The following is a 144,179-nucleotide window of genomic DNA, read 5'->3' as shown; positions in this document are numbered from 1 at the left end:
GATAGAATCGATGTCTCTCATCTGCCTACTGCAAAGTATAAAAGCAGGAGCTGGAGAGGATGCGGCTGTATCTGTTATGGACTTGGGTCCCCAGGGCCTCTTTCATCTTGGAGCATTGTCAGTGGATCCCTGGGCATCCTCCAGCCTAGGTTTCTTCATGAAAAATGTGGACCATAGTTATCATGAAAGGGAATTGTCTGCTTTTGTTATGGTTGATACTGGTTTTAAAGGACTGAACCACCTGCCTTGATACCTACAGTTTACAGGTGTCAGAAGGGCAACGTGGCAGACACAACTTGCTCATGTTACAGCAGTGGGGGCACCCGTGCTGTATTTGAAATAGATGCACGGAAAGGGTATTTAGATGGGCATTTAAAAAGACAGACCAGGCTCAGTGGGCGAGGATGGTGGCTGTCCAAGTATGAGGACCTGAGTTCGGATCCCAGAACCTGAAGAAAATGCCGGAAGTGGTGGCAGGCACCTATAACTTTGGCTATTGGAGGCAAGGCAGAGACAGGAGGATAGCTAAGACTTCCTAGCTTCGTGAAAGCAGAAGGAGTTTTGGGTTCTGTGAGAGATCCTGACTCGAGAATACAGAGGAGGGTGTTAGAAGATGCCTGAGATTCTCCATCTGCACGGGCATGCACATCTGCACGCTTGTGTGGACACATACAATGTACCATGTGCACGGACACATAGGCACAGACAGACACAGACAGACAGACAGACAGACGCTGCAGACCACAGCATTGATTTCCAGATGTAGATCTTCCCCTGATTGGCTCCATGAGTCCAGGGCCTCTGAGTTCCCCTGCAGGGCAAGTGCATGTTCTATGCTTGTTGCTGTACCATCCACCAAGAGGTGACAGATTGCAGTTCCTTTTATAAAGGAGAAACTGGTTTCCACGCGGGCCCATAGGTCAGCAAATCAATGCTATTTTCCATTTGGAATAGAAATCATCTCCTCTTTTAATTGACTTATCTATTTTCTACTTACTTGTTATATAGTATAGATGTTTTGTTGTTATTGTTTTGGGTTTCTTTTGTTTGTTTTTGGTTTCTTGAGACTGGATTTCTTTGTAGCTTTGGAGCCTGTCCTGGAACTAGCTCGTGTAGAGCAGGCTGGCCTTGAATTCAAAGAGATTGGCCTTTGTCATAAGCTAGTTTCAGATTCATGGCTGAGTTGTAAAGAGGCTTAGAGACCTACTATATAGCAAAGTATGCTAGCCTCATCCCAGCTTCCATAAAGCAATCCCTGAAAACCAACAGACTGTTTTCAAACATGGCCAGGTGTGACACTGGTGTTCTTCCTGTGGTTCAGGATCCAAATCAGGGCTGGGATTCACATTTAGCTGGGACTCCAACCTTGGAATCACTTTCTGTTCCTCACCTTGACTGTCTTGAGAACTGTCTCTCAGTTTGCACTTATGTCTGAATTCAGGTTCCTTGTCCTCTCTCTTGTAAACACTGTATCTTGGAGATTGGAGCTGCATTCACCATGAGCTTGTATTCTTTTTGCAAAGCACATTTCTTTACAGAAGAAAACCTGCTTCTTGCCCCATGCCCAGAGTGGGACCATGTCCCTTAAGCCGCTAATGCAATGCTTAGGATCCTGCTTCAAGGCTTTCCTGGAGGATTTTACGGCACGATGAACTTGAAGTATTATATTATCTAAGATACAATCCTAAGCAGCTATGTTTATAGAAATGTCAGGCCTAAGTTCTCATCTGTCATTGTTAATTAACTAGGAATAGACCTACATCATCAAAAGTTCATTCTTAGACCAAGTACTATATCAATCATAATTTCTCTAGCCTATGAGTCATTTCACTCATAAATAGCTTCACCATATAAATGTTCCATATGGAAAATGAGTGAGCAGTTGGGTAGGACCCTTAGGGGATTTACTCCTCAGAAGGCAGCGGAGCAGGGACCTTCACTAACACCCACAACAGGGGACACAAACTACCAGCCGTTGGAAAGCCTCTTCTCGCTTTGACTCGCAGGCCACGTGGCAACTCTAACTGGCATTGGAAGCAGGACTTCAATCGCCTTATGCACCACGTGTTACAGGATCACCTTGATCAGGGCAACTCACCTGCTCATTCATTTGTTTATCCATTTATGGGATTATTCTAAGAGCACAAAGAACATCACACACAGGATAATTGATAGAGAGTCAAAGGAGACACGGGGTTTGTTTGTTGAAGGTCAGAAGAACAACATCAGTAAGAGGCATCAGGCAGAAGAGCAGGATGAAAGAAAAAGAATGAGAGGGAGAGGGAGGGAAGGAGAGAGAGAGAGAAAGAGAGAGAGAGAGAGAGAGAGAGAGAGAGAGAGAGCCCTGTAATTTCATGGAAGAGAAGGGACAAACAGAATGAAACTAAATAGGAGAGTATCCAGGAAGAGCCTATTGGTATGTTCCAGAGAATATCACTGATGTGTGTTAAACACGAGAGAGAGAGAGAGAGAGAGAGAGAGAGAGAGAGAACAACAGATCTGGGGTTCACAGCTCACTTTAACGCAACCAAGAGATGACTCAGAGGCAGACACACCATTCTCATGGCATTTCAGGCCAGGTTGACACCAGACTGACCTAGCATGAGCATGGTGGGGCAGAGATACTGGAAGAAAGGTGTATTCGAGGAGGTGGCATTGATTTCTTAAGAGCTGGTTCAGACTGCCAGTTCTCACCCTCTTAGCCTAACCTTAAAGAGTTTCTTTACCTCGGTGTGCCTCAGTTTCTTCACCTTTAAAGTGGAATGTAACAATAAATCCCATCTCATGCAGTGCTGAAATGAGTATGAGAGTGTGTAGAACTGAAGAACTTAGAAAGGCGCTCGGAATGTAGTAATTACACATGCTATGCATGTAAACTTGTCCCACACCCCTGAATGCATATGTAAGTGGCGTGGCCTGTATGGTGACCATTTCTGCTTGACAAAATTCCAGCATTTTGACATTGCAGACACAATTCTCCAGCACCCTTTACTTTCATTTTCATGGGAATCCCCTTATGCCCTTTCCTTAGGGAAACTTTGTGTGGGCTTCAGAGGAGGAAGATGTATACAACGACAGTCTTTTTTAAACAAAACAATTCTTTGGGAAAAAACATCCCTGACACTGTGGAACCATATAACTTGAGAACTCTGCCTGCTCCCACAAAAGTTAACACCAAGTTGCTAGAAAATTTGGATAAGTAATATATGCTTGATAAATAAGGTACATTTGATAAATTAGATTTATTTGATAAATAAGGAATAATTGATAATTAAGATTTATGGAATCCTAAGTGTAATCCCAGCCTCCGGCCTCCATCTTTGGAGGCCCCTCCCCTGTGCCCTTAGAACCTTGACCCCTCCCCAGAAAAGATCAAGACCACTCCCACAGGCTATTTAAACTGCTCTCCAGAAAATAAACACTTGGATTTCCCTCTTCCTCTCCCATGGCTGCGGCAGCTTTCTATTTTCCCTTGGGGCCACCTGGGGAAACAGGTGTCTAATTAAACCTGGATATCTTTTAATTTGGTCTGATTTGGTTTGATTGGGATTATTTTGCTTTGGCAGGGAGGCTCAGGTAGGAAATATTCCTAACACTAAGGTCTCCTCAGGTTCACAGTAATATTTGTACAGTTTCCCCTTTGCTCACTCCAAGCTATAGCCATCTGGATAAACTAAGCCAGACGAAAAAGCTGCAATATTCTATAACGGAGTGTCTGGTCCCCAAAAAAGTCCTTTTCCCAAGGTCAGGCAGTTAAACAAAAGTCCCCATTTTCTCAGGGGCTTGAAGGAAGTCCCCACTTACTACAAAGAGAGTCTTTCTCTTTGGGTCTGGCAAGAGGAACTTGAGGCTTTGCTATTAGCCTGTGACCCTGGTGCTGATTAGCTTGTCAAGGTCAAAGCTAGCTTCCTCAATCCCTGCTCACAAGGCCCCCCTCAGCTCACAAGGCCCACCTCAGCTCACAAGGCCCCCCTCAGCTCACAAGAACCCCTCGCCTTTAATCCTTTAAGCAATTATACAGTAGGAAAGGTGTAGTCTTTTTTATCAACAGGCAACCACCCTGATTCACTTCAGATCACATCAGTCTCCACCTCCTCTTTGGGACCTGAGCCCCGCTGGGGCTGGACTCTGACCTGTAAGCAAAGGGGAACTAACAAGAGAGCTGCTCAGGGGACATTGAAGGACCAACTGTGAAGGGACTGGGTAAACTTTTAAGGTAAACTGAGTGAGGAACAGAAGAAACAGATGTGTAATCACCAGATACTAACTGGTGAGCCGGAGATACCAACTGTCTTAAATGGACAGGAATTGATTAGGAAGGTATTGGCAGGCCGAATTTTTACTTCCTGCTAAAATACAGTAATAGGAACCAGATTACCCTGTGTGCATCAAACAACTAAATAAAATTGGACAAAATAGGCAAAGCAACTCTTTTTTAAGACACTGGACAGTAGGCGATGAAGTTCAGCTGTGTCTAGTAGATTGAGGCAACATGAAGCGACCCTTGCAAATGCTCCCAACTGTCTCCTTATGAGACTTTTTACAGGCTGAATTACAGGTACAGCTAACCCAGTGGCATCTTTTAGAGGCCCTGAAGGGAGGAGAAGCATCTTCCTGGGAGTGCAAGGTGGTTGGGGTTCTCAGAGTGCAGCGGCAGATAGTTAGGGCTTCCGAGTGATTCCCTTTAACACACACCTGGGGCTGCTCTTGAGTGTTCTGAGTACAAGCACCAACCAAGGAAACAGTAACCTGAGGGCACTACCTGAGACAGGTAGTGTCAGGAAGAGGTCGGGAGTGACCAGAGGGAGCCATCTCTTAGACCACACCTGAGGCTGGGAATAGTGGCTATGCCTGGAGAAACTAGGAAATGGGTCATCAAGTCAAGTATTTAGAAAGTCTTGGGGTAGGTGTTAGCCTGAAGACTACGCTGTTCTGCATCATCTAGCAAGTTCTTAAAGCAAACCTCCAAGTAAGTCAGCAGCTTCACATAATTTACTGTCTACCAGGACAAGGCTTTCTCACATATGTACCTAGATATATTTTTGTGGTTATTAACTGATATATAAGTAAGAGGTCTGGTGTCCAGTGAGGTAGGATTAAGTCTAGTCAGAATTTACAAGGCCTAAGGAAGATCAGGAATACATCAACAATACTGAATAAAGCTGAAGATAAAATTCAGTCAATAACATTGATAACTGAATCAGAGATGACAAGAAGCCAGAATTAGAGTTCAAGGCTATGAAAACAGTGATGACTACATTGAAAAGCTTGAGTACAGATTGAACACATTAAAAATAACCTGAAGGGCAGTGGTAGAGCCTAAAACGAAACTGTTTCCGATGGGATTACGTTTCATGAGATTCACGGCGGGCTGGACAACAGAGAAGAAGATCTGATTCTGAAGACACATCAGGACAACATATTTAAATGTAACTCGATGATAACAAAATATTCAAGAAGAATGAAGAGAAATTTACCCTCTGTGGGATAATTCCAAGAAGTCCATGTACATAGTGTCCTCGAAGATGAGACAAAAGAAAAAGAAAAAAGAAAAGATCTTTAAAAATAAGGCCAAGAATTTCCGTGCTAGAGTCCATATTTCAAATAAGCTCAGAAAATAGTGAGAGACACCAAGAAGTCAGAAACACCATTGCTAACTTTTTTTTTTTGTTAAATTTGTTGAATTTTCTAGGACTGGCAGATCATGCTATAACTAAACTCTACTTCAAAGCGAATTATCTTGCATTTTACTAAACAAAGAAGGTAAAATTTCACCATCAGCATTTCTGTTATGGATAAGAACCAAGGTTTCAACCTTGTTTGTCCACATGGCCACACAGTTTGACATGTAATTTATTCCTCCCTGCCGTGTTAACAGAAATAAGTGCTGAAAGAACTTATGGATGGCAACAAATTGGAATGAAAGATATTTGAGGTAATAATTTTATCCAAATTCTATCAGTTTCATATAATTTGTATGCTGAACATCACCTAGAAATCAATCAACAGCAATATATTTTTATTTAATTAAAAATTTAATATCCAAAGTATATGAAGAATTCAAGAAACTAGATATTAAAAACCCGAATAATCCAGCTAGAAAATAGGGTACAGATCTAAACAGGCAATCCTCAATAGAGTAATTTCAAATGGCCGAGAAACACTTAAAGAAATGTTCAACATCCACAGCCATCAGGAAGATGCAAATCAAGACTACTTTGAGATTACACCTGTCAGAACGGCTAAGATCAATAACACAAGTGACAGCTCATGCTGGAGAAGATATAGAGCAAGGGAAGCACTCCTCCATTGCTCGTGTGAGTGCAAACTTGTACAGCTACTATGAAAATCAATATGGAAACTCCTCAGAAAATTGGGAATTGATCTACCTCAAGACCCAGCTGTACCACCACTCGGGCATATGCCAAATGGATGCTCAATCCTACCATATCCTACCGTAAGGACACTTGCCCGACTATGTTCATTGCAGCTTTATTCATAATAGCAGAGGCTGGAAGCAATCTAGATTTCCTTAATTGAAGAACAGACAAAGAAATTGTGGTACATTTACACAAAGAAGTACTACTTGGTGGTAAAAAAATGACATCATAAAATTTGCTGGTAAATGATTCCAACTAGAAAAAATCATCATGAGTGGGGTAACCCAGACTCAGAAGACAAATATGATATGTACTCACTTATAAGTGGATATTAGCTGTTAAGTAAATTATAATCAAGCTACAATCCATAGACCCAGAGAGGTTAGGTAAAGAGGGTATAGGGTATAAAAAGATGCTGTTGGGGACAAACCTCGGCAAAAGTACCTCTTGCCAGGGTAGAGTAATGGTGAAAATAAAACCCTGCAGTTCTCTGTGGGCAGTGGACCACTAGGCAGGGAGCCACACGGACGAGAGACCTCCTTGTTGGGTCAGTTGGTCCCACTAGGAGCCGCGGTGGGTGAGAGACAGAGATGGATAGGTACACCATGCAGAGAAAGTGGATATTTATTTAGTAGGTTATGGGAGGAAGGGAATGGGAAAAGGGGAGAAGGGGGAAGAAGAGAGAGGCACAGAGAGAGAAGGAAAAAGAGGTGGGAGAAAGAGAGAGAGGAGGGGGAGAGGAGCCACAGCAGCAGCTACCTCTTCAAAAGAGAGATGGAAAGGAAAGGAGCTCAGGCTGGAAGGGGAAGGAAGATCTGCTTGGTGGAAGGGGAGGGAGAGAGGGCAGGGCTTGTCTCTTGAAGGGACAGGACAGACCATTACATAGATGTGTGGGGATTTAGAAAATATTAGTAAAGAATACGAAGACACAAAAGAAAATAATAAAACAGAGAAACATATAGGGTAGTATCAGGAGGGTGTTCCAGTGAGTACTGAAAATCTTCTGCATTTAATTTCCAATTGCTTAAAATACCCCTGACCCCAAAAAGTAGGAGTAAGACAAAAACATGATATAAGGAAATGAACATACCAATTGGAAGTCGTTGCAGACTACATCCATAGTAAAACATTCTGTTGCTAAAACAAAACAAGTCACGCTCACACCCTAGACCAAAACATTCTGTAGTCAAACTACTCCCTGGGTGGAATCCAAAGTTAGCTCCTTAAGGGAACTAAAGCCTTAGTTAGAGTCTTAGACTTTTGTTTGAAGTAGGAACATATCTACTTCCCTATTCCTGATATACAAGGTCTGGCTATTAGCCACACCTATTGACAATAATCTCGAGAGAGCAGAACTCTCTGACCTAAATCTAGGTGGGACCTTTATTTGAGGTAGAAACACAATAGCCTTGAAGGAACTAGAGGTAGGTTCCAACTCTCTGACCTTTGGTCAACATGGAAATAGGCTCATATTTTTGGGCCCCCACAGGATGCATGGATCTCCCTGGGAAGAGAAAATAGACTAGATTCTGCAAGTAGACTGGAGTGGAAGGGGAGAGAACCAGAAGGATCAGGTGGGTGGGGTGAATATGGAGGAAGAGAGTGTGGGGAGAGACAGTTGGAATCGGAGGACATTTGAGGAATGGTGTGGAAACCTAGCAGAGTAGAAACTTCCTGGAATCTATGAGGGTGATGCCAGTGAGGATATAGAGTCTGAACTGACCATCTTTTATTTTATTTATTTATTTATTTATTTATTTATTTATTTATTTATTTATTTTGATTTTTCGAGACAGGGTTGCTCCGTAGCTTTTGGTTCCTGTCCTGGAACTAGCTCTTGTAGACCAGGCTGGCCTCGAACTCACAGAGATCCGCCTGCCTGACCATCTTTTATTAACCAGAACAATTTACTAACAATGTTAATGTTCTCTAAGATGCATCCCACATGGTTGATTTTTAATGGCACCTGTTCTCGCTTCAGGGTGACTCCTGTAGAGCGAGTCAGTGTCTTAGTTGGGGCTCCCCTTAAAGCAGATGCAAAGGTTCAGTGTTGAGTTCCATAAATTGATCTGAGAGAGTATTTCCTCTGACCATGAAAACTGCCTACTGGATTCAGTAATCGCTGTCAGCGTTGCACGGCTGGTCAGGAAAACAATGCTCTCTTGCCAAACAATGATTGTTTGTAGCTTATTAAATGAAATGATGACGTCTCAGTGTGAACGCTTTCCTTCGCAAACTGGCCCTGAGGGTACAGAGACGGCAGTGGGGCAGTGAGGTTGAAAGACAAGTGAATCCAACCCGAAGGGGGTGATCCAGTGAGCTCCTGCCTCCCAGGCGCCCTGTGACTGGCACCTGGGAACTGTCCCAGGAGCTGGATGGCCTGTGCCTGTAATCCCCGCAATTGAGAGACTGAGGCAGGAAGATTGCTTCAAATTGAGACTGAGTTCTAGACTGGTCAATCCTGTGGGATGAGATCCCATCTCAATATAAAACAACCACAACAATAAACTGTCCCAGAAAGGACAAGGCAATGGAGAATTGTATCCTTGGGCTCTCAGCTCCCATCATGCATTTCTGGTACATCAGGCTCCTCTGAACCGGGAGAAGGCCAGAGACAGAGTGCAAGTCCTTCTTTAAGATTAGAGGACACAGGGCTGAAGAAAGAGCTTGCTGTGTAATGTACTTACAGTGTGAGCATGGAGACCTAAGTTCAAATCCCCAGCATACATGTAAAGCCTGGTGGGGTAGCTATATCTGTCTCTAATCCCTGCATTCCTGCAGAGACTGGAGGATGCCCTGAAGCTTACAGAGCAGCCAACCCAACATACACAAACTGCAAACAAAGAGAGCCTGTGTCAAACAAGCTGAGCAGTGAGGACCAACATCTGAGGTTATCCTCCGACCGTGGCAAGTGTGTGCCTGTACATACACCATTGTGCATGCACACATCACACATACTCACACACCTCCACCACCATCACCACCACCAAGAAAAAAGTCCGGAAGACAGGGTGAACCCTTAGGTGAGACGCTAGGACAGACAGGAGCCCAGCAGCCAGCAGTATCTGTCACCACTGGAAAATTTGCTATTGATGATTTTTAATCTCATCACGCTATTAGACACATTTTCACTGAAACTTCAGAGCTGCAGTTTTTCTTCTCTTATTTGAAAAACTGCCCTTCGTATATGGAGAAAGCCCTTGCCGTTGTCAAATATATCAACGGTGGAAACTTTTTTGAACAAAAATAGCCCAACTTCATTTTTAATTCAAATAAATATGCTAATACAAGATTAAGAAATGTCATCAAGTATCTCTTGAATTTAATTTGCATTTAATATTGAATAAATATCAAACATTACTCAAACTACTGAGAAATACATGTCAGAATGTATATTGCAAAGAGATTTAAGTGATGTTAGCCCAACAGAATTAATATATTCACTTTTTAATAAATTATAAAAGAAAGTGGGTCATGTGACTACTTGTATTATCTAATTTATAAAAAGAGAGGTGCAGATTAGCTGAAATTGTAATCTATATCTGATGTGAGGTCTATGATAAAAACCATGGTATTTCTTTGGTGAATGTGTGTGTGTGTATTGATTATGTTCTGCCTTGGGGGAACAATGAATTAGAAACAAGAGTAAGTATCATCAATAATGTACTAATTTCTCATGCTGAGCAAAAAACTGTCCTCTGGTGTTCAAGAGAAAGCCGTAGGATGCTAAAATTGATCACTATGAATGCCTGCCTGCATTTGTACTTTGTTGTTGTTGTTGTTCCTAGGAATGGAAAGCATTGAGCATGTTACAAATAAAATTAGATGAAAGCTAATTTCAATTAGATTATTCATGATGTACTTTTATAATGAACATTTTCAGTGCTTGACTGAAGGTCACAAAACAAGTTAGAGAGAAACGGTGAAAGAATCTCTTCCGTGGACTTTTGTCAAACTTTAGGAAACTGGATAGTTCTGGACACCATTTTAATGAGGTGCAGAAAAAAATGCCAGGGCTGCTGTTTCAAGTCACTAGGACAACACTGAGGGGACCCCAGAGGAGACCCACAGAAGGTGACCCAGAAGTATCTTCAAAACCCATAGCATATTCCAAATGCAGCGCCCGTTATTCGCTCCTAGGAACTCCGCCGCCCGTCTTCTAACTATTAGAGTGTTGTTTGTTCTGTCCGGCTTTGCAGTGCAGCTCAATATCCCACTGTGCAGCTTCAGAAGAACTAGAGGCCCAGAGGTTTCCTGCGTCCTAAATCATCATTGAGGGAGGTGCTTCTTTTTCCATTAGCCAAATGCTTTTCATTAGCTGATTCAAATTCAGAAATAGTCTACCTAGAAAGATTTGATGGGTATGGAAAGGACTTCTATGAAATAGGAAGACTGTTAGGCCAGTCTGGTAAAATGTGCTTGGCTTGTGAGCCCATTGCGTGACCCTGCTGTGGAGACCTCATGATGCTTGGATGTGCCCATGCGCAGTCTCACCAGAGAGTACTGATGTCAGTCCACAATACCAATGACATCCCCACCGTCTGTAGAACGTTTCCATCACCTGATTCGCGTGGATACTTGATAGCGTCACATCCTGAAATGGTCCCAATTTACCACTGAGAACATTGCTCCCTAAATGTTACTTTATGTTTTCCATTTCTTTTTGCAAGGCTGGAATGTAGTGTGTGTTTGTCCTGTAAATGTGTGCTTACATACGTAGACTGAGTTTCTGCGCTGTGAATTGCCCTTTGCAACTCTCTTCCATTTCTGATGTTTTTAAAAGTAAAATTTGAGGTCATTTATATATTCAGTGTTACTATTTTAAATGTTGTGAAGCAGTCTACTAGAATACCACTACTTTACAACTGCAGGAGCAGACCTATCGTCGTCACAGAATACTACATTATTTTCTACGATTGACAACGGTGTAGTTAAGATAGTTGCGCCATACAGACTCCCTTTAGGTATCTCACACATTTTCCTCCCTTAATTCCCACTGGCTCCATTAAGCCAGTGTTCAGCATATCCCTACTTTGCCGATGAGAAAACTGAGGTATTCAGAGGTTTAAAGAAATTTGACAAGACTCTTGAGGCAGTAGGTAGCAAGGGCAAGGTCTCAACTGTTGTGGAATATTCCTTTACAACATTGATGTGTCACTGTGATTGGTTTAATAAAATGTTAAATGGACAATTGCTAGGGAAGATTTCCAGGGCAGAGAGAATTCTGGGAAGAAGGGCAGAGTCATGAGGTGACATGGAGGAGGTGAAGTAACAAGCAATGAGCCACCTGCCAGCACATAAATGAGCAGAAATGGGTTAATTTAAGTTATTAGAGCTAGTTAAAAACAATCCTAAGCTATTGGTCAAGCTTTCATAATTAATAATAAGTCTCCATGTGGTTATTTAGGAACTGACTGGTGAGACAGAGAAAGACTTGCTACAAACACTACACTCAAACTACTTCCAGCATCAGCTAGTTTAGATCCAGGGGTTCTAACTACATCACCATGAGTGTCAGCCCTCATCCTCCTGCATCAGTTAGTTCTAACTAGTCTCTTGCTGCTTAGAATGTGGGTCCCTGGTTTACCCCTCAGATGCTTTGAGCTTTAATTCTGACACTTAGAGTTTGCTTACCACACTATAGATGTTCATTATTAGATGGGATGGTGTGGTTGGGGTGGGGTACACTTAGTATAGGGTGGGAGCTACAACGGTAACTCATTTCTTTTTCTCCTTGTTATTTTTCTCTCCAATAAAAGTTGCATAATGTTCTTCGAGAAATAATGAAGCTTTAAGGTTTTGGTTGGGTTGAAAATGACAAGATGTCGCTTAAGCTGCTGTCACCTTACTGTTTTTCTCTTGACAATTAAAAATATAATGCTATGGGTCAAGAGTAGGTAATGCTGGCCACTAAATGAAAACTCCTCATACCTCGCTATACTATGGAGGGAAGTAAGTCTAGGAAATGCAGGTGATTGTCTTGCTTTCTAAGGTTGCAGCCCAGAACGGAGAGGCACATCCAGGAGAAAAGCCTCGGTGACCTCACACTGGGCAAGCACAGTCTTATCTGGATTTTTCCCATGATGTCATTCCATACTAGTTATTTTTAAGCACATGGAATGAAAACATCTCTTTCTTGGCTGCTAGTGTTCTCGCTCACCTCAGTTGCTATTTTAGCAATTGTCCTAGAAATGGCCAGTGCTGTGATCTCATGGGTGCCGGAAGGACAGAGAAGAGAGACCAGAGGCACAGGACTGATGACATGGGAAGGCGGCGGAGCCTCCCAGCAGGCTGCTTGCAGACAGAGGCAAACTGGTGAAAACATTGGCTTGTGCTGGGTTTTTAAATGGCTGCTTATAAAAACACAGAATTCCATACCATTCTCACCAACTTGCTTGTTTTTCTGCATGTTGCTTTCAGCTAATTTCTGAAAGATCCAATATTATCAGTTTCAAGGAGAAGTCGCTGTGATGAACAGCTGAGGATCCCACTGTTTAGGCTTACCGTGTGTTCTCTAGAGTCCCTTCCTCAAGGGTTCTAATCTTCCCTTCAACCGAAAGGCTTGGGTCTATGAGCTGAATCATTCATTAGATAAGGATTTGGGTCTAGCTCTCAGATCTGGAATTTGTTACATTGATTAGAAATTGGGCACTCAGGGTCCACAGCCATGTCTGATCTACCACTTGTCTTTGTAGGACTGTGAACTAACTATAGCTTGTATCTGTTAAGTGGTTGGGGAAGCCAGAAGGAAAATTGGGTGGCAAATGAAATTTTTATGAACAATATTCATAAAGTTTTATTGGAGAACTTGGTATGTTTGGCCTATGTGATTTCATGACTCCATAGCCAAACATGCTACAGAGTTTGGGGCTATATCCATGATATATCTATAATGCAACAGGGTTTGAATATCATGCATATTACTATGCTATAAGATATTTTATTGATACTTACTGCTCTTATGTCATGAGCAGAAAACATGATAAAATGGAATCTGTGTGTAAAAATATCTTTAAGGCATGACAAAGTATGTATGAGAAACTCATTAGATCTTCAGGTATGACCTTGTCATGTCTTCAGGTTATTAGGCCAAATTGGCCATTAGCGATTTTCTGCTCTATCCTTCTAGTTTGGGTTGGATAGAGGTTTCAGTGTCTTCTACTCCTCTGTAGCTGGATATAAGATGACTCCAAGGACATTAATTCTGAAAATTACCACCAGTTTTATTTATTACAGGATTTATTGTACTTTTTTTTAGCAAATGAAATAATGTAAGACTCTATTAATTATGTAAGGACATTAGCTTCCAAGTGGCTCATTTGCCAGTCAAGCAAGCAAGAAAATTCATATACTGATGATGAATTAATTAAATCATGTTTGATCTTAGCAGTTAAAGGAAGGTTTCTTGAGAAATAAACTTAAGATTACTGGCATTTTAGCAGGAAGAGTTGGGTTTTTTTTTGTTTGTTTGTTTAAGAGTTCAGAACACTGAGAACATCAATAGTCAATCTACACAGCAGAAAAAAACAACGACATCTTGAATTTTGCAGGCAAATGGATGGAGCTAGGAAACATTATTTTGAGTGAGGTAACCCAGACACAGAAAGACAATTATTACATGTACTCACTCATAGGTGGTTTTTAAACACAAAACAAAGAAAACCAGCCTACAAACCACAATCCCAGAGAATTTAGACAACAATGAGGACTCTAAGAGAGACTTACATAGATCTAATCTACATGGGAAGTAGAAAAAGACACTTCTCCTGAGTAAATTGGGAGCACTGGGACCTTGGGGGAGGATTGAAGGGGGAGAGGAGAGGCAGGAAGGGGAGCAGAGAAAAATGTAGAGCTCAATAAAAATCAATAAAAATAATAATTTTGAAAAGTCAATTTAAAAACAAGGCAAGTGATTTTGAGTGGTTTTCTTTGGCTCTGGACGAGTTGACAAATGTTTATGATACCGTTCAATTGTTTCCTCAGTGAGTCAATTCCTGACTGGTTTGAAATGACTAAAGATAACAGTTTCTGGACCATCTGTAGTTCAGTATGCAGGTCAGCCTATGCTCAGAGAAGGTGAGAAACCACTAATTCAATCCTACCAAATAGAATCCGCTGTGGTGTGCTGCAGCAGAGACTAGTTAAAATACGCATGGAGACGAAAGTCTTAGGCAAGTTTATAATGCATATGAAAGCCCCAAACATTTAAAGTTTCTTTGGTGAATTATCCTTCAATAGGTACTCTGCAGAAAATATTAGTTTGTCATTTGCTATCAAACCAGGAAAGGCAGCAAAACTCCATATTGTAGGCTCCCCTACTGGCAATTTAATGAATTTTTTCGTCAAAAATACAGACATCTGTAAATATTTTTGTTGCTGAGAATCTCTCCCTTGGGAGATGTAAACAATGTCTACTTCTCCTCTTTCAATCCCTACAATAAAGCAAGGTGCAATTCCACCAAAGTTCATCTTGGGAAACCTGCTAGTTCCATTAGGCATGCATGGGTGAGTGATTAAGGTCAGAAGCTTAGGTGACTGTAGAGCAGCCATAGTGGAAGGTCTACAGCCAGCATGGATGATGGCTCCCCAATGGCTGTGCAGATGACTCTCACCTCCCCCAATCCTTCTCCACGTAAATCTTCTTACTAGCCCATCCCAGAGACCATGAAGTCATGCACAATTAGAGCAGAATTATATGTAATTGGTTGGGAGGAGTGGCTGGATACCCAGATGAGGGTCCCTCCCTGCTTTCTCCTTCCAGGTCAAAAGCCAGTAAAGCCAGCTGTGATGATCATCAGCCAGCATAGTCAAAGTCTGAAGATGGCTATAGCGTCTCATAGGATTATACTGAAGCTGTGGAAGCTAGTGATGCTGTAGCCATGGAGACATCACAGCACAGTACATTCCTGACGTATCTGTGGTGATGCTGGTGTGGACAAACCTGCTGTATTAAAGCAGATTACACACAGTTATGAACAGTGCATACATAACATGTGTTTGTGCCAACACATGGTATCAAGCAGTCAGAAAAAAATATTTAAAACAGCATAATAACATACAGAATCCAGACTCTCTGTGTATTTTCCATTTTTACATGCTTTATTTTTTGTTATTTTATTCATTTTTACAGACTTTATTATTTTTAAACTTTTTTTATTCTGTGATCATATAAACTCTCCTTTCTCTACCCTGCATATATATGTTTTAAACATGCTCTAACCTGTTTATAGGGTTTTTTTTTTCCAATCTGGATCTGTCTTTACTGAACATTTGTATTGTATTTTGATCACATGAATCTTAAATTGTTATGTTAGCCGTCGGCACTACTCAATTTAGTGAACGCCACTAGCACATGGTGGTTGGCAGCTAACTCCATCCCACAGGCAGCTGCTGGGAGACACATTCTGTACTTCACCAGCACGAGAAACACAAGATTAGGAGGCTGCCTTTATCTCTGCTTGTATGTGTTTAGAACCGTTGTAAAGCTTTCTCAGGAGTTATGTGGATGTAGGTGTCTCACATTGGAATGCCATCTGTTGGTGAACTTTTTCTGTGTCCTGGCAGTCAGCTCTTTCCCAGTAACCGCTCCCAAATAACCACACAGAAACTTAATATTAGTTATAAGTATTTGTCCGATAGCTTAGACTTGCTTATAGCAAGCTCTTTTAATTTGAATTAACCCGTTTTTATTAAGCTATGTGTTGCCCGAGGCTTGCTTACCTCACATATGTACTTCCCATCCTCCCTTAGCTCCACCCTTCTTCTCTCAGCCCCCCCAAACTGCATAGCCATTGACTAATAAGCTTTTTATTAACAGTGAGGGTAATACATCTTCACAGTGTGCAGAAGGATTATTCCACAGCACTCACCAGACTATATTTACTACAAGGAAATTATACTCAGTTCATAGCACTATACTTTTTCATTTCATCTGTGAACGCTTATTGAAGTTTTGTTATCTCTCTTATGTAATTACCTCTGGAAAATCTCCTTTTGGCCTCTTGATGTACAAAGGGCAAGATATTCCTATATCTATCTTTATAGGGAAAGTTTGGCAAACCTCAGCAGAGGCCTAGCAGCATGTCCGTGGGTAGCCCATGATAGGGATACTTGGACTGTAAATTTAAATGTTCTCATGATTGCCTCCCCTCCGGTGTGCTCTTCTATTAATGTATTTCGTTTCGTTAGTAATCAACACCCCAAATTGCCTGTGCTATGCTAGGCCCACATAGTCTCACTAAGTCCTCAATGGCAGCACTAGTCCACAGGACAGCCTTCGTGGAACTGCTCAGCAATGCTGATATCGTCATCACCAATGAACATCTTGATGCTTTCATAAGACAAGTGTCTGCCAGCTACACTGGGTGGGTCTGGATTATAGGACAATAAATTCAGGTAGCGCATTTTGACTAGGCTCCAACAACCTTGTGTACCTAAGAAGAATTAGACAGATTCCTCATGCTTTACCATGGTCAGAGGTATCTCTGTTTCAGTAAACATGAGCCATGGTTATGAGCTGCCAGAAAACCATTAAAACCAAACCTAGTTGCAGGAGATATAGCTTCAAATCCAGACTGCATTAACTTCATGCATTTTGTTACATTCAATAAAATCCAGTCTGTTCTATATTCTATTCATTTTTTTTGTTGATCTGATATCTCAAGGAGAAACCCTCACATTTATTTTTCAGATTCTGCCATTGTAAATTTAATATATACTATATTAAAATTATCTTAGTTTCTTGGTCACTTTGTACTTGCCTACAATAGGATGTGCTCAGATCTTGGGGTAGTTTGGTTTGAAAGTGATGTCCTGAAAAATTTCAGAAATTTGAACATTTGGTCCCCAACTGAAGTTGTTGGGAGGTTTGGAAGATGTAGCCTGTTAGAAGAAGTATGTTGCTGGAGGTAGACCAGAGAGTTTAAAGACCCGTATCTCTCAAGTTTGTTGTCTCTGTTCTGTGCTTGTGGTTCAAGAGCTTGTCATCCTTAAGCTTCCTGCTCCTGCCACCATGCTTACTGCCTGCTGCCTCTGCTCGGCCCTTCATCGACATTAATCCTCTTGAACCATAAGCCCAAATAAACTCTTTCTTCTATAACTCACTGTAGTTGCAATGTTTTATCACAGCAATAGAAAAGAAACTAATACAGATCAGGTACAAAGTATGGGTGTTGCAGCAAAAGGAACCAATGAGAAAGGTCTTGAGGAGATATTTCATAGCAAAGGCTCTGCCTCATTGCTCAAGTTTAAGGGAGGCCACGATCTTTAGAAATACAAGAAACTTTGGCTGGCAAGGGAGGATCCTGGGCCCACTCTGAACCTATCTAGATATCTTCATCCTAATCCTAAGGTACTTTATATTTTCCATCTGATGCTGGAAGCCATCACTTGTGAAAGCTGAGAACTTGTGGATTTGACCTCAGTTCTAATTCTGGAATCGGCACCCTTAACTTTGGTGACTTATTTTCAGGAAGAAAATAAAAAAATAAAAAAAAAATCTCTTAGGACAAACTTGAAGTTTTCTGACTTTCAATGGTTTTAACTGAGAATCTACAGACATGAACTTGTCTCCAGTAATTGTTCCCTGCATTCAAGAGAGGCCAGTCCTTGTTGTTGTCATCTATTATGATGCTATTGTCAGGGGCAGTAGGCCCATGGTCCTTAAAAGCCCTTGTTTTAGTAAGAATTATACCCAGCTGAAGGTGCTAATGCCATTAACTGTGTGCTGCTCTATGCCATGGGTCATTAGAACCCTGGTGATCAGTGACAGGTGCTCTGCTCTACTCAGCAAAGCTAGGAGGCAACAAAACAATTTCCCAGATTCCCCTGCTAAAGGAGTTGAGTGATGTGTTTCCTTGGATGCATTCTGGTATAAGTATCTATGTAGGTCAGGGCCTAATTAAGACTGAAAACAGGGTCTGGCCTCAATTGGTAAAATGACTTCGAGGCAAGCATGAGGATCTGCTGTGAGCTTAAGAATGTATGTGAAAAGCCAAGACATGTCGTCCACAGTTGTAGCCATAGCCCTAGGAAGGCTGAGAAAGGCAGATCCCTGGGGATTGATGGCCAGCGAGCCTAGCCGAATCAGTGAGACCCAGGGGCCAGTGAGAGGTCCTGTAGCAATAGGCGAAGTAGATGCCTCCTGAGGAAAGACACCCTGGGTTAACCTCTAGCTTCTGCATGCTTCCACTTACATGTACATACACGCACACAGAGGAGGGTGAGATTCTTTTAATATAGGCCATCAAGGTAAGCAATTATTAGCTTAAGAATATGGAATCCCAGAAGTAGCAACTGCAGGTAGCGGTTACATTACCAAATATTTTGAACACAAGGAATAACATAGGAATTTTTTTTAAGCTTTTAAGTTTGGGGAAAGTTACCTGGCTATCCAAAATACAGACCTCTGAGATGGAGCTTCCTCATCTAGCACTCTTGTTACCTTTGAACCTGTAGGAAGGGCCCCACTGATCTGGGTTCTGCACCCCCAAGAGAAGAACATCAGACAGCTGATAGTTCTGAGGGGTGTTCCTGTTGTAAATTTATAAACCAGAGTCCACTTCTATGACTTTACCCACTGGCGCTGCCAAGGTGGAGAAGTGTATCACAGCACAGACAATGACAAGCAAAGCAGAAGACATGGCTCTCTCTTTAGAGGCTGTGTCTTCCCTGGATGAGGGATTCCCCTCTGTATGCTATGAATATGTTTTATCCCTATGGTTAATAAAGAAGATTCTTTGGCCTATGGCAGGGCAGAATATAGGTAGGAGGGAAAACTAAATTGAATACAGGAAGATAGAAGGTGGAGTCAGGCAGACGTCATGTACCTGCCAAAGGAGAAAGATGCTAGAACCTTGCTGGTAAGCCACAGCTTCAGGGTGATACATAGATTAATAGAAATTGGCTAATTTAAGATATAAGAGCTAGCTAGGAATATTCAGCAGAACAGTGTTGTAATTAATACAGTCTTTGTGTGATTATTCGGGTCTGGGTGGCCGGGAAACGAAAAGCAGTCCCTATGTACCTTCCCTCTTCCTCATCACTGTCTGTTAGAAAAGGCAGACTTGGAAGGATCTGTCTGAGCTGTGCCGGGGCTTACATGGTCATCCCGCCCACCCCACAGCTTCTCACAAAGGCAATTTAGAAGCAGAAGTCTGAAGCTGAGAACACAGCTTAAGTTCAGGCCCGCTAAGAAAGCCCACAGGAGTTTCATGTTTGCCACATTTTCACTTAGTAAATTTCTAAGCTAAGATCAGAGTCAGGACAGTCATTAGGAAGAGGAGGGAAGAACATGTCTTTTTCCCCAGCGAAGGAAACATTATTGCTTTCATTTTAAAGCAGGCCTCATGAGGCCAGTCGTTTATGCCATGAACTTCATTTATTTAACATATGTCAGGATGTACCTTCGAGGCTCATGGCATTGCTGCCTGGGGAGTCTCTAGATGGAAGAGCAAGCTCATTTAAAGAGAAGCTGAGTTTTTCTACTATACCAGAAGCAAATTTGTCTGAAGTCAACCACGGTCCTAGGCAATTTTGCGATACCACAGCCTGTACTTATTATCGGAAAACTATGTTACAGAGACCGGGAGGGGCAACAGAGGCAGACATAAGTTAAAAGTATGAAAACATCTTCCTGGCATTTAATCCATTTTCACAATCTTCCAGGGATTTGGGGGACAAGGAGGACTCAGAGTCCCCCTCCTCCGGCATTGGTTATATACAGGGAGATTAATTTTGTTGCTCGGTGAGTGGAATCTCTCTCCTTGCTTTGCCACCTTCTTCTGCCACACTTAGCATCTTTGAACCTTACTGAATTCACAGAGGAAGGAACTGGGCTGGGGTGGGGGGAGCTATAGCAGAAAATTTTACCATTCAAAACTTCTTGGGAACTTCAGGAGACGTGCTCCTGATTCTTCTGTAACGGAAAGAGAAAGTGAGGCGTTGAGAGGGAGAAGGGAGCTGGCTGCATTGGTCATATGGAGATGAACTGTTGTTCTCAATCTGTTCTAAGATGGCAGGGAGCAGGAACAGACCAATGGAGTCTACGACTGGGGTCTCGCCTAGCCTTAAGTATAGTTAACTAATGCCCCAGGGGAGAAAATATAGCAGAAAAGAGGAGCTTAAAAATAAGAAAGGAAATGTGATGGAAGAAGGTCATTGGCTAATAAAGGAACTGCCCTGGCCCATTTTATTGGTTGAAAGATAGGTGGGAGGAGTAGGCAGAACAGGACGCTGGGAGGAAGAGGAAGTGAGCTCAGAGACTCCACAGCTCTCTCGGGATCAGACGCCTCAGAGAGAGACGCCATGCCCCGCTCCCGGGATGAAGCTCTGACCCAGGATGGACTAGGCTAGAATCTCCCCGGTAAGCGCACCTTGGGGTGCTACACACAGATGATTAGAAATGGGCTAAATTAATATGTGAGAATTAGCCTAGAAGAGAATGGGCCAAGCAGTGTTTAAAAGAATACAGTGTCCGTGTAATTATTTCGGGGCATAAGCTAGCCGGGCAGGCGGCTGGGGTGTTGGGGACGCAGCCCCGCCGCCGCCCTTATTACTTCAGAAATGTCAGATTCAGTCTGGTCAGGAGGAGACGGCTGTTGGATCTAGTGTTGTTGGCCGAGGCTGAGACCAACTGTGTGTGCTGGGCAGGAAAGAGGTTTTTCCCACTCCCCTATCCTCTGCAGCAGCTCCCCTTTGTCAGTTTATTATGCTCTCTCGTTCTCTCTCTCTCTCTGTCTCTGTCTCTCTCTGTCTCTGTCTCTCGTTCTCTCTCTCTCTCTCTCTCTCTCTCTCTGTGTGTGTGAGAGAGACACACACACACACACACACTCATACACTCATATTTCTATGAGTATGAGAAGCAGATGTACAGTATGCTAACATTAATAAGACCCTATGTCTTATTTCTTGACATAGGGGCTTTAATTGGTCTGAAGATTGCTGATTAGGTTAGTCTGACTGTTCAGCAACCCCCAGAGATCCACACGTCTCTGTCTCCCTGGTGCTGGAATTGTAAGCGTGTACCATACGTTTCCCTTGTTCTGGAAATTGAATTCAGCTCCTCTTGCTTGCTCAGCAAACATTTGCTGATTCAGCTCTCTGAAAAAAAATGGGCGCCCAATTTCAGAAATGTAGAGGTTAAGTTCAGGGTACAGTGACAGGAGGGGTCAATGCTTAGTGGAAGATAGCCACCGGGTCCGCTTTTAGATATTACGTGACCATGGCACGGTGTTTTCACGTCACGTGAACCAGCCTCCCTTGACTCCTGACTGCGCATGTTCTGACAGCCATGGGAATGCCGGGAACTATTTCTATTCTTGCTGCGCAAATATTACTAATCCAAGTAGCCTGGACAGCTTCTATTGTTTGTCACTAAGAACTTGGATTACTAAAGATCAGACCCGTAAGCGTGTTTGTCACTTGGGACAGGTAGCAGAAATGCAGAGCATCATCCAACAGGCTCTTTGCTTTCACTGCTTCAGAGCCTTGCGTAGACCCTTTCCTCGCTGTTCACTCTGGAGCTCCTCGGTGTCTCTCTTGGTACTGGCGCTTCTAGATAAACGCGGGTAGGTAAACAAATAGAAACAGCGTGCAGATCTGGGTGAAAGTGAAATCTCCCTAGCGACCAGATGAGTCAGAACAGTTAGAACTCAGTGGAGGACCACTTCCTGGAATTTTAAAGGGCTTGCTTAGATTCAGTTGAACTCGTAGGTCAAGCGGAGAAACCTTGTGACACTTCCAATTCTCACATCTGCTACCACGATGTCTCTCTCCAGGGAAGATGGCTTTCTGACCATTCTTTGTGATGAATTGGAGTCTCAGGAATGAGCATTCTGACAGGTGAAGAGGTGGCAGGCTGGGAATGAACAGCACAGGAGGCAGAGTCTTGGGAAAATAGATTGTCGAACACTACTTTTTATGAATTCCCTTGTGAGTCAGACGGTGGTGGCGCAAGCCTTTAATCTCAGCACTCAGGAGGGAGAGTCTAGCAGATCTGAGTTCGAGGCCAGCCTGGTCTAGAGAGCGAGTTCCAGGATATTTTCTGAAGCTACAGAGAAATTCTGTCAAAAAAAAAAAAAAGAATAAAAGAACCCATTGTGTTACCAGAGCCATCTCAGGGGCATCAGGGGAAAATGGGGAAAGGGGTGCAGAGCTGTAGGCAAGTGACCCTGCCCAGTCCTCACTGTTAGGCTCCTAGATTTTTATATTGACATAAAAGTTCGACAGCAGATCTATTAGCTTTGATTTGAATCAATGAGACCTTGTAACTTTTGTAATTTCTCATGAGAATTACACTTCCAGTGAAGGATTATATAATTCCAGAATTTAGGGGCATAAATGATAATGAAAATTAGCTAATTTTCTGGTTAATGTAGAAATGATATGACTATATGTAAGGTTTATGTTTAGAAAAATTGATCAATTTATAAAAGTGGTTTATTAATTCGTGGTACTGGAAAGTTGAGGTTATCATTTCTAAATTGGAGTTTTAAGGTTCAAAGTGGGGAAAGCATACTAGCCGGCGTTTGACTTATTACTAGGACCTAAAATGATTGCTGTCAGGGACTTCTCTGATGGACACTCCAGTGGCTTTACTCAAATGTGATTGAGAGAAAAACCCTGAAGTCTGAGAAAGAAGATTCATTCATCTACCCAGGAGTTACCACCAGTCAACCAGACTGATGGGTACTGATAATTGTCAACCAAGGAGATGGGCCTCTGGCATACAGTGGGGAATTATCTTGATTTGGGAAGTGAGGTGTGAAGACCCACCCATCCCATCCTCTCTGGGAGCCTGGACCACATAGGTGGAAGCAGAGGGCTGAGGAGCAGCAGGCGTGCATCACCTCGGCTCCCTGATTGTGGGTGCAGTGATGCCGACTGTCCAGGCTCCTGCTTCTTTGGCTTCCCCGCCTCGGGAGACTGTACTCTTGAACTGTGAACCGGAACAAACTCTTGTTTTTTTTTTCCCCATAAGTCGCTTCTGCCAGAGCACTTTATCATAGCAACAGGAAAAGGAGTTTAGACAGGCAGGGATGAAAATACAAGCAAGAACCATGATTCCAACAGCCAGGAGCAAGAGCAGTGACTCTATTGAACTTTGGTTTACTGCTCACTCCGGTGAGGGAACTTTATTTATTTACTTATTCTGTATACAATATTCTGTCTGTGTGTATGTCTGCAGGCCAGAAGAGGGCACCAGACCTCATCTCAGGACATCTGGAAGAGCAGGCAATGCTCTTAACCACTGAGCCATCTCTCCAGTCCCTGAGGGAACTTTATATGCAGTAGCTATTGATCTTCAGAATGAGGTAGAATAGCACCCTCATTTCCCAAGTTCATAGCAACCTGCTCCAGGCCACACAGTAAGTGGCCGAACGGTGATACTAACTGGTGATGTTGATGGTGATGACACTCTCGAGAACTCACCTTGAAACAGGCTTTTCTGTTAGCAGAATGAATTAAAACCAAAAACGCCATACATAAAAGATGTGTGAGCACCTCTATTACTGCTTTTCGTCCTTGGCATGGGGAAACTTGGATCGAAAATTGTATTCAAAAGCAATACTTTTTAAAATAAAAACTCAAAGTTCCTTCCCCATATCCACTATAGGCACAATGACTTTTACTTATTTGTTATTTTTATTTGTATGTATGAGTTTGTGTGCACCACGTGTTCAGGATCCCATGCAGGCCGTTGGAGGGCGCTGGATTTCCTGAACCTGGAGTTGTAGTTATGAGATGCTGTGTGGGGTGACAGAAACCAAACACTGGGCCTCCACAAGAGTAGCAAGCACTATTAGTTACGGAGCTGTCTTTCTGGGTGACTCAAAACTCTAAAAAGCTACATTGTACTTATCTGCTATAAGACTTATTGTCGTATATTGATAACTTAGGATACAAGGAATGGATGCAGTGGTAATTAAAATAGTTCTGTATTATTAGGAGTCTATAAATACTAGCCCATCTTAGTATTGTAAGAGTTCACATTTTCTTAAGCATTTCCCTGTTTTTACATTACTTTTATTTTATATTATACTGTATTATATGAGACAACTTCGTATGCACTACAGGCTGGCTTCACACTCATAATAGTGTGTGCCACAAATGCCTGGCCTTAATTATATATAATTTTAAAAATTAGCATGTTTTCTTGAAGTTTTACCATATGTAACCAAGAACAAACTGAATTGAATAAGTAATTTGCTTTTGTCCTTAAAAATATTATCCTAACTATACTACCTATCTAACTCACATATACTATTACTTTCTGTGTTCATTTTACTGTGCAAGACATCAGAGATAGGCTGATGACCCACACCTGGTCCCTGTTTTCAGATACTGATATTCCAATGGGTTACCATTTACGTGGATGATTCAGTAGTGCGGAGAGAGCAATTTGACCCATTGTTTCATCTCCAGGGACATCTAGAAAAAAAATCCTTTTGCCAAAGGGCTTGCACAGAAAAGTTTACAGCAACATTATTTATAACAGCTTGAACTGAAATTGACCAGCAGGTCTAGCAAGAACATAATGAGTTTGTGATGTACTCGTACATATAAAAAGTAATAAAAATGATGTAAATTGCACGGGTGAGCCCCAGGAACATCAGGCCTGTGCCAAGACAAAGAAGCCAGATAGCCCATGTTTACCAAAGTGATGTAACATGTATTTGTTCTTATCTGCAGGGAAGGAAATAAGAACACAGGCTGCCTGGGGCTAGCGGTGAACCTTAGGAGGAGCAGGAGGAGGCCTTCTGAAGAGCGCAGATGATGAAGGCTTTATGTCTTTACTAGGAAAAGGGCATGCGGATAGAACACAGGGCATATGTTGCCAAGGATCCTCAAACTGAACTTAAGATCTAGGCATTTATTGCATATAAATTCTACCACAGCAAATGCTAAGGATTTTGTGTTTTTATACTATTATAAATTATTTTTAATAATTTTATCTTCCAGATATTTATATTTACATATAACAATACATTTGATTTTAAGTAGTGGCTCTGCATTTTCTAACACTGGTAAATTCACAATCAATTCTAGTTGTTTATACACACACACACACACACACACACACACACACACACACGGTTCTAAGCACATGTACCCCTCATCTGGGTCCATCTTGGAGGCTGCTTGCTAGAAGCTTCTGGCACACACACACACACACACACACACACACACACACACACAGAGCAAGAGATGATAGATAGATAGATAGATAGATAGATAGATAGATAGAATCATTTCTGTTGTTGCAATTAAACATTTTGATCAAAAGTAACTTAGGTGAGAAAAGAATTGATTCTGCTTACAGTTCTAGACCCTAATTCATCACTGTGTGGATGTCCAGATTGGAATTTAAAGTATCATGCTCACAGCCAAGAGCAGAGAGAGAATAAATACATGAATATTATCTTCCCTGTGTAGTTCTCAGCTAGTCCTTTCTATTCTTAAACAATCTAGAGCCCAGCCTATGAAATGGTGCAGCTCACATTCAGAGTGGATCTTCCCATCTCAATTAACAGTAAGACAACCCCCATGTGCACAGGTCAACCTGATCAAGATATTTTCCCATGAAGACTCTGTTCCCAGTGGATTCTGGTTGTGTCAAGTTGATTGTAGCAACCTCTGTCTTGCCAGCCAGATACCAAATCATAACACAGAGACTTATTATCAATTATGAAAACTCAGTCTATAACTTAGGTTTCTTTCTAACTAATTCTTATAACTTAAATTAAACCATTTCTAGTAACCTGTCACGTGGCTCATGGCTGTTACCTCTCCTCCTGCATGTTCTGCTTCCTCTGCGTCTGGCTGGAGATTCCCTTTCTTCATCCATATGACCTCTCTACCTCAAAAATCCTGCCTTGCTATTGGCTATTCAACTTTTTATTAAACCAATTCAAATGACACATCTTCACAGCGTGCAGAAAGACTGTTCCACCCAGTTGCCTGTTAAAACTAATGAGCTAGGGAAGAGAGAGGGGGGCAGCAGGGTGGGAGAGAGTGAGAGAGAATATAGCAAGTTCGTTTATAGAAAATTCATGTAGGTCTGGTGGTCTATGTAATTCAGTGGCAGAGTATTTGTCTTGTATATTTGCAGCCTTCAGTTACTTTCCCAGCACTGCCACACATGATTTTAAACAGATACAAAGATATAGCTTAATACTTTAAAAATGTTCTTATGTGATGTTTAATTTCACTCAAAATAAGAATTGTTTAAGTCAAAAATCTATTGAGATTCCACTTCCACCCATAGGATAGGGAAAGATAAAACACAAACTTATAACTCACTGTGCTGCTGAAGATTCTGGAAAACAGACCCCACATTCTGTCAGGGAGGACAGACGTTGATAAAGCCTCTCAGAAGGGTAATTTGGCAGTGACTGTCAAAAGTAAAAATATACACATCCCTCTGATGCAGTAATCCCACTTCCAGGAATGATTCTAAGTATATTCTGGCATGTGTACAAAATGATGTCTGTATGAAAGTCTTCACTACAACGACAACTTGTAATAGTAAACCATTAAAGATGATCTGAATTTCCATCAACAGGGAATGTTTAAATAAATTATGATAGTATATAATAGACTTTTATGTATTTCTTTAAGAAGGGCAAAGTAGGCCTGCTTTACACTGAGTTAGAATATTTTCAGCAATGTTCACTGAAAGATAAAGGAACAACTAGACAGCATGCTATTACTTTTTAAAGAGCCCACTCCTATCTCCGTAGGTGCAGTCAAGCAATTGGACTTATAGTTGCCCGGAAGAAGGGAACTGGGTGGACTTGGATTTAGGGAGGTAAAGGGGGACAAAGTCTTTTGAATGCAGTCACTATTATACATCCTGAGTTCTACAGTATGTGCTGGGTATACAGTGGTACAGTATTACCACAACTGAGTCTGTTTTGTTATTATAGCAAATGAACTGGGCGATTCATGAATAAAATAATTTCACTTGGGGTCATGGTTTTGGGGTTCAGGAGAATGATGTCTGGGTCTGCTCAGCTTCTGGCCAGGCTATTTGCTGGGTCACAAGGTGGAAGGAGAGTGGACAGGCAAGCAAGCCTGTGCCAAGAGAAGGCATGCCTGTAAGAAAGACCAGAGAGAGGGAGGCTGAGTACTTCATACAAGAGCTCATCTAGCTCCCAAGAGAACTAACCCAGTCTCCACAGAAGGACACCAATCCATCTTTCAGCATCTTATCCCCATGGCTTCACTTCCTTCCCATAAGGCCCCACAGTGTCACAGCCCCATTATGTCTTCAGTCTCGTTAGACAAAGGACCACACTTTCAGTATGTGAACTTCTGGGAAAATCTGTTGCAGACACTCAAAACTAATGTCAAAAGCCAAAAGTTTAAAGTCTATATTGAAAGGATCTGAAATGATGGTGCCCTGAGTTAATTAAGCGTACGTCAACAGGAATTCAAGCAAGGAGAGTTGGTTGTAAATTGTGTGTAATGAGATTGGAGAGGAGGAGAAGGATGGAAGGCTGGGAGCCTGAAGGCATACCTCTGATAAGAACATTACTCATGATAAAATACCCTATTTCATAGGGAAAGCACATCATTCAAAGACATTCTTTCTGTCCATAACACAAACTTCTTGTGGCCAGAGTTTACTTAAATTTTCTCGTATTGTTTCTTATACCTAGGATGGTATCAGACTTTCTATAGACACCCAATCAATATTGTTAGATAAACATCTGGGAATTAAATTACTAACGTGGTGTTTTTAGAAGGCGCCTTGATTATTTGCCTAATCGTAGAGGATAGGCATCAAAGAAATTGAAAGTGTGACATCACATTGCCTGTTTACAAAGTGGAAATTCGCCCATCAAAACAAGATGTAGGAATTTCACATCTCAAGGTAATGTGCTTCAGTGTCTCTAGGAAATGAAGAGATAATTCAGCCACCAGAGGGCTCTCAGTTTCTCATTTAGACCCAGAAGAAGAGACAAACACAAATGAAGCCCAGAAGGGAACATGACACACAGGAACACACACATTCACACAAGGTGGGGGATGACTTCTCTCCTTAACGTTAAATGTAGGCAACCATTGTTAAGACATCCTGCCAAGCCATCTTAATCTAAGAGGAGAGAGTGAAGCTGAACAAATGTGCTCTAAATACTCCATCTCCCAATGTTGGGGGCAGGGGGGAGGAGCTCTTCCTTGTCTGTTGTTCCTTGCTGTTGGAATTTATTTCTGGTGCACTGCGAAGCAGGAGCTGCCCGGAAACTCGGCCCATATGTTGGGTGGGAAGAGGGAGGATGTGGCAGCGAGCTTCCTCCCTTTAGGTGAGTCTATTGAAGCTGTGTTAATTACTGGAAGTGTAGTGCTCCCTGAAAACCCACTAAAATCTAAGATTGCTGGAGCTCATCGCAGTCAGTATATACTGTTTTCATCGTTCCTTCTTCTTACCCTGTTTGAATGCACAATGCGCTGTGATTTGGGACCCTCTTACTGATTCAGTGACCATGTGCCGATATTAAGTGAGTTTTCCTCCCCTCCACATCTTACTCCTGGTGTCAACATGGCTCCATTGCATGCCAGGATTTAACACCAAATCTACCAGGCTTGCAAATTATAATGATTACATATAATATATAATTATAACCATTATATATATACACATGCATCTATGTATGCATGTATATATATAAAATCTTCATTGGGTTGATGGAGCTCTTGGATCAGGGAAGCAGAGAAGGAAATGAGTGTTAGCGCGTGAGTGCTGAGTGGGTTCATTATTGTGGTATCTATCCTCACAGAAAGCAGGCATCATGCTCCCAGTTTGCAAAGAAGAAACCCAACTCTGCGGGGCTGAGTCACCTCTGATTGTTCGTGCTGTAGAGACGGGGCTAATTGGATTTGGAGTGCCTAGAGTCTACGTTCTTTCACCTTGACATTTTGGGAGTCTGCACAAAGTGAAATTGACAATTCTGGCTTTCATTCTCTTTTGAACATCACTCTTCCTGCAAGCCGTTCAGGGCGTTTGGGACAGCAGTTCCTCGGAGGAGCCCCAGGGCACATCACAGCATGGCATTAACTCCTGGCAGTTTGCCTCTATGATGGCTGCTGCATTGTAAAGGCTCCTCCTGGCATTTGAGAGGAAGAGGAAGAGCCTGAGGTCCTTGTCATCTGCAGGGTGCGGGTGACAATGCGAAGCTTGGCTACCACTTGCAGTAACTGCAGTGCTCTGGCCATAGCTACTCCTCTCCCTTCAGTGGCCTGTGAACTGAGCTGCCTGACAACAAACACTGGTGAGGTTCATGGACCCCAGTCACGATTGTGCTCCTTGCCGTGGACTTGATAGTGCTCACAGTGAGCCTGCCACAGGACCCGGATCCTATGGCAGAGCCGCCATGATGATGACCTACCGTCAAGAGGATGTGCCTTTCTCGGGGATTTCCCCTGACTCTTCCAGGCCTCCTCACCCGCAATCACTCAGTCCTATGATCAAGGTGGTGACAGGAGTTTGTTTTTGCAGCCCATCATCATGCAAAGCCATGGCTTTTGGCACTCATTTAGGAAGCCATGCCTACCACTATAGGCTTATGAGAGCCATTAGCCATTTGGAAAGATAAGACTAATATGAGTCTGTGGATAGAGACAGAGAGTCTTGTGAAGCACGCAGCCCTTTGTAGCTTCCGGGAACACCAAATTCTCTTATGGTCATATGTGGAACAGTCTCGGAAATTAATTTCTAACTAGCAGTCATCTATTCACGTTCTTTGTTAACTCTGCTCCACTGATTGGGTTCATTCTAGGAAGGCCAGACTGTTGTTCCCTTGACTGGATGATGTGGGATTTGGGGAGACTCTTGAATGAAAAGAGGAGACAGAGAGCGTGGCAAACAGAAGCCGAAGGTTTATTATAGGCCTATGAGTCATAGGGACTGCGGGCGAATGATACTGAGGGGGTTGAGGGAGGGAGTGTGGGCACAGAGCTGGCTTGAGGCAGACCGAGAGGAAGGAGCAAAGCTCCAGGAGTGTGTTAGTCAGGGCTCTGCAGAGAAACTGGACCAATCAGATCCGTGTGCATGCTGAGCAGATTTCATTCAAGGAACAGGCTCCGGTCGGTGATGGAGGAGTCTGGCGAATCTCAGATGTGCGTGCTGGAGGCCCAGGAAGCACTGATGTTGAACGCCAGAAGTCTTCCCACAGGTGCCACAATCGTGGCACCCACAGCCTGGTACTCATTGCTATGAAAACACATTGGTTCATGTCTATAGGGAGGCGTGAGATGCCTTGATCAGGGGTCTCTAGAGAAGCTTCCAAACCACAGCCAGAGCTTGTCTCCACACTGTACCTCAAACTCACCTCTGCTGTGTACCCAAAGAGGCTAGGTAGCCAGTTATGCGACCAGGTGCTCATCTGGTTTGGCATTGGCCCCTTGTGGCAGCTAGGAAAAGCAGGCAGTGGCTTGATGGCTTAGCTGTCTTTCCACGGACAAGGTAAAGAAGAATTCTTATACACCAAGGGGGATTCCAGTTTTGACTGTGTGTTAGAACGTTCTAGAAGGGGTTTAAAACACTCAGTGCAGGATTCATAGTGCAGACAAATTCAGAATCTCTGCAGTGGGATCTGGGGATTTATATTCTCATAAACTCCTTATTGACTGCTCCTATAGAAGGAAGGCTGTGTGGAAGTCTGTGCTACACAGCTGTCGTAACACAATACAAACTGGATCGGTTAGAAAGGAGAAGAACTTACTTGGCTCAAGGTTCTTGAGTCTGGCAACTCTAGAAGAGCAGCATTGGTACCCGGTCAGACTCTGGGGAGGACCCTGTACTACATCTTAATATGGTGGCATACATCAACTAGAGAGTCCACAGGCATGGAATCTTCAGTTTCTATCCTTCTAGAAAGTTCCATAAAGGCCTCTACCTCACAACCTTATCCAGCCTAGTTACCTCCCAAGGGACTACTATTAACATGTGAATTTGGGCATTCATTTTCTCACACACGAATTCCCAGGGGACACAATCAAACCACAGCCACCCTTAGCAGTTCTTGGTGTTTCCCTTTCCAGACTGTCCTGGGTGTCCGTTCAGCCTACTTTTTCTCTTTGATGGTGGTGAGATCTTATACATAGACACACACAAGTGTGTGCCTTGCTGAGCTGTATTACTGGCCCTAACTCTCTTTGGGCTTGCACTTTAACAAACTTGAGTTCAGAAAAGTGGGTGTCTCCCCAGTGATACCATTTTCTCTAATGCAGCGCCCATCACATATAGGTTTAAAAGACTTGAAAGAAAATTGTCTAGAGTGGCGACCTTGAAGACAAAGAGGGAAGGTTAGATTTATAGTCATCATGAAAGAGACAGAAGCAGGATTTGGTGAGACAATCACATGGTGTACAGGAAAGAGCTTTATCTGCCATTTTGTCTTGGCCAGTTCTTCATTGAGAAAAATCCATCAATGTTACAGAGTGTTACTGAGGGATTTTCTGCTACCGGACTAATGATGTCTGTCTGTGCTGTGGTGAATAAATCATGGGGATAAAGAATAGAAAATGTGGATTGGAAGGTGAGCACATGGCACAGACTCTGCATCGTCACTGGTGTAATGATGTAAAGATTCTGTGGGAGAGGGACAGACCTTGGCGTGTGAGAGCCAGAGGCCTCATGGCAGATGAGAGACGAATTTGCCATGCAGGCAGAGCGTAAGTGAAGTGTTTTATTGAGATAAAGGGAATGGGATAGGGGAGAGAGAAAGAGATAAAGGGAGAGACAAAAAGAGAAAGAAAGGGAGAGGCAGGGATCTGCTTGTTTCTTAAGAAGAACAGCGGGAAAAGAGTGTTGGAATGGGCAGAGTTTGCTCTTAAAGGGACCTTTTGCACCCATGTTCATACAGACTATGTAGGTAGCAGCCCTAGGAGCTGGAGCCTGGGCTGGCCAGGGTACTGCCTGAGTGTACCCTGCCAGGTAACAGGGGCCAGCATGATGCCAGAACCCTAACAACTGGGACAGACCAATGAGAAGAGTTAAGAGCTAGCATTTGGTTTCTGACTTCTAAATCTCAATTATCTCATTCATCAAATCAAAACAAACTGTTGATATGACCAGAATTTTTAGGGTACAAGCCTGAGATCTTGCAGCTCTCATAAGAAAAGCATCTCCACTCACCCTCAACACGCCAATGCAATAGACATAACAGTCAAAAGTAGGGAGGGGAATATAGTAAGTGTGGCGCCTGGTTCCTGCTATCCAGAAAATTGTCAACATGAAGAATTTTTTTTTTTCTGGGAAGATAAGCTCTCCTTGTGCCTGGCATTAGGGCCCCAGCCTTCCTTCTTCTGGGGAAATTCCAGTTCTTTGGGGTCCATTGTCTCAACAGGCTGATGACTGAAGGGAGAAGCTCACCTGACAGTCTTTAGAGAGTCTTCTCTCCTGCTGAGGTAATTATATCCAGCTGAATAGCATCCTCCAGTGCTCACAGCCTTAGGCCATCAGAATGGGACCATAGTTGGAACTAGGACCTTCACAGATGCGAAGTGCTAACCATCTTGAAGTGATTCATGTTGGGCTTGCCGTGGCTATGTCCATCCGACGACTAGGGTTTTTAAAAGAGAAAAGAGAGGGAGATTTGGGCCTAGAGTTCAGCTTCTCTGTGAGGTAAGGGGGAAAAGGGACCTGTAGGAAGGAAAGTGGAAGCCGGGATTGTAGTGTCACTGTGGCTAGACCCTGGGAGCCACCAGAGAAAAATCTCTTCCTCACAACTTTCCAAGGGGGCATGGAGCTGCGATGCTTGACATTTAAGACTGTTAGCTTCCACAGCTCTGAGGGAAGGCGCTTTCATGGTTTTTCAGGTACCATGAATAACAAAATACCAGCTAGGAACATTTTGCTCTAAAAGTCTAAGCTCTAAAAGTCTAAAACAACCAGCAGCCGTGTTCTTCTAAGTATTACAACTATAGGGGATTCATATTGTAAATATGATAGACTTAGGAATGATAACTTTCTAAAGCTAAATATTTGTTGGAACTATTTGATGCTAGTATAGCGATCGCCATCAAAGCCACTGAGACTTAATGGGTCTTCCCAAGAGGGAATGTGTGAGGGCCCAACGAGATGACAGGAGTTGAGTGGGACAGGGCAGTCAGCTGACATCCAAGAGCTGTGGGCCCTCTGCATGTCCACTCATCAACCACGAGAAAAGGGAGAGCTGTCTTTCAATGGCGTGGAACACACTAGACCATGAATGATTTCGAGTTTCCTCTTGGGGGGTCCTCCCTGGAGTTACCCTTTCAGTCTCTCCTGTAGTCAGTACCTACAGTACCAAGTTTTGTGTGTGAGAGAAATTTCTTTAAGCCCAGCTTAAGGAGCCTGTAAGTTCCCTTCATCGTAGTACATTGGCCTTTGCTTACCTATTGTCTCACTTCTGAAGTTTCCTTTCTTTAGTCTTAACTACCATCCCAAGCCAAGAAACAGAAAGCTCCAGAAATAACCTAGCCCATAAGCTTTTAACGATTTTTATTATAGTCTGTTTCTATAATTGTCCTATTTTATTATTATTGGTTGTTCTCTTACTGTGTTTTCTTTATTAAACTTCGCCATAGGTGCACATGCACAGGAGAAGAAATAGTGCACATAGTGTTTAGTAGTGTCCCAAGTGTTGCAGATATTCACTGCAGGTCTTAGAATGCATTTCTCATGGATAAGAGAGGACTACTGTGCTTTGGATAAATTGTGATTGGAAGTTGCCTTGGGCTGGAATCCACCTCTGGACTCCAACTCCCAGCCTGCTAAGCACTGACCCCTCCCCGTGGAGGGTCAGGACAACTCCCACAGCCTATTTAGGAGGGAAAAAGGAACACGTGGTCTCTGGGGTTTACATGGGCTCCTTTCCCCTCCATGCTGTTCCAGTCCACCTGGGACTATGATATTTATTAAATGTGGGCATTTTTTATTCAGTCTAATTTGGTTTGATTGGAGTTTTTTGCACTGGTGGAGAGGTTCTTCTTAACAAATAGTTCTTGTGTTGTATACCTGGGTCCTAGGTGGCTCTCCAGTGGACTGAGAGTTCTCTGTATGTTCCAAAGACATTTTGCAAAGAATATTCCTTTACACTGTGTAAATATATATCACTGTGATTGGTTTAATAAAGAAGCTGGCTGGCAATAGCTGGACAGGGTAAGGTTAGGTGGGAGAATCATACTAAGGACACTGGGAAGAAGAAGGGCAGAGTCAGGAGTGGCAACGCAGATGCAGAGAGAAGAAAGATGAATATGCCATACTGAGAAAAGGCACCAAGCCACGTGGCAAAGTAGATTAAAAATATGGGTTGACTGAAAATGTGAGAGTTAGCTAGTAACAAGCCTGAGCTATTGGCCAAGCCTTTGCAATTAATATTAAGAATCTATGTTGGTTACTTGTGAACTGGCAGGTGAGAAAGAAAAGTCCATTTACTATTTTGCCACGGCTATTTCCTTTCTCTGGATTTGATGATTACACAGAAATGTATACTTCTAAATAGCAAAAATATGACAGGCTTGGCGGCCCATGGTTCTCTTGGCCTTTTCCTTTTTACTTTGATGATGTATAGGGACAGCCAAAGGTCACAGTGGCAGAAAGCAGAGGCAAACACCTATGCAGCCTATTGTATAACAAAGAGAATTTGATTTAGCCAAATGGTTTTGTAAATTGGCATAGTTAAGTTAATGCTATATATTTATAAATGACAGCATAATTGCCTTTTAGGTCTACTTAGAAGTTTTCGCATGCAAAAGCATGTCTTGGCTGTTGTTTTTCTTTCCCTTAGACTCACATAGCAAATTCCCAACCAGGTAAAACCCCAGGCTGTTTGTTTTCCTAACTCAACATCATGTAATTTCATCATTCAATTCTTCACAAAATTTAGTGCTGAATGTGAACAAATCCCTGAAGTGTAACCAAATCCGTCTGCTCAGGCCAAGCCCAGGCCTCGGCAGACAGCCTGGAGGCTCACGTGTGGAAGCGATCATGGAGAGCCTGTCAACATCTGGGAGGTGCTGGAGTGGTTGAGCAGCTGCAAGTGTGAGGTGGGAAACCCAAGCTGTGCTCTGCACTTCCTAAGAGGCCACTGGAGGAAAGGATAGGACCTTCAGCCCTAACGGAAATGGCCCAGGGAGAGGACACCAGGTCCCCAAACAATCATGAGATGAAGACAGCCGTAGCCATATCTAGACTAGGCACTTCATAATTGTTTGTTGAATGACTGAATGAGTAGATGAGAGAGCAGTCGAGTGTCACGTGGCTCAATGCACTGGACTAAGTTGAACCCTATCATTACTATTAACATTAGATTCCAAAATACATTATTTTGATAACGCTGAGTAGTTTAAAGAATCGGTTAATAGCTGCTGAACTTATATAAAAGAAGATGAAAGATGGATAGAAAATACAGGGATCTCACATATATTTTAAAGTGAACATGATTTTATGAAAGCTTTATTTAGGTTATGCACAGAAATGTTCACGTTTGTTGAATATGTATTTCTTCTGAGACCTGATGAAAAATTCTTCCTGAGAGTACCTGTCAGGAGAAATCAAAGGATGCTGGTGGCGAGGGGACCACTGGAGCATGTGAACCAGATGGACTTGGGGCTGAATTTTAATGTCTCTATGACTCATTGAGTATGCTACTTAAATCTGACTGGCCACCAAAGATGTATTTAATGTGTGCCATACATGAGGCTCTATGCTTTGAAGGGGGCTGTGATGATAAAGATGTCATCATCTTTCTTGTTGCCCTTCCTCACAAGAAACACACAGTGTCCATCCTTCAAGCAAATGAGGATCTCTGACTGGTCAATAATATGGACGTTATGAAAGAAGGACCTTAGAAAAGTCCAGTGCTGCCTCAGCCCCCAGAGGAGCCAGGGGAATCGGACTTTATTTTGTCTCTCTCCTCCCCAAGAATGGTGATAACCCTACACCAATTCTATCTCCAGGCATGACGCAAGTTTAAACTCCTGAAGTCTAAGCCAGATCAAGACTGGAGACTCCAACAGCCTAAAACAGTTTTGTTTTCTTTATCTCTGCTTCTAAGAGCATGCACCATTCCGTTGAAGCAGCTGCCAAGGTTGCTGGCCAGCTCCATTTTGGGCTCTGTAAACGTCACTCAGCTCTTTTGGGGAGAGGGAGAACCTCACCATATCTTGGCAATTTCTACGGTAGAAAGTTGTAACTTAGGGGAGGTTTGCCCTAGGAATCTGCGACTTATTCCTTCTGTACCCTCTTCTCCCCACCCACAACAAATGGCCATTTTCATTCTCTAAAGTTTGGCTCCTCCGTGCTAAAACTACTTGCAAACCATCTAACAATTAAATGTTAAATCATGTGGACATAGTTACACACTCAGATTGTTTTTCCACAGAGACTGTAAGGCTTTATCCTTGGGAAAGCTTCTTCTTATCTTCTTCCCTAACATTAGTAAGACATATGGTCTGACAACAAGAACAGAAACCTTTTATCCTCAACTCCTGTAGAATCAGACCGTGGGGCTGGTTGATGAGTCTATGATGGAAATGATGTAACTGAATCACACTAGATAAGGCCTTAACACTAGCACATCTTTTAGGAAGAAGCAAACAACCAACTAAAGCAAAATGAGCTTTTCTGTGTTTGTGTGTATATGTGCATCTGTATGCATGTGTGTAGAGTGTTTGTATGTATATATGTGTATCCGTGAGCATATTTGTGGAGTGTTTGAGTGTACATATGTCCATGACCCTCTCTTGTTGTAGCCAGGTCACAAGAAATTATAATGATTTGCAAGAAATTCTGGAAGGTCACTGGTGAAGAGTATCTTACATAGGATAAGTGATCTTCTCAGCTTTGGGGAAGAGTTGGGTAGAGAAGACAATGAGATGAAAAAGCTATATGACCCTCAATCTCTTTATATGTTCCATATTTTATATTTTATATTGGTATGCCACTAGGCTTTGTTGGGGTCAAAGGCAGACATGATTCTTTGTCTCAAGCATTTGTAATCAGCAGGGCAGGATGGAATCTTGGGGACCAGGGACTTGGATCCACCAATAAAAGCTTACTAATCATGGTATGTGTGTGTATAATATAATATATATATATATATAATATTATATATATTTACACACACAAATATATATATAAATTTTGAGAGAGGGTCTCACTAGGTAGCCTTGGCTGTCCTCGAACTCCCTCTGCAGACCAGGCTGACCTTGAACTCACAAAGATCTACTTCTTTACACCTCCAGGGCTGAGATTAAAGATGTGTGCAAGGTATTATCTTCTTTTGTGTACTCTTGGAAGACATTACAATCTTATCTGCACAGACAAGGAGTAAAGGTTCAAAAAAGCTGTTTTCTCATCTGCAATACAGACTGTGACCATGGAGGCATAATTTAAACTCAGCAGCTCTTGTCAAGGCCTGGGGTGGTATTCTTTTCTGTCCGCTATCCTGTCGTGGAAACCTGAGGAGACACATGCAGAGAGCTATAGAACACCATGTGGTTGATTTGGGAATATGGATTTTCAGAGGACCAGAAGCCCCGGAGGGTTAATCAAAACAGTTTTTTTTTTTTTTTTTTTTTTTTGGAAGAGAGCTTGGGAGCAGCCCTCTGAGAGAGCAATGGTGACTCTGGATGGACTAGCTAAAGTGAAGGCCTGGGAAGAGACAATTGGAGGCTGGAGGCTGAAGAGGAGGCGGTGGCTGTGGCCAAACAGCAGACAAAAATTCAAGTGTAGGGAGGAAGGTTTATTTTGTCTCAGTATAAGAAGGTGTACAGTTCCTCATGACGGGGAAGTGGCCCTGACCAGAGTGCGGTGTGCGTCTGCAGTCAAGAAACTGATTTTCAACAGGAAGTGGGACCAGGCAATCAAACCCCAAAATCCACCCGTAATGACTCACTTCCTCCAGTTGCCCCCCCCCCCCCCCCCACCTCCCATGTACAGATTTCACCGCCTTCCAAAACAGACCCAGCAGCTGGGGAGCAAGTGTTTAAATACAAGAGCTTACGGGGACATTTCACACTTAAACCAAACAGAAGTCGTCCCTGTGGGCTCTCTTAGACTTCATCATTGTTTCGTTGACAGAGTCAAATGCAGGACAAGCCTCCCTAAGGGAGTAAACCCAGTCTTCCTGCGGTCTTCAGGGAGTGCTTGCTCCCTGGTCTGGGGCCATTCCTCAGAAATCCCTAGTAACACAGCTGCTGGTAGGCTTCTGGGGCCTGAGGGAGGCCCTGGAGCCAGGTGGCTCTCCCTCCCCGGTTTTAGAATCCTGGCCAGCTTCAATTTACATAACACGCTTAATCCACAGAAACAGGAGCTGCTAGGCAGGTTCTTTCTCTCTCTCTCTCTCTTCCTCTCCAAGACACAGAAACCTTTATTTTCTTCGTACACCACAAACCGGTGCTGTTAAATAATATTGGATAATTGCACCTGTCGTACCTCCCATATTGTGCCGAGGAAAAATAATTGCTGGTTTTCTGCTTTGCCGTTTAGCTGTGACTCCGTCATTTGACTCGGAGCATGTCATTTTCTCCCATTTTAGACTGTACAGTCAAACTGTGTGAAAGGACTCGCAGATAGGGGCCCTGCGTGTGTGAGTGGGCGCAGGCCTCATTCAGCAATGGTTTCTAATTTATACAGCATTGAAAATCTGCAGCTATAAATAAACAGCTGACTGGCTTAGCTGCCTACTCAAAATCCTTTATTAAAAAAAAAGGCACCACCAACTACAGGAGGAAGGAAAACAAGGCTGCCTGACTGAGGGATACATTGGGTTTCTGAGTCTCTGGACCTGGGGAGGAGGCCGAGAGATCCCGGATTAGGTCTCAGGGCTTAGGGGAGGCCACCTCATCCCTACTTCTCCCTCAGCCCACTCACGCTCCCCACATGCACCTCAACGTGTTTGAGAATTACTGTATATGAAACTGGCTTCCTGTTATGACAAATACTTCAGGCGAGTAGGTGCCGAGTTGCTTAAAATAGCTCATGGGACGTATGACCCTTCAGTTGGAAGCGGAGGTGAATACGGCGGCACTTTAAACTGCAAGGGAATTATTTACTCAAAAATGGTTTCACTTGTGAGAGTGACCTAGGGACATAGCTTTGGTTGGGGGATGAGAGGCATTGCTTCTTCCCCAGCCTGGATAAGGGTCTCCAACTACTCTGGGGCGCTTGACCACTTTATCCTGTATAGCACTGCAAGATGGGATGAGTTTTGTTAAAAAAGCGTTGCCATTTTGCTCTGCAAGCAAAAGGAAAGGACGTGGGCTAGGGAATGGATTATGTGAACTTGGACCGGTCGCCCACCTTAAGCCCTTCTGGATCCAGAAGTCTGCTGGAAACAGGCTCTATAGGACCAAAGGGTTGGGCACACCTCTTGCCAACTTGAGTAACATCTTGATAGTTTAAAAAAAGCGATCACGGAGGGGAGCGTTTATGCCATGGAAAGGAGCCAACAGCGTGAATCAGGAGCTTAATTTGTTGGTGGTCATTAAACATTCACCAGCACACCACCAGCAGAAGGTCAGCCTAACGCACTGTAAAATGGGGACCCAATGCATTTTCCGCATACATCCTATCGTGAGGCTAAAATGGGAGTGATTAGGAACGACACTGTTCAAATATGACTGCTGACATCATCCTTTGGCTCCTGCTATTATCATAGTCTAACCACTAAGGCCCCTAATGCAGCCTTATGCAGGCAGCAAATGCTATATGTCTTTTCATGAATGTTTAATCAGCATTCATTCCAAAGTGTCTTGTGGCTTGTAATTTAACTATATCTGCTCCAAGAAGCACCTGTCTGCTTATTCTGAATGAGCCCAGTGGGACACGGGGCTGAGGTATTTCTGGTGTTAGGACAGAATTGCACGGTGGCCGGCCATGCTGACGTGGAGGTTTAATTTGGTGGCAGGACAGTCAAGCCACAGATAGAAATGGGCTCCTCTGGGACAGGTGCGTAATATGCCCGTGAGAAGAATGCAGCACAGGTCATCTTCGGGGTGTGGAAAATTTGGGCAGTCCCCTGTGAGCTTCCTGAGCAGGGAGTTTCCACCCTGACAACTGCTGGGGGTGTGTGTGTTGGGGGGGAAGCTCTGCTAAGACCAGGGGCTCCAGGCAGTGCAGAGCAGCAGCAGGTGGAGCGGGAGGTGGAGCTCCTGGTTAAAGGAAAAACATCTGGAGGCTCATATTCCCACTGTAGTTAGGAGAAAGAAACAAAACTAAACAGGATTCTTGGTACTTGCCCTAGTCTGGTAGTCATTCTCTGGGATGTGTGCCCAAGATATCAGACTAGTTCACTGTTCTATATGTCTATAATTCTTTAAGGATCTTTTTGGGTGTCTACTTTTACCCAGCCTCTCTTATATAACATTAGGTAGATGGAGCTATGCGTGTGTGTGTGTGTGTGTGTGTGTGTGTGTGTGTGTGTGTGTGTTGTAGGGGAGGAGGAGAAGCAGGAGTTGGCAAGGGGAAGAAAGGGGAGGTTCTTAGGAGTGAATATGGTTAAGATGTATGATATACTCTTAAAAGGAATTGTTTTAACAAGACCCAGTTCTATGCACAATGTGGATACAACAATGAGAAAAAAGGACCTGTAACCCACCAGGAAACTTTAAGGGTTCAGGAGCCCTTGCGAGTCACCTGATCAGTTTGTACGGATGCCATCACAGCCCTTGGCATTTCCTTCCCAGCTACAGTCTTCTTTGTATACACTACACACATTGATCTCATGATAACTTTGCCACGCCTCCATTCAAATCAGTATTCAAATGGAAGAGCCATTTGACAGTTCCTTACGTTCCATGTTAATTCCTGCCCCAAATGTGTGTTCTGAACGAGGGTGGACTTCTCACCATTTAATATAAATTATTCTCACGGCTCCAGTGGGTGCACTATCATCCTAGGCAGACAGACAGACCCCGTCAGCAGCTTTTAAGTCATTACACTTCTAAGCTAGGAGAAAACAGGCCAGGAATCATTGAAGACAATTAACTCTCAAAATACTTAGGTTTTAGAGAAGTTGGAATTATTGAGAAATGACCCAGAACTGAGTATTGGGAGATCTGGGGGTAGACACCATTGCCTTCATGTGACAGCAATTTTTCTTTTCTTCTTTCTTCTCTTTTTGGTCTTTTAAAGGCAGGGTCTATCTTAGTCAGCGTTTCTATTGCTGTGAAGAGACACCATGACCATGGCAACTCTTATAAAGGAAAAACATTTCACTGGGGTGGCTTACATTTTCAGAGGTTTAATCCATTATCATCACGGTGTGACATCGTGGCATGCAGGCAGACATGGTGCTGGAGTTGAGAGCCCTACATCTCGTTAGGCAGGCAACAGAGAGTGATCTATCTCATTGGGAACGGCTTGAGCAAATACGAGACCTCAAAGCCCATCTCTATAGCGATACACTTCCTTCAACAAGACCATATCTACTCCGACAAGACCATACCTTCTAGTAGTGCTACTCTCTTTGGGGGCCATTTTCTTTCAAACCACCACAGGGTCTTACTCGGCAGCCTAGGCCAGCCTTGAATTCATGACCTTGCTTATCTAGCATCCGGTATGCTGGGAATAGTCATGTGTGCTGCTAGTCCAACATCACAATGATTTTGACAATGTAACAACTTGTCATCTGGGTCCTCACCATCCCCCTCGAAGGTATAGTGATTAGATGGCTCTGAGTTCCTCTCCCCACACCCCTTCTCTAAAGTCCTCCAGCAAGTTTATCCAGGCTTCTTTAGTCTTTTTTTTTTCCCCCAGCCAGAAACAATCCTCTATGGAGGTCAGACAAAAATCAATGGATTCCGAGACTTCAGGAATTGTTTACCAGCCTTTCTGAAAGCCAAGAGATCTCAAGCAAAGCTCCCTTCATAGGCTTTATTAAACTTATGCATCATTCTCTGTCTTTTGTATCTCCCCATGCTATTCCACCACCGATCCCCAAAGAAATAATAATAATGAGAATAATAGAAAGATGACCAGTTCTTATGTTTCTTCTTCCATGGCTCTTGGAAAATAGTGTGTCGTCACTTCTTCTTCATATATGGCTTCATTGTGGTACCTGCACCAACAGACACAGAGATATCTCAGACAGGGTTCCCTAATGGGTGTTCTTGAGTGGGTAGAGATTCTCTCTGATGGGGCGGTGGAAAGTCAAAAACACTCTCTCTCCAGGAGAGAAGAACTCTGATAAACAGCCACTACTGCTAAACGGACAAGAAGCAATCTAATCTCCTGACTTGGAGCTCAGTGTGCGGTTAGCCAGATACTCAGTGATGCTGTTGGTTTGTATGGCGAACTCAGCCATGCCTCCAATTGCTGGTGCTTTGGGTGAGTGCTGTGTACGGCCCACATCCATAGGGAAATACAGAGACTTTGCAGAGAGAGACAAAAGGACTGCACGGGATTAGAGAGGAACAAGAAGAGTGGTAGTCTACCTAACTGGGTCCTCCATGACTTCTCCCAACCAATTTATATCAGTACTGACGCATAGTAAGTACTGTATGCAAGTAAGCATAGTACAGGATCCTCCTTCGGTGGAAGCCATGCACAACATTTCTAGAGTGTTCCATTTAGACATCAAGTTGGTACCTCCATATTTCATTATCACTAATGATGGCACAAGCTTTGGAACTGATAACCTCTCTGTAGCTTATTATCCATCCTATCTATTGCCAAATACTATCGGTTCTACTTTGGTAATAGAACTGGGAATCAGAGCTGTGATTTCTCTGGTCTGGTATTGCTGGAATGGTTTCACACTCTAGATCCCAGACCGAAAGCTGCATGGCAGCAGAGAGCAAGATAGTGAACAGACAGCCTACAGAACGGGAAAAAGCATGGCCGGCCATGCTTCATCAGGGATTAGTATTAGAATATATAAAGAACTCAGAAAATTAAACTCCCCCCAAAACAAAGCTATCACTCTATAAGTACCAAATAGACAGTTCTCGAAAGAAGAAACAGTCAATAAGCATTTTTTAATGTGCAACACCCTTAGCCATCAAGGAAGGCAAAATAAAAGTAAAATTCCACTTCACCCCAGTTGGAATGGCTATGATCAAGGAAACAAATGATAGCAAATTCTGGTGAGAATATATGGAAAGAGGAACCCTTGTCCACTTCTAAAGGAAGTAAGGACTGCTGTCACCATGGTGAATTCAGTATGGAGGTTTCTGAACAACAACAAAGCAATTCTAAACATGTAACTACTACATGGCATACCTATACCATTTCTGGGTATATATAAAAAGACTATATTCTACCATAGAAATGCTTCCTCATCCATGTTGATCACTGATGGAGGAAGGTCATTGGTTAAAAAATAAAGAAACTGCCTTCCCTCAGTCAGGCAGCCTTGTTTTCCTTCCTCCTGTAGTTGGTGGTGCCTTTTTTTTTTAATAAAGGATTTTGAGTAGGCAGCTAAGCCAGTCAGCTGTTTATTTATAGCTGCAGATTTTCAATGCTGTATAAATTAGAAACCATTGCTGAATTTTATTGGTTAGAACATAGGTGGGTGGAGTAAACAGAACAGAATGCTGGGAGGAAGATGAAGTGAGCTCAGAGACGCCATGCTACCCTCTCCTGGGCAGAAGCAAGCAATGAAGCAAGCCGCCATGTCAGACATGCTGAATCTTTCCCGGTAAGACGGGTGCTACACAGTTTATTAGAGATGGGTTGATCGGGATATCAGAATTAGCCAGTAAGGGCTAGAGCTAATGGGCCAAGCAGTGTTTAAATGAATACAATTTGTGTGTTGTTATTTCGGGGCATAAGCTAGCCAGGCGACCAGGAGCTGGGGCGGCAGGAACACAGCCTGCAGCTCCTACTACAGATCACTGTTCTAATCTCAGCTTAGAAGATGGGAGCATTTAGATGCTCATCAGTAGATGGGTGGATAATAAAAATATAACTCATATAATGATGGAATCTTATTCAGCTGTGAAAAAAATGAAATTTGCCATGACATAGAATCTGGAAATTATTCTGTTGAGTGACCCACACTCAGAAAGACCAACACAAGTTTTCATAGGTAAATACCAGCTTCTAATTTTTATGTACATGTGTATAAGTGGGTTGTGTGAAGGCATGGGTCTCACAATCAGAAAAGGGACCAAGAGCAAAGGAAGGTTTTAAGGAAGGGGAGAGGGTAACAGGACCCATGTGACATGGGAGTAGAATGCTAGCATTGGGAGGATGCAGCCAGGGTGACAGAAGGGTGGGGAAGAAGAGGGGAGAAGAAACAACCACAACAAATGTACGGAAATGCCACAAGAGAACATAGTGCATTGTATGCTAATTGCAAAGCAAACAAACACATAAAAAATTCCAGGTTATTTTCAACACTTCTGTTTTCAACAATACACATTGTAGCTGGGAATATTGTTCAGAGGTAGGGGGTGCAAGTCCCTAGGTTCAATTCAAGCACTGCTAAAAGTAAAATCAAACAAACACAGAAAAAACAGTATATACTGCAAGTCTGCTGGATTTCCTGGGGCTGGAGTTATAGACTGTGAGACATCATATGGGTACTGGGGATTGAACCTGGATCCTCTGGAAGATCAGTCATTATTCTTAACCACTGAGCCATTTCTCTAGGGCGGTGGCTGGTATCTTGAAGTCCTACTTGTGGCCTTTCAGTCACCTTGATTTCCTTTAAAAATAGCCTCCCTGATCCCAAGATCCTTATAAGCACACTTGCATTCATGCCTCCCACCGACTCACACTGTTGCAATTATTCCAGGAGAGCTTCAGTCCTACTGAGCCTGAAGGTTTCATATTACATTAATTTTCTCTTTTCATTTTTATGTGAGTCACACCAACTCCCAGTAACTCTTTTCGGGTTTCTCTCTCTCTCTGTCTCTCTCTGTCTCTCTCTCTGTCTCTCTGTCTCTGTCTCTCTCTCTCTCTCTCTCTCTCTCTCTCTCTCTCTCTCTTTGTTTTTTGAGATAGGGTCTCATGATGTAGCCTTGGCTGGCCTGGAACTCACCCTTATAGACCCAGCTGACACTGAATTTACAGATCCCTGCCTATTTCTGCCCCACTACTGAGATTAAAGGTGCAGACCACCATGCCTGTCCCAGTAGTCTCCTCTATGCTCTAAATTCAATGGCATCTCCTTCTCTTGGCTGAGTATGTATGTTAGCCCTTTAAGTAGCCTCTGTCAACTGAAGAGCAGCTTCCTTCACATTCAAAGGCTTGATCAATATACATTTCTCAACGATGTTTGCTCTGCTCTGACTCTCAGGGGTCCTAGCATTCTCTCTATCTGCGTGTTTTTCAAGCCCCACCTCTTGTATCTGACTGTAATCATAGCCTCTCTCCTCAGGCCCGGTACAGAGTACAAAGATTCAGAGAAAAGCAGAAATGATGGCTTAAGCTCTGTTGGGAGAGGAGGGTGTCTCCTTCTCTACGTCAGAGTCTCCTCCATCTTAACTTAAGTAGCTAGATGGAATGCTAGGGAATGGCCACATGTCCACTGCGATGTCATGGGTATGACTTGAGTTAGCTCCAAGCATTCACTGCGATTAAAGTATTGGCCTCTGTGTGATGCTGCTGGGAGGTTATGAAACTTTTGGGAGTTAGACCATAGTGGGAGATTTTTAGGTTATTGGGGTTACGGAGAAATTCTCATAGGACTGTTAGTTGCCTTAGCTTTGAGCGATTAGTCTCTTTACAGTGTGAGATGTATTAGCTTGCTTGATCTCTAAAATACACTATGATCTGTAACCTATATGTCACCTTCACTGGAGGCCAAATCAATAGAACTCCCCCCTCCAAAACAGTGAGGCACATATAGTACTTTCTGCTTTTTTAACATTAACTGTCTTAGGTGTTTTATTATGGCAATGAAAAGCTGACTAATATACTGACCCCCATGGAGAAGGCACCTTCCCACACAATCCTGTGTGGAGATTTGAGTCACTTCATTCTGTAGAGAATTACATGCTTTGATTTCTTCCGAAAGAGTGTTTTTCTTGTGTTTCTAGCACACCGAGGCATGAGATGGGTCTTTAGTTTTGCATTCTCTCAGAACTGAGCAATTTCCAGGCTCCCTTGTGTCTTCAAAATTTATTCTCTGACCATGCTTCTATATTGCATGGAAACTGCCAACTTATTAAGAGGCCATCTATCTTCCATAGATGACATTTACAAAGTGGATTTCAAGCTCTGAGTGGGAAATAAAGACGGTTACTGGAGTACTTTTTGATTGAAGGGAATGTTTCACAGTGAAAAGCCTCCTAGTTGGCAGCCAGAGGGTTGCCCCCCCCCCAACTTCTCTAGTCTTTTCTTCATCCTCTTTCATGTATGTCAGAGAGAATTTAAGACCAATCTGCACTATCACTTGCTGGTGTGGCAAGACAAGTGCTCTCGCCTATATGACTACAGACACCACACATGTCTTTATGACTCCAGGAGTCAGAACACAAGACAATTTTTTTTTTACTGACTCCTTAAATACTGACAGTTGTATGCCTACAACTACACTCATCGGAGCTGTTAAATGGAAAATGTAAAGAGCGTTTTCTGGCTTCAGAGGACCGCCTTGGAGAAGCTCAGTGCAGATGGCTATTTCAGTGATCTTGGCTGCTTTACATGGCCTGCTTCAACATGCGCCTCTTTCTTCAACAGCTCTTCAGTGGGTACACTGCACCCCCACCTGCCTAGACACCCAACTCCTAGCCCAGTGTCATACAACTGCTACAGCTACTGTCCTAACAGCTAATTCCAGAAAACCTTTGTGAGTATTCTTTCTTCCTACCTAGAGAGAAAAAACCCCCACCCCTTTTAAACTACCTGCTCTGATTGAGCCATTGGGAAAGCTAGCAGAGACAGAGAGTCAAAGATGACTAAGGCATCCTAACCCTTAGGAAACTCTAAGTCTTCTACAAAGACAAAGACTTAAAGCTATCACAAAAGAAACATAGGTCTGGCCTTTAAAAGATGGAGGAAGAGCCATGGAACAATCGAAAAGGACACTGAGTCAAACCTGGGCAGATCAGGGCAGCCATCTTAGAGATAAATTGAAATAAATGAATAAACGTGAGCCAGACAATGACTGGAGCTGAGCGGGGGGGGGGGGGGGGGGGGGGGGAGCTTATATCCATGAGGGCAAGAGCAATACCCGTGTGGAGGGAGGGAATGGAAGGAGACTTGGAAGAGGATGAGAAAAAACACTAAGACAGGAACCAACTCATAGAGAATCTGTGTTCTGAGGGCTGGGCTTTCCTCTGTAAGCCAGGAGAGGATTAAAATAGGTTCGCATGGACTGTCCGTCCTGTTGCATTTTAGCCATTTAAAAACATTAACCGCCAATGAAATTTCAAGGGCTCCAGTTTCTCTTCTAATGCTTTTCACCCCCTTTGATGCAGTGGCTTGGACTGGCCCCTGAGCTTGTGATCGATCTTCCTGCCTCAGCCTCTCAGCTCTCTAAAGCAAAAGCATTATGGGCATGTGTCAACCACGGCCTGCCCTCGCTGCATTTTCTTCTTCATCACTTGGTTCTTTGCAGTAAATGATAAAAACAAACAAAACAAACAAAAAAAAACCCCCCAAAAACGTAATTCTTATTCTGGTCTGATGCAGTGTAAGCCTTTTGGCCTATTTGTCTGTTTTTCTCAGAAGTGCCGAGCCAGAGAAGAGGCATATCACTGTCTATGCTAATCTCCATCTTGTATGTCACGTGCAGGTTCTTGGTTAGTGGGAGCCCGTGTGCTGATAAGCAAAATTGGACACACTACTCAGCACTGGGGTCTATTAGGAGCTTGCTGCTTTGGGGATTTGAAGGATAATAAACACAGTGAGATTTTATTTTATTAAAAATGTATTTGTTATCCCAGCACTCGGGAGGCAGAGGCAGGTGGATTTCTGTGGGTTCAAGGCCAGTCTGGTCTACACAGTTAGTTCCAGGACAGCCAAGGCTACACAAAAACAAACCTGTCTCTAAAAATAAAAAAAAAACAGCAAAAAATGTATTTATTGTTTTTATTTATGTGCATGTATGTATGTCTGTGTGACTTTATGTATGCCATGTGTGTAAGTGCTCTCAGAAATCAGAGGGTGGGGAATCCCTAGAACTCAGGAGGGATAATTTATATTTTAATTTAAGATGTTTAACATTTACTATTGCAAAGAAACGACTTAAAGCATCAATCATCTACAAACTCAATACAACTGTTTTAAAGACTCACTGTTCTTGATAATCTCTAAGTAACTGAGCTTTCTTTATCTGCATTGCCAACCATCAGATTCCAAATGGAATCTGCACATCCCTCCCTCCCTCCCTCCTGTTTCTGTTTTCAGAATTATAGATCTTTGAGAGTCATCAGAAATCTTCACCTAGAAATTCAAGTGCCCCCAAAATTGCTAGAATTAGATGCCAGTACATTTGCAGTCCCAGTCCCTACTCCCAATGAGTTCCCTGAGAACAGGAATTCTGGGTTTGAAATGCTGGTTTTAGGAGTTTGTTTTTGCAATTTAAGTTAGTTTGGTTTGCTTGTTTGCAGCGTCTCATTTAAAATGTTTCATAGAAAACACTGCCTTTATGTCCCTTTCTCAACAGAAATGGAGGAGGAGTGGATTGGGTGGCGGCAGGAGGGAGGTGCGGGAAGGAATAGGAAGAGAAGAGGGGGGGGGGAACTGCGATTGTGATGTAAAATAAATTAATTCAAAAACATAAACTAAATCTTCCAAGAGAGGTAAATGCCAAGTTGACCATTTCTTTCTCAGCGGTCTCAGCCTCTCTTTAGATATAGCTCATTCTAGGCCCTTGGACAGCACCCGCCCTTTGCATCCACAAGTTTATGCTTCCCGTGAACTCAGAGAATGGTGGGAGATGCCATTTCTGTTTGATAGACCAGAACTGCTGGTAGCTGAATGCATGGGGGTGGTGCCTACAGGTTTTTTTTTCTGCTTTGTTATATACAAAACTAAGGTGAATTTCTGCGTGTCTCCTTGCAGAATTAAAACATAAACTACCACCCCTAAATTCCAGGAATGGTGCACCAAAATTATCCTGAGATATCCTTCCTCCCCTTGATAGCTATTTGTTGCCTGCCTCTGCATCTGGCCTACCATGGCCTACTATCTTTTCTGACTGTCACATAAAACCTTTGGAATGAATAACTTGACAGACTGCTTACTCCCACTAGCCCCTAAACTAATAATCATCAGATAATACCTGAAACCTATAGCAGAGTTTCCTCCACCTTGCCATAGCCCATGGGCCCACCCACCTGCTGTCCCCATCAATGCGTCAATGTTTGGTTTAATGCGTTGATTTGTGATTGTCCTTTGTTTGTGACTGTGCAAGTTCGTGCACCTTCTTCAGTCAAGGAGGGGAACATCATTCAGAGCAACCTGAATCCATGTCTCCTGGGCCGTGCTTACTCACATTTGGCTCAGAATGAACTATCTCTTACAGTTCAGAACGAGAGTCACATTTTTTTAAGGACAAAAGGAACTCACACTTTAAGAGTTCCTGTCCCCCAAGCCCTCCCTGGGATGAGCGAAGACCCTTCTAGGATTTCCCCCCCCTCATGTTTGGGGTGGTAACACCTCATTCTTTGGTTCCTAAAGTTTTGAAAGAAGATTCGGTCTTCGAGTTAAATGAGATATTATTTGGCAGAAGAGAGGAGACACTTGGAGTTCTCCAAGGGAATGCCATCTTGCACCAGGTTTTTCTTCTTCTACTTTCCATAGACCCCACTTGAGCTCTATAACAAAGGCACACCTGGCAGTGCCTTCTGGCTTGGACTAAGCTTTCCTTTGGTTTAGGTGGAGAGTAAAGAATGGATAAAAGAGAGATGGATCTCTATGGACTATGGGCGAGAGGTTTGGGTGGAGAGCGGAGAGTGGGTAAGAAAACGGATCTCTGCGGACTGAGGGCGAGAGGGAAGCACTGACCCCACTTCCAGTGATTGATCTTCTCTCCAAGCAAGTAGATGCCGGCACTCAGGATGTAACTGGCCGAGAAGAAGATGATAATACCCAGTGGGTTGAGGGAGGCAAACACGGGGTACACCCAGTTTCCGGTCTGAGAGTAGCGCCACAGGATCCTGCATGAACAAGACGTCAAAATGATCAGGACCACAGAGGCCAACAAACTATTTTCCCCTCCGGTTCAGTAGGACGCTGGAAGACAGCTGGTGAAAACCAGCCCCGAGGAACGTTTGTCAACACCTGAAGTGCTCCTGCAGATCTACAGAAGGGAGTCTATATCATCTTCTAGGGTCGTTACTTGTTTCAATAAAACATCTTTTTTTTTTTTCATGGAATGAGTCAGCCTTTTCCTTATCTGGTACTTTGTGATTCATCTAGGTGAAAGGACAGAAGCATGTCACACATCATCAGCGAAGGAGGGAATGTGAGCACGTGACTTCATTACTGCTTTCTCTGAGATGGACAGCTGCCTGAGACACTGGACCTGTGAAGACAGTGTCAATTTTGTAGCCTGCAGCTGAAGGAGTGATGTGTGCTGCCCTGGGTGTTGGTACCTAAGAGGACAAGCTTCTCTTAGCTCTCCAAGTCTTGTTGACACAGGTCGGGTAGGGATGGTTCGTCACTGCTCTAAAGCAGGATGCCCGGAGATTGAGTGTTATCCCTAACTTTAGCTCACAGAAACTCTTAGGCAGCCAGCACTGGATGAGTTGGTAGGGAAGCTCAGAACTTACTCATGTGAGGATAGACTATAAGCTGTTCCTGTGAGCCAAGGGACAGAAAAGAAATGCTGGGAGAGAAGCCATGATGTCTAAGTGGAAACTAAAAATGCGGTTTGCTGGAAGTCAAATGCACCGGAGATGCCAAAGTCTGAAATAACTTAAAACACAGAATATGTGTTAAGGGCTGATGTCGCCTCTGCTGTGGCTTACGATTGTTAAGTGTAGAGGATCTGGACACGGACTCTGTGACTTAAATGTTCAGTCTGCCACCTACCAGCTACATCACCTCCATCATGTATTAACTGCTGGTGTAGGCTGGGGTCCAAACAGCATAGCCTCATCAGGATACTGCAAGAATGGCTGCAACGAACCAGGTGTTTGCCACCCATGTATTTCATGTGCAAGAGACATAAGATAGTGCCTGCCATGTGGGAGTCTGACAGGCCTGAGAATCAGAATTACAACATGGCTGTCTATCAGAGGGTGGTGTGGGAAGTCCTTCTATATATGTGTTGCTTTTATTGGTTAATAAATCGAGCTGCTTTTGGCCAATGGCTTAACAGAGTAAAGTCAGGCAGGAAATCCAGAGGTGTAGAGAGAAAGTAGGTGGAATCAGGAAGAAGCCATGTAGCCGCTGGAGGAGAGAGATGTTGGAAACTTGTCAGTAGGCTATGACCTCGTGATGATGCACAGATTAATAGAAATGGGTTAATTTAAGATATAAGAGCTAGCTAGAAATATGCACAAGCTATTGGCCAAGCAATGTTTTAAATAATATAGTTTCTGGGTAGTTATTTCAAATTTAGGAAGCCAGGAACAAATGAGCAGCTTCTGCCAACAGGAGGAGGGCAGAAATAGGAAGCTTTGTGCTTAATTAAGCTTTCAAAAACCTGAATGTAATCTCTGCCATTTCTAATACATTCAGTTTGGTAAGTGTTTTGTGGACAAGGGCTAATATTTAGGCCCAGGCCTAGGGTGGGGCAAAGGGGATCTAGAGTGGGGAATTTAGAGGCTCATCTCTATGGATCAAAGGATACTGTCAACTGTTGCAAGATATTTGATCACACTGAGATTGCGTTATTTACTGGAAAAGCCTGTTTCTAGTTGTGGTGTGGCTGAGCCCTAGCATTCACCTTTAATCCAAGGGCTTTCTGCTTGAATATTGTAAACAGGATTAAATAAAGTCAACCATAGGTCAAGAGGTGGAGCAAACACAGAGAGTAAGAGGGAGTCAGGAGGATGGACAGAGAGGCACACAGGAAGCAGAAGGGAGGAACATTTAGTTTGAGAAGTTTTGTTTGAGCTGGTGTAGGAGAAAGCTCTTTCTGGGACATCAGTGGAGGAAGAAGGTCAGATGGGCACATTCTCTGCCTCTTTGAGCTTGCAGGTTTTCATGCCAACATTTGGCTCCCAAGTCTTTGTTGATAAAATTGAATGATTAAGATTTAGTCAAAAAGAACAGTCAACAGTGTAGAAGGGCTATCTACAGGATGGAGAAAAATATATGCAAATAACATATATATATATATATATATATATCAATAGGCTAACACGTAGACTATATAAATAATTTGCCTAATTAAAAAGCACTCCCAAACAATTCAATTAGAAACAGACAGGTGACTTGGATAGACAACCTACACAGAATATAAACAAGGACGATGTCAGGTGTCACTAAAATGGAGAATGCAGATCAAAGTCATGAGCCCTTGCATTGTTACACAGAATGGCTTCTATCAAAACTAAACCCAAAACAAATCAAACCACAGGACATACTTGTTTAGGAGGATAAGGAGAAATTGGATCCCCTCTTTGCCATTGGCTAGGGAAACTGTAAGGCAGTCCTTCAGAGTGTTAGGACAGGTTATCATCGCCTGTGTACCCTCATTGCCACTGAGTAACACGCTCTGTGACTTGAAATGGGAGACCCAAAGATAACCATGCTTTAGAGTTTATAGTCCAAAGGTGGAAACAGCCCAAGAGGCCACTGATGGGTGAAGGGTGGAGTAAAAACATGACGTTAAAAAGAAAAAGAACGAAGATTGCAACATCGGTGTGAACCCTGAAGGCGCTATGGCGAGAAAAGGACACATGGAATCCATTTAGAGGGGGAGGCATCAGATTCCTAGAGACAGAAAGGTTGACGGTAAGTGTGCGTGGTGGGCAGAGAAGGGATCCCCAGGGAGGTGTTGTTTAGTGGGTTCAGAGTTCTGGGTGGGGGGTACAGGAATAGCTAAATAATGTGAATGTACTTGGCGCCACTTCAAATGAGCAAAATAGTTGACTTTATGCTACATTCACCTTGTCACAGTTAAAATCAATTTAGGGCACTACGCTAGCTAGTTTTAGTTAAACTTGACACAAGCTAGAGTCATTTTGAAGCTGGAACTTCAATAGAGACAATCCCCCACTAAATTGACCTCGTAGGTAAACCTGTGGTACATTTTCTGGATTGATGATTGATGTGGTCAAGCCTATCTCATTGTGAGTGATGCAGTCGGTCCTGGGTTCTCTACAAGAAACAGGCTGAGAAAAACATGGTAAGCGATTCAGTAACACTCCTCCATGGCGTCTGCTTCACTGCTCACCTTCAGGTTCCTGCCCTGGTGTTCCTTGGAAGTTGTAAACTGAAACAAACCCTTTCCCCACCCTCACTTTGGCCCTGGTGTTTTATTCAAGCAACAGAAATCCCTAACTAAGACAGACAGCATCAGTCTTGGGGTCATGCAAGTGTATGACCAAGTTCAATGCTTGGTCCCTAGTCCTGCAGTACTGGGACCTTTAGTCTCCCAAACCTATCATCCATGTAGCTGCTCCCTGCTACATGGATGATGTGATGGCCATAACAAACTGATATCATTCATTGTAATAAATACTAGGAAGAAGATGTGCATGGAAGAGATGCATTGCCGAAGACTTTTCTTGGTGTTTCTTGCCTGCATGGTTGTTTCTTAGAACAGAACGGAGTAGGAACAAGGGGCAGAAAACAAATGTCCCCAAGCAGATAAGAATGATCCCCGAGCACACTCCCAGATTCTATTAATTAGTTCACATGGTTTACTTTAGATACATGAAATTAGGGCTTCTTAACTCCCATGTCCTTTTCTGTAAAGTAGTCTACAAACAACGCCATCCCCCTATGGACATGAGATGTTTCTGCTAACTTCACTTGTGTTTCCTTTCAGCATAAGGTTTAGGAAGGAAAGATCCCTGAGGTTAGGAAACCTTCACAGAGAGCATGCCAGAGAAGTGATAGCTCTTAGGTGGCAGGAGCAAAAGTGGAAGAAAGCCCGGTGGAGAAAAGAAGGGAGTAAGGAGGGGAGGGGAGAGGGAGGAGGGATTGTAGTATACCCTGTTTGCATCTTCACACCTCACCTCTATCTCCTGTATGGACTGAATTTGAAACTCATCCACATTACCCTGGTCCTTGGGTGTGAGGCTTCCTCCTTGTTAAAGACCACGGGGGTTCCTGTCTGTCTGATCTCAGCAGCTGGCAACCTCTGCTACCCTCCTGAACCACCTTATCACCAAGACAAGAGCATCACCCCAGCATTTGCTTCCTGATTCTTTTCCTTATCTCTCCCTGTGACTCCAGAAATCACTTCCCACCTGAGGGGTCAACTACTGGTATCTCCCTGCACCCATCTCCCTTCAGAAAAGATGAGGTGAGTCTCCTCTTGGGGGTTGGGTCTCAGTCTTTGGTGTGAGAAAGTGCTGTGTAGGGTGTGTGGGGTGTGTGATGTGTGGATTACTTTCCTAACACCCTGCATGCACCCTAAACAAATCAAACCAGTGTTAGTTGTTAGTTTTTGTTCGTTTGTTTGTTTTTTGTAGGGGAGGGTTTTGAGGTAGGATTTCTCTGTGTAGACTTGGCTATCCTAGAACTCCCTCTGTAGACTAGGCTAGTTTCGAACTCAGAGATCTACCTGCCTCTGCCTCCTGAGGGCTGGGGTTAAAGGCATACACCACCACCAACTGGCCCAGCATTAGACTTTAATAGACCCTGAAAATGGTATTTTGAACTGGCCATTTAGAAAACGATTCCTAACTATTTCGTTCACAATTCATCCTCATCTCTATGAGTGAAACCACGGTCTTTTCCTGCCACTACCTGAAAATCTTAAAAGTCTCCTTAATGTGTCCTTTACATCTACCTAGTACAGGCCAAACAGTCTACAAAGCAATTCACTCCTTCAGCAATATAGTTCTGGTAGATTCTTCATTCCCAAAGAATCAGCCGCCTGCTTTATGCTGCTGTTATTTCTAGTTTCTGTTACCAGCATAGTAATTACCTTTTACTTTGTTCCCCAGAGGCTCAGCCCTAAATGCTGAGCATAGAGGGGCATGGGGTGTCATCCTGATGGTTGTTTTCATACATCAGCATGATGGCTGCTAAGTATCACTGTGGAAAATGGGGCTGCAATTCCAACCCTTGCTAAGATTTGAGCTTCAAAACCATGCTGTGGGAGAATTGTTCACACTGTCGCTCCACGGTGCCAATAAAGCCTCCTTGAATCAAGGATGGGGTCACTGATTGGCTGACCTGGATTAGCCATAGAGATATTGGAAGACTGAGGAAGTCGGATGGAAGTGGGACAGGAAGGAGAGGGAGGGGCTATGGGGATGTCTGGGACTTTTCAGATGCGGGGAAGAATAGAGATTATAGGGTCAGCTGATGGTCCTTCCACTATTTCTTGGATGTATCATGTTTTCGACCTCAATTTCTCACTCCCATGTTTTAATTAATGATAGAACAATTTAGGTAAATGCCATGAGACTATGTCTGACTTTGAGTGTTGCATTTTAGAAATAGCAAACAGTAACTCTTGGAAGATTTCACCGTGATGTAATAATTGGAAAAGAAGGGTAGGGTGGGTATGGCCAGCTTATCTGAACTCAGCTTGGCTTAGCTCTTAGTAGCCTGTAATATAGTCAATATAAATATATACAATTTATCGTTGTGTGTGTGAGTGAGGGATGGGCTTAAAGACTGTTATTCTTGAGGCATGTGGTAGTTAATGTTGACTGTTACCCTTATTGTTATTCCTGTAACTGGAGTCATCCAGGAGACAAGCTGCTGAACACACCTGTGATGATTATTCTCATTCGATTAGCCTCTTGGGCGTGGCTAGGCAGGACTGTCTTGATTGGGCTGACTGAGGAGAGGAAACAAGTGAGTGGTACCACTCACGGGTCTGGAAAGGAGAGGGTTGGCTGACTCGCAGACATTTATCATTCTCCTCTTGCTGACTGTGGATGCTGTGTGAACAGCTTGGGGTGGTGTTGACCCTGCGTGGTCTCTCGGGTCTCAGCCCCTACGCCTGCCGCTCACGATGCCACCCTGTGCCCTTCCTTCCTTCTCTGTGTGCCTGCAGCTCCTTGTGCGTTTATTCCATTTTATCACTTTCCAGTCCAGGCTCCTGCAGTTTGGATGCCAGGCTCATTTCCACTTCTTAAGTATCGGTCCCCTGCAGGCTGGAGCCTGGCCTTATATGACCTCACTTTTCCAACAGGACCAGCTTGCTATTAGGGGAAATATTTGTTCAAACCCCCTTTTTAAAGAGGAATAGGGCCAGCAGCAGGAACAGTCCTTTCTCCACCCATCGCCATTGCCTCAGACAGAGTGAGGCAAGGTGTTTTGGGGGTGAGAGAGCAGGGAGGCAGAAGCAAGACAACAGATTTATAGGTGGCTGAAGCGATCCAAAGGAAACGAAGCATTTTTTGTTGTTACTCCTCGGCAGGGCTTTGTTTTTCCTCTGCAGGGCCAAACCTCTAATTTTGCAACCTGAAAAAGTAACAGAAAGAGAACAGCACTGGGGAGACAGTCCCCAGGGGGTCCACGTGGCTATTTTTAGGCCATTGTACTGTGGCTTTATCAGAATGATGTCTCTGGTGCAGTTAGCAGCTCCTTGCAGACTCAAGTTTGTTTTTCTTTCTCTCCGTGGCCCAGCCTGTGTTCAGGACCTCATTCTTGCTATGCTGTCTCCGCATTTGACCATCTCAAGCGGCACACCCTAAGAGCTGTGCCAACACTTCTCCATGGGTGTCTACTGCTAGGGAATTTACTATAGCCATGTGTGCTCTAGGAGCCTGAAGGTGCATTTTGTTGGACAAGGCAGAGCTAGCAGGCAGCAGAGAGTCTCATGTCCTCTTCCTGGGGACTGGACTGAACTATGGAAGTGTCTACCTTGGGACACCAGCAAAATGGCCTTCTGGTATACTTGTGTTCCATTTATTCTGGTACAAAGTTGGGTTTAAAGCCACCTTGAACTGGGGTCTCTTGCTTCCAAACCTAGTTCTTTCTCCACAGTGTACACATGGCCAAGAGCCTGCTCAGCTCCCAGTGTGTGCAAAACCACCATGCTGGGGGCCGGGGGAATAGGTGGGCACACCGCTTGCCTTAGTCTCAGTACTTTCAAACCTTTCTTAAGGTTTTGTGCTTGTACTTTGTTCCTTCCCCGGCTAGATCCCTCGGCCTTATGACCTCATGACCTTGAGCATGCCATCTAAGCCTTTGGAACCCTGGTGTTCAAAGGCCTCTGACCTCTAAGCTGCCATCCTCCATTCAGGTTCTGAGATATATTGTGGTTTTTGAGCATTTGGCTGACATTGACACTTCTGAGTCAGTGACTACCTCTCTTCTTCCCTCATCTCCTTTCCACACTTCAGCCACGGTCCCTTACCTACCATTGTACTTAACTCACAGTACATGGGAACCTACTTAAATCTTTTTTAAACCAGAAGAGCACTCTATGTTTAAATGCCAGCTCACTGAGATATATTCATGGTCTAACTTTTCTCTGTCCTCCCATTCAGCTTTGTGCTCACCTCCTTTGGTGCTTCAGGGTGGTCATTCCCTTAGCTGACTAATTTTTGCTCACGTCTTCTCTGAGTTGTTACTCTTGCTCTGAATCTCAGACGAAATGATTCTTCCCTTTAGAGGCCAGCACTGACCATCAGTTGCAGCTCCCTGGTCTCCCGGCCACCAGTTTTATTACTGTGAATTCCTTGTCCTGTGTCCCCTCTCATTCCCAGACAGTCCCTAAGAGCCACAGGCTTCTTGTGCCTCTCCGTGTACTCAGTATCTGAATCATACAATATAGCCTCAATATGTGATCCTGGCGTCAACTCCAAGTGGTCACCAGCTAGAGCTCTGTTTTCTTAAAGTGTCCCTTTGTGAAGCTTTAATAATCCCCAAGGGTGGAAAACAGTACAGAACATGATTCTCAGAGAAATTATATTATACAAGAACTTCCTTCAAAAGAAAAGCAAAAAAGACCTTGGCACTTGGGGGTGGGGAGGATGAGAAAGGATGGGGAGAAGATAGGAAGATTTTGGGATGGAAAGAGAGGTCATGAAGTTCTGGGTACCAAGCTGGTAACTTCAATGAAAAATGTGCTGCCAAAGGGCCTGGGATACCTTCTCCCATCTTAGTTAGGTTTGTATTGCCACGAAGAGATGCCATGTCCACAGCAGCTTTTACACAGGGAAGCATCTAACTGGGTGGCTTACAGTTTCAGAGATTTGCTTCATTGTCATAACAGTAGGATGTGACTGTGTGCAGGCAGATATGGTACTGGAGAAGGAGCTGGAGAAGGTTCTACAGCTTGCAGGCAACAGGAAGTGAACTAAGCTACTTGGCATGGCTTGAACACATATGAGATCTCAAAGCTCACCCCACAATGACACACTTCCTCGAACAAAGCCATAGCCCTGGTAGTGCCATTCCCTGAGATTATAGGGGCCAATTGCATTCAAACTACCACGCCTCCCCATGTCGTTTGAAATGTCATCCTATGATTTGCTCTCATTATTAACAGAGTGCTGTTAATAATAACTCTAAATGGCTTCCCATATAGAAATTGGATGATCCAGACTGCCATGGGTTCAGTATTCAGGTTCTGCGCATGGATGGCATGACCCTTTCAGACATGAAATAATGTCATATGAAAGGCTGTGGACAGTAGGACTGGGTCTATAGCCCATTAGTAGAGTGCTTGCCTGCTATGTATGGGGCCCTCAGTTCAACACGAGCACCATGAAACTGGGCAAGGTAGTTGTGGTGGTTTAAATGAAACTGGCTGTGACGGGCTCCTAGAGAGTGCGCTGCTAGAAGTGGCCTTGTTGGAGAAGGTATGGCCTGGTTAGAGGAACTTTGTCACTAGGGGTAGGCTTTGAGGCTTCAGATGCTCAAGCTAGGCCCAGTGTCATTCTCTTCCTGCTGCCTGACAATCCAGGTGTAGAACTCTCAGCTCCTTCTTTAGCACCATGTCTGCCTCTTCCTGCCATGATAATGGACTAACCCTCTGGACCTGTAAGCCAGCCCCAATTGAACGTTTTCCTTATAGGGGTTGTCATGGTCACGGTGTCTCTTCACAGCAATAGCTAACTAAGGCAGCAATACAGTTTTGTAATTTCACCACTTGGGAAATAGAGACAGGAAGACTCAAAATAAAGACCATTGGGTTATTCTCGGTCATTCCAAGAGGTTGAGGCCACCATGAGCTACATAAGACCTTGTCTCAGAATAAACAAACAAGCAAAGAAAGAAGCTGAGGAAGGGAACTGGGCTTCTTCAAGTTCCAGACAGAAGGTCGTGTGCATGCCCTTGATTGCAGACTGTGGGGCAGCATTACAAAGACCGAGGGTCACCAGGTAATTGAATAATCAAATCAAGACCAGTTACCTGATTCATTTCCCATGTTCTTCAGGTCCCTGGCAACCTCCCTCTAGGTCTGCGGCTTGAGATGATGCAGGGCACCAGCATCCCCACCCCCACCAAATGCCCCCTTTTAGGTGCAGTAAATATAGATGCTTTGGAGCAGGCATTCATTCTCTCAAACATTCTAATTGCAAATGAAACTGAAATCAATATATTCTTGGAAACAGAAGCATGTGTGCCACTTGGCAATAATTACCTTTCATGAGGGGAGAATGAGGAAGTTGTGGCTTGTCGTGTGTGTGTGTGTCCTCTGAATATGAGCTTTCCATGAGTATTAGAATCAAACAATAAGAACCCTTTCCCTTGAGAAATTTAAAGATTGGTTTTATCACTGACTAAACCAACCAAAGTACTGATTTAATGATATGTTCTTATGGAATGTTCATTTGGGTCACCAATGGCAAGTCTCAGGGGACCCTTTTTGTGCAATTCTTACCTGATAATGTAGGCAAGGTTACAAGCACCCAACAAGGAGAGGCCTAGCTTCTTCGGTGGGTAGTAGTGTGGTCGAAGAATGGCTTCCATCAGTGATAAGGGGAATATGGAGGTATGCTGGGGAAGAGAAGAAGACAAACTGTGAGGCTGGGGAGCCTCTCACAGTGCATGTAAGCCTCTTGCATCCAAAGCCTCCTGATGTTGAGTCCTGGTAACTGTCCCCACCTAAGTCACAGAGTCCTCAATTGGGAGGATCTGGGTGCTTCTACCTAGCCTATGGGGTTGGAGCTCAGGTCTTTGGCTCAGGCCACTCCTCATTGACTGTCCCACAAGACTTGGGCTCAGGGGGAGTCTCCAGGAGTTGGTAGCTTCTTTTGTCCCTTGCAGCTAGAGCCCAATCAGGAGATCAAGGCGAGCTTCGAGTGATGAAGATGAGCTTTAGGTGACCAGTTTTGTGACTTGTGGGACTGGGGTAATAAGATGCAAATGTTAAGGATAAGGGCAAGGGCATCATTGGCTGGAGTATCCCAGCCAGGGTCGCAAATGGGTGACAAGGGAACGCTGAGCATCCTAAGGGCTTGGGATCCTGGGTGGTAGTAACAAGGCGTAGAGAATAGCACAGCTTTTAGGCACTTTGCTTGACTCTGGGTCGTCCTGGGGATTCCCTCCCCTGCCCAGCACAGGTCCCAGAGCTCCCAGATACAGTAGGCTCCAACTTCTGATCATACTCAATGGCTGATCTTAGCATTGTCTCTATGTAGAAGCCAACATAGGAGCTGTCAAGGGACAGAGTTGTCTGCCCTGCATAGAAACCTGCCTCTCTTCCTGCCTTTGCAGTGGGAAGGACGAATCCAGCTTCTATTAGGCGTCATTAACAAGTCCATTATGCTGGCCATTCAGCTGACAGATTTTATTAACCTCACCCACAACCAGAAGCTTCCTGTTGTCTGCACTAATGATCGTTGGGAACAGAATTGCTGTGGAATAATGCAGTGTGTTTGCATTAGGAGTAAATGAGTTCATGGTGATTAGTGCTTTTACAACCAACAACTCAGGGGATGCATGACTGGCCATCTCTACTAGGTGCCTGCCCTTTGCTAGTGACACACAATTGGATTTCCAAACGAACTCTCCCTGATGGCTTCTGGGAAATTCACTTCCGTGATGCCATTAGTGATGGTCCACAGAAGGTGGCTTCTCACCAGTGAGAAGGTCTTTAAAGTATCACATTTTCTCACAGGGGTTTGGGGTAGGCAGGAGTGAGGCCGGAAGACCGCAATCTACAGGCTTTGTAAATACTGAGCTGCCGAGCAGAGCCAAGCCCGATGCAATAAAACCTCTTCGGTGCTTCCGATATATCCATGTCTCACCTCATATTGACATAAATTACATAATCTTTGCCAGAGAGCACAGATTTCAAAGAAAAAAAATGGGGAAAGAAAGAGTTCAATAAGGGAAAAAAATCAAATATGCTTTCTGCTTCCAACAAAATCTAATAATTAGGCTGGGATTGACACAAATTAGAACGCTGCCAAAAATTACCGCAAACAGTGACTCAGTCTGTATTTCAATTAACAGTTTCTCAGTTTCCCTTATAAACCGTGAAGCTGACAAAAATTAATTATCTCAGAGAGGGTAAAATATTTCCGTCTGAAGTAAACAAAACATCGCAGGCTGAAACAATGGCATATGTAAACACAGTGGGAGGGGCGAAGCTATCTCTCCCAGTCAATGAAGTTGTCTCTTGGGTGAATTCTCCTTTCAATGTGCTGTCCCTTTTTGTCCCTCCCGGTTATTCCTTCTCCCCTAGTCTTTCTATAATGCCAACTTCCATCCGAATTACATGCAAAATATTAGTTTAGGTTTTAGTACAATAATTGTACTTTAGCTTCTCTGGGGTTGTGAATAATAACGATAGAACATTCTTACTGATTGCAAGAGAAGCAACTGGAAAAGCGATGATAGCGATTTGTGCTCGCATTCCTGTTCACCTCCTTCCTGCAGAAAAGCGGCTGCTAGGGTGACCCTGCGGGGTGACCTGAACCTACCATAGCTGCCTTCTCTGACTCTCAGGCAGCATTCCTCAGCCAATGAAAGCATGCGTGGAACCCACGGGCATCGTGGTTTTGGTCTTTGCTCTGTAGTTTGGGATCTGCCTCACAGTTTGACCCTGCTCATAGCTACGGAGGTCCCAGAGACTACATCTACAGGACAGCCAGTCACCTAAGACTCTAGCGGTGGAATGAGGGTTGGGGGAGGAACATTTCATTTTTCTCTAATTAGAAAGAAAAGATCACTCTAAATGTGGGAGACACCATTTCAGGGACTGAAGTCTCACACTGAATAAAACTGAAAACGGAGCTGAGCAGTCACAGTTGCTCTCTGCTTCCTGACTGTGACTATGTGACTCAAGCTCTTGCCATGGCATCCCTGTCCCTTGTCCCTCAACTGGGAGCCAAAATGAACCCTTCCTTCCTAGGTGGCTCTTGGTTATAGCAATGAGAAAAGTGGCTAAGACAACCTCTCCATGGCGCTAATGGGTGGATGTTTTTAAACGAGCCTTAGTGTGCTACAAGACCTCAATTCTGGACAGAGAGAGACGGATCTCATGATAAACCAGACACACCAGACAAATCAAAGGAACCTGCACAGAAGCTCTTTGGGGACAAGCATGACAAATCAAAATCTTAAATGTAAAAGCAAGAGGTGAAAGAGTGGAGGTTAAACAAACCTTACTTAAGCACTGTCACGCCCGGCCTCAGCTTGTCACGTGGCGCACGAGTATGCCCATGCCCCTCTCCACGCAGTGAGAGCTGTTTGGCTGATCCTATTAAGGCAGAGGCTGGTTTTGTTAGCGCCATGTGGTCTCCAGCTAACAGCTTTGACCCTCTTTTGCACTGATTTCCCTGGCTGGCTTTTCTTAAACCCCACAGGACAACCGTGGAGGTCCTGGACACGTTGCCGGGAGTTTTTTATAGTCCCAAATGAAGCCATATGTAATATAGACTCCCTCCTGTTGCTAAAAAGGTGCTGTTTTGCTTGAAGTAAATCTAATTCAGAAGTGTACATACAGGTCATTCAGTTTTTGCCTCTAGGGGATCTTGGCTTTTAACTCTTGTGTCCCTATGGTTGGCAAAGACTCCTCTCCAGCCTTGATATTACAGTCTTGAAAGAGGACTGGCTGTACTTGTAAAACAAAATTCTCTTTTGCTTTCTAGGAACTCACTGGCAAGACTCCACTGTAATTACCGAGTCAATGTGAAATTGCCTTGGGCAAGGGGCGGAGGATGGAGGGACATAAACCACCCACAGACAGAGCTGTAAACTCTGGGTTTATCTCCACTATCCACCCAGGTAGCCAGACACAGATTACCCACCTGCAAAGAAGTTAAAAACCAAGGCCTCATTTATGGGGAAGGATGGTTAACGGTTTTTCCATTTTACTCCGAAATGCACCTGGAACTAACGCATAGAGAGATGGACAGATTTATGCTAACACCAAGCCAGCGGACCAGCAAGGGCAGAACCAACAGTTCACCATAGAAGCCCTTCATCCGTGTGGTGGAAAATTTTCACGGTTTTCATAATAAAAACTGAGAGGTTGAATAGCCTTCTCTGACTTGGAAATAAATGGTCCTGCGGGGCAAGAAAGGAAGTGTGCTAGTATTTTTTTTATGGATGTGTTTTTGAATGGGTAGCTGGATGACAGCCTCTTGAACCTTCTAAAAGCTCTGTAAGTCACCTTCCGCTTGTAGGCTGGTATCCTCTGGTTTGACTAACCCGAGCATCATCCTCCTACTTGGGGAAGCTAGTTGGTTTTAATAGAGTTCAGCCTGGAGAGGTAGTGATGATTTGGATTCTATCCAGTTAGGGTCAGATAAACAGACATCTGAGATCCTAGGACTGCCTGGCCAGCGTATTCTGCCCCTTCCTGTCCTTTCTTCTGTGCTGTCTGCCACATTCGTTCTTGTAACCATTGACTTGCTTTTTTAAATCTTATGTCCAACCTTTATATTCTATACAGCTGCTTAGCTTTTATATCTCAAGGTTCAGCTTGCTGGCTTTCCGGCCCCCACGTGGAGGTCTGAGTAAGAAATATTCCCCATAGACTCATTTGACTACATGGTCCCCAGTTGGTGGTGCTGTGGAGGGAAGATATGGGACGTGTAGGAAGCAGAGCTTTGCTGAGGAAATTCACTGGGCACAGGCTTTGAGGTTTCATAGCCTGCCCTCACTTCCTTACTTCCTGCTTGCCGCCCTCCCTCCTGCTCCCACTATCTCCTGGCTTCCAGTGTGCCGAAGACTGGAGCTCCCTGCTTCCTGGCTGTTAGGCCAGCCTCCCTCTCTGGCTGTCATGCCTTCCTGTCATGATGGACTGTAATCCATCTGGAGCTGTAAGCTACACTAAATCAAAACCTTTGTCTCATCTAAGTCGCTTCTGGTCATGAACAAAGAAGAAAGAAGTACTCCTGTCAGGAGCTTATGTTCCTATGTTGTCATCTGGCCAGTCTGACTACTTCCTGCTCAAAACTGTTCTGTGGCTCTCCCCTTTCCGTCCCCCTTCTCAGATCTCATGTTCTCCATGGCCTGTCGGCAGGCTGTCTTCAGACTCAAAGCAGCCTCTCACTGTATTTTTTGCTTCTGTTGTCTTTTCCTGTGACTCCTCACTTTCCTTTGTTTTAAACTGGTCCTTCTTCTTTTTCTTCTTCTTCTTCTTGTTCTTCTTCTTGTTCTTGTTCTTCTTGTTCTCTTGTTCTTGTTCTTGTTCTTCTTCTTCTTCTTCTTCTTCTTCTCTCTCTCTCTCTCTCTCTCTCTCTCTCTCTCTCCCTCTCTCTCTCTCCTAGCCCTATGTACCTCTGAGATACCTTTCATCTCAAGTCCATTCATTAGCATTGGAAGACATAAGAAAAAATAGGACTCAAGAGACCAGGCAGAGTAAACCTGCCAGACGACTGACAGGACAGAGAGGGACTGGCCTGGCATGTTTGAAGCTCCTTTTGGAGAAATTAAAGGGGTTCCTCTTGTGAGAAAACTGAAAAGAAATTTTTACCATTGTACTTCATTTAGGGGGCCATAAGTGATCTAGCGATTTTAACAGCGTCCCCATGGCAAATAGTTCAGAGTTCTCGAATCTATTGGTCAATATCCTTGGAAGGAGACAGAATAAAGCCCGACTGGGGAGACACTGCCTTGTAGGCCACTGTGCAGTGTGTCCTGGTCTGAGCAACAGACCCGAAGTGCCGGTTTCTTCATCAATGTTTTTAGTTTGGAATTGGATGTCAGCCTCTCTGTCTAAAGCCCAGGTGCAAGAGTTATCTGCTGGTGGTGACTCAGATGTAAAAACTTGGAGGGATTATTTTTTAAAGGTGGTGGTGATACTGATGCCCTCGTATTGCAAATAAGCCTTCCAAGCAAACCAGTACCTCCTCTCTGCTGCACTCCACTCCCCTTCCCTACCCACCCCCACTCCTGACCAGGACACACCTTTCCTCCAATGCCCTCCCTCAGCCCTATTCGGTGTGTTTGTTTGTTCTGCTGCAGCTTTGTATGTCTCCACTCCTATTCTCAGTGAGCTCACGCGTTATTTGAGGGCGAAGATCTAATTTATTCGTTGTACACTTTCCTCTAGTTGGATAAATAAATACTGACTGATCTTCTAGTTACAGAGGAAGGGCAAGTCCTTCGTGTGGCTCGGTCACCTATCTTTTCTTAACCTCATATCTAAGTTCCTCTCCACCTCTCTCTGGTTACACGACATCCCCATATGAAGACCTCTGTGGGCTCATTGACTGCTGGGTGAATCCCAGAATTCCACTTGATATTCGTCATGGCCTGCCTGAAGCCATCTGTTGTCTATTCCCATCACGACATCCTTCAAGCCCAGAGCATCTTCCTCAGACTGAAGCAACTTAGGGCGTAGGCCACTTAATATTGGTGGCATTAATAAGTGAGGCCAAGAAACAGTCAAGGGGCAGGTGGAGAGTTCTTCTGCAGGCCTGGAAAGAAACCCAGAGTGACATCCATAGGCAGCGGCTTCCATAGATCAGGATGTGTGTGAGGGATGAGTGGCGCAGCCAGCCTCACAACTAGATGGCAGCAACTTCGTCATGGCTGGAGATGGCACGCTAGGTCTTAAAATTATGTCTTGGATGCTTGCAAGGAAGCCTATGAGCAAGTGAGACCCCTGGGAACAACCAGCAGGTGCCCACATTTTGACGACTACACTGCAGGCTCAACCAGTGGTACTGGCATTTGGAGTGAATGTCCCTGCAGAAAGCTGAAAAAACCCAAAGGTAGCATACACAGCCCTTTGTCTGTCCTAGGACTAACTGGGCTACCTCCATCCTGAGGTTGAGACAGGTGGAACCCTCTCCTATGGCTTTGTTGAATAACCTCTTTTCATCAATCTTTTCTTCATCAATCTTCCTCCTACACTTCCTCCCTGACCCTTTGTTTGGCTCCACCAGGCACGTACACAGACAGACAGGCAGGGAACTCTCTAGATTACTGTTCAAAATTAATGAGAGGTTGTTCTCCACACAGAGGGGTTTAGGAAGCATTGGGGTTTGGCTTGCTTTGTAAGCACTGTGTTTCCCAGGCAACGTCACTTCCTCTCCAGTATCCTATTACCACATCAGTGGAAAACTCAGGACATGGAAGACAGCTTTTTTCGCTTCGGAGACAACAGTGATTTATGAAATCACCTGTAAGCACAAGTTCTAGGGTGCCGTTCTGAGCCCTCCTCAAGGCAGATCCTGTGAGGGACCACTTCCCTTTCTTTCCTCCTTTTTTCCTCCCGCTAACACATCATCCTTTTCTGATGGGGTTCCCTAGCTGCTCTGCACGAACGCTTGCTGCTCGTTGGTGATTTTCCGAGATGCACATGAATCAGTTGACATGGGGCTAATCTGAGTGTGCGTTTCTGTTGAGTGCTTGTCAGTGGAGAGGAGGATGGCCGCGAGTGATGTCTGAGACATGTCCTTAACCTCAAAAGACAGTTCTGAATCCACACTTTAAGCAACTGAAAAATAACATTAATGAATGTAAATTTAGACTTATTTCAAATTGACCCTGTCACCCCGAGGCCAGACTGCTTTCCAACTTTCATGTGGTGGAAGCTCTGAAAACATCAGACTGTGGTAGGCAGCATGGGGTGAAGCCCTTGGGGACCGCAAAGGATGGACACATCTTTGCATCTTTGCTTAATTTGTCATTAGAAGTTCAAGGCGCTATCCATTGTGTTACAGAGCCACATTCGTCTTTGCCGAATTTCAAAGAATTATGCCCCTTCTGTGAGGCTCACTGGATCCATAGTTTTGGGCTCCTCATCAGGTCTGATTAGTTCATAACGGTTACAAAATTGTGTTTTGTTGTATTTTGAAATGGTTGTTTTAGATGCCTACTTGTCTTAAACTACTTTTAAAATTATAAGTTAATTTCTCTTTGGAAAAAACTCAAAACAAAACAAAAAATGGCTGTGCGTAGGATGTCGAAATGAAGTTGTCTAGTCTGATATTGGGAACTTGAGAAATATTTAGATAAGGACAAAAAGTCATCAGCACATTAAACAAACTTTAAAAATCAAAGTAGAGAGTATACGATGGGGGGGGGGAGAAGAGAGGAATAAGTAAGTATCTGGAATGAAATATCGTGGGAAAACCACAGTGAAGTCAGCTCTTCTCATGCTCCACCGCCTGGCATTTTAGAAAAGATCATCCTTGAGTTGGGGCTTCCCCCATGGATCACAGGAAGTCCGGTACCATCCTTGGTTTGCATACTTCAGGTGTCAGTAGCACAGTCCCTAATGCCAGTGTGACAGTCTAAATTGCCTCCAGACATTGTTATGTGTCCTCTGGAGATCAAACTCCATCTCAGCTGAGAGTTGAGAGTCTGATAAGTTGAGAATATGACAGAGTTGCCGGTCAGATGGAGTTGGGGGTCAGATGGAGTTGGGGGTCCCTGGGTAAAATCATGGTCTAAAGACTGTTTTGCAAAGGAGATTGACAAAAATGGTCAGTTTAGGGGTCATGTAGAGAGAAAACTAGGTGATTTCAGTAACAATGTGGTCAAGTGTGTCCAAACTTGAGGAGAGATATTAAAACACAGCACCAGGGGCTAAGGGAATATCTCAATTGGTAAATTTCTTTTTTTTTAAATATTTATTTATTTATTATTCATACAGTATTCTGTGTGTATGCCTGCAGGCCAGCGGACCTTGGTGTAGATCCCTGTTGTTCCTTTTGCAAACTACAGCTCCCAGCATCTCCCTGGACCGGAAGCCGCAAAGACACAGGACACTTCTCCCATACGCCCTTGTGTTCCCTGTTAAAAGCGCGGGGTCGCCACGAGCCCTCTCTCTTCCCCCTTCTCCTTTCGTCTCTGCACACCCGTACCCCACTTGTTGTTACCCCTCCCCCATTAAAGTGCACCCACGTGGGACTGCCGCGTGTTCGTGTCTCCTTAACCCTGTACCGCAATGTGTCTCGCGTAATGTCTCCACTCTCTAACCCCGCAGACAAGAAAGGCAGAAACAAGAATAACAATCCCAGCATCCATGTGCAAAGCAGTGTAATAGTATAGGACCATATGCCCAGAATTCCAGTGTTGGCTGGAGACAGGAGGCTCCTGAGGCTTCCCAGCCAGTCCATCTAGGCAAATGGGGAAGCTCTAGGTTCAGTCAAGACCTTGTTTGAAAAAAAATAAAGTGTAGAGTGATTGAGGAAGAAACCCTCTGATCTCCATACACGCGTACACCTTTGCACACGCACACTCAAATGCATGTGCATACACTTACACTCAAAGACACAACACCAAATTAACTAAGTATAGAGGCCAGAAGACGATTGCAAGTTCTTCCCTGCGTTTCCACACGGATCAATCATCCTTCCACAGCGAGTCCTGCACTTCTTGCCCAGGGAACCACTGGCTGTCAACCTCCTGTTTTTGGTATTCTTAGACTTGGACCCTGGAGAGGCTTTGAGGGTTAGCCTGGAGACACTGCCATTTCCAGCAGGCCCACAGACCCAGAGACTGACTGAAATCTCACTTGTGACTATAAAATCTGAGAAGCTATGTGCAGGCTAAGGGAGTGAGTAACACGACTTTCAGCACCCTCCACACTACTGAGAAAGTGTGCCTGGGAGAATTACTTCCCATTACCCAGAAAGTTGATTTGCTTTCTTCTCCTGGATTTCTTCGAGAAAACATCAAAAGGGCTCTAAAGGTCAAGAAACATCTTCTGAACAAAGAACAACTGTGGCTTTTGAGTACACGTCTGCAGACGATATGCTGAACACACACTGGGTAAGGTGTCTGGAATACCCCTCTGGAATGATTCTGCACTTTTTGGTTTCCAAATGCAGGAAACAAAATACAACAAAAACTCCCCTGCAGTCCTCTGCATGTTGATGCGTCTCAGCTTTCCCATCTAAATTCTTGCTGGTAGCATCTGTTCCTTGTAAGGGAAGTAAGGAAGGGCTGAAATCGTTTGAGGCTTTTCTTAAAATTCTGTTCTTAAAATAAAGCCTTTGATTAGCAGGCAGCAATTGAAGTGTTTGGTTCAATGGAGGCCACTAAAGAACTGCTGTTTCCTGATGAGGCTCCCTATTTCAAGGGTTTGCTTCCTTCATATAACAAAATGACGCTCAGAGTCACCCATCTGTGGGAACCCTTGCTTGTGTATGGAGTACACTGTGCAGTGTCAGGGCTGAGCCAGCCACTGCCCAAAGGAGGGAAACGGGCCTTTCACACGTGTTTGCTCAGCGAGAAAGGATGCTTCTATTTTCAACCATGTCTCTTCCCCTTCCTTTGACCACATCTCATTAATCTGGTAGCCTCCATGAGTGTGTATCTGTTTCTCTTCTTCCTTTCCTCCTCAGCCACACTTCGTCCTTGCTGCAATGGCTGTTTGACCGCTCCCCCTGGCTACCTGAATGTTCTTGCCCAGTGTACACCTGGCAATGGTGATAACCACGGAAAGCAGAGATCAGCAAAAGGTCTCCATGAAAAGGTCTGCCTTTGAGCCATGACCCAAACCGGGATAAATGCCAGTCAATAAAATGGATGCCGTAACTATGGTGCTGTTCTTGTCTTACCCATGAACCAGCCTCAGATATACTGAGTCTCACTCAGGTGGTACCGAAATTTACATACGTATTTCAAGCTACTAGGGAGCTTGGTAGAATTTCATCACAACTTTGTGTACAAAACAAAACAAAAAAAAACAAACAAAAAACCCTTATTTCAAAAGTGTCATCTGCCTCCATAGTGCAATTTCTCTTCTGCCACCAGGGCCACTTGCTCTCATGACACCCTACTGTGCCCCTAAAGAGGAAGAATCTTGGGTTCAGTCAAGATTACAGGGAAACGCTGAGGCTAAGCGGTGACACTTCCATCCTTTCGTGTAATAACCTCCATTATACATGCTCTATACGCCGCTTAAGATGAAAGACAAATGTCTCTGCTCTGGCAGACTTCACCGATGAGCAAAATTTTCTATAATCAAGAAAACACAGATACCAACACACTGAGTGCTGTGAAGAAAGACTGAGAAACCACGCATGGGAACACAGGCAGAAAGGTGCAGACCATTCAGAGGTTGGGTTTAAAAATGTTTGAAACATAAAGGGGAACATTCAAGAGCAGATGGGGAAGATTTCAGGCAAAAAGGACTGCATAAGAAAAGGTCCTGGTGCAGGAAAGACTTCGAGGTTCATAGGAAAAGAGAAATGGCAAGAACATCTCAAACTCACCGGGCATTGATGACATACACCATTAAACCCAACATGCAAAGGCAGAGACAGGCAGATCTTTGTGAGTTTGAGGCCAGCCAGGACTATACAGTAAGACCCTGTCTCAATATATATAAACAAGAGGCTGGAGAGATGGCTCAGAGGTAAAGAGCACTGTCTGCTCTCTCAGAGGTCCTGTGTTCAATTCCCAGCACCCACAGGGTGGCTCACAACCATCTACAATGAGATCTGCTACCCTCTTCTGGCGTGCAGGCATGCATACAGGCAAAATACTGTATATATAAGGAAACATAAATAAACAAATAAATATAAATAAATAATTCCCAGCACACCAAGAAGAAAGATGTCCCATCTAAGCTGGAAGCAATTAAGTCTGAAGAACACAGATCAAACAAACTTGGAAGCCATGGAGGACTAAGGCAGTATTTTCCAATCTCTTTTGCTGTCATGTGGAGATAGTGAGAATGGCAAACAGTTATGACTGGTCCAGAGCTCTGGTATGGGTCACATAGGAAGTGGCTGTAGCCTCCAGTACATCAGCAGTGACTCTAGAAAGTGACCAGAAATGCTGACATCCTTGAGTGGAGTGGAATGGATAAGATGTCTAAGGAATTGGCAAGGTCAATACTGGCTTTTTGTTTGATTGATATTTTTGTTGGTTTATATTCCCTAAGCATAGTTCTGGGTTTCATAAAGACAATTCTTTTAAATATGTCACATGATCTGACCATATTCCTTTCCTCTACCCCATGTTCCCCCTCCCGCGTCATCTCCCTTCCCCCAGCCTCCCCTCCTGCAAACCTAGCTTTTATCTACAGAGACTCTAGGATCCAGTAAGGAAAGGAAGTGTGCAATACCTGTCTTTCTGAGTCGCTTATTCCACAAAACACGACGACATCAGATGGTATCCATTTTCCAGATAGCCCAGGTTTGTCTGAGACTCACTATGTAGCTGAGACTGATCTTAAATCCACAGAAATCTGCTTTTCCTCATTCTCCTGGGTGCTGGGGTTACAGGTATGAGACCCTAACCCAGCTTATTTTTTGTTTCAAGAGACAGAGTCTCACAATGTAGCTCCAAACCATCTTAAAACCACAATGCCAATCCTGGCTTTTATCCTAAGAAATTAGGAAAACATGGCTCCAGTTCCCAAGTTGGAAAAGCCCAGAATAGGCTTGGTGAAGAAAATAAAATGAGCAGTTCTGAACATGTCAACTCAAAGGGAAAGAGATTTGTGACCATTTAGGCAATATTGAAGAAGACATTTGACAGAACCCTACACGGTGAAGAGAGATGAACACTCATGAGGTCACGGGAAAGCAAAACCCTGTACCAGAACAGTAAACACAGCAGCAAGACCCAGGAAAGCCCCAAATATTACAAAAAGAACAAATGACAGGAAGGAATGCAAGGGTTTCAATAATAACTCTGAATTTGACGGTCTCAATTCTCCCATCAAAAGATACAGACTAGGAGGCTGGTTTTAAAAACAGGTACCTCTATTTGTTGCCTACAAGAAGCATACTGTGTTTTAAAGACAAACACAAATCTTAGAGTAAGAAGAGGCTGGAAAAATGCACTCCCAAGAACATGCAACCCCAGTAAGCCAGGAGACACCACAGTGTGACCACCTGACAAAACAGATTTCAAACCAAAATAAGAATAGATGAAAAAAAGTCACTTCGTATTGATGACAGAGACAACTCATCAAGAGGTTTTGTGACCCGATCCACAGCACGCATCAACGGTACACCGATGCCGTTGCTTTCACCCAACAAGCTCTACTTGACGGAAAAGCACAGACCGGCGTTGTCCAAGAACAGTATGTCACATCAAGACCTCAGTCAGCCATACTAAAAGCATCCAGACAAACCTTCAACAAAGGAACATCAGAGTTAAACGACGACATAGATCACACAGATTTACCAGAATGCTCCATCTAAACACTGGATGCATTCTTCTCAGGGGCCCCTGGAGCTTTCTCAAATCTCCCTTCTGAGATCTCATTCTTTTTTCCTACGGTCACCCTTTGGTGCGGATGTGTGAGCACTAAAATCTGTGTTAGTGCCTGCACTCCTGTTTTTGAAAACACTTTCACTGAGTTAACACTTTTGGCTGTTTGTTAGTTTTGTGTTGTTCTGCTTTTGAGACAAGGATTCGCTGTGTGACTGGTCTCAAACTCACAGTCCTCCTGCCTCCGCCTCCCAAGTTCCAAGGTTACCATCCCTTGCCATTTTAGCGAGGTCCCTAAATGACTCAAGCCCTGAGGGTGAAGAGACACCTGTGATCCAAGCTCTCAGAGAAGTGGCAGCCAGGGGCGAAGAACTAAAGCCAGACAGGAAGAGCCCCAGTGTGACTTGGGGAAGAAACAGGAGGTAGCCTTCAAGGGCTGAAGGTCAAACTGCTTCCCTAACAAGCATGGCTTAGATCCTGGGAGGGAACATGGCCAACACTCTAGGAGCAAAAGTGATCAGAGAGTCACAGACTTAACCCTAAACCTAGGAAAACTGCTTTTCATAGCCAGGTACCTATTTCCCGACCACAGCAAGGGCAGAAGGCTGGACCCAGACCTGACTGGGTAGTGCTCTTCCCCTCTCTCTCCTCCCTCTTCTTTTCTTCCAGGTGTGACGGCTCTTCCTTGATTAGTCCCCCCCCCTTTTTTTTCACCTTATTTTCATGCAATCCCATTCATCTAATCAGAATCCATTTGGTTCCACAGAGCTAACCCAGGAGTCTTAGAGAGGCAGTCTTAATTGACATACATATCAGAGGAGCAAGGAAAGGAAGAGTTTGGATGCCACTCCTGGTGGAGGCCAGCCTTCAGCAGAATCCTGGCTTTAGGATCCCGGAGGCTGGGCTTCCAGGGCCTCTGTAGGGAAGCAAGACTAGCTTCAAGGCTCTAAGCTTGAGTTGGGGCAGAGAATTTGTCCCTGCAGCTGTCTCCGGCCTTGAAGACCTGCCACAGAGGGAAGGCCTACCACCCCTGCCACTCTCACTCGTGTGGCTGACCTGCTTCCTGTAGTTCTGCTCTTGCTTGGCAGCCTGAAACCCTCGGAGATCTCTCCAGCTCTAACTCTTGCCAACGGTCCCTGCTGGCACCTTGAAGGTTGCTGAGAACACAAAGCTGTAGTAATAGGAGCGGCGGGGCTGCGTCCCCAGCACCCCGGCCACCTGCTAGCTTATGCCTGAAATAACAACACACAAACTGTATTCATTTAAACACTGCTTGGCCCATTTCTATTTAGCCTCTTCTAGGCTAATTCTCACACCTGGACTAGCCCATTTCTAATTATGTGTGTAGCCCACGGGGTGGCTTACCAGGGAGATTCTAGCCTACTTCCATCCTGGGTCGGAGCTTCATCGCGTGTGCCCTGGAGAGGGTAGCATGGCATCTGCTCCAGAGAGCAGAGCTGTCGCCACCTCTCTTGATTGGCTCCCAAAACTTGCTGACAGCACAGCGCTATGCTACCCACGGGCTCTCTTGGTTGCATCCTCCTGCAGCTAAAAGTCTCAGGTGCCCTGTGTTGTGTGCCCACTACAGTCTTAGAGGGAGGACAGTAGAAGATCCCAAGACAGGAGACCCAACCCTCTCAGCACCACATTGATTATGTCAACTTTTCCCCTTAGCTTTCTTTCCATTCTCAGGACCTTGAAACCATTATTCCATCTTTGCTGCTGAAACCCATCCTCAAGTCTGACAGTATGCTGGTGCCTTAATGTCCACAAGGGCCTGGCTGCGGGGTCCCTTGAATACCAAAATATTTGGATACTTAAATCCCTTGTTGAAAGCAGTGGTTCTCAACCTTTCTAATGCTATGACCCGTTAATATGGTTCTTCAGGCTATAGTGACCTCCAACCATAAAATTATTTCATTGATACTTCATAACTGTATTTTTGCTACTGTTATGAATCGTAATTTAAATATCTGATATGTAGGAGATCTGATATGCAACCCCTGTGGGGTCATGACCCATAGTTGAGAACCACTGATCTAAAACGTGGTAACATTTTCTTTTCCTTTTACATTCTATTGGTTTATTGTGTCCGAAGGGGCTGCGCATGTGCACAAGTACAATGGTGTGTATGTGGAGGGGGTGCTCATGAGCACAGGTACTGTGGTGTGTATGTGGAAGTTGGATTGTAAGTTGTGGGAGTCAGTTCTCTGGGACCTGAGACTGAACTCAGGTCAAAAAGCTTAGTGGCAAGCACCTCCATTCAGATCGATATGGTTGGCTCAAAACATGACACTTACTTAGAACCTGGGTACATCATCCTCTGCACTTTAAGTCACCCTTAGAGTACTAATGATGGCCAACACAATGTAATTCTATGTAAATAATTGTCACACTAACTGTTTAGAGGGTAAAAATAAGAAAAAAATCTAAACATGTTTGGTACATAAGCATTTTCCCCAATTATTTCTAGTCTTCATTAATTGAGTCTGTAAGATTCCAAGCCAGAATATGTTGGGAAACGTGTCCTGCTAATGACTGTCGTCAGGATTTTCTTTAATCTCAGGGGTCTGCAGGATCACACATTCGGCCTAGTAAAAGTGGTTTTTTTTTTTTTTTTTTTTTTTCTTGTCTGCTTTTTAGTCCTGTGTGGAGCTCTTTTCTCCTACTTCTTCAACATGATTCATTGTTCCTAAACTTTAAAAAAACAGTAATTATCTCTTCAAATATTGCCTTTATCTCAATTTTTTGTTATCTCTCTGCTTTATTTTAACTTTGGGAAATTTCCATTGCTTTCTTGTATGTAAGCCAAGCATTTGAAAAGACTTTTAAAAAATGTTTTATTCAGCAGTCGAGGGACCTTTTACTTACTGAGAGTTTTCCCTTCGCGGGCTGCTTTTCTATGATGTGGCAGAGATGAAAGTCCCTTTGGATTTGGATTCCTTTGGCTATCGATGCCTTTCTCCATATGTCAATAAAACCCATTATTGTGTAGGTTCACTCTAGAAAAGTAAAGTAACAGTGGCAAGAAATGGTTCAGTGGGAGAGTGCTTGGCTTTAAAGCCTGAGGACCTGAGTTCGGATCCCCAGCACCCAAACGTGGTAGCAGTTTGACAATCCCCAGGCTCCTCCAGTGAGATGGGAGCTGGAGACAAGTGGTACGGAGGCTTCCTAGTGTGCACAGCAATGAACAAGTGGTTCTGACAGAAGCCAGGTAGAAGTGGAAGTCCAGACTTAAGGCTGTCATCTCTACATACACATCATGGCATATGTATAGCCATACCCATATAAGTGAGTGTGAGTGCATGTGTCCACACATTCATGCACATGCGCACAGAGAACTTGAAGAGAATAAAAAAATGTACCATCATCATGACCATGATTCAGAAAGAAATATGGATTTTATGATCATGTGGCATCAGGATTCCCTGGGAAAAATGAAAGTCTACTCAAGGAGTCCAAGCCTAGAAGGAGTGGCAGTTCAAGCAATTATTTTAAACACGGAATGGTAAAATCAGAGAAACTCCCATGGAAGAGGGAGCTCTCTATCTGATGCTGTACATGAGAGCGAAGGCCTCCATGAGCTGCCAGCATGGCCTCAGCTGCTCACTGTGTGAATTGTGTGACCCCTACATATTCATCCAGGAACCACCACGTCAATTTTTTTAATAAAATCAGTTATAAACTTGTGAATGCGTGAGATCGCTTATTTCTCTGTGGCTTAGGCAGAGAGGCATTGCTTTCCCTGACCTGGATGTGAGGTGTCGGGAGTGACTGAGCTTCAATGTTTTCATTCCTAATTTACCCTTTCCAACCTCTTAGGCCAAACAGACCTCTAACACATGTGCAGAGGCAGTTGTAAAGATGGAGATCACTTCATCATATAACACACTTCCTCATGGCTTGTATATAACAATGACCCATATTTACTTCATATTCTGGAAACCAGCACCTCAGTGTAAAAAGAACAAAAGCTACTAATTCCAAAGGCCACCTTCATTCAGTTGGACATATAACCCCATATTACAGATGCAAATATCCTTCAACAAATATTTCTCAAGTAGCTTTTTTTTTTTTGCCAAGCTCACACCTTCTGTGCTCATAATGACAATTTAATGCTAGCAACTCTGACATTGGATTATGAAGTATTATTTTAAAATATGTCAGTATAACTATGCATATTAATTAAAATGTTCCCACATAGAAGCCTTGAACTTGACTCCCCGTGCTGATTGGAGACAAAAGGCCTTTATTATACGCTATTTGACAGCCTAAGTGTTTTAATATCACTGCCAATCATTCCTACCAAGGAATATTCATTGTTGAGCATGAAATAGATGAAAAAAATAAAAAGAAAGAAAATCTCGTGGTACGATCATCTGCTAGAGTCATGTGACCAGAGGGAAAAAAGGACAAGCAATAATGGTATCTGCAAGCAGCAGTTCCTGTCTGTCTACCTTCCCTTGGGGAACCGTTAGCATCACTGTTTCCTTTGCGGTAAGACCATCATGGTTTGATGCCCGACTCCTTGAGGGGAGGGCTCGGCATATACCTGTGGGTTTTACATTAACAGAGGTACTCTCTGGCAATGTCTGGAGTGCTTCCAGGTGGCCACGGTTGTTACAAGATTACAGGTGGCTACATGGCACTCTTAAGAATTCCTGAGCTTAAGAAGAGAATCCCAAACTGGAACAGACCTGACTCACCCTCCATTAACTCTAGCCCACACGCCTGTCTCTCACCTGGCTTAGTATGCTACGTGCCCCCGAGAAAGTTCTTGCCTAGGCCCCTTTCCTCACTCCTCTTTAGCTTCGTTTGAACAAAATATTTTAGAAGTGGATGGACCCAGCAAATAAGTGAAGATGTTGGGAGAAGGGAGAAGCCAGACGTCTTAGCCTGCTTAGCATCTGTGGAACAGAACACCAGAGTCGGTGTAACTTATAAAGAAGCTTGTTTCTTATAGAGCTGGAGTCTGGGGAGTCCAGCACTGAAAGCACGGAAGGCTCTGCATCTGGTGAGGGTCTTCCTGCTACACCATTCTAGGAAACGTAGGTGGAAGGAGGAACACAGGAAGAGCAGAGAAGGGAAACTCAAACTCATCTTTTGATTAAGGACCCAGCATCACAGTTCACTTAATTGTGCTCTTCTTAAATGCAACTAATGCATTTATTAAGAGTGGCACTCTTATGACCGAATCACCATGTAAGGTCCTACCTTCCAATACTGCCGCACTGGGGACTGTTTCCAACACAGGAGGACTTAGTGGGAACCTTCAAAACACAGCACCTGTGGTAGCAAGTCTAGCCACGACTTTAAAAGACCTGGTGAGATTCAGGCAGGGGATGGCAAAGCTAGGCCTTTTGCTCAAAGATGAGCTGTTTAGGTCCTGGATTGGAAGAACTGATGGAAAAGACAGTTGGAAGCTGAGAGAGCCAAAGCACGGACACCAAGCACAGAGCACTGAGAAGCCATGCAAGCGCTGGAATCCTTGGGTAATTTGTTTAGGCCATCCAGAGGGCCACTGAGTAATGCCCCACAAGATTATTCTACTGACTGGTAATCCACCCAGAGGAAGTGGGGGTTGGAGGAGGGGAGGAGGTAGAATTCCCAATTAAGCTCAGGTGGTGTGAGGAGATAGAGGAGGCAAGGGATGAGTTCAGTGGGGGCCAAGTGAGGGCCAGCAGCAGCTACGTTCAAGGCTGGGTCTCCACAGCAGCCCCGGGAGTAGCCACCTGTAGGGTTATTAAGCAACGAGAGTGGAAAGATGGCTTTTCTGTACTGACTGCTTCATCAGGAAGGGGGCTGGGCGTCTATTCAAATCTGTCTGGGGTGTCTGCCCAGCCCACACACCAGGCTGCCTGCTTTTGGGCATTCACTTGTTTCCAGATTAAGAGACTGTTGTTCTTTCCTACCTACTTAGTCTTTTATTTTGGTCTCTTGGTATTTCAGAGAGGTCCAGGTTCTTCTGTCTCAAGTGTCTGCCTCCTGGTAGGCTCCAGCGAAGTAATTCTTCCTTTTGGAGGGTTATACATGGTTGCCATGGAAGTAAGGCTTGGTTGATTCACACAGGAGGAGGGCCCCTAGCAAGCCCTTCTGAGCACAGGATGACTTCAATGACTTCAATTCCTGCAGTTTCTCAAAAGATGTCTACATGTTTTTGATGACTTTTGAAAACCTTTGACTTTGATTGAGAAATTGAGATGCATTTTTTAAAAAATCTGTGATCTGTCTGAAAGCAGCCCCTTGATAAACAACTGAGAATTAACGCAACTCTGAAAGCAGGCCACTGCAGCACAGATTGGACTGTCTCTGAATCGGGACTGAAAGAAACAAAACAAAGCGGGCAAGCTGATGGCATTTCTGCTCTCCAGAGAGGAAGCAAATAGGCCCAGTAAATGCCTGATTGATTCTAGCTAGAGAAAGCCCGCAGAAGATGGTTATCCGGAGGCAGGCCATACTTAGATGCCCTTCTGCTTGCAAGTATGGTATGATCCTTGTTAGCTTCTGGGGTCACTGCCTCTTTTTAAATACTTAAATACTCATCTGCCATCTCGAGGACTCTCCGGTGAATGCTGGAGGACTGTCTAACACTCCTCAGGTTAGGAAGTGAGCAAAGTGAAAGGAAGGACGGTGAGAAATACATCTAAGCAACCCATAACCACACCTCTGTGATCAGGCCCGACAGCGCAGACAAAGAACTGTCAGGGTGTGGTTAACAGCTGTGCTTCTCTGAGCAGGGGCTTCCTGCACACTCCCAGGTTCTTCCCTGTGGTGTGGCCACAGGGGTGCCCATCCACAGCCTTCACCCATGCCATCCTCCCCGGGGTCACAGGAGAAGGTGTTTTCCAGAACTATTTACCACTCACGGTTCAAGTCATATTTCTTTTTTCCAGTGTAAACACAATTGCTATGCTTGGGCTCTGCGTCCTTGCCAAAATTCCTGTTGAAACTTGGTTGCCAGTCTAGCAGTGTTGGGGCTTTTGAGAAGAATTGTGTCTTTCTCAAGGGACTGGATGGCTTTGCAAGAGTGGGTGAGTTTTTTTTCTGAGTCCACCTTTAGAAAGTATCCAGACCCCTGCCCCTCTCTCTCTTCATATGCTGGTTTGCCAATTTCTCATGAGGATCTATTACTAATGCTTGTACATATCACAGCATGAGGCCCTCACCAGGTACAGCCTTGAACTTCCCAGGCTCCCAGACTGTGGGCTGAATACCCACCCCTTTCTTTTCTAAATGTCTTCCTCTTCGATATTCTATTACAACAAGGGAAATGGACCAAGACAGTAATCTCGAGTAGAAAATGGCCAGGACACATTTTAGAGTTTAATGGTGCAACTGAGTGGGAGTAGAGGCGATGGGAAATGATGGCCTCTGCGTTTAGGACTCAGAGATAGTTCAGAGCTTCTTCAATAGGTAGCACACTCAGAGTGCACGGGGATAGGGTGACTGGAGAGACGGCTCAGTGGGTAAGGGCTCGAGTGTGAGTCTCCAGAAGACGCATGCAAGCTAAGACATTGCGGAGCACATCTGCAAGCCTAGCATCTTTGTGTGAGGTAGGGACAGAAGGATCCTGTCTTCAGAAACAACCAGTTTGTACCTGCGGAGCTAAACAGCAAGATCCTACCTAGAGCCTGGTTGACACTGAGAACTGACCCCAAAGGTGGCTCTCTGATCTGCACATGCACACCACAGCACACGTGTCCACAGGAATTCACAGGCACACACACACTCACAAACACGTGTGTGCACACAGACACACACACAGACACACGCACACACACACACCACCTATATCCCTGGTGGAGATGGCAGAAGGTCACAGGGCATTTGTAGTATTCCTCCTGTGTGTAAGCAAATCTATAACTATCTAAAAGTAGTTTAATTAAAAGCAAACCAAGGAATCAAGGAAAAATAGGCATAGGGAAGGAGTTGCATGTTCGCATATAAGAATTGTACACTGCAGGGAAACATCTCTCTGTCTAGTGACTGATGTGCCTTGAGGGAAAGGTTTATTAAGTATAAAAGTCTTAACGAAAACATGTTTACGGTTCAGGGTCATGAGCTCGATCTAGCTCGTCACAGTTGAACTTCGCCTTCCTCCAGTTCCCCTTCTGAAGCTTCAGCATGGAGGCGTTTCAGCTCTGGTTCTACCCCACATTTATGTCTCCAGGAAGCAACACAGCGGAGGATGAATCATCATCACTCTTTGGTAGCAGCTAGCATTGTGAGGTCACCAGCAGAATGTAAGAAAATGTTCACAAACGCCACACTCGTTTAAGAATAGAATCAGAATCGCTATTTTAAGGCTGTTACAGAAATAGAATTTTAATCTCTTGTTCTTCCTTTGGAAAACAAGATTTAATACAAGACAAAAATAACGTAGTGGGTCTTCCCAGGATTCCTCCTAGAAAAAGAAACGTGGAATCTGAGTTTCGGAGAGAGCTTCCGAGTTTCCTAGCTAGTCAGGGCGAGAGTTCCCCATCACAGCTTACTGTGTGTGCTGACAACACCTTCTGAATACCCTGACTTTTTCTTTTTAACTCTAATTATTAACACTCGTGGACACAGACAAGTGCAAGCTCAGCCATCAGACAAACCAACACCACAATCAACAAAGCAAGTTCTCAGCGTTAAAGCTCTTCCGCATTTACTACATATGTCTCTCTACCCCAAACCCCAACCTCAAACCTTCCTCTGAGTCCTCTGAGTCTCCCCACCCCATTTCTTTATTTGATGGCTCTGTTCTTGCTACATATCTGGACAGCACACCCGGCTCCATTTCTAGCATATATGCAATGTATTAGATATTCTCATCCTGAGACCAAGCTTCACTGGATTGTTGGAGGTCTGAGGCCTTCTTAAACAGTGTACTTATTTAATGGAGATCTGGGTTATCCCTGAGAAATGGCTTCAAGATTTACTCAGATTCATAGAGAATGTCCCTGAAAGTTTGAGAAGGCAGAGACATGTCTAGGCTATGGGTGACCTGTGTTCGAAGTGGGTGGATAGAGGATGAGGATTCAGGAAGGGAGAGAGAGCAGTTTCTAAGGCCTGGAAATGGAGGGCACCCATCTGTGGGTGACATGCACATGATCGGTCTACTTGACTCCTCGGGATTCACTAATTAGTACTTAGTAGCCCAAACATCACCCACTGAGCTCATGGTTGGGAGATAAAAATAGCAGACAAAGGCCTCTAGGTTATCCAACTGCCCAGGACACACTTGTTAGTCAAGAATTACATACCAACACATGCTATTCTCTAAACCAGTGTTTTGTCTTAGCATTCACTGCTGTTCTATCTCCTCCCTCCCCCTCCTTATGTGTGTGTGTGTGTGTATACGTATACATGTGTGCTTGTATGCATATGTGTGTGTGCGTGTGTGGATGCATGTGTATATGTGTGCATGCATGTGTGTATGTATGCGTGTGTGCGTGTGTGTGCGCGTGTGTGGGTGCATGTGTATATGTGTGCATGAATGTGTGTGCATGTGTGTATGTATGCGTGCGTGTGTGTGTGTGTGTGTGTGTGTGTGTGTGTGTGTTAGACTCAATAGGGATTCTATACCCAAGCTCTCTCTGCATGGCGGATCTCAGTCCCCCACACCAGCACGGGGACCTGCCAGGGTCTTGCCGCCATAAATCATAACAACTGGGCAGAACAAAGCTGCTTTCCTCATAGCAACCAGGTAACAGGGACACCAAAGGCAGTGTCCTGTGACAAGATACATTCTTCAAAGGCGCACTCCCCTGGCCCACTTCCTCTAAGTCAGCCTGTCTCTTAAGAGTCTGTTCAACCATGAACTCAGGAATCTCTTAGCAGCACCATAACTGAGGGCCTGTCTGTCCATCCATCCATCCATCCATCCATCCATCCATCCATCCACGTGTGTCCTCCAGAGGGGCACTTGATATTCTAACCTTGATGGCACCGCACACGTAACAGTGCTTAATAATTATTTTCAAATGAGCAAACGACAACATATCCAGTAACTAAGGAGCCATATTTTTTCCTTCCTCTAATTCAAAGAGCCGGAGGAAAGGCTCTTTCTGAAAGGAGGTTGTTTCTAAGCCCCGTTCACACCGACTGAGCCTATGGGCCTCAGACTGTGGTTGTGGATAAAGAGAAGTGTGATGGGTCCTGGCTGGGATCCTCATATTTTACATGCTAATGACTTCCATTTATGCAGTCTTTAGCTGTTTGGAAAGTGCTCGGGCACATTTTAGATAATTATGCCTGGTTTTCAAATGCAGCAGAGCTTAGGAGAAACTCTGATCTGTTCCACTCCTCTTTCCAACTTGGACAATTCAGGTTGATTTCCGGAGAAATGCTTTCCCCAGCTCCCCTCCAATGCAGGATGGTGGGGGAGGGGGGTCCTTCTTTCTCAGTTTCTAAGAGTCTTCTTCCTGCTATTTAAATCGGTCTGCTTTGGTTCTATCTTTAGTAAGCGTTTAGATAAGGCCTGAAGAGTTAATGCTTTTCTGGCAAAACCTGAACGAATGCTTTGCTGTTCTGTTCCTTCTTTTATGAAGGCCAGGGAACTGTTCAGCAATAACACAGTCGCGTTGATCTGCCTCACCTAAAGTTAGCTCAGGCAGTTTGTCCAAAAGGATGCAAACATCCCTCCCAGGTTACTGCTTGGACTGAAAATGTAACAGGGACAGGAAAATGTCTGTTGAGTACAACAGTGAGAGCCAGCTCTGCATGGTCCTACAGGAACGACAAACTTCCAGTGAGTCAGAAGTAGATAGGCAGGAAGGTGGCAAAGGGTCAATTAGTCCCGAAGCATCTAGAAATATAGTGTCAGAGGGAAGTGCCACAAAACCAAGAACACTGAAATGGAAAAGAAAACTATGACAAAAAGAAAGCTAGCACCAAGTCAGCATAAGGGATGCTGTAAAGGAGCCTTTCTATAGCACAGGGCTCTGATGATGTCACGGTTATTCTATGGCAGAAGGAAGGAGCATTACAGGAAGGGAATCACTCCAGGGAGCAGGTTGGCCCCACACAGAAGCACACAGGCCCCATGTCCGGAAGTCTGCCTGTCAGCGCTCTGGTCCCGGCTTCCCAGCACTGAACCATCTTTTTAGGTTGTTTTAGAAGGGCCTGGTAAAATGGGAAGTTCTGACAAGGTGACCCAGTAAGCTACTCAGCTTCCCATTGCTGTTCCAAACGCCGGCAATGACAGCTTAGGAAGATAAAAGGGTTTATGGGGTGCACGGCTTTAGAGCTTCCGTTTGATGACCAGTTCGTTAAATTGCTTTTTGGAGTCATGGAAAAGTAGCATCACATTCCTGGAAGCTAGCACTCGCTCTCTCTCTCGCTCTCTCTCTCTGGTTTATTTTGAGACAAGGTTTCTCTGTAGCTTTGGAGCCTGTTCTGGAACAAGCTCTTGTAGTCCAGGCTGGACTCAAACTCAAAGAGATCCACCTGTTCCTGCCTCCTGAGTGCTGGGATTAAAGACATGCACCACACTGCTCTGTGACACCAAATTTCTTACCTCTACCTCGTGGCCAAAAGAAAGAGGACAGAAGCTGGGTTTACAAATCCCTTATAATGAACTGGGCAGTGTAGTCTTTTGTTTGTTTCTGCTTTGTATCGTTTTTGGAGATGGCTCTGCAGGGATTTTCTCCCTTTAAGCGAAGAGAAACCTGGAAACATCAGTGTCTAACCCATGGCAGGCTGCCCCCTCCTTTTCTCCCATAATCCAGATTGCTCACCTCCTTTGACTCTTGCCTGATCTCCCTAAGGGATAGAGGTGATAGCAACCAAAGGGCAAGGGGCAGAATCACTAATGTCGCTCTCCCAGGCTGGGCGGGCACAGAAGTACTTAAGCGTCGCCATGCTCCAGGATTCGTCTTACTATTAATAATTGGCTCATGGATAGGATGTACATTCTTATCCAGCGCTTCACTTCCCAAATGATCAAGCATCCATATGGCTGTTTACTTATCAAGGTCACTCGGATTGGGCATCGCCATCACAACACGCTGGAAGATTTCCAAGCCAGTGTAGAAAGAGGGACTCTAAGAGGAGGGAGCTGGTAGTCCTTGTAGAAAAGGCAGCAGTAGAGCTGCAAAGCCTGGGGATTGGGCTTGGTGAGAGACTTTGACTCCAGAGAGAAAGAACTTTCAAGACTCCGCTTTGTAAATTATGGCAGTAGCATCCAGCCCCAGTGGGTGTATGCTTCCTGTCCCCTCGCTTTTTCTAAGTTATGATTTATTGGCATAAAATGGGAAGTCTGGATGTTTTTTATTCTAAGTGAAGATTCTTACTTTGCCATATTAATTATTCGTTTTGATTTTCTGGTGAAATGTAAGCTTGGTAAAAGGCAACAGTGAATTAGCATCAGATTATAGGATTACCACCCTAGGTGAGCCAGGGATGATGAATTTGCTGGCCCCAGGCAGGTGACATGGTGTTTCTGTTATTTGTTTTTTCATTTGTAAAACTCAAAGTTGTGGGGTACTTATCTACAGAAGGGTGTGTGGATTAAATCAGCTCATATGTTTTACACACTGTAATGACATTTAAAAAAATGGGGGGGATGGAAACGGCTTAGTTAGTAAAGAGCATGCTCTCTAAGTGTGAGGATCTAAGCTTAGTCCCTGGGCACTCAGGTAATAGCTGGACAAGGTGGCTGTAAACTCAGCAGGACTGGGGTATGTGTGTCCCCGGAAACACATTGGCCAGTCAAGCCAACTAAATCAGTGAGCTCCAGAGTCCATGAGAGACTCTGTCTTAAAACATAAGGCGGAGAAAAGCAACAGAGACACTCAGCATCAATCTCTGATGGGCACACACACACACACACACACACACACACACACACTCCTGCATGCCCATGTACATATACATAAACACATATACCCCCACACACACATTGGGAATATCCACTGTGAAGGCATGAATACTAATGAAAACTGGGGAGACACTGGAAGAAGGGGTTATTTAACACAGAGATTTGAACCTTGAAGAAACCATGGAACTCAGTCAATGGCCAGTATCTCTCTCAGGAAAAATATTGAAACAGTGTTTTCTGAGCATGGGGTCCATGGGGAGGTATTAGCAGGCAGTGAAGCTTTTCCTCATTGATTGTCATGAATTTTGAGGCAATGGGCGCTTTGAAGGATAGAAGAAAGTTGTAGGTAGACTTGGGAGTTTTAAGCCCTTACAAGTTCTCCCCATTTGTGTATGTCTTGCTTCCTGGAACCTGAAATCTTCCTGTTAAACTGCCCAGTGAAGTGGAAATGCATCTACAAGTGTGGAGAAACTGAGCTAGGACTGCCCAGGGAGATTACACCCACAGCTCTAAGGACTCAGGCACAGCAGCACCGTGGAGACCTGGGCACCTTGGTCAGCCCTGCATGTCTGGGTCACAGCCAACTCTTCAGACTCCAGTGACCTGAACTTCTTAGAGCAGCTTCTGCTTTCTGTTTAACTCCTCAAAACAGTAGTCAGTGAAGAACCGATGACTGGATAAACCACACGGAAACATTTACTCCTAATCCTGTGTGTGACGTATGGTCCTGGAGGGATCTCTGTTACTGGTCACTGCGTTGCCCTTTGGAGGAACATATTATTTGAACATGTGGATAGATTTTGTTTAAACCTTCCTTTATTCCATTCCTGGAAATGAATTTTGTTATTAGTCATGGGCAGAAGTCACTTCTTTTTCAGAACTGCCGAAGGTCGCCTTTCCTGGTAGAGTAACTTTTAAATGACTTTCCTAGGCAACATGATAACTATTTAGCTCTCCATCTTTGCTTTCAGCGGACTCCCTCTGCAGCAATACCACTCATTTACATCCTCAGTATGCTTTTAAAAATTGCTTATTTTTTACTTTGAGTATATGAGCATTTGCCTGCATGTATGTCTGTGCACCACCCGCATACCTGGTGTCCACGGAGGTTAGAAGGTGGCATCAGATCCCTTGGAATTGTAGCTATAGATGGTTGTGAGCCACCATGTAGGCTCTGGGAAGTGAATCCAAGGCCTCTGGAAAATCAGCAAGTACTTTTAACCATTGAGCTATCTATCTCTCCGGCACCCCCAGGTTGCTTTTCAAATCCCGAGAGGATGGAGAGACAGGAGGAACCCGGAGGGCACCAAGAGCAGGGTGGAAACACACAGACACTTCAGTGCTCGGTGCAGAAGCTGCTCGCGTTGGTGGTCACTAACCTTCTGTACTCACCATTGCGTGGTTAACCCATGCTGGAAAGAAGTCATCCAGGCCCTTGGGGTAAACGAGACTTCGATCATAGTAAAAGAGGCCCCAGAATACCAAAAATACAAACTGGAAGGAAACACAAAAGAGATTTGTTTTTCATCGGAGGTTTCTAAGCTAACCGAGGAAACAGCAGCATAAAACTGATGGCAGTCTGAAGGCTATCGTGCACACATTTTTAGGGTCATAAAACGAAAGGGGAAATGCTTACTGTATAACAAGTGCATCCTGGCTCTCTGGGGATGCGTTGATGAGGGCAATGTGTTAGGAGCAACAGTGGCCATTGTGGCACGCAGAGAAGACACAGATAAAAAAGATGCATAGACCATAAGTCCTTTGTCACAAATGAGCCCTCTCTCATCTAAGCATATACCAAGAGCACCGAGAATGAGACTGGTTTCTATGGCAAACTAGTATGGCTACTGGGATTAAAGGTGCGTGTTACCACTGCCTGGTGTGTACAGCTGACCAATGGGGCTGTTTTACTCTCTGATCTTCAGGAAAGTTTTATTTACTAAAATACAAATGACATGCCATGACGGTAGTGATTTCTAGTCCCGGGCCCTGCTGCACAGCAAGCGTGTGTGATCTTAGTCTGTCTCCATCCCACTTAATGAGTGGAAGCACAAACAATGGAATAGCAATGTGGGTGGCACCTGCAAACAAGCATACTTCTGCTTGGGCACGGCTTGCTCCTCCTGGTTTCTGTTCATCAGACACAGCGGAGGAAGCGCCTGCCCTGTGCTCTGCATAATGTGTCTTTTCGGTGGACCAACTTTGAAGGTGTTACATCTTTTATTTCTTATTTGATAGCTTTCCTGTATAGACAGGGGTCATCTTCCCCACCTAGTACTGTCCTTCCCACCAACATGGGGGAAGCAAGCCTGTCTTCACCGATATGGTCATCCCTTAGCGTTCACAAGGATGTTTCAACCCACAGATGCTCAAGTCCTGTATATGTAACGGGATCACATTTGTCTAGAACTCATATACACTCTCTTGTGTGTGTTAACTCGCCTAGAGACTGCTTATAATACTCAACACAAGGTCAACGTTATGTGGTTGCTATAAGTATTTTTAGTTTGATTTTTATTCATTCGTCACATCTTTTTGATCCGCAGTTAGTTGAATTTGTGTAAACCCACAAACATGGAGACTGTCTTTTTTTTTTATTGTATTTTGATTAAACTTTCCCATCAGACAGCAACAAGGACCATGCACCAAGCCTTCCCAAAGACAGAAAGCTAATGATAAGCTCATCCGTCATGTACCCTACTTCATGAAGACACTGGTCCATGTAGTCCAGACAGCACATTTATGGAAATGGAGATGCTCTGGTTATAATAGCTAGTCCCCAGACAATCTTGCTGTCCCAGGAGAAGTGCCTATCCATTGTACATGCCTATGGTGTTAGGTGCACACTTGTCACTTACTGTGGATGTAGGAAAAGCCAAGGTGGTAAACAGCAGGTCTCGGAAGGATGTGATGAACTTGATGTTTTTCCTTCCTCTGATTCTTTTCAGCACATCATCCAGGCAGGCGACTCCAAAGAAAATGGCCTGCAAAAGCTAAATTCATTACAAGAAATGAGCATTTGCATTGGCTTTAATTAATGCATTCTCCACTGATACAAAACTGCAACCCTCTGGGAGCTATGTGGATGCGAGAAGGAGGGGATGTAGCATTGTTTGGGTGGAGAGCCACTTCAAGAGCTGGGATTCCAGCTCACTGGGCCTTGACCTCACACACTAAAGCTGATTGAGGAAACTCACTCACGAGATAATAATGTGTACAGTAGTTAGTCTAATGGCTTTCAGCTCCAATGGAAATGAAGAGTTTAAAGAGAGAATGTACTGAGCTGTACGGCATGGCTGCACAGAGGTAAGAGCCAAATACCCAGCTCAGGGGAAGGGCCGAGCACAGTGGTGGCCTGGTCAGGATCCTTTCCCAGGAAAGACAATTCAGGCTGGTGACGCAACTCAGTCAGTGGAATGGCTGCCTCACAACGTGAGGACCTGAGTTCAGATCCCTCACACTCATGTAAAAGCAGGGCACGGTGCAGCGTGTGTCTGTAACCCCAGCACTGTGGGGTAAGAGCAGAGACGGGTGGACCCCTGAAATCCCTGGTCTGTTGGTACAGTCAGTTGGTGAGCCTGGGTTCAATGTGAGAGAATGACTCATGAAATAAAGTGGCCTTTTGGTCTCCACACATGTGTACATGCACATACATGCATAAGCATGTTCTCTCTCTCTCTCTCTCTCTCTCTCTCTCTCTCTCTCTCTCACACACACACACACACACACACACACACACTCACACACACCCCTCTCACTGAGAAAGCCATAATAAGGGTCATGAGCACCAGGATGGAGCCCTGTGCTGGTGTGTGTGTGTGTGTGTGTGTGTGTGTGTGTAGGGGGGTGTTATGCAGATAGTGTGGAACCACTGCAGCTACTGCAGCTCCCTTGAGAGGAAATCTGACAAGTGGAGGGATTTAAATCACAGGATACAGGAAACAATACCCAGAACCCAGGCAGCTGTTGAGTTCTGTTAGGTCCCTGAGGCAAGGCAAGAGAGAGAGAAATCATCTATTGTGCCACAAGGACATGTGCTCAACTCTGTCCGTAGCAGCTTTGTTTGTCATAGCCAGAACCTAAAAACAACCTAAATGCCCCTCCACTGAAGAATGGATAAGGAAAACATGGTACAATTACACAATGGAATACTACACAGCAGAAAAAAAATGACATCTTGAATTTTGCAGGAAAATGGATGGAGCTAGGAAACATTATTTTGAGTGAGGTAACCCAGACACAGAAAGAAAATTATCACATGTACTCACTCATAGGTGGTTTTTAAACATAAAGCAAAGAAAACCAGCCTACAAACCACAATCCCAGGGAATTTAGACAACAATGAGGACACTAAGAGAGACTTACATAGATCTAATCTACATGGGAAGTAGAAAGTAGAAAAAGACAAGATCTCCTGAGTAAATTGGGAGCATGGGGACCTTGGGAGAGGGTTGAAATAGGGAGGGGAGAGGCTGGGAGGGGAGCAGAGAAAAATGTAGAGCTCAATAAAAATCAATAACAAATAAAAAAAAAAGAGAGAAACAGTCTCTTTCACTCAAATAAGAGTGAAGACCCCTTATCAAAAATGATTGGCACTGGAAGTATTCTGAATTGATGATTTCTTTGTCCAGATTTTAGAATATTGACACATCATGGGGATAAGATTCAAGTGTATCAAACAAAATTCATTTATATTTTTTATGTTAACTTCCTAAAATAGCTTATACTTTTGGTTGTGAGCCTAGCCTTTCATGACTGAGCCATTCCTCCAGCCCTAGAGATGGCTCAGCAGTTGAGAGAACTGGCCACTCTTCCAAAGAGCCTGAGTTCAATTCCCAGCATCCACATGGCAGCTCCCAACCTTCTGTAGCACTAACTTCAGTTCTAGGAGCTCTGAGGCCAAATGCATATAAAATAAAGTTAATAAAAACTAAATCAAATAGCTTAAAGGTAACCTAATGTTTTTAAAAAAAACAATTTTGTGCATGAAATCAATTTACATGACGTGAATTTTTCCACGTGTGGTGTCGTACTTGTGACCATGAAGCTTGGATTCTAGAGCCTTTCAAGGGTCAGGTCTTTGGATTTGGGATGGTAAGCCCTTAGCATGCCCTGAAAGGCAAGTCTTGGAATTCTGTGCCATGTTGTGACCACTGACTTAAGGGCTGGTGGGTGCTGCCTCTGCAGGGACTGGGGTGATTGGAGTACCTTTGCCTTAGAAGTCATCTCAGTCCTTGGGAGCTCTGTGTTGGCAGGGGAGGGGCAGTTGGACTCTAGCCTGGAGAATGAAAGTTATGAAGCCCGGGGGAGCTGGGTTAATAATTGATCCGAGCTGGCTGTTGGGGAACAGGGTTTGAAGTCTAGACTCTCCGGCAAAGATCTAAAGTTAGCTTCAGGACACTCCCCAGGCTGAGGTGTGACTGAGGGGAAGAAGACTGGGGTGGATTCATCGGTGACTCCAGCTGAGTCCTCAGACCCTCAGCAAGTGTAGTAACTGGAGCGTCTCAGGAAACCAGGTTCTCTCTCATCTGCAGACTTAGGGATCACAATACCTGGAAAGGAGGTCCTACTGGTGGCTTTAAGCCAGCACTCTAGAGGATCCTTATATAGGCAGAAGCCTCTGGGTTAGAAGCCCATCGTTCATGGGTCTTACTGAGGACTCGGAACTCCAACAGTTGACTTTTAGTCATGGCTTCTTATATGCCAGACTCGAGACTCACTGTTAACTCTCAACCGTCCTCGTGATGTGCTAGAATTAAGCTCGCGGGCCCATCTTCAAGATGAGGAAAATTGGTCGGTGGTTGATGGTGCATACCTTTAATCCCAGCACTTGGAAGGCAGAGGCAAGAAGATTTCTGAGTTCGAGACCATCCTGATCTACAGAGCAAGTTCTAGGATAGTCAGGGTGACACGCAGAAACCCTGTCTTTGGAGTGGGTGGGAAAGGAGTTAAGAAAATGGGGGTAAAGAGAGATAAACAAACTTGTTCAAGTTCCAATGGCTTCGGAGTCTGGTTCTCGAGCCAGACTTAAGAAACATCAGATTTCTCAAGCCGTCCACACAAAATTCTGTGGGAGGTCAGAAGAGAGACAATTCTACTTGAGTAAGATGACAAAATACAACTTTTAAAACTATCAATATACTGTTTCTTCCTGTAAATTATTTTCTAATTGGCCTGGTGTGTGTGTGGGGGAACACAGGTTTGGGCAGTTAATAAATCTTCTCAAGGATGCCTGATTTTCTCTTCTGGTGTGTCTGTTGGTGAGGTGGAGGGAGGTTTAAGCGTGGATCCACCTTGGGCATGGTAAAGCCATCTTCCACCTTGTTGTCCTAGGCAGAATCTTCCACTGGGAGCTGAGGCTCTCTGTTTCAACTAGGCTGGCCAGCAAGCAATCCCCAGAGATCTCCCTGTTTTTGCCTTCTCTGTGCTGGGATTACTAGTTCATGCCACCATGCCTGGCCTCTTTTGGAGTTGTTGGGAATGGCAGTTTGGACCTGAAACTTGTGCCCCTACACTTGACCAGCTAAGCCACATTCCTGGTTTATTCTTAACCTAGGTAGGCAAGGCTGAGGCCTTCCTGTCTAAGCAAACCTCCCCTTGGAAATGCAGACCAGGTAGTCTCGGAGAGATGGGGGTTGGAGAAGACCTAGGGAGCCAGTCCTTCAAGGTAGAATGAAATTGCTAAGGGAGTCGTGAGTAGGGGGAGAATGCTGGGAGGTTTCCTCTTGTGTGGCACAGAATGAGACAAGGGTTATCCAAGGTAGCCGAGGAAGATTCAGGAGCAAAAATCACAGGCTGGGTGAAAGTCACAAGATGCCCAGGGGAACAGCAGGCTCCCCAGTGGCAAAGGCTGTGTGTGGGGGAGAAAGGGAAATGCCGCAGTTCTAAATGCCATGCAGAGGTCCCCTCCAGAATGCTTCTCCCTACTGTAGGTGTCTTTGGAACTGAGCCCAAGAGCTGGAGAATTCTGAGCGTGCACACAAGTCATTTGCACATGGATGTCAGAAAACTCATCTTCTCCCTCCTCCCTCCCCCACCCACATAGTTCTCAGACCGTGTTTCACTTCCAGATACTCATACAGCAGCAGTCCCTTACCATCTTAGTTTGCAGAAGCAGCCACAAGGTCTGGGTTCTGTTGATCTACAGAGCAATTCATCACACAGTGACTGACCATCCCCTGGATCTGGCCCCTTTGGGAGAAAGGCTGCCCTCCACCCAGAGAGTGAGGTTTATCCTACCCGTGTCCTTTGGCCAGAGCTCCTTAGAGTCATCAGGAGTCAAGCCCATTCTTTCCCTTGCCCATCTCAGCCACGGAATATGGAAACCAGACTAAGGAAGAAAGTGTATTACTCAGCTCCTCCGAGGTTTCTCTCCATCAATATGAATTAGCTCCCCACCGTAAATGTGCCAATCACCTCTCCCCCTCCATCCCAGCTCACATGTCGTCTTGCAAGACATATGCCACACTGGCATCTCCAGATGCCGACTCTGTGTGAGGCAGCCTTGCTGCCATTGATCTGAGCGCTGACGTGCCACGTCAGTATCAACAGTGAATATTTGGGGAGCAGCAGGTCCCACATAGGTGTTGGGGAGGAAGGCACCAAAGTGTTACCAAGGCAAAGACATTGGCTAGAAATGAGGTGTAAAGGGGACAACAGAACAGAGTTGGAGGATGAGGAGGATGAGAAGCTAGAGACTCTAGGAAGTCTTTAGGGGTGTCAAGAACACACTTGGTTCAACTCAGGTCATCCGACTGGATAGTGATCTGCTTATATTCCAACAAAAAAAATTTTAATGTTTATGAACAACACACGCATACACACATGGTGTGATGGTGGTCTCAAAAGAGGAAAAGGGAAGAGTGGTCAGGAGAAAATGCCAGCAGTTATGGACTCTTTGTATCCCTTCCAGAAATGTCTATGTTGGTGTTCCGACACCTAAGGAATTTTCAGAATGTAACTATATTTGGAAATAGGCTCTTTAAAGAATTAATTTATAATGAGCACACACAGGCAGACCCATGTAATCGAACTAGTATCCTATAGAACACAGAGATACATAAGCAAGACAACGAGAAGACACAAGAACAGACGGGCCATCTGCAAGCCATTGAAAAGACTCAATCTCAGACTTGTGATTTCCAATACAGTGACACAAGGAGCTTCCATCGTCCATTAGGGCAGCCTTGTCAAATCATGTGGTGGCTTTACAAACAGAGCAAGAACTGGGATGCTTTTAAGGAACTTGCAGCACAGTGACTGTTACTTCTGTCTCTCAACTGACACACAACATCAGCATCAACAAGGATTACTTGGGCAGCGGCAGGCAGCACATGGATGCTGCCCAGGGAAAGACACAGCAAGAGCTAGGATGTAAAGGAACCACTGAGCAGAGTGAGAGGATACGGAGGATGAGAAGCCAGGGGTTCCAGGGAGTCCTGAGGGGTGTCGAGGGAACACTGGGGTCATCTTGTGTCATGCAGATGGACAGGCATCCACTGTCCTGGGACACGAGTTCCCAGGAAAGCGGGCTTCATAGTGTCCTGCTGATCAAAGCCTTTTCATAACTGATGTCTCCTGAGTCATCTTTTCTACCAGCTCTTCCCTGATTCTACTCCAGTGGAATGTTCTGGGCCTTTTCCTGAAATGCTGCTGTTCTAAGTTTGTTGGCCGTCTTTTGTTTCTGTTGCTAGCTAACAAACTTATGACCAGTGACGGAGCTGAATTTACATTAAAAAAAGATAACTAATGTGATTTAAGAAACCGTAGCTGAAGGCTATTTAGTTTATACATTCCACGTCTTCACAAATCCATGAGGATCTTATAATCATGGAAACTTACCCTTTCTAAGTCATCAGATTTATTTCCTTGCCCTAAAGCCAAAACCCTTTTAAACAACCCCAGGAAATGAAAATTTCTTCCATTAAAAAAATAAGAATTCCAGAGAGGGAGATTCCACAAGTCCCCTGAACAAGACATTATGACTCTTGATGGATGAGTCAAGCAACCCAGTGCCAAGCCCAAGGCTCTGGGCCTGACTTGGCCACCCCGGGACTTTCCTTGCCCTTCCCTCAACCTGATGTAACCCTTGCAGCGAAAGACTATTTCCAAATGAAAGACAACGTGGGGACTAACTGGGACAGACATTTTGTCTGGTGGTAGTGAAAAGGATGCAGTTGACTCAGAGGGAGGACAGGATGCTTAGCCAAGGCGAATCGGGGCTGGTGTGAATTGCCCAGTCCTCACTCATCACCTATGAGCCTCTAGGTTAAGAAAGACTCTGAGGCTTCACCCATGTAATCTCAATAATATGGTCTAAATAGGACCTACATAATAATACTACCAGTTGGCATGTGTGGGAAATTTCACAAGAACCCACCCCTAGGTTGTTGTAGAATATTTGTTTACACCGTGAAGATGTGTCTTTCTCAAGGTACCTTCTGATTGGTTTAATAAGGAGCTGAATGGCCAACAGTAAGGCAGAATGAAATTAGGCAGGACTTCCAGGGACAGAAAGGACTCTGGGAAGAAGAAAGGTAGACATATAGAGGAAAATAGAAAGTGCAAGATAGAAGAGAAGGTATGCTATGTGGTAGAATATAGATGAATATAAATGGGTTAATTTACGTTATAAGAGCTAGTAGGACCAGCCTAAGCTAGTGGTCAAGCTTTTGTAATTAATACGTCTCCATATTGTTATCTCTGAGCTGGTGGCTGATGTAGGAACATGTGACACTAGGTAAAGAGCCACAAAAAAATCCATCAGTGGCTGCCAAGGGAGGGAACATCAGTGTCCTCTCGGGAGAGGCGTTCTGATAGGCTATTCCAGGTACGGTGCGTTGGGGAAGTTGGGAGGGGAGAGGGAGTGGTAAACCTATGTAAATAGACTACTCATATATGAAATTCTCAAAAAACTAAATAACAATATATCAAATTTAAATTTAAAAGAAGAAGCTGAGATAAACAAGGAGGCCTGACAAACAAAAGCCAGGAGGACAAAGAACACAAAGGAAACAATTTAGAATAATGAGAAGTTAGAGAGATTAATAATAAGAGGAAGAAATAGTGAGATATATTGGTTAGGAGGTTAGGAAGCTTTGGTCAAGGCTATGTAGCTGGCAATAGTGGCTTTCATATAGCAGTAGGATTTCCTGGGATGGAGCAACCTAAAGGAAGGAAGGGGGTTTCCTGGCAGTGGCTCATACCAATTAGAATCCTGTTCTGGTTATCAGAGCATTCAGCCAACATTCCTGGAGCACCAGTTAGGAACCCAGAATTGTATTGGAGAGACTACAGGCCAGGACTGGCTCTGGGTCACTTTGCCTTTACCGGGAAGAAGGGAAAAAGAGGAAGAAGAGGAGGGAGAGACATTTTCTTTAAGTTATTTGTGAAATGAAAAGCCAGAATACATAAGAAACAGTCTGTGGTTCTGAGATGGGCCTGTGGGGATTCATTAAGGACAGACAACACCCTCAGAGTATCTGTGACAGGAAGGGAGAAGGATCTGGGGGCAGACAGATTCTTAAAGGAGCTCTTGTATTGAACAGCCCCCTTGGCAACCCCAGGGAAGGAGCTAAACCCTGGTGGAGGCAGTTTCCTCCTGCCGAGGGTGCTGCTGGGAGGGGAGATCACCTGTGAACCATCAGAAGCCCACACACCATCTGGGAGCTGTGGAATGAATCTCTCAGCTCTGGGGAGGTGGGAGGATCTGCTTTCCTCCCTGCAACACAGGAACAAACCGAGATGTGGAAAAGTTAGGTAACTCACTCAGAATTACACAGTAAGGAAGGAGACAGCCAGTACTCTAGCTCCAGAAGTGAGGCCTCTCTCAACACAGATCTCCCCACTGTGTGGAAAGAATTCACCAAAGTGCTATCCATCCTGGCTACTCAGTCCATTTAAACGGCTTTATTTGGGTGCTGGAGACATCCTTTCCCTCTGTGCTAACAGTTCTAATCCCTTCGGTTACCCAAGAGCTAAATCAGCATCTCTAAGTATCTTTGCGAGCAACATCAGTGTGTCGTTCAGGCTCTGGAAAGCTAGAACATCACAGATGAAAATCTTGACTCAGTGATGGAAATCAAGGGTTTGCCTCTCGGTACCCAAGTGGGTACTGTAGTCACCGACAGAGCCAGCACAAGCAGACTAAAACTGTGCATAGCTTGGTTTCTACACTCAGCTGTTGGGACTTCCTCACTCCGAATACTCACTGCTGTCTGCTTGAACCGGAAGCTATACCTCCCCCAAAGCAGCAGTGTCAAGGACGTCTACCCCAGCAGCTACCTAGCTGGGAGAAGGGTGTTTCAACAAACATCCTCCTCTAGCTGAATGGCAGAGAGTATAGTGTAGGGAGGCATACACAGGAGCTACAGGGGTGGTGGGTGACTTTCATCTAGATCTACCATCCACTAAGAACTTAGCAAGGAGACCCACGATCACCTAAGTCACCGTGATCCACACTGTCCAGCTTCATCAAACACAAGATAACGCCAAGCTCCCCATCTCCCTTCCATCCTTTCTCCTTACACCACATCGATGGCCCTCTAAGTTGATGACCATGCTGCTAGCTTCTAATTTTGTTCCTGTTTAACAAATGTGGAAATGGACGGCAGAAAGTCCTCAGCCCCAAAGAAGCCGTACCAAGGACACAACCACCAGAGCACACACCCTCTCCCTGGGGCAAGCTCTGTCTTCTCTACAGTGACTTTCTTGTCCCCTAGCCTTCTTCTTCTTAGCTACCAGCATTCTACTATAGCCACCGGCACCTCTGGCAGCTTTTCTGGCTTCTTTCTGGACTCCCTGGGGGGCAGTTTCAGGAGGAAAACAGTGCCCACGCTCTAAAATCTGACTTGTAATGAGACAGGCTCTGTTATTCAACAGGGAGGCAGAAGTGCGCTCAGTCGATTAGAAACTAAAGGCATCTGAATGGAAAGCTACACCAGACACAGGAAGACAAACGCGACAGGTTTTCCTTCACCTGTCAGATGTCACCGTTTCCACGCGTGGGCTGGAGAGTCTAAGTCGAGAAGCTAGACAGGGACTGTGGGAGGGAGGAAGAGAGGTCGTGGAGTGGAAGAAAACAAAGACAGTGGTGCACGTGACAGGAAAGGAGAATGGGGCTACTGGGGACAAAGAGGAGGGGACAGGGGACACGACTAGGAGGGCAGAGGGGGGAAGTGTAGGTGGGGATCAACAAAAACAAAGCCTGTACGAAAATTCAATGACACCCATTTAGTTTGTAAGCTAACACGAGAAAACACACAAAAGATTAGCATGACGAACAGGGTGTATTACAAAGGCATTGAAATAGTTACGTTTGATTAACTAAACAATATAAATTAAAAGAAGGGGTATACAATCCCTGCTAAATTGATGGGCTACAGAGGTGGCTCAGTGTTAAAGATCATTTACTGCCCTTACAGAAACCTTGGGTTCAGTTCTCAGCATCTACGTGATGGTTCAAATCTGCCTATCTTCTGGTTTCTGCAGGAACTGCATGCACATGGAACACATACAAACACGCAGGCAGAAAACTTACCACATAAAATACAATATAATAAAATTTACAATTCCTGCTAAGTTGGATTGGATATTGATGTCACCAAGGTGAAGTAAAATAAACATGGGTATTAGAGTAAGTTAGGAGACCTCTACAGCCGGACCAATTTATTTCAAACAAAATATAAACCCATTCAAAAACTAAATAAACCCGTGAGATCTCAAGAGGTGGAAGTTTTGAGGTTCAAACATTTCTTAGAACTACACTACTTGAAAACTCTTCTTAGATAGGTCCCCTAAAATATGCTTAACCCATCTTTGTCAGGTGTGGGGAACACTCACGGAGTCTAGAAAGGAAATCATTACAGGTAACGTCTCCTTTGCTCACAGGCTGGGGCCGGAAGCTGCCAGAGAGATATCAACTCAGCAAAGTAGAAAACATAGCCACACTTACAACATACCAAGTGGGCAAAGTTCTAGTCCACGAGTGCCCTACGCCCTGCTCTCCTGGCAAACACGGTGGAAAACTGTAAGTGGCCTGGGTTGATAAGGACTTATGAGGTAGAACTGGTTTTGACCTAGTAAGAGTTCAATTGTTTTCTCTATTCACATGAAGAGGAGGGAGGGGACTAGAAAATAGTACTGCTATACCAGACCTGGGATTTCAGGTCGTCTGTGGAAGCAAACTGGTGAACAGAGGCCAGGAGGCCTTTGTTTGGGGATATGAGCGGAGACTTGAGGAGGGACATCTGTGGGAATAGCTGCTGAGACAGAGGCCTTTCTCTAAGAGACACCAGCTTTCCTGGGAAGAAGGGGAGCTAAGAGGTGAGTTTGTTTTTTTGTTTGTTTGTTTGTTTGTTTTTGGTTTTGGTTTTGTTTATTTCAAAAAAGGCCACCATGTTAAAAGGAATTCATGAAAAAAAAAAAAGAGCTTAGGGAGACCAATCTGGAACCTGCACATCGGAGGAGCAAGGGACAATACAGGGCTAATGGTCCTCCGATGCCAACTAGCGAGTCTGGAAAGAGGACAAGGAGTAAGGCGGGGATGTGGGGGAGGGGAAGGCGGGTCCATCAAAAAGGAAAACAAATGGAATTTGATTTGGTGGCTAATTCGACAGGAAGGCAGAAAATGAGATTAAATTCTGAGATGATTTGGGCTTGTGAGATTCTCTTTAAGATACTTTCTCCGCAGCATGCCCACCTGAGTTCAATCCTAAGCACCCAAACGGTCAGAGTAGAGAGCTGTCTCCCGAAAGTTGCGCCTGGACCTTTACATTGTGGTACACAGGACCCCAACACCGACACACATCCGTGCACACAAAATAAACAAAAATGTTATAACTTCTAAACAACATCTAAGTAGGATAGGCTAGTAGACGGAAAATGACGTGTGTGTTGGGGGGATTGCATTAAAAGGCAAAAGAAGTCAGGGAGGTGGCTTATGGACCTATGTGCAAAGTCTGTCCCACTGCCCTGTGATTCTGGGCAGTAGGATGGCCATTCTGGGGCCTGAGTTTAATAATTACACATGGATAGACAGACAGCCCCAGGTGACCCGACAGAGTTACAAACCCCACTCTTTGAACTAGTGCTGAGAGGTCTATAAACCAGTTTCTCTTTTCTTTTTTCACTATTCGACTTATTTCCTCGTAAAATCTCAGGACTGAAACAAACAGCCAACCTGACGCCTTCTGGCGCTAGAGAGCTGTGCCCAGAACTCAAAATATTCAGGCTAATATGTCACCAAAAGGTGAACACAAGACCAGAAGCAAGGGGCCAGTGCCTCAAAGAAACGCCTCTTCAAACTGAACTCACCATTTCTGCCTACTCAACATTCCAGTCCCTCTTTCTGCCACTCATCTGCCCTGATTACAAAATGAGGATTGTGATTCCGAAGGATGAGCATATTCCAATCGCAGGATGTGCTGCAGGGACCAGCTCATCAGTTCAGGATACCTGCTGCCGCCCCGGGGAACCCGGGATCAGGTCCCAGCACCCACAGGGCAGCTCACAACCATCTGTGGCTCTTGTTCCGGAGCATCTAATGCCCTCTTCTGGTCTCCACAAGCACCAGAAATATGTGCGGCACAGATGAATACATGTCGGCAAGGCATGTAAAATGCTCATAAAATAAAAAATAAATCTTGAAAACAAGAATATTATTTCCAGCTCCCTGAAACCAGGTGCTTTTATGGAACTGTGTATTTTAGCACCAATGACAAAGACTTAAATGTCAATTCCCATGTCTGAAAGATGCTCCAATTTTATCTTTTAACATATGTGTGTGTGTGTGTGTTAAAAATATATTATTTCCCCTACAATCCTTCTTACAAGGCAGTTTTTCTTCCAGTCATTCAGACTTTGCTCAGTAGCACGTGGCCAGTCAGGTTAAGAAGGCAAGAAGGGATTAAGCTCAAAGTTTGGTTTTAAAACAGTTGAAATTGTGTATTGGTTGTTGGCTTGGGTAATCTCTCTCCTTTCAGATGGAACTTGAGCCTATAAAAAAGTGTAGTGGGAGAGGAAGGTGGCAAATGCGCTTGCTTTTCTTAGATAAATCTGTGAGTCGCTGTGTGCTGTCAAAGGACATTATTCCTCCAGTGGAAGTCACACTTCCTACACAACATGTGACAGCTCTGCCTTCTTTTCAGAGTCCCAGGCAGGGCTCGAGTTCTCGCCTGTGTGTTGTACTCAAGCCCGTGCTCCCCCAGTTGGACTCCAAGAGATTTTGTGAGAGAGCATTGTACAATTAGACACCCCAGTGGCTATGGAGCATTTCCAGACTGAGTGCCCCAGAGCAAATTGTTGAATAACAGGGGAAGCCCCAAACTCACCAACCATGAAGAAGGAAGACATATATGTGGCTTGTGTTTAGTAAAATGGTACGTGGGAAAGCTTGACCTGGTTCCAGATACAGACACACAGACTTACCAGATTAAGGAGCGTCAAGTACTTCGACCGTCCGCCATCATGGAATTCCTTTAACTTCTCATTGTCCTTTCCAATATGTGGGATGTAGCAATTGAGGAAGACGTACCAGTTCAAAACAAGGAAGTGATAGATGCAAGTGGTTGTCTTTGTCATGGCTTTGGAATCTGTGTGCTAGCTCTCTGCTTTTGCCTCTGAGTCCCGGGAGCCACCGCTGCTCTCTGCTCAGGCTGGAGAGCTGTAGAAACAAAGTCCTCTGGGAGTGAGTTTCAACACAGGCTGGATTGTGCTTCTCTCTTAGGCACCTTTTCTTATAACCTTGGGAGGAAATCTTTCGGATAGTTAGCTGCAGTTAGATAACCTGACCGTTTGCACATATTTCAAAACAGCTTTGTGGCGAGCAACAAAGAAGAGTTGCACTTGGAACAGGGCACCGCCTGCTAAATGACCTCTTAAAAAACGACGTCTCTGTAAACCTCCAGACCTCTGTTCTTCCTTTTCATTTTCTCAGAAAGGTCAAAGGTTGTGATGGTGTCCCATAAAGAAGGGAAGCGTTCTCTGAAATCAGGAAGTAGAGACTTGGAGACTTGGGTGTGTTTATGGCCCAAAGAAAGATAAGGGAATCAGGTGTGGTCCTTCTACTTGTGAAACCTCTGAGGTATTATCAAGCTTAAATATCAAGCTTGAAACAGCCTTTTTTTTTTTTTTTTGATTGCTTAGGGACAGGGAGGGAGTCTCAATCTCCCCACCCTTATACTAGAGAACAAAAGATGTCTAGACATTCCATTTTCATAGCATTTATGCATCCAGAGGGAAGAAGCGTAGGGAGATAGCCATGGCCAGCAGAACTGAGTGAATGTAGACCTGGCTGGGGGAAAGCAAGGGCTTCTGCACTGCCCTGGGGAATACAAGACACAGTTGGGTTGGGAGAGCAATAGACAGGACCCTACCTCAGCCAGTGCAGAAGGGACCTGAAGGAGAAGAGCAAGTGGCAAGCCTTGTGACATCACCAGTTTGTTTCCCTGGGTAACTGACTTGAGGGTTGAACAAATGCCTTGCGAAATGCCCCTGGTGCCACTAGGGAAGTCTGCAGTTGATGCTACTGATGACGTCACCAGGGTTTACAAGAACTGAGAAAAAGAACTTCAAGGAGCTTTGGGAACTCAAAGAAACCCAGAACTAATCTATGAAAAGTCAACTAGACTGAACATTAGAACTCATAGGCAAGGGGAGAGTGGTTCTGAGCCAGCATGTCTGCAGGGTAGCCATTTCTTAGTCTGTTGGAAATGCTGTAATGACATATTACAAAGTTGTAGGCTTATAAACAAATTTATTTCTCCTGTTTTTAGAGGAGAGCATTACAAGACCAAAGCACAGGCAGGTTCAGTGTCTGGTCCAGGTTTATTCTCTGGTTAACACATATAATCCTCTCACCATGGCCTCTCATGGGAAAGGGGCAAAGCAGGTGCCTGTGGACATTGTTGGGGCTAGAATACTATCTGGGAAGGCTCTGTCTTTATGTCCTCAGGACTTACCTATAGCCTGCACTTCTTACTAAAACCATCACTTGGAGAGTTGGGACTCCCCCCACACCCCCATGAGTCTGGGTAAGGCCTAAACATTTAAAACAGAAACCCTTCACTCTGGAGAGAGCAATCCAGGACATGGGGACAGCGCTCTGCAAAATTCCATGGCCTAGGCTAAAACTGCAAGTACCAATGACATCTCCCTCTCCTGTCAGCATGGCTCTGAGTGCTGTAGGCATGCCAGTTCCCTGAGCACTTTAAATACTGTAATGACGTTGATGCTAAAAGGATGTGCTGGGCAAGGGGTGAGGAGGTAGAGTAGGTCCACTCCTGTCACTAGTGAATCTCTAGAGCACAGAGAAACCTTTGCTCTGCATACCTGCTGGCTCCCTTTCCATTGCTTCCTCTCCCCTAAGTGCCTCTTATGTATTTATCTTATCAGAAAAGTCTCTCTGTCTCCAGTGGAAGACCAAAGGTGAGTGAAGATTAAGGCAAAGATGGGAAGGCAGAGAAGATAAAAACTTAAATCTCTGGTGCACGTTCAGAGCCAGAGATGGGCCTCTCACCACTAAACATTTGCCAAGGGGACCCCTCATTAATGTTGATGAGTTTAAATGTGTTTGTACTGTATTTCATATTTGTTTTGGGGGTCCAACTAATTGCCAGCATTGAAATAAATAAAAATGTGTGATATATGTAGGTAAAAACTATGTAGCTTCTAAATTGCGTTTTTGCATTTTTTAATAAAACTCGGCTCAAAACTGTCACCAAAAGAGAATCTAGATCATAACCATATCTGCATTACAATGTAGTATTCCTAGATGATGATCAGATATGCTTTCATGACACATTCAGATATCTGTCCCAATATTCATATTGGTATTGAACAACTACCTAGCAAGCAAGTACCCTTTGCCAGGAATTGACTAGTTTGTGGATGTTCCTTTCTCTGTTTTTGTTTGTTTAATAATATTTCCCAGAACTTCATATATGAGCACTACACCTCACTCTTGCCCCTCCACCTACAACTCTTTCAGTGTCCCCCTTCCCAGGTTTACTTCTCTCTCTCTGTCTCTCTCTCTCTCTGTCTCTCTCTCTCTGTCTCTCTCTGTCTCTCTCTCTCTCTCTGTCTCTCTCTGTCTCTCTCTCTCTCTCTCTCATGGGTTTCTAAGACAGGGTTTCTCTGTGTAGCTCTGGCTGTCCTGGAATTTACTTTGTAGACCAGGCTGGCCTCAAACTCAGAGATCCACCTGCTTCTGCCTCCCAAGTGTTAGGATTAAAGGCGTACACCAACAACAACTAACCATCATTGTAAAGCCAATTACTCAAATGCTCTTGAGCGGCCTTTTACAAAAAAAATCCTTTTAAATTGGGGCTGTCTAAGGCTTCGTAACCCAGGGTTTCTAGATGCTTACTCCTGCCCTCCCTTTCTGTCTCTCCTCTCCGCTGAGCCCACGGTTTGTCCCACTCCCACTTCTGCCTCTCCATAGCCTGTGGGGCTCTGCCGTTCCTGAAGGCATGCCTGGCTCCCATCCAGTCCTGGATTGGCGGGGGGGGGGGGGGGGGGGGGGGGGGGGGGGGGGGGGGTGCTAAACACAACTGGTGAGGACAAGGGAAGCCATTGCCGATCCCTTCAGAATGGCGCTCGCCCATCAGCTGTTTGCTATGCTTCTCTGCCCCTGTGTGCTATTCGGGGATCACTCTGCTCCCCTTCCGCCCTCCTAGCTGTTTACTGTTTCTCTCACTCTGGGATTTTAAAAAAATGTTTCTGCCCTGTCCCTCTTGCAGCATCTGCTAGTCTGGTCCTTAATGGAATCACCTCTATGCTTTTCAGACTTTTGCAGCCTGCCTTCATAGGTTTCCAAAAATGCTTTATTTGCCTCTCTGTTAAAATAATGTGGTCACAGTAAGTCTGTGTAACTTTATAAATGTTTCTGAGTGCATGTATGCTCATTTTAAGATTATTTGACTTATTAAAATATTCCTTTTAATCTTCTTACATTTACTAGCATTGGTAAACTATAACTTATTGGATAAAATACACACCTAAACTTAGCTTATATGCCCAGTTTAAATAACAGGTAATAGTACTTCGTTCTTAAATGTCTTTACAGATCTGAGGGTATGGCATTTTAACAAAAAGAGCCTCTAACACTGACATGCCAGCTTCTGCAGCACCCTTTAGCTCCTCCAAGAAGACAGAAGACCTTCTGCCTCCAGGCCTCGCCTTTGGGTTTGGCAGACTGGCAAGCACTGCTTCTAGAACTATTCTTCTCCAAGGATCAAGGAGAGGATTTGGGATTGCCTGTGTAGCTAAAATGCTGTCTCATTTTTGCTCATTTATCCCTCCCAGATCTGTCTAATGCATTTGACAACTTAAGGTACTGTTAACTTATTACTTCATCCATGACACTGAATCTTTTGCAATGACACCAAGATGTGCGTGGGCCAAGATCAACCCACAAAGTGCTATTCTTCTGGATCAAGGACACCTGCCAACTGAAATCTGGTTTTATCTGCTGCTGCTATCATACTATCATACATTATTTGCTATCATATTGCTATTGTATTATCTGCTATCATACCTATCCTATGGCTAGCCCCATTTCATAGGGCCAATAATAACAATTTTTTTTCTTCTTGCCACCTACCTTCTCATCTCCCTCAAAAACCAGCTGTCTGAGGACTCCAGGATGAGAGCAACCCAGATACTGCCCTAGCCACACCTCTCCACTGAGTGTGAGCACAACAACTCCCAGCTCTCCCCTCTCCCACATGGCCCCATGCCCGCAGGAAGTAGCCAGACTTGAGCCAACCCCAGCCCTCTAACACTTTGGGGGTCAAATGACCCTTTCATAGGGGTCGCCTAAGACCGTGGGAAAACACAGATATTTACATTACAATTCATAACAGTAGAAAAATTACCCTTATGAAGTAGCAATGAAAATAATCTAATGGTTGGGGGTCACCGCAAAATGAAAAACTCTATTGAAGGGTCTCAGCGTCAGGAAGTTTGAGAATCCCTGCTCTGATGGATAGTTCCACACATGGCCCACACAGATGGTCCCGATTAAAATCAAAACAAAAAGGTAAGAATGTGGGAACAGGACCCATAAGGAGGAGGGAATTGGTAACCACAGTAGGAAGGAAACAGGGGAGGGTGGGAATGAAAAGTAAATAGAATACATTATGTACATATACAAGTTGCCAAAAAATAAACTCAACCATTAAGAAGAAAAGTGCCAAAAGATTTTAAGCATTCTTACCACAAAAGGTATGTGCATCTATATAAAAAGTAATGCTTCTATTAATGGACTTAATTTAACCATTTATACATACACACACTTTAGAACTTCAGGCTATATACAATAAATGTATAAATGTTTTACTTTTTTCTCAAAAACAAATAATTACAATAAAAATATCTATGGATAGATGTATACATACATAGCAGGCATATTTGATTGTTAAGTCTCTCAAAGCTGACTCATTGATTTAAAAACCTACTATGTTCAGAGCCCTAAGCTGTTGTGTACAGAGGAGGAGGCAGAGTCTAAGATGAGTCAAATCATAGCCTAAGTCCTGGAGGAGCTCAAAGCCAAGTGGAAGAGACAGATATGTAAACAAAAAATTACAGCAAGATGTGATAAGTGCTATAATGGGGATATGCATAAAATAGTAATGGAGTTTAAATTATCCTGCATATTATTCTGTCATTTTAAACATACAGAAGACTGAGCTAGGGTTGAATGTATTGAGGAAATCATCGGAAATGCAGTCACTATACAGAAGAAAAAGATTAAAGTAACCCCACTGCCAGCCACACGAGAACATTTCCTATCCAAACTCCGTGGGTCTCATCATTCAACCTGTATAAGAGGGAGCTGCTTCAGGAACTCAGGTGGTACAGCCAATGGGATGCTGAGCCCCTGAGGTGGAGCTTGACCCAGCCAGCATTTTCCACGGGATTCATGGCCACGGGTAAATTACAGGTCATGGTAAGAGCATGACAAATACAGGACTATATCTAAGGCCAGTTGCCTGTGAAAAGGCCGAAAGAGGAAGGAGGAAGGGGAGCTTGGGTACATACTCAGTTAACTTCCTACCCAGTCAGCTCGCAGGACTGTTTTAAGACGAGTGGTTTCCTTGAAAGCTGATCCAGGACCTCAAGAGCTGATTAACTTCACCCACCCAAGGTAACTGGTCTCACATTGGCCTCCCCAAGGAAGATGGGGCATCCTGAGACAGGCAATGAACTTCTGACTCTTCCAGTGATGTCTGACGCCTCTGTATCCCCAGCCTATGTAGGCAGTAGGCAGATTCCAGGTGCTCACAAGGATCCACTGTGAACTGAGGCATCATGGTACTATTGATAATCACCAAAGGGGGCACTGGGCTCCCAGCTACATGCTCTCATTGCTGGTGTTCTACATGTTCTCCCAAACCCCCAGTGCCTCTGGACCTGTTTCACCCTGTCTTCTTCTGTAGTTCCTCTCTGAAAGGGGGATGATTCTAGAATAAGTGTGTGTGTGTGTGTGTGTGTGTGTGTGTGTGTGTGTGTGTGTGTGAGAGAGAGAGAGAGAGAGAGAGAGAGAGAGAGACAGAGACAGAGACAGAGACAGAGATAGGGAGAAGAGACAGAGAGAGACAGAGAGGGAGGGAGAAAGAGAAAGAGATACACAGTTAAAGTTAGAGAACAGGGAGACCAGTATCTCCTGGAGGATTTCCCAACCCCAAGAGCTCTTGTCCACTGCTAAGAAAGGAGTTAGGATGGCTTGCTAGCCCACTGAGATGTGTTTTCACCACAACTAACAGTACTTGTTTCTCTGGGGGGCCAACATGAGTGCCCCGCTTCTTAAAACTCTGTAGCTTCAGGTAACCTTTGGAAGTCTGTTTAGAAAGAACATGCATGGGTTTTCTAGCCTCCGAACAAAGCCAGTGTTGAAAAACACAGGAACTTGTTTCTTGGTTTTCCTCCGCTTTAAAGCTAATCATTCCTTCAGCTCCTCCTCGGCCTGCTGCTTTTGGGGACACTAGTTGAGATGAGCCCCCCCGCTTGCTGCCCTCAAGCTGTGCTTGGGTGGACTGCAGTGCTATGCGTACTGCCCCTAGAGTCCCTGAGAGGATGCAAGGTCACTGACTGGAGTCTCGCAGGGGCACTTTTAGCTGGAGGTCCAATGAGCTCATCTTGTTTACAAGCATCAGATCGACTCACATTGAGAGTTTAGATGAGGTTAAAAAAAAAAAAACAAAACATTTGAGATCAGTTAGTCTTTCAGATTAGAAAATTAAAGCTCAGAGAGACTAAGGAGCTTGCCCAACATCACACAGCTATTATTAATTCAGGGATGGTGGCAAAATATTTAATACTATGTATTATAGTTTTTAATTCCTAGTACCGTCAGTCTGCCTACTTGTAGAAATTAAGGTAAGTTTCTTGTAGATAGTACATAGTTGGGCAATGTTTCGGCTTGTTTATGGAGACAAGGTATTACTGTGTAGCCCAGACTGGTTTCCAACTCATGATCCTCCTGTCTCAGCCTCCTAAATGCCAGAAATACAAGTGTGCACTTGCTTTTTGAACATTGTGCCAATACATTCCTTGTAATTGTGGTATGTATACCATTTGTGTTTTAAGGTAGCTGCTACCTGTTAATTGTCTACCATTTCGTTCTTTGTTTTCAGTCTGTTTCTGTTATGTCTTATTCCCCTGATCCTGCTTCTGTAACTTTCTATGTTACGTGAATACATTTTAAGATTCCATCTTAATTTATTTATAGTGTTTCCATTTGACTATCTGGACATGACTATATATGGAGTTCATTATATTCTACTTGTATATAGAGTTTTATTAAGGGATTACAACTATCAAATTTCAAAGTGATACCCTTCTAGAATCACATACACTCCTATCGTTAGTTTTAGGCGCATCACCAAAGATCACCATCGGATACATCGTTTTTTGGCCTGTTAGTTTCTTTCTTTTTCTAGACTGCTGAAGAGATGATCACGTAGCCTTGTGAAAGGTTTTGCTTGCCTGCCTAGAAACAGTGCTTTTTCACAAAAATAAGGAACAGTGCCTGCTTTTACAAAAAGACGGTGCCTGCTTTTATAAAGCCCCTTCTCTTTAAAACTTTCCATGCATTTGGTCAAAAAGAGTTGCTTTGGTTAATTGTTCTCTGAACTGTAAATAAAAATGCTTTTCTCTAACAACACAAAAATGAAATGGAAACCAGGTAGAAAACTTGCTCACAAAGTAGCTGAAGTTGAAGTTGTCAGTACTCTTTGGCAATTTTCTGCCCTTCTCCCAAGTCTGTTACAATACACTTTAATTTTTTTATTTCCCTATCATGCTTTCTGATGGACTCAGATGCATCTCTGGTCACTCAGGATTTCCACCATCTCCTCTAAAATATAATGCTCCCAGTCTGAGGGTACTAAGAGTGATTTCCATTTGTTTCCTAAGTGCCCAAAATAAGTTAGATGAAATCAAATCCAGTTCTCCTTACTTCTAACAAAATCAGGCTTCTTTGCAATTTGGCTCCTTGGCAATGAAAATGTCTCACAGACAAGAATTCCTTGGACAGAATCATAGTTAGTTCTTAGATGTCCAGAGCCACATCTGTCCTGCAACTCTGGCCCAGCCCTTGCATTTTTTTTTTTTTGTCTTGAAAGATGTTAAAATCTCTGCCATGATCTTCTGCCTTTCCTTCTTCTCTTTCCATTTCTTAAGATTCAGAGGAAGTCACGACACAAAGGATATGGAAAATGTGCAAACTGAACTTATATAACACTTAAATCCATGACGTCAGAGTTGTTTTCCACAGAGGCCATTTTTTTTTTTTTATATACACACTTGGTTGATTAGGAGCTGATTTCTTCTCTGTTTTGAGAGGCAATAGAATCTCCACTGTGCACAGTGACAATGTCTTAGGGCTCTGTTGCCAAAGATACTCTTGCCACCGCAGCCTTAGCAGGAAGTAGATTTTATATACTTTTCTGGATTTTTGTTGGAGTCAGTATGAGCATCCATGTTTTCATCAGCCTGGCTGTCTTTTCAAAGTAGATATTGATTGGGAGCTAAGAGAGAGCACCCTGGGTCCAGTAGCCAAAGAACTAATCAGGAAACTCTAACTCTTGGTCCCTGTCTGGCTGCTGCTCAAAGTTTTGTTTTCAACCAGGGATATTGCCACCGGGATTCTAAGGGTGAGAGAGAAACCAAGGAAAAGTTTCCAGGCAGCTGGGCCACACTAATCAGTTAGCATGTTGGCTTCTGAAAAAGTGTGGGTTTCAAAGAGAAAAACATTTCCCCAACTGGTCAACAGTGTGTACTACAAAGTCAACTTTCTGACTTCAGATAATGGGTTCGGTTCTTCCTACTTGTGCGGCCTTGTATGCGGCAGCAAAACTTCATATCTGTTCCCTTAACTGTGAAATGACGGTAGAACTATAACTCCCTTCACAGCTTTGCTGGGCTCATTACATGAGACAATTCACATGGGTTCTGGACACAGCTCCCAGGGCTGTAAGTGTTTAACATATGCTAGTTTTATGATAGGAAGATCATCTGGAATGGTAGCCCTTGCAACTGCTACCTGAAGGAATCATCTATATGGCCTGCAAGATGTGTATGGCCTTGGGAGGTGCATCTACAGGAACATTCGGGAGATACATTTTCTGTCAAAAGCGTGGTAAAAGTTCTGTCATGAGACTCCCCACTGTTAACATTCTAAATTCCTTCCAGAAAATATTTGGAGGAAACCATTTCCAAGAATATTTCTCAGTTGTCTTAAGGCCAACAATAGCTTTCAAAAGTAAGGAAAACCTTTATTCTTAATCTGGGGCTTTCCGTTAAGACCATGATGATCCAGAATTTCCCACTAGCCCTTGCTGTATTTCTCAGGAACTGAAAAGGGCAACCGAAATTGGCCTGAAGTCTGAAGTTGGTAAATTATCGTTAAGTCTTAGAGCATGCTAGTGAGTTATGGTCATAAAAGGTAGGGTACAAAGTATAGCAAACAGTGTGATGTTGACATCTCTGTTTTAGGTAAAAAAAAGAGGTCAAATTATAATCAAAAGGATTTTCAGGAGAACAGAAATAAATGTGAAAAATTAAAATGTATTCAACAACCTTTCAAATTCTTAGGACTCAAAATACCAATTTTGAATATGTAGCCCAAATATGATCTGTTAATAGACTTTTCTTTCTTTGAGGAAACCACACTGTGCTCTTATGTTCTACTTTCTTCCTAGGCACCTCTTTTTCTCTTAACCTTTGCTCTTAAGAAATCAGGTGGTAGGCATGACGTTAAACCAATGATGAAGGAAATATATATTAAATAGACCCCACAATAGATTGGGAAACTTGCTTTTGTTCATGTTGTTGTTGTTGTTTTCTGTTTGGAGATGGAAATGGTCTACATGACTTTGATAAACTGAGAAACATAAGGAAAATGGGTACTGTGATGCTCTAGTTTCTCCATCACACCACCCTTTTCTGTAGCTCAGAAGTAGCCAATAGGAAGCTAGATGGTGGGTCATTCAGTAGCTCCACCAAAGAGAAAGTCACCGTTCCTATGGTTTGAGCTCCTATAACAATGCTACATAATCCTCCTTCCCTTGCCAGTGAGTCCCTGGACAGACCAGACCAGAGCTGGTGTAGGAGGTCCTTCTTTTTATGTGTTGCTTGTACTGGTTAATGAATAACGAAACTGCTTTGGGCCCCTGATAGGGCAGAACTTAGGTAGGTGGAGAAGACAGAACTGAATGCTGGGAGGAAGAAAGCAGAGTTAGAGAGATGCCATGGATCTGTGGCTGAAAGTAGATGAGCTGAAACTTTTCTGGTGGGCCACAACCTCATGGTGATATACATATTGATAGAAATGGGTTAAATCAAGATGTGAGAGTTAGTCAACAAGATGCTAGAGCTAATGGGCCAAGCAGTGTTTTAATTAATATGGTTTCTGTGTGATTATTTCGAGGGCTAAGCTAGCTGGGTGGCCAAGATGAACAAGCGGCCCTCTCCCTCCAACACAGAGCATTCCAGCTTCCCACCCTGCATGAGTGCCTTGGACTCTGTGCCCTCTGTTTCCAAATTCTTATGTTGGAACTCCACTGACCAGTGAGATGCTACTTGGAGATGGGGTCTTTGGGGAGCTCTCCTGATAGGATCAATGCTCTTATAAGAAGAGACCATAGAAAGCCTTTCCCTCTCTCCCCACCATGTGGGGATGTGGTCAGGGTCAGCATCCTCACAAATAACGGACTGGACAGGCAGCTTAACCTTGGGCTTCTCATCACCCATGACTGTACAGAATTAAGTCTCTGGTAGACCAAATAAGCTACTTGGTTCATAGTATGTTTTGTTAAACCAACCTGAATGACAGAGACAGGGGTGTAACAAATCTAGTTTCCCTCTGTCTCTTTGAATAGGAAAAAGGACATTAATGGTAAAAAAAAAAAAAAAAAGTGGTGGATCCATCTGGCTTGATGTGAACCCCAAGAGTTCCTTCTATTGAGTCAATGTTTATCTTGACCCAGAGCGCCATTAGACTATTGGAACTTTATATACTATGGTTGCATTTTTTTCAAAATCCTAAAATTTCCCCAAATGAAATGATCATTCTAAAAAGTAAAATAAAATCCACCATCTACATTATTATAAGTTTTCTACAAATAACTTGAGAGAGTTTAGCTTTGCTTACATGATAGTTTTATTAGAAATATTTGGAAATGGAAAGTCACCTTTTCCTTAAGGCTCCTTCCAGCATTCAGATCCCCATAGTATTGCCTCACACTTGCCCATGGAAAGCGTGCAGATCGGAGCCCGCCCTTTGGGAAGCTCCCAATAAATGCCAGGTTTCATTATAGTCAATAGCATTTTTTGAAGTGAACAAACCCCTGCGCTCACACCAAGGTCCTTCAGCAGCGGATCTTCAAACACCCAGGCAGTTTGTGTCTCTGCTTCTGATTCTAATTTGCCTTTGCCCTCCGGAAGAGGTCTGGCCCCTCTGACTTGTGACCATGACATAGCTGTCACCCAACTGATGCTTGGGGTAGGGTTGCAATGGAGTTACAAGTTACCCATTTGCAAACGGCAGTTTCCCTCATGGTGGCCCTCCCTCAGCTGTGAGCCACATCGGCCATCAGCCCTACAGTGCAGCACATCAAAGGAGATAGGATAAACAGAAGACAATGAACATGACTGTCGTGCTTAGTGGACAGATTTAAAAAGGGTCAAGTGATGTGTTTTGCTAGTACATTAAATATTTGTTATGTCATGCCCCTACTTCCACTGAGTGCCAGCAGGTGTTCATGCATTCCTGCGAGCTAAGCAAATTGAGGGCACAGAGACAAAAGCCTGGTAGAAACGCTGAAAAACCCTTCACTGCAGGTCTCCTGGTACAGCAGGCCATGTGTGCTCACGGAGACGCTATCCTCATCATACGAGAAGGCCCTATCCCTGATTAGTGCGCTGCTTTAAAGGATGCGAGTCGTACAGAACTGCAAGGAACAACCTCCAAGCTCAGCACCACTCCACGGAACTTTCTGCAATGAGGACGGTTTTCTGTTTTTGCACTGACCAGTGGCATAGCAACTGGCTACAAATTGTCACCGGGTACCTGAAGTGTGACCAGTGCCACAGAGAATGTAAAATTTTTGTTGTGTTTTTATTTAAATATTCCTTGTGCCTGGTCTTGTTGGCTAGTACCACAATAGGGTGAGTGGGCAATCCTACTTTACTTAGGACTTGGCACATCTGAAGCCATGTCAGGCAAGTTAGGCCCATTGGGTGAACTGTGGGACCCGATCTTATTTGTCAACTTGTTAGATGAAGAAATGCCCAGGACATTAGTGAAACACATCCCTAGACCTTCTGTGACTATTTCTCTAGGAAAGATTAGAACTTGAGGCTCTGATTGAGTAAGCAGATTAATCCCCTGATAAACTCACAAGGTATTATTGGGAGGTGGCAAAAGGAGGTAGGGCAGGGCCTCTAGATGCTCTAGAAAGCAGGACGCTGGGGGCTTCTTTTTGGGACCTACATCCTACACCGCTGTCCTCTCTATGTTTTCTTCTGTCTGCTGCCTTTCTGCTTAGAAATGAGGAGCCTGCCCCGCTGCGTGATTCTACCATCATGATGCTAGGTTATGTGGAACCAGCAGCCACAGGCCGAACTCTCATAAAACTGCTAGCTAAAATTAGATCTTTCTTCAAGTTTGTTATGCCATAGCAATGCCAAAGTCACACGAGCATCATCCCACTTTTAGAGACGTTTGGCACCTGTGAAAGCAGAGGTAGATGTGAGTGAGATGGGGTGTGGGATAGAATAGAAGGGAGAGGGTGCAGAGGCGGCCGTGGCCCTGATGTGTCTGGTGCAAGCAAAAGGCAAAGGAAACGTGACTCTTAGAACTGATGCAGTCTGTAAAACTCAGCAAAAAATACAAACAAAACCCACTCGCCAGTCAACCATGTGCAGAACTCGACAGTGACTAACTTGAATATATTTTTTCAGCTCATCAGAGAGTAAGAGGCTATTGGCTTGCCTCATTAAAATGTTATAACCGCCTTGTGTTCCTGATTCTAGGCCATTTCTGATTCAAGTTTTTTTTTAATTTTTTAAAAAATTGAATTTCATTTTCCTGCTATAGGCTTGCGCTTTCCAACAGCCCACCTAACCTCTCAATGAGAGCCTGAACCCTCTCACTGGAAATGGAGCCCTTTCGGTATTTTCTTCTATTAAACCACAAATCAGTCTTAAGAGGGGTCACATGTGACTATGTACTGGTAACATTGCAGTTTATGTCTTGTTGCTTTAACTGATCCCAACTATCAGGCTCCTAGAGGAAGGAACAGAACTCTCTTTTCCAAACTCTCGCGATTTTGTGTCCTAGCACTACAAACATGAGATGCGTTCTGCTCCTCGTATATGTATATTGATTGATAACTATGGCCGATCCATATTTTAATAAGCCATTCTTCCCTTATTTCGGAGAACCCACTGCTTTGAAAGTGGTCCACGTCACTTTGTTATCTCTTCTGAAATGCTTTGAATCAGAAGTGTTTCGGATTCATTCCAATTGAGGGACGTTGCATAGACCTCACTGGCGAGGCACTTCTAACGTGAAAATCTGAGAGCAGAAACTTTCTGAACACGATACCAGTGCGCTCAAAACTATGTCACCTTGTACAACATTTCTAGTTGCAAGCAATATTTGTCACCTGAATCCCAGTGGCCCTATAAGTAGTGATGTCTCCGGCCTTTTTGAGACAATGAGGAGAGATTGATAACATTTTGTTTAAAAAAAATCCCTTATTGCTAGGAATTTATCGCTTGTATTGTGTGGTTCCCATGTAATCAGTCTGCATTTCTGGTCACTGGAGGGGAGTCCTGGGGACCAGAGTCACAATCACTGACTTGATCACAAGTGTAAAGTCAAGGCCGCAGGCCTGGGCTTGTTTTCTTTTCAAGGAACAGTCTCTCTGCTGACTTCCAGCTCCATATTGGCCTTAAATTAACCACCCGGTTCTCTTGCCTCAGCCTCCTTCATGCTATGATTATAGGCATGCCACACCATGTGTGATGAGTTTATTTTTTGGTCTTAACAAATTCCCCTCTGTTTTTGACAGTGGTTAGCAAAATTCATCAAATTGCGCATAAGAAGTACATGGGAAGTTCATCTTAAAATAGGATCCCCAACCCCATGCCCAAATACTCTGCCTTAATTTATCTGAGGAAGGGTGGAGAATCAGCCTTTGCCTGGAGACCTTGCCTTCACCCCATGGAGGCTGTTCTCATATACCCAGCATTGTGGGAGAAGTAAAATCAGCTGACCACTAATACAAGCTTGGCACTGGATAAAACAACCCAACCTTCACAACACGAAACTTCACAGAGCATGAACTTGGTCCCAGAGCTGATGGGAATGAGTGAGGTAATTGGTGCAGAGTGTAGATTCATGTTTCCATGAAACCAAACAATGACGATTAATTTTCCTTTTCTGTCTCAAAGAAACTTGCTTTGAGTATGTCTATCCTCAATAAACTAAATAGTCTTTTGGAAATTATCATTTAAGTCTTATACCTACAAAGAAGTATTTCTGAATTTGTACAACTGTGCTATTGTTGCCTTTTCCATAAAGAAACACTTCCATTGATCCCAGTGTCTGTGGTGCACACCTTAAATCCCAGCACTCAGGAGGCTGAGGCCTGTGGATCTCTTAGTTTGAGGCCAGCCTGGTCTATAAAGTGAGTTTCACAACAGTCAGGGACATAGAGAGAAACCCTGCCTCAAAACACTAAAAAGACAAAGAGAGGGAAGAAGGGAGGGAGTGCGGGGGGCGGGGGGGAGGAGTGTGTAACTGGAATTGTTTCAGTTGGAAATTTTGGCTCACGGCTAATGAGACTTAGGTCAAGTGTGAATCTGGATCCCAAGACGCATCTCATTACTGAAGCTCCCGACCAAGAGCACAAACAATATATGGTATCCAAATGTGCTCATTGCTTCAAGGAAAGTATTTAAGGTGAACAGGAGCTTGGTTAACTTTTTTTTTTTTAAAGCTTTTAAGGCTTAGCAATAGACTCCGCACAGCTGAACCTACTCTCCAGATCTTACATACACCCAGGCAGACTGAATAACAAGTCCCAGGCATCCTGGACTACAGAGGGTGCCTTTGTTTTGAAACAAACAGTAAAGAATTAATATTTTTTCCTTGGGTATGGACCCAAGAAATGCTGTTTCTAAAAATATGCAAAGGGGGTTTACATTAAAACGAAACTCTCCTTCTAATTTATCACCTCAGCATTAAAACTTACCTCCTGGGGCTGGAGAGACATCTCAGAGGATAAGAGCACTGGTTGCTTCCAGAGGACCTGGGTTCATTCCCAGCACCACATGGCAACTCACAACTGTCTGTCACTCCAGTTCCAGGGGATCCGACACCCATGGCAAAACTCCAACATATATTTTAAATAAAGAAAGCAAAACTTCCTTCCCCAAAGGCAAACATTGCAGCGAATATTATGAATGTTCTTTACAATACTGTGCATATATATGTGAGATTAATAAAGATGCTTTGAAATAGATTTTAAGCATAAGGGGCCAGAAGAGACATGTAGAATGACGCCAGAGAGCCCAGGTGTGGGTTTCCTGAGAGAATCTCCCAGAAGCCATTTTTTAAATACTTTGTTTATTTTCACAAAGATTTGCTCATTCCTTTCCAGATAACTTGGATAATTATTGGGACAGACAATGCTGTTGTGTTGAAATTATAGCTTGCAAAATGCCACAACTCTGTTGATTCCCACAGCCAGGTTTCCTTGAGATTAACAAGACTAGTCTACAGATGCAGATGAGGACACTCTCTCTGTCCACATTCCAGCATGAACACAGGTTTTCAGAAAGTAGGACCCTGGATAGTGTACTGATGAAACTGATGTATGTATGTATGAAATAGAAATAATATAGTATTTCAGGTGTATTTTCTTCATGAAAACCTAGTGTAATTTTTTAAACACCCATCATCTTTATTCTTTTTGAGAAATGATCAAGAGGGGAATGATCTTTTACAAATTTAATAAGCATAATTAGTCAGCTCTTTCTCTTTGTTCATACTCATTTGTACGCTGTAGCTAATAGAGTGAGCGTGTCTGTTCTGACTGCATTCTCAGTGTCTAACACAGTACGACCGTGTGCGCTTTCTTTCCCACGTGCTGCCCGTAGTCTCTGTTATGAGGGTCCACTAATAAGGTCAGGACTTTGGGAGGCTCATTTCATGTGAACAAAGATTACTTCTTGTCTCCTTATTTCAATAATGCATATCCTCAAGTGTAAATCTTTATTTCCTTTTCATTGAAACCTGGTACAGAATCCTGGGGATATTCTAGCCCACATCCCCAGAACACCTGTCCAGCATCCCTGATGTCTGCTGTGTATGTACCAAAAAACAAACAAACGAACAACAAAACTAAAACCAAGGGCAGTCATCACATCTTCACGGCGTCTCTTGCTATTGCACTTGGCTGCTCTTCCTTATCCCATGCTACCTCACTCATTCTGGGGTAACATGTACTCATGCAAACACATCCCCCCTCCCTGTTGTGCTCTGCAGGTGGTCTACCAGCTAATTTCATCCCTGGAGAACCCAAAGAACTGTTACAGGTGTAGCAGATAGACATCATGCATGCCTGTCATGATAGAGTCAATAGCACTTTCCCATCAGTGTGAGTGTGTGTGTGTGTGTGTGTGTGTGTGTGTGTAGGGGCTGTACAGCCTTCTCCACTCTCCCCCATGCTCCCAGATGGATCATGTGCCACTGAAAGACTAAGCCCTGTAGCATGTCAGAGGATCTGAGATCTTGGAAATCAGGCAGCCTTGTCTGCCCTAAAGGTCTATTCGTGTTACTCTAAGACTTTTCCCCTTGCAAAGAAGGGAATACGTTACCACTTGCATCTCTAAGCTTTGCACAGAAGAAAGATGGTAAAAGGTGTGTCTGGGGACTGGAGTTGGGTGGGCGGGTCGAGCACAGCTAGTGTGGGTGTGTATGGTGGCTGGAGGCAGCGAGACACACCTAGGTACTTTGATCAGTATGGGTTAGGTCTTCCAGAGTGGTTGGTCACTCTGCAGCTGAGCCTGTCATACAAGGTATGTTTTTCCAGCGTCCTTCTCAGTCCCACGAGTCAAATGTTAGTTGGCTAATGAGGTACTATAACTGGGAGTTGGAAAAAGTTTAGGCAGAATTACAGAAGGAGAGGTGCCCAGGCAAGTCACTGGAGACGCTTTTGAGAACAGCCTCCTGCCACCTGTGACTCTGCAGTTTTTAATCTGTGGGTTGTGAGTCCCTGTCTGCCCTGGCTCTTTCTTAAAGGAACCAGAAATCACTATCTAGCTAGAGAATTGTTGCTAGATGCCCATAGCCAGTTGGGGAATCTTTGGGGGTAACAAGCAAACAAGTTTCCTTATGCACTGTTTAGTTGAAGATAGGGATAGAGATGAAAAGATATTCTGCCCCGGATCTAACTTATCTAGTGGGCAGGGACACTCTCCAATACCTCTTCCCATCATTCCCAAAATAGTTAATAGCGTTGAACCTTGTCACAGAATCTCACACGTGAACTATATTTGAGCAGACATCTGGTAGTGATTTATTGGCACACAGAAAATGTTCAGAAAAATCAAGATATAGCCCTAGGAAGCTACACAAAATCGACCTCTCTCCCCATCCACTTCAAAGTCTCCCCCTCCCAGCGACGGTTCATCTGCATGGGCTGTTGAACCTCATACACAAAACTCACCTTAGCTACCTGAATCTTCTACCAACGAAAAACGCAGAGATCCAACCTGATTTGCAGTGGCCAGGGGGAATTTCCTGCCCTACCAAGATGAGCTCTCTAACTGGAAGATAAAAACTGCCCTGTAGGAGTGGGTGGTCCATTGGCCCCTCCCCTGATTTCTCTCAGCCTTCTCTGTCCTGGCCAGCAGCCAGGCAGGAAGGAGGGACACTCACCTGCGAGCTATTTCTCTTGGGACTTGGCTTCACCTTGTCAGGGTTCCTCCGGATGGCTCTTCCTGGATTTCAGCCTCATCACTAGAGATGATGAAAAGCTAAGGCCCTCCGGAGGGGCTGGTGGTAACTCATTTTGTTAATGGAAAGGCAAAGAAAGAGATGGGAAGCTTTGGTTTGGAGAATGGCTTGGCTGCTGAGAAGCCTTTCACAGGTGAGCAGGCAGCATACCTGACTGATGATGGTGGCAACTGGGACTGCCGGGAAGTGTGGGTGAGGCCACTACTTTTTTTTTTTCCTAGTGAGTGGGAGTTTAGAGGCAACTCCTTCTACGGCTGGCATTGTCCTGGGCCAGCAACGGGCATGAATCGGGGGATAAAGATAGATGTGGGAGTGTATGGATACGTGCGTGCACATGTGTAGGTGTAGGCGTGCCCAAACAAATGCTACCTTTCCGTCTCTCAGCTTAGAACTGGGTGTCCTTTATTGAAACCTCTGTGTCACGGGAAGTGACAAGGGCTTTGGGATTTGTTCTCCAAAGCGGCGGCAGTTCACTGTGATTTTCCAAACCCTTTTAAAAGCGCCATCCTCCTCCTTTCTTTTCTCTCAACCAAAATCTGATTCCAGAGTCCTAAATTATGAAAGAAATCAAAGCAAAGCTGCCGTGGTTGGGGTGTATGATGGCTCCGGAGACCTGAACCCTCTTCTGACCCTCCTCCTTGTGAGCAGAAAGGCTTCACGGGCACATGGAGGCACTGTAGCGCCCCAGAACAGCAGCTTACAAACCGTGGATGGGCTGGTCGAGCTGTCAGGCTGGATAGACTTGGGTTTGCATCCTGACTCTGCTGCTATGAGCAGCAAGACCTCAGGGCATTCACTGAAGTATTTGTTCCTCCGTTTCACCACCTGGAAAACAGAAGTACTATCACTTATGAGACAGGGCACCCACACAGACAGGAGAAAACACATAGAGGACATCTGGGTCTTAGATGAGAATCTTCACACCATGTTTGTGGTTCGTAGTTATTAGAGAAAAGTTGGATGTGGGCTGCTTAGGAGAGACCAGGAGAGAAGTAACTGATGGGAGGAGACCTCTCATTTCAGCAGCATCTGAGGGCTTTGCTCATCATCTACCCTTTTAAAAACAAAAAATGCTTTGCTGGGAGGTGACGGCGCATACCTTTAACCCCAGCACTTGGGAGGCAGAGGCAGGAGGATCTCTGTGAGTTCGAAGCCAGTCTGGCCCTACAGAGTGAGTTCCAGGACAGCCAGGACTGTTACACAGAGGAACCCTGTCTTGAACCACCACTGCCCCTCAAAAAGAATGTGGGTGCTGGAGAGACAGCTCAGCAATTAAGCACATTTTCTGTTCTTGCAGAGTTCAGATCCCTATTCCCACAGGGTGGGACCCCAGGGCGTACAGCATCCTTTTCTGGCCTCCATGGATGCCAGACAAATGGGCAGTAGAAGCAAAGCATTGATCTACACAAATAAATAAATAAATATGAATGAATGAATCTTTGTTTTCTTTTAGAAAAAAATCCCATGTATCTGACTATAATCAATAGACAAACCACAGAAATAAAGGGTATTTGTAAGTTGTGTTCTGATAAAGGCCGAGTACGAGTACTCAAAATTCATAAATACCTGCAACTCAGCAGCACAAAAGCAAAATAAGCAAAGGAACTTGAAAAGTCGTTTCTGCAAGAAAACATCGCGATAGCCAGCAGTCGCATAGCATAGGTACTCAGAACCCATAGTTCTCAAGGAAATGCACACCAAAGGGGTGAGGAAACAGCTCTTCTCCGCTGGGGTGATGGTGGTGATGGCAACAATGCAGATGAGAGTGTGTGTGTGTGTGTGTGTGTGTGTGTGTGTGTGTGCATGTTTCAAAGCTGGCACCTACATACACCAATACTGAGATTGTACCAGCCTCTGTGGAAGAAAATGTGACCCCTTATTTATGTTAAACATAGAATTATCCTACGACTAGGCAATCCTACTCCTAGGGATGGCCAAAGAATTGAAGACAGGAAACCAAGTGTGAGCTTGCACAGAAAGATAGCTCAGTGGTTAAGAACAGCGGCTGCTCTCCCAGAGGACCTGAGTTTGAGTTCCTGCACCAACATGTGGCTCACATCTGTCCATTGCTCCAGTGCCAGGGTATCAGATGCCCTCTTTGACCTTCAAGAATGCCAGGCACACTTGTGATATGTAGAAATAGACGTAGGCAAAACACACGTAAAATCAATACTTTTTTTAAAAAGTTGCACACAAGTGCTCATAAGAGTGTTCACACATCAAACTAACCCAAATATTCCCTGACTGCTGCACACATAAAGAAAACAGGGTCTTGATGATGTGGACTGGAGTGAAACACAGATGACATTCTGAAATACCAGTGACCTTGAACATGGTGCTCTGTGAATTAAGACAGGAAACAACTTATACCTAATACGAGCCCATGGCAATGAAGTGTCCAGCATAAACAGATAAGAGAAAGCAGATGGGTCCTGGCTAGGGACTAGAAGGCAGCCAGATAATGGGGAGTAGCCGACTGTGCAGTTTTCTTGTAGAGTTTTGAAATCATTCTGGAAAAAGTCAGCATTGATGGTTTATGATCTTACAGATACATTTGATGTCACTGAGCCACACACTGAAAATGACTCAAATATGTTTTATGTATATTTTTATCCAATAAGAAAGGAAACTGTCAATTCAACTTAGATGTAGCCTGTGCTTTTCGTTTCATCTGTTTTGATTTTTTTTTTTTTTTGGCTTTTTGAAAGTCTTATAGAATGGTCTAGAGTGGCTTCACACTCAAGAACCTTCTGCTCTGTCCTCTGAAATGCTTGGCTGTGTGTCATCATGATTGATTTTTAATGAGATTTGCTTGTTTCCAGTTGGGACAAGCTCTTATTATGTAGCCCCAGATAGCCGGGAACTTGTTATGTAGACAAGCGGGGACTTGAACTCAGATCTGCCTGCCTCTGTCTCCCAAGAGCTGGGATTTAAGGTGTGTGTCATCATGCCTGGTTATAATTAATACCAGGTGTGCCTTTTTAAAACTGATTTAAAACTTTCCTCTTTTTTTGTCTCTTTTTGCAGGGCCATGGTCGCAGACAGCCCTGAGAAGCCAGGACAGTTGTACTCTAACCCCAGTAAAACTTTAAAACTACTGAACTCAAGAGCTCCTCTTTCCCCTCACAAAACAACTTTAAAGGGAACTATTCCCTAAATCCAGTCAAGAACCTCCTGGGACCTGGCTGTGCCCCCAACCGTCTTCACTTCGACCTACCTCCTTTTGGCTTAGAGGACCTGCCCACATTGCAGGCCTCAGCTGGCCTTATTTGAATCTTAAGCCTAGAACCTTTCCCCTAATCCTCTTCTTAGAGAGGAGATAACTAGAACTGATCCCGTGGGACTTAGGATTTTGAATGTGGCCCGCCTCTGGGGTAGGCTTGTGGACTGTGTTGGGACCAGGTACTACAACCAAAGGAATCTTTGTTGTTGCTTTCATATGGGAACATGGAGAGATCTTGACTCTCATTCCAGGCCGTCATTTCCCTTTGGGCAATGATTGTTCTCTTGCCTCCCAAACCAGGAAGGAGATTCTGAATTTGGGGAAAGAAACATCTGTCTTTGGATAAGAGTAAGACAGACAGCCCTTGGCGAAAGAAAGAGAGCCTTGCTACTCACCTGGCTGAACTTGTCCCAGTTAAACACAGGTGTTCAGCCTCAGCCTCAAACACCCTTCTCTTAGAAAGGCTGTTGGTTCTATTTCTTTCTTTCCACCCTTCACCAAACAGCCTAAATTTAGTCCATCCCTCTATTTCTACAGGGCAGATTTCCAGTGAGCCCTCAGAGGCAGAGGTAACTGAGGGAGAGATGGCGGAGAAGGATGGGGTGGGATGTAAGAGCCAGAAGAGAAGGAAAAACTGCCTTATTCAGTGATGGGGTTAGGATGACTCCAGACTCCCGTGGACCATGGCAGCCTCTCATACCCCAGAAGACTCTGATTCTGACAAAGGAGTTTCAGAGTTCTCCACCATGGAGGAACCAACCAGTCCCCTTCTCTTCCTACATGGACGCCGCAGTGTGGTTTGTTGGCACAACGCACAGCACTCGTTAACCGCTCCAGGGGGGAAAGAAAAGGCCACTCGCTCTGATTAGCTGTCAGAACTAATTTTAAGCCGTGTTATTATACGGTAAAGAGAAGAACAGAAATCTACGGAAACTGTACTTAAGGCCAGCGCCTAATCACATTTCTTTCCCCTTCATCTGCTCCATACAAAGGCTGCCTAGGATTACTGGTGTGAGCCGTTTCATTCCCTTCCTCGAGTGTTAATTAAACGTGATATTTGAAAATATACACCCCTCTCTCCAGGTAGAACAAACTGAGACCATTGTAAATTGCTGAATGCCCATTGGCTCCCCAGCAGCTCTACCCTATTCCCCTGTTGGGCCACAGCTCCAGCAGTAATAAGTATACAGTAATTATTTCCACCACAAATATTCCCGCTAAAAGGGGATTGCCGTGTTTTGGTGTACGTACATGTGCACTTGAATGAAGGGCATATTATATTGGCGCTCTTTGTTTTCTGTTTAATACCCATGGGTTCTCCCAAGATGTCACTGGCAAACATGATACTATTAGCTTTTGTTCCCTTTTTAAGTGTTCTCTGTTTAAGCCCTTTTTCTTGCATAGAACCGCTGCTGAGCGTCTCGCTGTGGAAACAGCTGTTGTAAGGTAGCAGCCTGAACCAAGTCAGCCAGTATGTTCAATTTAGGACAGAATTACTAAGGGCTTGGTCTGAAACTCGGCTTCATCTGGAGCACCTTGGAGACTTTTGGAAGACAACTCAGATAATAGACACACGTTGGTAAGGCAGGAACAGAGGGGCATATTCAGGAATAGTTGCTGAGGGCATAATATGTGTTCTCTGGCAAGTCGGTAGCTGTTCAATCCAAGTATGGTGTTTACTGCAGTGAACTTCTACAGGTAAACAATGAGGCCTCTGAAATGTGATCTGGAAAATTTAATTGGATTGAAAAGCAATAATCCAATTTGTCTGTTGGTGGAGAGTAATCACCCCCTTAAATCCCAGAGACTTTGTCCTAAGATCCCTGGCTCCGTGAGTCAGAAAAACCATAGCTTGTGTCAGGTCATTCATATATGTTTTGCCTGTATGTACATTTTCTTTTTGCCTTTCTCTTGAAGGAAGCACCTCAAGGTCAGATGGAGTGGTATATACCCATCGTCTCATCACAAGCTACACAGTGAAAGTTCAGGGCTAGCCTGGGCTACATAGTGAGACGGCACCTAAATAAATAAATTAAAATAACTTAAAGCTTCTTTTTGGCTTATCTGGACGGTCAACAGTCCTACTCTTACGCTTTCTGGAACATCGTTAAGAAATCTAAGAGTTCTTTAACACAAGCACTTCCATATTTTAACAACTGAGATGGCTCCAAGGCTACTCATAGGTAGAGAACATATACAACACGGTTCCATGTCTCAGGCAGGACAGAGCCGGACACCATATGTTCCCATCATATTAATATGGATCGACCATGGCTAATTAAATATGGAGAAAGTAAAACTTTGGGTAAGAGGAAACTATGCTAATTCTATTTTCATTCTTTAAAAAAATACTTAGAATACATTCGTCTGCATGTGTACTCCCAGCACACATGAGATTAAGACGGGAGAAACTTGAGTTCTCAGACGACATGGACTACACAAAGAGTTCAAGGCCAGCCTTGGGCATATTTACTTGGAATCTTCTCTTAAAGGAAGGAAACTCAGAATAAAAGCAAAAACTCTTATATATGTGTCTTGTGGTAAATTCTAAGACAGAAATGTTAAACATCATCATTTTTTGGATGGGTTTATGTATCACATAGACTTTTGGCTATCTTCAGATTTTGTTCCTTCAAAGGAGTCTCTTACATGAGCTTTCCAGTTAGGCTGAATGGTCAACTGGAGTGGTTTTAACTTGCCCAGGAATAACAAACAGAAGGTTGGGATTTTGATAGCTTTCCGTCTATACTGACATGAAGATTTGCAGTAGAAGATGTTTATAAAATACCTAGAGGTCTATGATGTAGAATCAGTGTGCTAAGGATGAATTATGAGCTATGGAATGGAGTGCATAGAATTTGGGTTTATAAAATGACCAAGCTGTATTAGCACCAAAAAAAAAAAAAAAATCATAGTCAGAGATCCAGAACAGAAAAGAGTTGAATAATACACCTGGGGTCCAAACTTTGGACAAGTGTCCTGAATAACTACCTCAAGTATAAGAAGACCCTATTAAAACTCATCTCGTGCCATGGCTCAGCTGGAAGGGTGTTTGCTAGGCACACCTGACAATCTGAGCTTAACTCAGGATCCCACAGTAGAAGAAGGGAACCAACTCATGAGAGCTTCTCCTTTGGCCTCCATATGTGGGTCATGGCATGTATGCCTTGATTCACATAAACACAATATTATTATTATTATTATTTCTTAAAATTACCTCTCACTTAAGGAGAATTGGCTTAGCATCTAGAGGCACGCCTTTGAGTCACTGGTGTGGCAACCTGCATAGAAGAGAAGTCTGACCTTTGCCCTAGATCACATTTTGTGTAGATCTGGGCACTCACCATGGGAGGTAAACACAAGCTTTCCTGGGGAGGGGCTGGGTCACTTTGTCATGTAGAGTCTGAATTTTTGAGTTCTAGGGCCCAGACTAAAGTTAAACTTGAGAACCAGACTACATTTTTTCCAAAGACATCACCCACATCCAGGAGCATTTGTGACTCTTAACCAAGCACACAGAGATTTCCCCAAACATCAGAGAGTATTCCTGGACCCAGTGGAATGTCAGCTGCAGGAAGGCAGGTGATGTTGCGGGGCATGGGTAACTGGACCTCTGCAGTCTCTGAAATCTCACCGTTTGCTTTCCTAATGAACCCCCTGTGGAATTTGTAAGGAGGAAAGGGGAGAAGATCCCAGACACAGTTTTATTGAAATAATGACACATTAAAGACAAAATGGGCGGGGCAGTGCAGCATTCGCTTGTGGAGGCAGGCAAGGGAGCGGAGCCCTCTTTCCCAGGGGCTTTCGCCTTTCTCTAGCCTACCTTTCCTGGTCCCTTGTAATCACCAATTATCATAAGCCGATTTGCTCAACAACAACAACACAACAACAAATTCTTCCCCGTGAGTATCTGCAATAGTAATCCAGTTAAATGGACTCTCTGCAAACTGTGTCAGCTAGGATTTCCATATTAACAGAAATAATGGCCTGCTTTGTTTTCATTAGAAACCTTCAAAACAGTCACAAGAACACTCTCCCCTGAGATGAACTGGGCACAGATTAAGATTTTCTTTCTCTAGATTTGGAAAAGTTGGGGAAATTTGAATCTTGGGATTAAGGGGAGATGAATAATACAAAAATTAAACTGAGCCTGCCAGATGTTCCCATCAGAGGAGACATCCATCTTGTTGGATCACCCTGTGTTTGAGGCCTCAGCTGAACTTCCCCTTGGCTGGAAGCAGTTATGTGGAGGAGCAAGACTTGACACCACACACTTGCATATATACACACAGGTCACTTGGGATCTGATTCTGGCATATGCCTGGCTTCTAACTCATTAACCAACCCCCACGCAATGTCAACATTCCCAGATGGGGCTTGGAGTAGCAAAGGTACGGTAGGCTTACCCCTTTTCAAATGAACAACAAGTATGAGTCCTAATCCAAGATCTAGACCTTTTTTTTTTTTGCAAGTTAACATCATTGAAATATTGTTATTTTTATCAATTATGTAATAAGAGATTACATTTTCTCTCAAAGCATTATTTTTCAGGTTTACTGAGACAAACAGCATAACAATACATATCTCTGTACTGGCTGGTAATTTGGAGGCTTTCAAAGAGGCAAAGGTTGTGTTAAAAAAAAAAAGTCCTAGCCCTCTATAAAACATGTGTTGGTCAACTGGTCTCCCGCGGGCTTTTCTAAGCAAAACTGAGAAGGTGAAGTTATGCGGGAACCCATAGTGACCAACAGTCTTCACAGATGCTCTCTTGGATATAAGTGGAAGGGTTAACAAAGATTAAAGTCACTTGTGGTTTGACCATCAAGACCTCTATCCCTGGAAAGTAGAACAGCGAGTTTTTTCCCAAAGGAAGCCAAGAACAGAGATTTCTCTTGTGACTCCGTTTCTTATTGAAGGGAAGATGTGTTTTAACTATGAAATTATAATCAATGCCTTTACAACAGATGGAGACTTTCCCCCTAAGATTAAAGGGAGGACTCACGTGAAAGGCCTTGTTCATCTACAGACCTGTTGCTATCAAGATGGCTTAGTTCCCACGACAGCTTCATGGTTGAAAAAGACCTTTCAGACCACAGGTTGATCATGCTCAACTGGGAAGTCTTGGCAATCCTTCCAGATGAACAAGGCTGGCCCGCGTCTCAGCCGGCTGGAGTTGGCTGGAGTAGCATAGAAGCGCCATGAAGACTCCCGAGGGAAAGTCAGAGAAAACCACACTGGTTGGGATAATCACCAAGCTGGGAGTTCACGTTAAGCCCCTTACACTGTTCTAGAAGGTGTCTTTGACTCTTTTTTTGCTTTGGTTTCCAGCCAGCGATGGATGCAGATGCATCAGCTACCTCAGAAAAACCTGTTCTCACAAGTTTTATCATACCACTTGGCAGACAGACTGCTCCGGTAGAGACTGAGAACTTTCACATACATCTAGAGAGCTTGGGAATTGAGCCATCTTGACTCGGTGCCCACCAACCACGGGAAATCAGCTACCCCTGCAAGCCAGGACCTAGGATTCCTGCACTAGTCAGAGAAGGGAGGGAATTCTGCAGAGAGTCCCACTTTCTCTATGGTGGAAATGTCATATGTTTTTTAGAAATCTAGGCCATTTTAGAATTTTTTAGGCAGTGAGGGGCATCAAAGACCAAGTTCTCTGGCTCCCTAACCTCCTATTGCCTTCGCTCAGCTCGTTCCAACATCTACTGGCCAAGGGTAAGTTCTCCGAGAAGCTGACACCCCTAGGGAAATGCCAAAACAGAGCTAGGGAGGATGAGGATTGGTAGGAAAGGGGAGGTGGAGAGAGCAGTTGTTTTCATTGGGCCATTCTGTGTGTTTGGGAGTCCATGAGAAACACGAGAAAGGCTCATTCGACAAAGTAAACAGTGGAGACATTGAGACGTGTAACCGCGATCCGCTGAGAAGGCCTTCGCGTTACTCACCAGCTAATAATTTCCCTATGAGGGGGTGTTTCTTGAGGATGTCTGGGATTCATTTTTAAGCCTTTGGAGTGCCCGCAGTTTCTCTTTTGCTATTTCCACAGTGTGCCAAGATTTCAAATCCAAGCATTGTAGAACCCACCTACCTTCAACAGATATAGAAAAAGAAGTTGGAAATGATCAAGGGCCTCTTACGCTCATTAAAGAGTTCATTTGGAACATGTTAACGGCATGTGGGTTTTCTCATTATTTTAATAACATGTTGTCTATGAATCCCCTTGTAGTCCTGGAAGGAGTGCATAGCCACCATGTTTCCGTTTTCCCCATAGTGACCCCTAGTCATCATCACTAAGTGAGTCACTGTTCAAAATCAGGGTTTTGGAAAATTTAAGTGTGCAAGCGAATGGGAACTTGTGAACCTAGCCATCACAACACAGGGACCTGGAGAGAAACACATCGCCAGACGGGCTGACACTCCCCAACTGGTCAAACAGGCTTACGAAAATTAAAGGGAAAGATAAACTAAGATCGTATCTGCGTCTCCATCAGACCCACCCTTGCTCTTAGGTTACCCCAAAGAAAACAAACCACTGAAGTTGCCCATCACTGTTGGCTTCACAGATAATGCTATTCTTAGTGTTAGTGAAACGAAATACAAACACAGATGCAAAGAGATGGATCTAAACCAATAAAGCTAAAAGGAGCATGGTTCATAGTGGAGCAAAACAAAAGCATCTCATGCTAAAGGTGTGGTGAGCAGCCTGAAGCTTGATTGAGAAGCAACAGAACTTTCAGGAGGCGGAGTCTGGGGGAAAGAAGTTAGATCACTGAGGCCATGCTCTTGAAAGGGATATTGGGACTCTGGCCTCTTCCCATCTCTCTTGTTCCAGCCACCATGAATTAAACACACTTTTCTGCCACAGACTTCATCATGCGCTATTACCACAGACACAGAGGAACAAGTCAAGACTAGAACCCCCCACATTTGAGCTAAATTAAATCCTTTCTCCTTCTAGGTTGATTATCCCCAAGAATCTTATCAAAGCGCCAGAAGGCTGATCACCACCTAAATATTGGCTTCTTTCATCATTTTCATGATCTTTATTTCTAAACACAATAAGATAAATGGCTCTTTTATTCTACTGGACATAAAGACACAGAAAATGGATAGTATAGTATTGGTGCAAAACCTTCTGTAGGTCATGATGTGTACATTGTGCAATTTCTAAGTAATCTACACCCAAAGGTTGCTGTGCTACCAGCTCCGCTCCATGAAGCATCCTCAGAAGGGAACAGCAGTCGTAACTGGTGACTGTGAGGAGAATAAGTGACAGACAAATGCCCAGCTGCAAATTGATGTCTATATCACAGGCCGCCCACTAAGACTCTGGGGCTCACTAGGAGGAAGGGTTGTAAAGAATTTAACAGTCAGGGGGGTGGTGTGGACAGCTGACTGCAGGGAAAGGCCAAGCAGGAACAGGCCTGAACTCATGACAGTTATGATCACCCGTCCAAGAGCTTCAAGAGATGGAGCCGGACAATAACCTGTCATGGAGCGCAAGGAGCTCATGGACTCAGGGAGTGGATAGTGTGTGGGTGGGAGGGGTACCCCGTAAACAGCCCTTACTCATGCTCCTGTAAGCTGCCCTAATGTAAGTTATAGGTCATCCAAGAGACAGGAAAATTCTAGAAGAATGAGTTGGGAAAGGGAAGGTGCTAAATGGGAGCAAAAAGGAATGAGAGGGCAACTGAGAGCAAATATGTTCAAAATACATTGCATTCATATATGAAAATATAATGAGACCCATTATATAAAATTAATATGTACTAATTAAAAAGCAAGACAAAGTTAATAGCTGTGTATTGTAGCTATAATGGAAAAATTTTTCCATAGGAGAAAGAAAGTGCAATTTCTGAGGAACGAAATGAAGGCATATAATAATGAAAGAGCATCATTCCTCAGTCCCTCATCACTGTGTGTCTGAGGAAGCCACTGAGTATGAGTTTGCAGGCCTGGTGTCTGCTCTATCATAGAAGAACACAGGCACAGTAGGATGGCTCAGTGGCTGTCTTTATTTGCTTTCTATTGCTGGGATAAAACATCATGATCAAAACAACGTGGGGAAAAAAGAGTTTATTTGGCTTCCTCATCTCAATTACAGTCCATCCTGAATGGAAGTCAGCGTAGAAACTCAGGAAGGAACCCAGAGGCAGGAACTGGAGCAGAGACTTGGAGCACTGTTTACTTGCTTGGTCCTCATTGGCTTGCTTGGCTAACTTTCTCATACAACTCGGGACCACCTGCCTCCAAGTGGTATTGCCTGTTAGGGGCTGGGCCCTCCGACATCAATCACTGATGGAGAAAATGTCCTATAGATTCACCTACATACCAGTCTGATGGAGGCAGTCTCTCTGTTGAGGTTCCCTCTTCCTAAATGACTCCGGTGTGTGTCAAGCTGACAAAAAACTAACCACAACTATGGGTAAAGGCATCTGCCACCAACACTGACAACCTGAGTTCAATCCCCAGGATCCATATGACAGAATGATTTCCACAAATTGTCCTCTGACTTCCACGTGGGCACAGTGGCACACAAGCCTGCCCATGCATGGGTGCATACACAGAAATAAAACATCATGAAAAAGTTTTTTTCTTTTAGAAAGACTACAACATGGTCCTGATTTCCTTTATAATATACTGATTCTAACTATCTGTCCAGGGTTTGACTCATAGCTTAAGATTCAGTCTATCATGATAAATCAAGGCAGCAAGAACTTGAAGTTGCAGGTCGTATTTTATTTGGATACAAAAAAAAAAAAAAGAGAGAGAGAGAGGAACAAATTCATGCAGGTAGTGTTCATCCCCTTTTGTCAGCTCATACAGTCAGGTTCTTCTGACCAGAGAATCATCTTTCCCACCATTAAGATATGGCTTCCTACATCAATTAATCAAGCTAATTGCCTATCAGGCATGCTCAGGATGCCCAGGGGCCCATCTCTCAGGAGATTCTAGCTAGACTCTGTCAAGTTGACAGTTGCATTTTCTGACAATAACTTAGATCCGAGTTATACTCTTAGCAGATAAGGATTTCCCTAAACTGTTCTTTTCTAAGACCCTTTAGGTTATTGATTCTCGGACTTGACTTGTGATGCTGTGTCACCTCGTTAGTTTTTATCCTCCTGATTTTGCAAGGTTTGCATCTCTTTCTTGTAGCCAGAGCACAGTTTGTTAGCAGGAATTAGGGACCAGCTTCAGGTTGCCAGAGAATTAGTGTGTCATTGACTATAGAGAACTGTCCGTTATTTAGGTTACCCCAATGAAATGGTGCTCAACTATCGATCAATGGTTGCTTTTTACACAGTTGACTGAAAAAATATTGGCTTCATATAATCACTCTCCCTCATACTTTTTACTCCCTGCACGCAAAACAATTGCAATTGCATTTGTTGAGGATGCTTACATCCTCGGCTTTGTAGTGGATACTAAAGGACCTACCAACATGGACACTGTAGGTCTGTTGTCATTGGGAAACCTTAGATATTAATGACTATCCTGTAGCAGAGAAGCTAGTTTGGGGTTGCACTTAGGAACATGGGGAGAGTTTTGCCAGTCTTCATTGTGGAGCAGTAGCGGCCTTCTGTCATAGGACTAACTACCAGAAAACCTTCAGGAAAACTCTCTCTCTCTCTCTCTCTCTCTCTCTCTCTCTCTTTCTCTCTCTCTCTCTCTCTCTCTCTCTCTCTCTCTCTCTCTCTCTCACACACACACACACACACACACACACACGGCCTCCTTATCTACTGAAGAGCTCCTGTGGGGTCTCACATGTTTTCAAAGGAGGCGGCTACAAAGCATGCATCTCTGTGAGAGTTTCCGTGCGCTCTCCGTTTCTCTTGAGCAGAAGCTAATGATCAATCGCCTTTCCCTGGGGAAAATGTCTGAGTTATCCTGTCAGAGAAGATGAAAGTTTGCTGTCATCCCCATCCTTGCCACAGAGGAGAGGGAACAGCTCTCAGCCGGCAGGGAGCAGGTCTGGTTCAGATGCTTGACATTACGGGGCTTTAGAAACTATCATAGCTGCTCCCTAGTGAGAAGATGCTTTGATTGACCAGCTCTGAGCACCTCACAGCACCAGCGCCCGTTTCACATAACGATGGACTCTGTGCTCTGTTTTCACAAATTAGCTTTTGCTATAAGGAGATTAGTTAGAGTAGCAGACCCAGGACGAATGCAGATCAGGCTGGTCTAAGAGGCGCCATCTGAGATGTAAGCCTCTATCAGCCTCGCTACTGGACAGCCTGTGAGGACTTCCCTGGTCACAGACGCCGCTGTCACATTACTGCTCATTATGGGAGAAGTTTTGTGACAGCAAGACAAGACCTGCACATCACACATTCATGGAAAAAAAAAATTATCTGCAGTGACCGAGGGGCAAACTATGATGAAGCTTGCATGAAAATTCCAAAACAGAAGCCTGGATTACAGCCTTCTTATTCCTTAGTGACAGTTTCCCTTGTCCAAGCGCTGTGTGCTGAACACCCATGGACTGCACGGGACCACTCTAGGAACCACCCATGCAAAGATGAGCAGCCATCAACTCTTTGTTTAGTGTCTGGGGGAGAGAGACAGGGAATTCACAAGCGGGAGGAGCAGGATAGCAACCAAAGTGCCTTTTATCTCAGAAGAAGGCAACAGACTCCACAGAGGATGTGGCGGTCAAGACATTGGAGTTGCGTCGTGAAGGATAATTTGGAGTTCAGGTGGAGAAGGGGCGGCCATGCTGGAGTATATGAGGAATTACAAATGGTCCCCTACGGACAGAGCATGTGGACTAAGTCATCTGGTCGCCAGCTTGACTTTGAAGGGAGAGAAATACAGCTGTAAGTTTGGGCTGTGGGCACAGTCTCAGTGAGGTCTCAGGTGGACCATTAAACTCTGAGGTAAATGGAGGGACTTTGGGGAGCTGTCATTGGACAGCTAGTATGATGAATGAGGTCTTTGTTTCAGATACCGTACCCTGTGGTAAGTGATTTGGGAGAATTGAGGCCGGAAGAGGGTGAGAGAGGTATTAGGCTACTGCTAGCAGCTCTGGCTAGTGCCTGGCGAGAAAGTCTCCCGGTTTAAAGGGCCAGTACCATGGCAGAGGGAAGCTTAGCCAAATATGATTCTTAGTCACTCAGTCACACCAGGGTTTGCTCAGTAGATCTTTATTGAGACAGTTTCAGAAAACAGACGGTGGAAATACCAAAGCACACTGAGCGCTGTCCCCTTGGTGTTGGGGTACATAGCTATTAAATCAGGAATTATTACTAGATTTCATTCATCTGGAAGGTAGACCAAAATAGTACTCTGTAAATTCCCTGTGAGCGATGGGATCTTATTTCTTCTCCTGCTATTACTGTGAGAGCACCCCTTTCAGGCGTTAGCCCATTTCTGGGTATTGAGAAAATTCCTTGTTGAGCAGAGGCACTCCTAAAGACGCTATTACAAAAGGGAGATGCCATCCCCTCTGAGTCGCTTGCCTCTATGACCTCCAGTAGTTATGGGACTCCATCTCTGTGCCTTAGTTCATACAGGGAAACGGCCTATAGTAATGGGAAGTGTTTGGATTCTGTTAGCAGCAGGGAGGTTGAGCTGGTTTGCTAGCCTCTCAAGGGCTCGGTTTTCTTATCTTAAAATAAGGGTGATGAAATACACCTGGCCGGGATGAAATACACGTTTAAAGGATTTACGAGTGAGGATTAAATGAGCTGCATTTTCCATCCCAGGCTATAGGGAACACAGATGGCAAAGTGCTATGGTTCTGTTGGCTTCATGGCACTTTGTCACCTATGAAGAATGAGAAACAGAGCTGGGCAGTGATGGCACACACATTTAATCCCGGCACTCAGGAGGCAGAGGCAGGCGGATCTCTGTGAGTTCGAGGCCAGCCTGGTCTACAGAGCTAGTTCCAGGACTGGCTCCAAAGCTACAGAGAAACCCTGTCTTGAAAAATAAACGAGAGAGAGAGAGAGAGAGAGAGAGAGAGAGAGAGAGAAACAGTTCAAAGCTAATCCATGATCATGCCACTATATATGTGATTTTAAAAATATTTTATTTGATCTATGTATTTGATGTTTTGAATATTTATTTCTTTTTAATATCTGCTTATTTATTTGCCTGTATGTGTGTCTGTACACAGTATGTGCAGCATCTATAGCGGCCAGAAGAAGGCGTCAGACATTCTGGTTTGCCTATCTCTGTGTGGGCTCTGTGAAATGAACTCAGGTCTTTTGCCAGGGCCATAAATGCTTCCAACTACAGAGCCCAAATGCCTCATATTTAAGATTTTAAAGCTTCCTACCTATTGTCTTTCAACAACAGCACTTAGGGCTTCATCTAAAGGACACATACACCTAAGTGTTCATTTCTAGGTCAATATTCTTGAGGAACTGTAGAACCTTTGAAGATTGGGACCTAATGAACCGTCCTTTGGTCTTTGGAGGATCCTTGGATGAGAGCCACACCCCTTCCTTTTCTTCTTTTGATATTTGGCCATGAGACGAGTGGTTTTTCTTGGTCACATACTCCTGCTATGTAGTGTGCCATCTTTACTCAAGCTTAAAGTAATGCGTGAAGTGACTGGAGACGGAATCTCCAAGCCTGATATGTATATAAATCTTTTCTATTCATAAATGGATTGTCTTGGGTGGCTTTTTTTTTTATTTTATAGTCACAGAAATCTGACAAACACAGAATGAAGAAGTCCTGTCCTGATCTCTCTCTCTAATCATGGACCCTCTCTTTATCTGTACTGGTTGCCTTGGCAACTTGGCCTCCCACCATCTCTCCCAGAACCTCCTATACCTTGACTGACAGAAAAGATTACATTGTTTTGATCTAGATCAGAATTTGCTAATGAGAGCCACCATTCAGGGCTTGAAACAGCAAAGGAAAGGTTAGGATTGTACGGAGACAACTATGGTCGGACCACTGGCAGTTGGTTCTCATGAGCACACATTGAGTCTCTATCCACAGCAAGCCAACAACTGTTGTCATAAAAAAAGGGGATTGGCACAGTAGAGGACGGCAGTTATACATTCAAATACCAACGGTCTACATCATGATCAACATGGAGGCCCATTCACAGTCTCAGGCACTTGAGCCACCACCATACTTAGAAAACTAACGCCCCGACACTGTGAAGTAGTACACAGTGTGTGGGAACTGTCGGATTCTTCCACACTGGGCCCTTTGCAAAACTTCCTGACTCAAAGATGACTTGGTGACAACAGCACACCTGCTTATGACATCTGCTGCCTCCAGGGCCCAAATGTGTCCCCAAGGTGCTGGGCTTGTTTCTTAGCACTAAGATGGGGCAATCTAATGTGGTTTTAAATGGAACAGCTCACTGTTCTCTAGTCCACTGGGCTCCTAGAAACCTCAAAGACTTGATTTCTGTTCTCCGCCATGGAAGAGGTATGTCCTGGGTGTGGAGTTAGTTCGCCAGCCTGGGTCCAGGAATAAGGAGACCCAGACAGAGCAGACCTGAGCCAGGCAGTCGAAGGGCGGCTCTGCATTTTTCATTCTTGTGGAAGCCAACAAGCCAGACACACTCTTACACCTTTATCTCAGCCAAAGAAGGTAACCTCTGACCCCATCAGTGTCCCATTCTCTTCCATTGCTAATGCCTCGTTAGCAAATTAAAGTCTTTTCCCCTTTTCTACACCCAAGACCAGTCACCAAGTCAGAAGTTAGCCCTTTCTTAAAGACAAAGTTTAATGCTCAAATCACACTAGCTAGGTCTGTTTTCTGGTTTGTTCCCCTCCACCCTTGTATTTTATGACTTTTTGTACATGCCTATTGTAGTCACATGGTTATTTCCCCAACATCTCCTCTCCTGGGAATGGTTAGTCTAGGCCAAACATTGTAACACTGTAATAAGAACATTTATTAGTGCCTGTTTAGCTAGTCCTAGAACCACAAGGAGAAAAAAAAAATAAAAGAACGGGAAAGTTCTGGAAGATGTTAGAAAAATCTTTCCTTGCTCTCATCTTCCCCCAAGGAAAAGACCAGGGCAGAGACAGCTTGGCCCTGTTCTTTCTCCATGTTGTCAACAATGCGGGTATTAAACAAACTCAAGGAAGCAAGGCTGAGCTGAAGCAATCACAACATGCCCTGCATTGCCTGGGGATCCATGTCAACAGCAAGCATTTCCAACAGCACCCAGCATGGGCTTTGTCCAAGACAAACACTTAAATAACTTGTTCCATCAATAAATAAAAAGAAGGCCTCTCAGACTGTTGTTGAGGTTGAGGATATAAAATCCCCGAGTAAAATGTTAAGACAATAGTAGTTACTGGAGCATGGCAAGTTAGTGGGAAAACTGGGGGTGGTGGTGGGGAACCTGGGAAAAGTCGGGGGAGGGGAAAGGCTATGTTCAAAATAAAACATATGTTTTTTAAGAAAAAAATCCTCATGAACATTTTTTAAAAAAGAAAACAAAACATTTTAAGGGACTAAGAACCTATGTAAAGAGGAAAGGAAAAGACTTGCTAGAACCAAGATTGCATAATCTTGGCCTTTGAAGTCTTTGCAAACTAGGTTAAAGATGGCATAGATTTGCATCTGTACGGGAAACATGGGTTTAACTCTTCCATAAGATTCCACTGAGGTTGGCCAAACCAAATAAGGATGGAAAACCAGAATTACTGACCAAAGACCACATGTTACAAAACACAAGCGAGAGATGTGCCGTAGGAAATAGAACTGACAGCTGTTCCTGGTATCCAGACAGCAATCACTAACTGCAGTCCAGCTTCCTTACCAAGCCCAGCTTTGCATTTCCGCAACACAGCAAGGATAGCCTGTCCCTCTTCTTCTGATTCGAATCTTCCAGCCATACTTTGACCATTTCTGTTTTTGAACAAAATAGTAAGTGACGTTGCTTTGGGACTGTGGGTTTATGATACTGGCGTTTCAATATATGAATTGATCTGTGGGTTTAAATCCTTTGAAATATTCAACTTTCTGACATGGCTATTCACAACTTCCAGGAAATGAGTCCTTTACTAATGAGGTTCTGCAGAGTTTTTGTTTTGTGTCAGAGACAGTGAGAGATCCCAGGCTGTGCTCCACATACAGAGGTGGCTGAACTCTGAAGCCTCAGCCGGCAAACAGAATCATTATGGGTCCTCTGTTATCTATTAATCCCTGGCCTCTTTATTCTAGAGAAGCAGACTAACCCAGATTTGCCTTGATCTGCCATCCACTTTCCTCCCCTATCGTAAATCTCAAGTGTTTGGGTGTTACTGAGGAGCGAGAGAAGATCGGAAATACAGTTACTACGAGATTCAAACTGGAAGCCCTCATGTAAGGAACTGAACCATTAAGAGCCAGGAAAATCTATCCTGCAGCTATCTTTTCCCCACTGAAATAGTGAAATAAAAAATGACTTTGTTCAAATAAAATAATGTGCCCAGTATGATATTGCCCTAAGGAATCGACACCCAGTTGTAAACGTCAGTTATCTTTCTGTGGACACAGGAACCAATAAACTCAACTCATAAAGTTAGTGGAATCTCAAGGTTCAGGAACTTTAGAGAACACTTTTGTGTGTGTGTATTCTATGTGTATATGTGTTCATGTTGTGTGCACCTCTGTGTATGTGTATATGGAAGCCACCTAAATTTTTGAGACGGGCTCCCCCCACCTCTCTCTCTCTCTCTCTCTCTCTCTCTCTCTCTCTCTCTCTCTCTGTCTCTGTCTCTGTCTCTCTCGAGCTTTGAGCTCACTAATCCAATTCGAGGGGCTGATCAGTGATGAGCACCCAGGGAACCACCTGACTTTGCCTGCCCAATGCTGGGACTGTAAGCATGTGCCTGGTTTTTTATGTGTGTGTTAGAGAGTGGAATTCGGCCCTCATGCCTATGCTTTACTGACTGAGCTGTCTCAGCCCTTCTGTTTCCTTTCTGACATGGCATCTACTCTTGAGGAAGTGTAAAAGTAAAGTCACACTTCTGTGACTCAGTTTACTGCTTTAGAAGGGAACACAGGGAGTCCCGCTGTTTATCCAGAAGAATGGGCAGAAATCTGACCTTCAGCAAGTGCTTGGGGATCTGGAGGTCATTGTGGTGGGCGATTTAACCCATAGAAGGGTTTGAAGTATGTCCTTATTCGTGCGTGGGAGCTAGAGGAACACGGAGGAACACAGTAGTATGGTGGTCACAGATGGTGAGAGGAGTCACTGGAGGTTTTCTGTAGGACAGCAGGGTAAGTAGAGGAAATGGGAAGCCCCAGTTGTCGACATGTAGGTGATTTGTGCTGGGAGGGGGTAAAGGAGCTTATTCCTCTATCTGGTCACTATATACCGTGTATCTATGTGGAGTTATTCTACTGCACTCCATAGTAGTGTGTAAGTATCATGTCTCTACTTTAGAAGGAGGAAACACTGGGCTGAAGCTCAGCAGTGTAGAGAGTGTAGAGAGAGGTAGTGCAGCCAGTCTCTGCTCGGTTCTTTATGGCTAACTCTTAGCTCTGTGAAACTTAAGTGGGCACTTATGGGTAGAAGGTTCTTCTAACAAATATGTTGAGAGTCAATGGCTTTAGACTTGGGAAGAGATGTTAAAAATCAACCCACGAAGGAGATTTTAAGTAGGAAGAAGACAAGGCTACATGAGAAGGCAGGCTGGGAACTGGACTGGTTAATGTCATTAAGACAATTGGAAGGCAGACAAGAATGAGTTCTCCTTCATGGGTTTGTGTCTATTAAAAGAGACTAAACCATCAGGAAGACCATAAGTTCAAGGTCAACTTGGGCTGCATAGGGAAACCTTGTCTCAAAAACAATGATACATCACCATTTTACAAGAGACTGGAAATATTTAATAATCTATGACAAAATGTACAACTAGTACACGCCAAGCTGCTTGAATTAGAGGAAAGGGAACTTAAAGGGGGACGGGAGAGCAGAGAGACTGGCCCCTATCTCCCAAACCACAGTGGGGGTTAACAATCCCTTCTGTGGATTTTAGAGGAAATAATCAACCTAGCATGCTCCGAAACTGTTTGCTTTTCTTATTTTACTTAACTTTATAGGATAATTCAAGAATATCGTTTGCACTCACCTTTTAAGAGTGTTCACCCATCTGGGCTTCAGCAAACAGCCAAGAGTTCTTGGTTTGTCTCCCAATCCTCTGGTCACTTTTTGAAGTTCCCCTTTCAAGTCTGTCTTTCATTTTCTAACAATTAAATATTGACATTTCTCAAGACTGACTCTCTCCCCTACTCCCCGCTGTAATCTTGCCCATACAAACAGCTTGGATCCATCGCAACAAAGAAAGCTCAGCAGTTTGCTTGTTAGTTTAATTTTTGATTTTGTTTTCCCAGTGATTCAGAGCTACATAGTTTCATCTCTAGAAGTTAGCCACTGCAGAACATGGACTGTTTTTTTTCTTGTTTAGAATTTTTTTTTTTAAATATACCGATCTTAGAAAAATCACCTCACACCCCATTGTGCCAACACATCCACGCTGGGGGATTTCCAGGGAAATCTTAAATGAACTCGGTGGCCCTCAGAGCTGACACAAGTGTGTAGCTACTCTTGACATCAAGGTGCTGGGGGAAGCAGGGAAATTCCTAGGTGCACACTGTGTAAAAATAGTTCTGAAAAGTTGACGGATAAGCATCATACGGCACCCACTCTGCAACTGTCATGTTGTGAGAGAGGACTTGGCTGTAACTGCCTCAGTCTGTCATGGGGAAGACAAGGACTTCTCATCTGAGTGGAGCTCACTTATTAGCTCAGCTATGGTGGACAGTTTGGGGACATTTACACTTCAAGAGACTTCCAATGCAATGATAAAGTTCCTGAGATAATACACTACACGTTATTACTAATTAGGAATGAATACATCCAATCATTCACAGGGAACACACACCTTGAGTGTTGAGTGTCCATACTTGGTGTCAGACATTGTGCTTAGCAAAGGAGATTGACAGGGGTGATAGCTGATAGCCAGGCCCAGGGACAAGCTTCTTTGCTTCATATATGTTCTGCCTGTAGGGATGTCATTGCTGTTCATTACACTCAGATCTCTCTATGTCCGTATGACCTAAGGTCTAGCTTGCCAACCTCAGGACAGACTCTACCCAAGCTTGCTACCGCTTCACCACCGCCCCCTTCTTTTGTTTTTCTTTTCTTTTCTTTCTTTCTTTCTTTCTTTTTTTCTTTCTTTCTTTCTTTCTTTCTTTCTTTCTTTCTTTCTTTTTTTCTCCAGAGACAAGGTTTCTTTGTTTAACCACTCTGGCTGTCCTGGAACTCACTTTGTAGACCAGGCTGGCCTCAAACTCAGAGATCCACCTGCCTCTGCCTCTTGGGTGCTGAGATTAAAAGCGTGCACCACCACTGCCTGGCTCACCCCCTTTCTTACCATGGCTATATGACTTTGGTCATGCAAGCTCCTCTCACCAGAACCTACTTAATTGCATGCATTCCATGTTTGTCCTGAGGTAAATTAGTCCAGGTGAAAAGTACATTGAAACGTCCAACCATGCTCATGGGCTTCTGCTGCGGGAGCTCCTTCAGCCAATAGTCTTTAAGATACCAGCCCCAGACTCTACAGTCCCTAATGTCATAGGTAGGAACACATGAGAATGTGTGTACTCAACACCCTTTGAAGATTCTAACACAGAATTAGTCCAGTTGGGTTTTATTTAACTATTCCTTGGATTTTGCTGTTCTTTCCCTCTCAGAACCATTTAAAAGCTTTACAAACATGTCCCCTCATTTGTACATTGAAGCAGGGCTCCTTGTGCAGTCCATGCTGGCCTTAAAGTTATGATTCCCCTGCCTCAGCTGGGATTAGAGGCATGTGTCACCAGGTTTGCTTTCTTTTGAACAACCCGGTTTATTTAAAAACAGAACAAAGCTTGAAAAATGCACAGATGTTAAGAATCTGTCTTTGCCCTGGGATCAGCTGAGTCAGCTCTGGCTATAAAATTATGACACAAACCCTACCCCAATCTAAAGCCAGTGGATAGAGATGAATGGAATTTCAACACTCACACACACACACTCACGCACGCATGCACACACACAACATCAACCCAAGGAGGGAACTAGAAGGCATGAGAAATGCAGCAGATAGATATTTCCTAGGGTACGTTTTGTTGAAGAAAATAATGAAGAGTAGAAAATACACCCAATTTCTAGTGAGTTGGGTTCCAGAATGATGGCGATTCACTGCTAGAAAATTCCCTTCCTCGTAGGCCTGGGACTGCCTGTGGAGGCGCTGTGGGTCTGGCCTTAGGTTTAAGGGCACTTGGGGAAGTGGTGACTCCCAAGGAATAGAAAATCAGAAAGAGGTAACAGCTGAACACAGCTCGTTTCAGCAGAATTAACTCAGAGGGCGAAGAGAGGCAGGGTATGACCATCTCGACTCCAGAATTAGCAATCTCCATTTGGAAAGTCGCTTTCTGACTTTTCTCAGCCCCGGATTCCTCTGCAATGGCTACATACCTGTTAAATGATTTTGTACATATTTCTAGATGACAGACTTGGCGTGGGTGTGGCGCAAAAAAGAAAGGGGAAAGAGGTTAACGACCACCCATAAAACAAGCAGCCCATGGAGCCGCCGGCTAATTTTTACAGCTGGATTTTTATAAACTCCTTGAAGAGTTGGGTGAGGGACCGGTTTACGATGTTACCATGGCAATACTGCGGGTTTTTGAGAAAATACTGGTAGATGCTGAAGCGGATGGACCGTGGGGGAACAAGCACTGTGGATCGGACAAGCAGGAAGGAATTTAAGACCCTCCCGGAATATTTCACAGCAGAATGCTTCCCTGAGCTGTCACTGGATTTAATTATCTGTGGAGTGATGGGGGAAGGGTTAATCCAAGGTCACTGTGGGGGAAAGGGAAGCTTGTGACTGGGGCTGCTATTTTGATATCTGCTGAATGCCACGTTACAGTCAATGAGGACAGTGGATGAGTTCAGCCGGGAAATAATAGGCCTCGTAGATTCTTTAAATCAATTTGATATGACAGAGTTCAGCGACTGAATTTCCGTAGATATTTCTCGCAGATTCTTTCTGCCGACCCAGGATTTTCTGGTAAAGTGTTAAAAGTGACTGCCAAGGAAGAAGGATTTGCCAGTTTTCAAGTTGAGAAACAATTTGTTTAAACTCAATTAAAAACAATTGTTTTGTTTAATTGTGTTTTGTACTTGAATTTGCCTGTTTACACTAGCTCGCATTCACGCAGAGGGCGTCAGAATTTCTTCTCAGAAGAAGCTTGCTTGGGTGAAATAAACTGTGGTTCTGCGCAGAGATCTGTGTGAGGGAAATGTGGTAGCCATATTGAGCTCTCCCCTCAACAGACAGACAACCTCTGCCTCTGCCGTGGGTTAAAAATTTTCCAGGAGCCTTGTTCCCAAAGGTCACTGGGACAGAGGGGTCCCAGGCCCAGAGCCTGAGAAGCAGGATATCCCCCTCAGAGAAAGTCACCCAGGGCCACAGAAGGTGTGATTTAATTGTTAGTCACCTCTGCAATAAACCCAAGTCGTACAAAATGATCTGTTAAAGATGGGCTATTTCAGTAATATAGTCACACCAAAGAAATGTCTTGTATCTAAAACCTCTTACAACCACCAGATAGGATACTTTGTGATAGGTTCATACACAAATTTCTTCATATATGTTTTTATATAACATTTTAGGGACAGTTTAATGCCTACCTCCTCCCCCACTCGCTAATCGTTTTACTAAGACTTCACACTCATACCCCAAACTGAATCTTTAGTCTGCCTGGAGTGGTGTGAATGAGGAAACGTCTATTTATCACTAAGTAGTGAGGGGGAGGGGCTAGAACACCAGCTAATTTTAGCAGACTCAGGGAACAGTAACTCACAAGACGATCCTATGGTATATGAAAACCAAAGGCTTCCACAGCTGTGGACACTGGTGTGTGTGGTGTTCGTCTTTCTCTACTAAGCGTACTGCACTCCAAATAATGTCCTTGTTAGTCAACTGGGAGCAAATTGTAGGATTTCCCTTCTCAATATGGAATAATATTCCAGAGAGAGAGAGAGATCCTTGAGCCATTCAACTACCAGTGCACACTTACACAGATTATATTATGAATAGCATTGCAATAACATTAGAAGTAAGGGACAAAGAAAGACCATTATTCCACAGGTACAAAGTCACAGTTAGATCAGGGAACACATTTCACAGTTTCCGGCATTCTGTTGCACAGTAGAGTGGACTTTAATAATATTTTATTATGTGTTTCAAAATAGTTAAAGAATTTTAAACATTCTTTCCACAAAGAAACAAGAAATGTGTATGCTAATCACCCCTATTTGATCATTACATATAATGTGTGTATGCATCGATGCTTGACAGGACACATAAAAATGTATATAGTTGTTTCACCAAATAAAAATCAAACTTTTCAACAGAGGCAAAGGGAAAATGCAAGCCATCGAAAAACAATGTTTTTACATTGGGTGCTGACTATCATTCCAAGCCAATGTACACTCAAAGAACACTGTGGAGAAGACTCCGGGCAATTCTAACCACACTGCCATCTGCAGAAGACCTTAAAGGAATTCCCCTGAGCAGCAGGCTTAGAGGGGCTGGTTTAAGAATGAGCACAGTCTTCACCAGCTGCCTTGGGGTTGGCCTTGGGGATTAAGAGCTAGACAGCTGAGGAGGAACGGCAGTGGTTGTGGGAAGGAGATACTATAAAGTCTCTACTCCAACACCTCGCTTAATTCAGCCAGTTAAAATCTGACTATC

At 44.1% G+C, this 144,179-nt stretch overlaps 1 protein-coding gene and 1 long non-coding RNA gene across 3 annotated transcripts; one reads left to right on the top strand and one right to left on the bottom strand.

Annotated features, from left to right (window-relative positions):
• Window positions 1–41,616: 41,616 nt before the first annotated feature.
• LOC121434018 (androgen dependent TFPI regulating protein) lies at window positions 41,617–119,396 on the bottom strand. 2 transcript variants are annotated; one of them, XM_041632761.1, is made up of 7 exons: window positions 119,148–119,396; window positions 101,120–101,354; window positions 88,552–88,686; window positions 87,086–87,187; window positions 60,188–60,303; window positions 50,275–50,426; window positions 41,617–42,430 (listed from the first exon to the last, which is right to left on the bottom strand). In XM_041632761.1, exons 2-7 carry the CDS (start codon window positions 101,270–101,272, stop codon window positions 42,396–42,398), a joined length of 693 nt encoding a protein of 230 aa, XP_041488695.1. In that variant the 5' UTR covers window positions 101,273–101,354; window positions 119,148–119,396; the 3' UTR covers window positions 41,617–42,395. The 2 variants fall into 2 exon arrangements, with proteins under 2 accessions (XP_041488695.1, XP_041488697.1); XM_041632763.1 differs by lacking the exon at window positions 119,148–119,396 and adding an exon at window positions 118,936–119,073.
• Window positions 53,560–63,580, top strand: LOC121433924. The gene is made up of 3 exons (XR_005972375.1): window positions 53,560–53,569; window positions 54,625–54,694; window positions 63,405–63,580. It is a non-coding gene; the product is annotated as an uncharacterized LOC121433924 (long non-coding RNA).
• Window positions 119,397–144,179: the final 24,783 nt, after the last annotated feature.

The sequence above is a fragment of the Microtus oregoni genome, unplaced genomic scaffold (genome assembly GCF_018167655.1).
Source record: "Microtus oregoni isolate MIOR12 unplaced genomic scaffold, Mior012 000042F_ref0000377, whole genome shotgun sequence".
In the NCBI taxonomy this organism is placed as follows: Eukaryota; Metazoa; Chordata; class Mammalia; order Rodentia; family Cricetidae; genus Microtus; species Microtus oregoni.
This window is presented reverse-complemented; position numbering and strand designations above follow the sequence as displayed.

Bases quoted from the DNA above. Each gene is read 5' to 3' on its own strand.
- LOC121434018 (XM_041632761.1), bottom strand. From the start codon at position 101,272: ATGACAAAGACAACCACTTGCATCTATCACTTCCTTGTTTTGAACTGG. The intron at 88,687-101,119 runs GTAAGTCTGTGT...TAATGAATTTAG, and splicing joins ACTTGACGCTCCTTAATCTG to CTTTTGCAGGCCATTTTCTT. The intron at 60,304-87,085 runs GTGAGTACAGAA...TCTCTTCCCCAG, and splicing joins CATGGGTTAACCACGCAATG to CATACCTCCATATTCCCCTT.